This window comes from Jaculus jaculus, chromosome 14 (assembly GCF_020740685.1).
Source record: "Jaculus jaculus isolate mJacJac1 chromosome 14, mJacJac1.mat.Y.cur, whole genome shotgun sequence".
Taxonomy (NCBI): domain Eukaryota; kingdom Metazoa; phylum Chordata; class Mammalia; order Rodentia; family Dipodidae; genus Jaculus; species Jaculus jaculus.
In genome coordinates this window covers 51,385,672-51,529,850 of record NC_059115.1, presented here as the reverse complement: position 1 = coordinate 51,529,850, position 144,179 = coordinate 51,385,672, and the positions used below count along the sequence as shown (strand labels likewise).

Here is a 144,179-nt window from a genome sequence, read left to right as displayed (position 1 = left end):
TAGTAAGATCCAGGGACCCTCCCGCTTTCTCCTTCCCAGCACTGAATTATAAACATATAACACTGTTTCACTAATTTATTTTTAAGTTTATTTATTTATTTGAAAGAGAGAGAGAAAGAAGAAGAGAGAGAAGAGAGAGAGAGAATGGATGTGCTTGGGACTCTAGCCACTGCAAACAACCTCCAGTTGCATGTTCCACCTTGTGCAACTGGCTTACATGGGTACTGGGGAATCAGATCTGGGTCCTTTGGCTTTATGAGCAAGTGCCTTATCCACTAAGCCATTCCTCAATCGCATGGCTGTTTTGCTTTTTTTTTTTTTTTAAATATGGGTGCTGGGGATCTAAACTTAGATCCTCCCCTTTGTATGATAAGCACCTTACAGACTGAATCATCTCTCTAAACCCCCAAACAATTCATTTTTTTAAATCTTTAGACCATCAACTCACATGGTTATATTTGAAAGTATTATCAACTAGATAAAATTGTTTGATCGTTTTTATTCTTCTTAGCTCCGGGTCAAATTTTAAGCTTTGCTAAGATGCCTCAGCCCCACTAATGATGATAATGGCACATGAGATGGGAGCGGGTAAGGGACTGGAACAGTTTAGCAGCGATCTCAGACATTGCTCATACTAAAAGGTATCCCCAGGTTCTCAGGGGTCTCTGAGCTGGCTGCTTAGTAAATAATCACACTCCTATTCATGACTACAGCAACGTTACCCTCCCACTGAAGCTAATGTGTTTCAATTTAGTCCACCCAAATATAACTTTGACCTGTGTGTTGGTTCCTTTTGCCGATTTGTCAAAAACACTAAACAAATCTTGACACCTGTTGAATATTCACTTGGCATTGGAACCTGCCACATGTGCTGTTCTTGATCTGGTCTTACAGAAAGCCCATGGGTTATATCTCACTTTTGCTGTACAGATGGGGAAATAAGAGCTCATCATAATTCATAGCTAATGAGGATAGAAATTGCAGAAGTCACCATTGTCATAATGGCAAAGGGATGGCTTCCTGTGCCACGTCCTGGTCCTGGCACTGGCACAGCTTGTCACCCTGCCTTTCTGAGTAAGGGTTGCTTCCCCTAACTTCAAAAGGCTGATTCTAAGTTCTCTTCCCAGGATAACTTAAATTGCTGGTCAAAGTAGAATCTGTAAGGCAATAGATAGGCTAGAATTCCTTAAACCATAAATAATTTGCTGTGTCAATGTTATAAACAAACACAGAAGCATTTACTGAGAAGCATTATAGCTGGTTTGGCATACCCCTTTGAAACTTCCAATGAGGCAATAGAACTTGGAGACCCTAAACACAGTGTTACTAGTGAAATGTCAGGAGAATGACAACCAAGTTGTCCTAGTTCAATATTGTATGTATTTACCAAACTCCAAAAGTAAACTAGTAATCAAGTGAATTAACAGAGAAAAGGACAAAGGGGCTTATTTGGGAAGAATGATAATAGTTAAATCTGAGTGAAACAAGTTATTCAGGTGAAAGTTTCATGTGTTTATTGTTTAAGGAGGAACAACAATAGAAAAGTAGAATCAACAGGGTTTAATATTAACACATACTAATCCAACATTAATTAATTTAAACTACAATATCATAGAGTCCCATTAACCCCTTCTTTTAATTTGAGGAGAAAAGTAAAAGAAAGACACAACAACAAAATAACACAGAATTTTAAAGACAAATGTAGAGATGTAATTATGGCAAAAAGAAAGAGAGAAATGGATTTTTTAGAACTAATAAAAGATGAAGGAAGAAAAGAGTCAAAAGTAAAATTATTAGTTTCCATATCTTATAGCATTTAAAAAAATTATCCCATTGGAATATTTCAGTTAATATAATTCATATTTTGTGGCCCAAGCAAAATGGCATAGCTAAAAATTACTCTGCATATGAATTTACCTTCCACTTTGTCAATAGGACTATGACTGGGACATGTGGCCATGAATGCTACATACTGGACAGACCCATTCTTACGGTCTACAGTCACGGCAACATGACACAGGGCTGCTCACTGCAGGATGGAGTTGCACCTTGCTTCCCATCTCACAGAGGTATGAGCTGGGATATCTATTGTAGATTTCTTAACAAAATATAAAACAAGATATCCATAGGAACAGGATTTTCTTGAAGGACCAAGCCAGATACCCCTATGTCCTGAGACTGGTAACTTGCTATGTTAATGTACACAGACTCCAGACCCAGACAAATGGAAACAAAGGTTTATTTTGAAAGTATCTGTGTTATTTTAAACAAAGGGCACAAAATGCTCTCTTAAAAGCTCATCTTTTTAAATATCTTATTGTTGTACTGTGGAACCTACTCAGCACTGACTACAATTACTACACCTAAATAAATAGAGAGGAAGGGTGGTTCTATGAAAAACCTTAAGAAAGAAATGGAGAAATGTAATTTCTAACCTCAGTGCTGACCCTAACGTGGTGTGTGGTCCTGAGAAAGCCATTTAACCTCTTGGTGGCTCAGATTCCCTTTAGAATCTCAAATTTCAGGGGGGTGAAGTGAGGGTAGGATTTTGGAATTATCTCTGTTAAGACACAGGAATGCTCAAAGAATTAATGAATATTTTCTAAATGTAGAATAAAAATGTTTTCAATAGGAAAGTATTTTGGCTAAGAATTATATGTGGGGTAGATAAAGGAGCTTGAGTCAATTTAAGTTTGATGTCAAATTACTCTGATATTTTTCTTTTCCAAGGGGCCATTTCATATGCTTGTGGGTAAGAAGAGACATACTTTTATTATTGAGGAGAAAAAACAATGTAGACTCAACACCATTTTGGCATATTAGCATCATCTCCTCTCACAGCCATTATTAAGAACATGGTATAGGCACATTGCTCTCTCCTGTGCTGTACTGAAATGTACCAGCAAATGGAACATCTTCTCTGAGGTAAAAGTGAATGTACATAAGAGAGTAGAGCTCCTCGAAAGATCTTGCAGTCAGTATTAGCACTTCCAGTCCAACTGTTGAAAGCAATTTCTTTAATTGTGTGGGGGGTGGGGGGGAGAGTGAGAGAGAGACGGAGAGAAGGAGATATAGATAGAGAAATAACATTAAAATAGTTGCTTATTAATGATTGACTAATGGTGCAGTTATTCATGTAATATTCAAACTAATTCATTTAAATAGTTTAGAAGTAGGCATTGTATAGACGGAGTACTGGACAGCTAGTTGACAGGCAGTTTTAAAGAGCCTGGGTACGAGGTGATGACGTAGAGATGGTTGTATTGGTTTTGCACGGGAGGGGACTGAGGCAGGGGCAGGGTAAGTAGAGCTGAACCAATGGCTTCTGGTGGAGAATTATGAACTACACAGGATATGGTACATCCTAACTCCACCAAAAAGCTTGTCTGCTTAACTTATTGATATCTTTGAGACTTAACTTTAGAAGTTCATATGTGTTTAGATATTTGTCCATTTCTTCTAGGTGTTCTAACCTCTTCGAATGTAAATTTTCAGTGGGTTCTCTAATGTTGTTTTAGATTTCACTGTGATCTGCTGCAACAACTCCCTGTTATCTCTAACTTTGTTAATTTGGGTCTTCTCTCTCCTTGAGCCTTAGCTTGTAATATTTATATCTATATTATCTGTCTAATTTATCAATAGATGAAAAGAATGATAACCGCAAGTGAGTATCATAGGATGAAGAAAACAAAGGAGCTGGAGGGCTGAGGGAAGGGCAAGGAGGGGGCATGTGACGTGCAGACAGAGGAGGGAAGACGTGAGGAGGGGCTGGGAGTGGAGGCTGGGGATAGGAGAGGCAATGAGAATCAACTACAACAAATGGCATGTGAAAACGCCAGGATGGATGAGACCTCAATCTCTGTGGCCAACTACAAGAAGAAAAGAAAAGAAAAAGAAGTGAACAGAAAGGCAATCACAAGATCTAGGGCTGGAGAGATGGTTCAGTTCGTAAGGCAGCACAAGGGTGAGGACCTGTGATGGGAGACTTAGGACCTAGGTAAGTGCCAAGTGGGCGTGGCTACCCACGGAGAGAGTCTCAGACAGGGAACCTTGGTTCAAGCTAGCCAGCCAGAGTGCTTAATTAATGAGCTCTAGCCTCAAGTAAGAGAACCTACCTCACTAAAATAAAGAGGAAAGTGCTGGAGAAACACACCTGACATCAACTCTGGCCTCCACAGGGGACCCAAAAGTGCATGTGCCTCTATCCACATATGTGCCTATACACACATCTGTGCATGCCACCCTCATACGTGCCCATGCACACACATGCATGCATCCCACACACTAAAAAATGGCCTAAGTGATATGATCAGATACTAATTTTAGAAACATGAATTTTAGAATTCGCTGGGTGAGAATGAAAGAAAGGTTGTGTTTGTGATATAACGCAAAGAAAAATTAGAGAAAACAAGAGCATAAGAGCATGTTGGAGATACACAGTTTATAAGATTCTATCTGTCACCATTATATTTGGAGCAGAAGTCATGGAGGCCCAGCGAAGTTGAAGTTGACCACAGATTTCGTACTTGCACAGGTTGATTGATGTTCATGATAAGCGAGAACGTGTATGTAAATAAGAGGCCCATTAGGAGTGGAGGACACGTTTGTCATACTGTCTACCCTGACAGGGAAGCTGCAGTGATGGCTTATGTCAGCAGAGGCGACATGGACCGTGGAGAGTAGTAATTCCAGAGGAGTTTAGGAGGGGAAGTGATTGTGTCTCTGGTAGCAAATAACAAATGAAAAAGGGGTTATGTGTGTTCTCTTAATTAAAAAAATGCACAATTGTGACAAGGTGGATGAAGAGAGTAGAAACAAGCGTCCTTCTCAAGCAGCAAGTCTTAAAGTGTGGGCCTCACCTCATGCCAGCAGACTTAGTCATAGTTCATTAAAAATGCAGGTTCCCAGGTACTACCCCAGATTTAATGAGTTAAAAAAAAGGAGTTGAATCCAGAAATCCACCATTCAGATGTTTTGTATACAACCTCAGGTTGAGAACCACTCACAGCATTGACAGTTAAGAAAGAGCCATCATTCATATACGTGAACAGTCCAGGGGAACGTGATGGCATGGTCATTTTTCTTTGTCTTTTTGTGGAGAGAGGATCACAGGCCAGCAAAGATATTGCAGAAACTTCAAAAATGAAGAAGACAGATTAGAGACCATTGCATCTCCACTCAAGAGGTTATGTGAGACACCAAAATATCAGAGAAGCTGCTCATGGCCTGTGGTGATGTTGATCCAAAGTCAAGACGGTTCTCCAAACAAGACAGGCTTCAGTCAAAGCATTTGATTAGCTGCTCAAAATAAAAGGTAAGAACCCTGTTGCTGAAGACACCACATGTTACCAACACAGGACAATGAGATATCCAGCTGAAATCTGGAGAGATGCCAGTTCCCAGATGGTTAGCCCATACAGTACTGGAAAGCACAATGCAGGCTGCTAGAGGAAAATGGCCAACAATGTTGTGAACAAGCAAGGGACATTGCTACATGAAAGCAACCAGCCTGAAAAGACACCCACACCTGTGCAATGGCGGCACTCACCCGAGGTGGGTAAACAATGGCTCTCTGATTGGCTAAGAGATCTACTCAGTGGAAAAGAACCCTTAGCTAGAATTGGGAACCGAGTCAGAATCCTACAGAGATCAAGATTATGGACGCCAACGAGAAGCTCCCAATAGTCTTTATTTCAAACGTCAAAATCTCTCTAAATTAACAATACTTATTTCCTTTAACCTATGCTGACCTCACTCTCCTTTGGAGAATCTGTTTGACTTTTTCAGAAGACAGCGAGAACCAAGGGCAACCAAAATCTCTCAATAAGAAAAGAAAAGATAGCTGACATCCTGGTAGGAGGTAAACCACCCCTCACACATCAGTTAAGGCCCAGGTGAAGCCACAGAGGAACTGGCAAGATGAGCAAAAGTGCTGCTTCCGCGGTGAGCCTGACAACCTGCACCAGGGTGATGAAGACAGATACTGAGGTTACTCAAAATGTAGCAAAGCAGAAAACTGGAAGCTACGGAAAGCTCAACACTAAAGTTGACTTAAAACACACCCACAAAAGCTCAGGGAGTTTTGCAGAATAGGGTCGGAAAGACTATTAAGAGCCACAGGGTGTGAAGAACACCCAGAGGCTTCGCTTCCACCACAATGACCAACTTTTTTTTTTTCTCACCATTCATACCCCACAACCCTTTGGTGAATACCAGCAATCCCACTAAGGAGGGTCCTTAGTGGAATGGGGACAAGGAGGAGAAAGACGATGATACAAACACATGATGTATCCATACAAAATTGCTACTTAAAGAAAAAATAGAAAAAAAGATAACAGAATGAGAATGAAGTGTACAGACTGTATCACTGGGTTTATGACAGCCTAAAAATATGGCTTATCACAGAAAGCTATTTTCTTTAAGAGAAAATTTTCAGTGCAATTGAATGCTAATAGAAATTAAGATCCTGGTTGGACCTGTTGCTCAGTTGCTAGAATACTTGCCTAGCATGTGCAAAGGCCTGGATTCAATCCTGAGCACTGTATACACCCTCTGTAATCTCAGCACTCTTAGGAGGAGGCAAGAGGATAGAGTTCAAGGCTAAGCCCCTGTCTCAAAAAGAATAACATTTTGGGCTCTCTCTCTCTCTCTCTCTCTCTCTGTCTTGGATAAATCAATAAATAATATCTAAACATTTTAAAAAATGAGAGATGGGGAGTTGGAGAAATGGCTCAGTGGTTACAGATGCTTGCTTAAATGCCTGGTGGCCCAGGTTCAATTCCCCAGCACCCACATAAATTTAGCCAGATGCACAAAGTAGTACATGCATCTGGAGTTAGTTTGCAATGGCAGGAGGATCTGGCATGCTCTTACTTCCCTTTTCTCTGTCTGTCTGTCTCTCTCTCAAATACATAAATAAAATATTTTTTATAAATGAGAGAGAGAGAGAGAGAGATCCTAAATGGCAGATGAAGGGGCAACTGATGGGGTAGCTGGATGGGATTAGTTGGGATGAAGATCTCATTCTGAATTTAGTTTTTTCTAATGGCAGGAAAATAGAAGGGGGGCAATTGAAGAGGAGGAAGACAACCGGAAGAGGAAGTGGGGAGAAGCGAGTGTAGTGAGGGTAAATATTATCAAAGCGCATTGTAGGCACACACACGCACACACACACAAACACACACACATACACATAAATTGTCACAAGGAAACTTGCCATTTTGCATAATTAATATATGTAAGTTGAAAAAAATTAAAGGATAAGGTAAAGCAATCAAATTTTGAAAGACTAGACAAGCGGAATTGAAAAGATGAGACTTGGCAAATACAACTTTAAGTCTGTAGCCAGAAAAGAGGATCCTGAGGAAGCACACATCAGCAAGCGTTCCCAAGGAAGCAATAGGAAAGGCCACTTCTATTTTTTATTTTTTTATTTTTTTTTTTTTTTTGAGGGAGAGTTGGCAAGCCTAGGAGGATCTGAGAGTGGGCATAGATTTAATAAGCTTTGTGGGAACAGAACATTGGAGGAAGCCCAGTGATCTGTCAACCTAAAATGGCCTCCCCTTCCTCTCTTCTTGCTCAGTTCCTAAGTGCGTGTGTACGTTCCAACATGCAATATACTCATGCATTAGTTCTGCCCCACCCTGAGGCTTAGAGGCAGATCTCTCCTTTCCATAGAGGGGTCCAACCCTGGCAGCTTTGATCTCACACTCAGGTCCGCTGAATGGGTAACAGAGGCAGTCTTTATTCGTTTGGCTCAACTTTCCGGAGACAACCCAATGGAGAATAAATCGAAGAACACTGCAGACTTAAACAGATGAGCCAAAGGGGTGTAGTGATTGACGTCAAGATTCAGAGGAGGCTCAGTGGTGAAGGTAACCCTGTGCAGGTATTAGGATCGGCATTTACCCCGCAAATCCTTTTTTTCTGGAATTTGCACAAGTCTGAAATGAATTAGGTAAATGCCTTTTCCAGATCTTCCCATTATTCTAAAGCATATAATAGCATTTCAGTTGATATAGTCTAGACTTATTATCTCACACTGCTATTAAGCCATCAAGCTCACAGAATTTCCCAGGCCACAGATTTCCCTGTTGGCTATTCTCACTCACCAGTTCTGTCCCGGCAAACAAAGTGAACATTACTCACAGACTTGAGGCACGAGGGTCAAGAGAAAAGTTAATATAGAGTGACTATGAAAATATGAAAAGGATTCTTAGTCTGCTTCTTCATTTTCGTAGGTCATTCAGGCCATTATTTGTAGATGCCCCAAAGAGCTAAGGTATTTGGCCACAGAAATGTTTAAATTTTGGAAATATGTTATTTTCAGAGCTCTTGTGGACCTCGAGTAATTCAGCTAGAATAGGAAACTTCTTCAAAAGGATAAGATGAGTAAGACCCACTTTTCTTCCAGCAATAGTGAAGGACCACATCTGTGAGGTTCATGAATCTGGTCTTGGGATTTGATTATCTGAGATGACTGGATAAGCCTATCTGTTCAACTCCGAAATTTGCATAAAATCTAAGCTGTTAAGGGTATTTGTAAGATAGTAGTAAGACTTGGAAAGTAGGGATATTAACAGTGGAGTAGACAAGAATGTGCTTTGACTTCACTTCATGGAATTTAGTGGTTTGCTGAATTTATCATCTTTTCCAGGTGACATTCCATTTTAACAGAATGAGCCCCCAGTCACCGTCCGTACCTGAACTTTGACTGAGACTGGAAAGAAACCTAAGCCTGTTTATTTAAGTCACATTTTCATTTTTTTTTAAAAATTTTCTTTAATTCTATATAAATTTTTAGTTTGATGATTTAGGTCTAGGTTACAAAACACAGTTTTGCATGCATGTGGGTGTGTGTATACATGTACATTCAGATGTGACTGCATGCAGACATGTACATGTGTGTGCACACATGTATCTTCATGTGTGTGTGGTTTCAAATATACATTTCTCTGGTTTTTTTTTTTTTTGAGGTCAGAAATCAACATGTAGGGTTTTTCTTTGTCATTTTCCATCTCTGTCTTTGAGATAGTCTCTTGCTGAACCTAGAGCTCAAAAATGGGGCCAGAGTAGCTAGCTGGTAACCCTCTAGGATTTCCTGTTTCTCCCTCCCCAGTGCAGGGATTAGAAGTGACCTCTAACATGCCTTGCGTTTATATGGATTCTGGGGTTCTGAACTCAGGTCTTCATGTTTACCCAGTAAGCAGTTTATCCACTAATCCATCTTCCCAGCCCCACAAAACATTTTTACCACAAATGGATGGTGGTGAAGTTATCCATTTTCTAGACATATAGTACCTTTAAATAATAAAACTCCCTGGTGAGGGAGATGGATCAGGGGATAAAGCATTCACTTCTCAAGCTGGAGAATCCAAGTTTGAACTCCAGACCCCAAGCCAAAAGCCAAAAACTGTGACACGTGACCCCAGTACACGGGCAGTGCAATGGGAGGTGAGGACAAGCAATGTCCTGTAATCTACTGGCCGGCGCAGCAAACAGCAGCAGCCGAGAGAGAATCAGAGAGAGAGAAACCCTGCCCTAAATGAGGTAGTCGGGTGAGAACTGGCGTGAAAGTTGACCTCTATGTGCACGTACAGCATGTCTGTGTGAATACACACACACACACACACACACACACACACACGCCATAAAATCCCCAAATCATTTCAATAACTTCTACGAAGTGGGAAGAACTATAAAGTTCCATTCAAGTGATCATTTCTTTTGGCAAGGAAGATAACACATGGCACATAATTTCATACAAAACGCAAACACATCAAATCCTGATTACAAAATATGGTTAACGAGTGAAAATTTCCCTTCAACATCCTTCAAATATACTTCCCACTCAAAGGTTGCCATTGAGACCAGTGAATTTCCTTCTAGAACCTTCTTTAGTTTACTTTAGTTTGCTAACACTGTGAAGAGTTGTAGTCTGCTCTTTTTGTGCCCTAGAAGATGAAGTAGTTGGATTGGAGCTTCTGAAGGACATTAAATGCTATGAACCTTTCCTTTTCTGTCACATAGCTTTGTCAGGGCGCTGCTGACGCTGTTACCTGTGTGAGCGATTCTACCCAGATGCCACGCGGACGAACAAATCCATCTACTATGTTCTTGAGATAAATTCTAACTGAAGATTTTTCTCGTGTGTTATCTCCAAAACTTCAAGTTTAACTGCAGTATTGAGAATTTACTAACCCCTTCCTAACACCCACACTTTTGTCCTAGAAGTGACTATTTCAAATTTTCTGGGTCGAATTAAAATTTATACAACACTGCCCTCTAGTGAGCAAATAAATATTTACTTTTTCCAAAGGGAAATTACGTTCTAACCCGCGAGGCTAGCCTTCATTGTCATCTATTGTAACACATGCTCAAGAAAAGGCAGAGTGATTTTCGAGGTGTCCAGATTTCAAGGGGTGCCAGTCATGACCAGCTCTTGTACGTGAATCTTGGAGGAGAAACTGGAGTAAGATAGATGTTAAAGGCAGTTAGGGAAAGAAGACTAAAGAGAGAACAAAGAGATGTCTTTCTGTCCATCCTGCAAAACTGGAACTCCCCTCTGATCCTGCCTCATCCGAGCTGGCTGCCAGCGACACCCCCTATCAGGAACTTCTGGCTTCTTCCTCAGCTTCCGCTCAGCTTTTCTGTGGGTCAGCTCTTGTGCCTGCAACCAGTCAGGTCTCTCCATACACACCTGAGCCTGGTAACAAGGATCCCTCACTGGATGCATGATCCTTATAAAGGAGGTTGACAACATGGACTTCTCCTTTTTCCTTGTGATCTCGACTGCCTGATCATGCATGTCTCTTTCTTAGTCAGCATTTTTTTTTTCATATTTCATTTCATTCATGAGAAAGAGAGAAAGAGAGAGAGAGAGAGAGAGAATAAGTGTGCCAGGGCCTTTCAGCCACTGTCAATAAACTCCAGACGCTCCGCTCCCTTGTGGTCAGTCATGGCATTGCATGCTTGTGTCACTGCTCTTTCTGGCTATCTGTGGTATCTGGAGGGTAAGAGCTGGAGTTCTTGTGCCTCGCAGGCAAGCTCCTTAACCACTAAGCCATCTCTCCAGCCCATAAGTCCCCATTTTTGTAGGAACACCAAACCCAGGTAGCCAACTGTATTTGTAGTATCTGTTTCCAAATGAGATCATATTATCATATTATCATATTTTCAGGAACTGGGGCTTATGACATCAACATTTGAAATTTTAACTGGTACAATTTAATCCATAATAACATCACTTTTCAGGAAAAACCAATCAGCAAGAAGCCTTACTGCTCTGAGAAGGATCTGATCTGAAATAGAATCCCATGTAGCTTGTGTAAGGTCTAAGTTTCAGAAAGGGGCCCTTAACCCTATCAATGCATGTCCACGTGAGTTTCCCTTTCTTTCTCTCTCCTTCTTGTCATGATTCCTTTCTCTCTGCTTCCTCTAATAAATGACCCCTAGAAATTACAAAGGACTTATACATGCAGGCCATAAAACAAGAAACAAAAATGCTCCTCTGATTTCCCAGAGCAAATGGTTCTGCTTACTCTGCTGTACACTGTGAGGTCTTCAGTAATACCAAATGGTGTCAATGGAGGGACACTGACACTGCTTATAAACAAAGTGCACCACATATCACGTAAGTAAGATCACATGTAGATTTATCCCTTAGGTCTATTGTCTCTAGAAGCTCAAGACAATAGCAGGTTTCTTTTGGCTTTGGGTCACACCTACCTGTGTACTCAGCATGCACACAGTGGTTCTGAGCCATCTATTACCTACTTTTTATCCTGATCTTGTCTTATTCACTTCACATGTTGACCTGTTCTCAGAAGGATTATTCATAGTATTTTGTCACAATGGAAAAATTTTGTACATGTGCATTAACATCTAATAAGAAACAAAACAACAATGTTTGCAGATTGGGGAAGAGCAATAGATTAGTGCTGTACCAGTTTATTGAGGAAATTCTGACAGCAAAATGAAATATTTGATCAGTAAGGCTATGATATTATTGTATTTTTTTAAGCCTGTGTCATGCAACATTCTAGTCAAAGTTTCCAACATTTTTTGTATCAGTTACTTTCTCATTGCTGAAACAAAGTACATGACCAGAAGCAACTTATGAGAAGACAATTATGTAATGTGGCCTATAGTTCCTGAGGAAAAGCATGGCAGGAGCAGAAAGCTGGAATCCTGCCATCACATCAGTAGGGAGAAAAGAGAGAGAGGAAGGTGGGGGAAGAGGAAAAAAAAGAGAGAGAGTGGAAGAACTCTAAGGAGGGATAGGCTCTCACAGCTCAAGCTCATGCTCAGTGACATACTTCCTTTCCCAAGGCTCCATCTCCTAAAGGTTCCACCACCATTCCAAATACTGCCACTTTGCTGGGGACCAAGTGTTGAAACACATGAGCCTGGAGGGGACATTACTTGTATTCTGTGTATTCATACCTAAAACAGGAAAACATATTCATTTTCTTTCAAATATTCAGTGGTGGTTTATATTTTTTTTTATTTTTTATTTTTTTGCCTTCTTTATTCATCAGCTGTTTCTCAGAAAGAACTGAAACTCATTTATATGTTTCTCAAGTGTATTTATTAGCAGTTTAAACCATTGTAACTAAAACAGAGAATGTATTATCCTTGATATTACTATTAAATAGATACAAGGCAACTAGGAGTCCATCATATAACTTCAGTCATTGTGATATGGAAGAGAGAATGATGTTAAAGAATAGCAGAGATGGAGGTAGAGAAAATGGCTTAGTGTTTAAGGCACTTGCCTACAAAGTCTAAGGGCCCATGTTCGACTCTCCAGACCCCACGTAAGCCAGACACACAAGGTGATGCACATGCACAAGATTCAACATGTTAATACAAGATGGCACACGTGTCTGGAATCCCACTGCAGTGGCTGGAGGCCCTGTCATGCCAATTCTCTCTCTCTGTCTGTTTTTCTCTCACACACACTCCCTCTTGCGCATAAAAAGATTAAATTTCTTTTGAAAGAATAGCAGATTATTGTTCTGCATTACTGTAGCCCCCTGTGTGAGAACTCATCTCTATCACTGGAGGGAAGCTTTTCAACTGAAAGCTTGCAAACTACCAGATTGTCAGGTAGTTAATTTCATGGCCTGCAATTTCATTCTTAAGTGAAACGAACAGAACAAAGGTGAGAATAGATTAGAAAATCCTATCTAGTCAAAATAGCATGTACCACTCAAGAGTCTGATGTATACATGCCACTGGTAGTGTTAAAATAAAACAGATAATTTTTTATAAGTATAACAGTAAGAGCTGACATTGTAGGTTAGTGGTAGAGCCCTTGCCTAGCAGGAACAAGGACAAGGGTTCAATCCCCAGCATCAGAAAAATAGAGTCCAAAAGTAAAGGGCTGCGTGTGGTGGAAAAGCAGTATTCTGAGTACCATCCCTTCCTACCTCACTTCTGCTTTACAACAGAATTTGTTTTTCACCTGCGTTCTAGTTTCTCTGGTAGTTTTATTAGCAAGCTTAAATATGATATGAAATTTTGTGATTTTCTCGATTTAAGAAATTTAGACATTATATTTGGACCACTACACTATTGAAAAAGAGGACCTAATTTACTCACATTATATCCTCATTTTGGAATTTATTCCAATTACAATAAGTACATTTTTAATGCTATGCTGTTTTTTTTTTTTTACACTTTAGAAACCTGCATCCCTAATCAGTTTTTCTTGATAACCTTCCATACTATGAAATGATAATGTGAATATTTCTTTATTCCCTTCATTTGTTCATCACCTACTCCTATCTCCCAGTTTTCTGCAGATTTAAATTCACTGATAAGTAATTATATGTGCAGATTCCTTCTGTAAGATGCAATGTGTATGTATGTATATGTATATACACACACACATATATGTATATATATATATGTGCGATAAGTGGGTGAAATCTTTCAATTCTTTCTGATACTGAAATCCACTTTCTTCACAATGATTCTTCATTTCAGAAAGAAGTGATCCTTTGATGTTGGAAGTACACGTGATTTAAAAACCTTACCAAATTTTTTTCTATACAGTTATTTTACAGAATTAGGATCTTACTTTTAGACTAAACTACTATAGCTAACATTGAAATCATAGAAATCAATAAGATTATGCCAATCATATTGTTATTGTACCTATTGCTTAATTATATATTAATGAAATATGATACATTTTTTATTAACTATATTATCTCTACTACAGAAAATCAATTTATAGGGTAAATTAGGTGGTATATAAATGATAAAATAATGAAACTGATCTGTCTTGGAAAGACAAACAAGAGTCTTTGCAAACAAGAAGGGAGAACTTTCGTTTGGTATGGGTATACCTTTCTCCATGCAGTTTTTGAAGCCTTAGAAAATGTCTGGCAATCACATACTTAGAGGTAGAATTGTATTGTAGGATCATTAAGAACTTCACTATTCAGAAAGAAAAAAAAAATGATGAATCTTTTATACAGTACAGAATTCTTTCATGGTATAAATAATCATCTTCAGTTTATTTTTAATTCAATTAAAATTTTAACATATTTTGCTGAGCTCATGAGCAGCTGTGTTTATGCAGAAAACTGATCTCCTGGAGATGAACAATACTATCATCATTTATTTTCTGCAAACTATGAGAATAGGCAAAGACGACAGCTTCGCCAAGAGTATACCAGAGCAGTCTTTTATAAACATGCAACGGATATTTTCCCACAGATGCTCACACTGTCAAACCTTCCTTAGAACCCTTTCCATGAAGCCTGAGCCAGGAAGGAAGAGCAGCGTGCACTGCCCACCTCTGACTGCCCGACCTGCTTCCTTCACACCCCACCTCACCTCACCTCCAGGACTAACACAGAGCTGCTCCTTACATCTAAGGCACCCCAGATTAGAAGAGGCTGCTTTATCCAGCTCCTTCTGAAGTCCAGCATGACTCCTATGCATTGCCTGGGTCATCCATCTTGAAGTAGTCGGACTCATGGCAGAGACTAAGCAGAGGACAGGCGACTGGTCTGGCGAAGGCCTATTACAATACTAGGCAACTTGACTTGATGATGGCATAAGAGAATACATTTCCAAACAAAAATAATATAAATAAAACATGTATTTTGAGACAGAACAAAAAGCAGACCCACCTCATATGTGAATGATTCCTGAAGGGTAGAATGTGTGCAATAGGCAGGAGTTGCTGTTTCCATTCCTTCAGCATGTGTGCAAAGGAAACAGCATCAGCTGCAGAAGAGACACTCAGTGTGTGGTTTGGTTACTTGTGTCACGGTTGCTTCTACCACCATTGTAAACTCTGTAATTTGTTAAACATATTCAGGCACAGCTACATTCACATATTCTTAATGTTTTTCACATGCCTTATTCTTTTCATAATTTTTTATTGTTTTAAAATTTTATTGGTATAGGAGATTATGTAGTCTCATATCTCCTCTCCCCAAGCTCCATTCCACTGAAGGACCTCCTCTGTGGGGTTGCTGGTGGTCACTGTGGGGTCCTCTGGGCCTCCATCCATCTCTCTGGTGGTGGTTGGGATTAGCCTCAGGCTAATCCTACCACTCTGTGGCTCTCCCAATCTTTCCACACCTTCCTGCCCAGTGTTCCTTGAGCAATTGGTTTTCTAATGTCTCCTGTAACATTTTCCTTTCTCTCCAGTTGTCCTTTTCCTTAAGGACAAGGTGAGAAGGTGACTGGCTTTCTCAGAATGATGCAGTTTCTCTGTAGAAACACACACTTTCTTTCTTAAATCAAATGAAAATTATGGATCAGTGCCTTCCTGCGGACACACCAAATTGCATATGAGAAAATAGTTCATGTTATTGCAGGAGGGGCGTCTTGTTCTGCAACTAAGCATACTTGGTCTTGAGATAGTAACAGTGAGTGAACAAATGGCACCCAGTGGCCATGGGCTCAGTGGTGTCGATGGCTCCCCTAGTCTCTGGCTCCATCTCCTCCAGCAGTGGTTCTCGGACAGCATGCTGAGGGAGAAAAAAGCCTAGGCAGGAAAGAGAGGGGCTGCTTGCAGCTGATGGAGGAGAGTTTGGACCACACTAGCCGTTCTGGTCACTTTAAGGTAATAAAGCCTAAGCTTATAAAAACTTGTTTTAGACAGAACAGATCAAACAATGTACTTAGAAGTTGGGTATTATTCAGAGAAAAATACCTGTTATCCCAGGAAATATTCTATTAATAATATATTTTCAGCAAGGGTATTTTAAACAACAATGGAAGAGAATAATAAAAATACATTGTGATGTACTCATACTATTTACATATGCAGTGAGGATACGTGTACAAACACATATAATATATACAGACCTACATATAAATATGGGTTATGTATATATGCTATATACAACTCAATTTTCTGAGTGCCAGGACGATGCTAGTTTCATGACATCTGTTACTTAATAATCAATGAAATAGGCATCAGATTGTCTGTAATTTACAAGGAGAGGTGACACCATTTATCTAAGGTCACAAATCTCTAAGTCATATTTTAAAATCCAAGCAGTCTGAACTTGAAACTGGCTTCCCTAATCGCTAGAACTAACTTTGGCTAATCTCCCTCTGTGAGTTGTCTGCCTCCATTTCTGATAACTCATCGGCAACAGAGGCGGGCCTGTGAGCTCCCCCATGCACCTTTACACTGCACAATTATCCCAGGCACATAAGCCTCCACAGAATCCCCGTTATTTCCAAAAGGAACCAAAACGTGTCAGCCATGTGTCCTACAGAGCAGTTGGGATATCGCCTGAACCATAACCAAGTGGACAGTGCTCCGTCTAGAAACGGGCAACCAGGCAAGGATTCACACAGGCAGGCATTTAAAGAAATGAAGAAAACTGTACTCTATGAAATCCATTAAGAATCTAAGGAAAGAATTACTGGGCGTGGTGGCACACGCCTTTAATCCCAGCACCTGGGAGGCAGAGGTAGGAGGATCTCCGTGAGTTCGAGGCCACCCTGAGACTACACAGTGAATTCCAGGTCACCTCAGCAAGAGTGATACCCTACCCTGAAAAACCAAAATAAAGAAAGAATGAAAGAAAGAATGAAAGAAAGTAAGTAAGAAAGAAAGAAAGAAAGAAAGAAAGAAAGAAAGAAAGAAAGAATCTAAATCTAAGGAAAGAATTATTCTTGGGGCTGAACAGATGGCTTCTATGGTAAAGGATTTACCTTATAAGCATAAGGACCTGACTTGCAATCCCTAACAACCACGGAAAGGACAGGTGTGGGACTGGAGAGATGACTTAGTTAAGGTGCTTGCCTATGAAGCTGAAGGACGCAGGTGTGATTCTCCAGATCCCATGTAATCCAGACACACAAGGTGGTACATGTGTCTGGAGTTCATTTGCAGTGGCTAGAGGCCCTGGTGTGCCCATATTCTCTCTTTCTATCTGTCATCCATAAATAAATGAATAAATAAATAAATAAATAAATAAAATTAATAAAAAAGGACAGGCGTGGCAATGTGGACCTGTAATGCTAAAACTGGGAAAACAAAGATGATTGGATCCCTGGGCATTTGCAGAGTAGCCATTCTAGCCACATCAGTGAGATCCAGAGCAATGAGAGACCTTGTCTCAAAAAAATAAGGTAGAGGGCTGGAGAGATGGCTTAGCGGAGCGCTTACCTATGAAACCTAGGGACCCCTGTTCAAGGCTCGGTTCCCCAGGACCCACGTTAGCCAGATGCACAAGGGGGTGCACGTGTCTGGAGTTCATTTTCAGTGGCTGGAAGCCCTGGTGCGCCCATTTTTTCTCTCTCTTTCTCCATCTGCCTCTTTCTCTCTCTGTCTCTGTCACTCTCAAATAAATAAATAAAAATGAACAAAAAAATTTAAAAAAAAATAAGGTAGAGAATGGTTGAGGAAGACCCCCAACATTGATCTCTGGCCTCCACAGGCATACACACATGTGCTGTCACACATACAAACACACATACACAAACTCATGCACATCATGCCCACGTATACACATTTGTAAATTCTGCGCGTATGCATGCATGTGTGGATGTGTGTGGTGCGTGTGTAGGACAGAACATGCACACGTCCTAGTGCAATACAGAAGTGTGAGGACAACCTCTGGGTGCTTGTCATCCCCTTCACTTTGCTTGAGACAGGGTCTCCCTTGCTCTGTCTTTCCTACTTCGCATGCACCAGTCTAGCTGGCCAGCTTTACGTGAGCGCTGGGGAGTTTTACACTAACGTCCATGCTTTCAGACAACCACCTTTAACCACTGATCTATCTCCCCAGCCCCACAGTTTTATCATCGTATTATGAGACACCCGAACTAGTAGATAATTTGAAGGAAAGGATTTTATACATTATGTGTTATATTTCCATACATGTAAAAAAAAAAAAAAAAACAAAACCTGGCACTATGTTTTAGACTATCAGGAGAATTATCTCCCATTTTCCTCAGGCTTGGACCAAAATTCCTCGTCAGTCAGCAAAGCCTCACTCAATGTACTTTCTTGTGAACTTTTCTGGCTGGGTGCTGGGTGCCACGAGGGCAAGGGTCCGGTTGACATTGTTCTCCCCTTCACCGTGGGTGCTCAGGAGTGCAAGTAGCAGCGGGAAGCACTCCGCAACTACAGGTGAACCTGGGTTTGGCTCTGGTGCCCAGACCTCTTACCGAACACCAGCAGAGGCATTACTGTGGTGTTATTTTTAGATGTGATTAGCATTTAACTAATTAGATAAAATAAATCAAATTACCCTTTATAATGTGAGCAGACCGCCTCTAGTCAGCTGAAGGCCCTAAAAGGATAGTACCCAAGGAGGAAGGAATTATGCCTCCACGTTGCCCGTGGATTCCATTGCAATAACAGTCTCCCAAGGTCTTTATTCTTACAATTGATACCAAAAAGTCTGGGCATGGAAGCCCCCATAATCATGTGACATAGTTCCTTAAAATAAGTCTCTCTTCCTCTCTCCCTCATCTCTCTCTCTCCCTCCTCTCCCCCTCTCTCATTCTCCATGTGAGATAAATGTGCTTTTTATCTATGTTCATTTCCAGTATTTAATGGTTCCTGTAATCTCATACAAGATGATCGTTTCTGGCTTTCCATTACATGTAGTTCCAGCATTTCCAGTGCACATGGAATAAGTATCCAGGCTCTTTGAGCATTGTGTCTTTGTTTTCTTGCTCAAAGCTCGACAAACGCGAGCTGCTGCATGGCGAAAGGAAGGGTGAAGTGAGCATTTGCGCCTCCTGTGAGTGTCTCACAGCAGTCAAACCACCACCTTAAAAGTCCAGATCACAAGCCAGGTTCATTCCAAGTGAATGATACTCTGGCTATACTGCAGAGTTCTCAAGCCAATCTTTTAATCATTCTATTCTCTCTAATCCAGTATTTATGGCTATAAGTGGCTAATGCACTTTCTAATTTCCATATCTGCAGCTAATTATGCAGACGGCGCCGCTACAGCCAAAATGTTTATGTCAATTTATAGCATTAAATATAGGTGACACCAAATCTAGTCAGAGGCCAGATTTCTTAGTTAAATTTCAACCTTTGAAGAGTTGCTTTAAAAAAAAAAATGGCAAAGAATACCATTGACTGGGACAAGGAATGACTAAAAACAGAGAAGAGAGTGACTTGATGCTATCTTTTAAATGTAGCCATATTGTCCAAGACATGTTTATAAATTGAGGGCTTAAAATAGAAAAAAAATAATCTATAAACTCAACTGGGGGATCGAAAGCATTGCCAGCTCCTTCATTTTCCAACGAAAAACAGAAGATTAGATTAAGAACATAGAAATATTGTAGCTTCGCACATATTAAAAACAGATGTAAGGGGAAAAGATTTTAAAATGTGACTTTAAACTCGGGTTGGATGGTGCACATGGCTAATTATATGGGTGCCATATAGACAGAGCATCTTTAGGTAAGGGTTTGTTGGGATAGAATGGGGACAAGTGACCTGTAAGAATAGTAAAAAGGAGAGATGTACGGTGGAAGAAAAGAGCTTGAAGTAAACCTTTGACAAGAGGCTTACAGAGTGATTGAAATGACTAAGATAATGTATACTATTACATGTTAGGAATTGGCACATGCATTTTAAACACACTCATTAGAAACTTTACCTTTGATGTTCTAAATCACTTAAAGAACAACAAGGAAAGACGGAGCTGCTCTTTCAAATGAACTGGCTATTTCTAGAAGAGCTAGTTATGCAAGTGTTCCAGGGGTTGGGGATTTAACTCAAAAAATGAAATCAGTCTGTGGAAGCAGTAGCCTGGCATTCATGCTTATTGAAACACTACTCAACACAGTGAGATATGAAATTGGTCACAGTTTCCATTTGAGCATGTAGGAAGAAAACAATGTAGTATGTGTAAAGATTTATATTAAACTGAATTGAGTTGCTTATGTGTTATCATCTTTTCAAAAGCAGTACTAGAAACTCAGCCATTATTTTAACCAGGGTTCTCTAGAGCAACAGAACTGATAGAATACACTGAAAAAAATATATTATATATTTTCTAGGGTGGATTTAGTTGACCGGCTTGCATGATAGGAGCTGCATAGTCCAACAAGGTCTGTGTTCTGGAGAGGCAGAGAATAGATAGCCGCTCCATCCATGAAGCTGGAGTCTTCAGTTCTTAAAATCTGGTACTAAAGGCCTGGAGTATTCCTGGCAAGTCACTCGTGTTCAGTCCACACTGAAAGGCTGAATGAGCTAGAGTCTGGTGTCAGCAGAGGGCAGAAGTGGTATCAGTGACAGATACACCAGGACACAGAAGGCGGGCCGCTGACACTGCTTATTATTACTTGCAATTCTGTATACCTGGGAGCCCATTGAAAGGTGTTACTTTCTGAAAGCAGGTCCTGCCCCTTCAGTTAATTCTTTCTGGTAGCCCCCTCACAGACACACGTAGGGTTATATCTCTTAGGTGATTCCAGATCCTGCCAAGTTGACAATCAAAATTAATCATTATAGTTATATTAAAAGGAGGAGGAAGAAAAAAGAAAGGAAGGGAGTAAGAATGGAGGAAGGAAGGGAGGGCAGATTGAAGGTAGGTAGAGATAAAGCGTGCGTATGTATTTCAGGTTAGTAATATCACCTTTTTGGAGAAGTAATTCCATGACTTGATAATCAATGGCAATTGTATTTTGAATAGTAGTAATATGATTGACCTTGATTGTTTCATCTCTAAAGGCTATGCATACAATTGCATAGGAGACCACTTGACTAGAATACTCAAGGCTCTCGGTTTGTTTCCTCCCAACACACCACACACACACACACACACACACACACACACAAACACACCACACAACAAACAACCTCCTCAGTATCTTCTCTTAGATATCTAAAGAGCCCTATGAATATTGCCAAGTCCCAAACTAAGCTCTCATCACCCTGTTCTACTCCAACCCAGATCATCAGTCTCTCAGACATTGCCAATGCCAGTTGTTCATGTCAAAATCATCTGAAGTATCTGTTAGTGTTTTCTCTATCCACATCCAAAAAAAGTTAGCCATTAGTTACTTAAAGTCACACATTCAAAATATAATCTATCCTTTCATTTCTTAGCACCTGAATGACTACGTGTGTGTGTGTGTGTGTGTGTGTGTATACACATATATGTATATGTATAAAAATTTTAAATGTGTAGCCCACGCTGGCCTCAAACTCCTGATCCTCCTGCCTCTGCCTCTTCAGTGACAGCCTACTTGTGTGTGCCACCACAACCAGTTAAACGATTATATTTGATTCAAGAGTGGTACCTCTTTTATTCTTGTGTTTTTCCAGAGAAATCTCCTCAACAGAGTTGCCTTCTAAGCTTAGATCATATTCGCGCCTCTGGTTCAAGACTCCTATGGGTCTCTCACACCCTCTGCATGTGTGCCCATTTACTCTCCATTGAGTGTCTGACCTCACTTTCCACTGCTTTCCAACCACACTGGCCCTTCTTCCTTCTTCACTTCACTAGCTGAAGTCGTACCCCGGGAGCTAGCATTTGTTAAGTCCTCTGTTCTAGAACCCAGTGTCCTCACTTGGGGTTGTTGATCCTGCTGCTATCCAGTGATATCTTCCACTGTAATCAGTTTGTGGCCATTTGTCATACCAAGAACTCACTCTCTTTTCCCCTCTTTAGTATCACACTATTTATGATCATATAGTATATATTTTCCTTTGTTTATCTCCTAAGAATCCATGCCATCTGAGGTGATGGCCTATGTCTTACTATTATTTCTTTTACATCCAGGACAGAGTCTGATATAACATAAGTATTCAATGTTTCCTTGATGTTTAAACTAAGTTAACAAAAGAACAAATGGATTACTTTGGTACTGCCCCAATCCCTTTAACAAATGAGATTGATTTTTTGAGCTCTGCTGCAGAACAGCTCTGTGTTTGTCAAAGCTGAATTCTTATTAACACGCCCCCCCACCCTTTGATAGCAATTCTCCTTTCTCTGCCGTAGGAATTCAATATGTTCAAGGTGAGAGGCGTGGGCTCAGTACTCATTGTAGGTAAAGGAAATGTCTAGAAACAAATAAAAGCTTCCAGGAAGAACAAGCAGTCAGACACCAAAAGCAAACCTTCCTCTGTGCTTTCCACCCTGCACAGATAATGTAGGCCAGAGGCATCTGTGACCATCTGCACGCACTTGCCAGCAAAGCTTTATTTCAGCTCAGCCAAGTGCAAACTGGATAAAAGGAATAACTCAGGTTACTCAGTTTCTAATTGCTACTTGCACAACTTTTTCCTAATTGCATTTTCCATAGATAATTTGTGCCAAAATGAACACTTCCCCTAATGATGTTGGCAAGACAGTTTGTCAAACACTGACACCTAGTGAATGTTACTCTACAGACGGTGTTCTGGGCTTGCTTTCAGGTACCGAAAATTCCGCAGACACTCAATTTAGGAGGCCTTCAAATCTCATTCACCTACTTTTAGTATTAAACTTGGCAGAGTATGACTCCAAAGTGGCGCTCCCTCTCATTACTGGGCCCCTATGCACTGGTGAATGAATGCCCTTGGAATGCTGGTGAAAGTTTTAATCTACACAAATCAAATAGGAGAGAAGAACTCTTGCAAAATGACTCAGAAAGTCTCTTCAGTCAAATATAAATTTTTAATACTTGTGACCTAACATGGGGTATGCTTTACATTGGACCTTGCTCCTATCATGACAGGGAAATCGCTCCATGACTCCTCAGGGGGAGGGATCCTGGTCAGGTTATTGGGCATGCCTCACCGCCTGAAAACCGGCTCTTCAGGGGATTTCTGTGTCAATGGGTGTGATTCAATGGAAGAATTACAGACCCATAGAAAAAACATGGATTTTCGTGGCATGTGATGGAATCTAAATGGAACTTGGAGCCACACAGAATTGGGGGGGGGGGGATGAGCTCCACAAGACAATGGTATTCAATTTATTTATGAAACCATTGCAACCTAGCTTACTGCCCCATGAAAGCAGGAGTCATGACCTGTGATTTGGAGGTGCCTGAGGTATTCAAGGGAAGAGTTTTATACTCCGCAGTGAGCAACATTCTTCCTCCTGTGACATTAAGTTGGGCAGTCTTCTCAAGCAGATCTAACTTTTGGCTCTGTGTTCTGTTCCTCTCTTCCAGTTTGTCATGAAGGCCTAACAGGATAGGGGAAGGGGCATACAACCCTCTGCTCCTCCATCCTTTAACCTGGTGACTTTGACTCATTAAGTACACCTGGAGCTGCCTGGCAAGAGAAGAGTGATCACAGCATCCCAGCTTCAGCTGCAATGGTTAGACTTGACCACCATGATGAGCCAATTGCCTTGTACTGAGACAATAGGAAGGAGGCCCTAAAAGCACGATTCAATGCATTGAAGACTCAAGCTAGTCAAAATGCCTGTTTTGCAAGAAAGAGGCCTGAAAACAATGCTGAAGACAGTTCCTGCTCCTGAATGTCAGGCTCCATCCCTCTTGGATTTACAAATTTGGTGATGGCACCCACCTGGTACTGGTTTTGGAAGCATTATGATGCCAGAAATAGAAGGCCACAAAGCTATGAATGGTTTCAGGGAGCCTGTAGGCTGGATAGTGTCAAAAGGGATCTAAATTCCTGTATTGATTTCCTAATAGGCCATGGCACAGCACTGTGAGGATGGACTCTATGCTGCAGTGGATCCCCCCCCCCAGGATTTTGGAGGTGCCAAGACTAAGAGACGGCTTCCAAGGAGAGCTGCTGGCCCTGGCTTCAGTGGATTCTTCCCAGAATGCACACAGTACAGCTGGTAGAGTACAGTTGCATAAGCCTTTGGAGGCCAGAGGATTTCATGGCAAGATCTGGTTGCCAGACATGGATTTGATGTTTTGTCCTGTAGGATTTTGTAGCAGGAAACTTTTACAGTGGAGAGATGTGCACACATGCTTTATTTACCCCAGTTGGACACAGATAATAGGCCAAAGTACAATTATACCAGAATGGGTTTCCGTGAACCAAGGTTTTATTTTTCTTTCATTTTCTTTCTTTTCTTTTCATTTTTTTTTTTTTTTTTTTGGTGGTTACTTATAGAGTAGGATGAGAAGTGGCTTACAGGATCAATAGATGACTCAAATGTGGCTGAATCACCAATAAGCCCATCTCAGCATGGATGACGATTCACAGAGGCTGTACCTCTCAATCACACCGCACGATCTGTAAGCAGCTTGGCTCGTCAGTCTCTCTCCTAAGACCTTGTTTACTCTCTACTGATCTTTAGGATAGTGTCTTCAGCTTTGATCCCAGACTTCTTGCCTTCCTGACTCTCCTGGGCTTCCTTCCTCCCGAGGAGGGAATGTTTCAACTCAGAAGACATTGCTACACAACAGCTTTTGATCTTTTATTGGCCCCATCTTTCTTTTCTATACTCAATTCCTCCTTTTTGAAATGGGTATGCTTACTCTGTGTGTTACATATCGGGAAGATGCATCTTGTGTTCTGAGTTTATGAAGCTCACACTTGAGAGACTTGTCTTTAATGTCAGATGAGACCCTGGACCTCTGAACAGTGTTGGCACTGGTAAAGATTATGGGGACGATTTAAAATTCATTTCCCATGATGATGAGCATTACAAAAAGAGTGCATAGTAAGTGTGGGCAAAGTTGTGAAGAATTTGGAATCCTAGTGCATTGCTAGTATGAATGTAAAATGGTGCAGACACTGTGGGAAAACACTACCTTAAACACACAAGTAACAGGTGACTCCACAGTTTCATAAATATGTATACCTCAAAATGTTGCAAGGAGACACTTAACCAGATCTGTACATTAGTGGTCATGGTATCATTTTTCATAATATCCAAAATCTAGATGAAATTATATCATCTGCAAATAAATGAAAGAATGGACAAAATGTGGCATGTGCATGCACTGAAATCATACTCAATTTAGAAAGGGAAGGAAATGCCAATATCTGTTATGGAACATGGATGAAACGAGAAGAGATTTTGATTCAAGAAATAAGCCCTTTATAAAATAAACAAGTATTGAAGTACCTAGAGTGATGAGAACCATAGTAAGAGGGCAGAAGGTTGGTCATTGGGACTGAGATGACAAGCGTAGGCTGTTATTTAATGTGTTTGGAGTTTCTGTTTTTGGAGCTGAATAGTGATGATGGCTTAATGGCTTATGATAATGGGACTATATTTGATTCCACTTAACTATACACTTAAAAATGTTAAAATTGGGCTAGGTCTATAGCACAGTAGCAGACAATTACTGCATTTGATTCTGTAAGACAACCAAAAAAATGAATGAAAGGATAATTAATTTTAAGTTAGATATATGCTACTTCAATTAAATGTCAGGTATATTTGACATAATTTATGCATTCTTTCTGGGTTTTCTATATCAGATAAATTTCCTGGGCAGTTGAACTGTATTTACTCCACATATACATTTCCCTAATTATTTTACCATTATGCTAGGACATTCAAACTTTTATTTTCTTTCAATGTATTCTTGAAATTAAATAAGCACACATTAAAAAGAAAAAGAAAACCTGATGCTTCAATACCAGACATGGAGTTCTTTGGGAAGCTACATACAGAGAGATCTTATTTGAAACAGAGCTGACATTGGTATGGGTCTTGCTTCTAATCTGTTTCAATGTGATCCAAGCCCTCTAATCCCGCTGCCTAGGGTTTATTCTGCTAATAGGAACGTATTCAGGCAGAAGTATATAGATTTCCTTCATAGGGGCATTAGATGGGTCAAACCTTGCGGCCAGATGGAAAGGCAATTCAATAATTAAACTTACCCCAAAGGAATCAACTTCATTTGCAATGAAACACAGGAAAGTTAAGCCCAAGAGCTGTCCACACTGCAATGCATATCAAAGTGAAAAATAATCAAGAGAAAGCACGCAAATTATTAGACCTCACTGGAAAGATCAGAGTTCTAGGCCAGCCTGGGCAACTTAATGAGACCCTGCCTCAAAATACAAAAATAAATTAAATATTAAATGAAATAAATGGCTATGGTATAGTAGTCCAAACAAAAGAAGCAAGAAGGAAAGTAATCAGTGTGTGTGTGTGTGTGTGTGTGTGTGTGTGTGTGTGTGTGCGTGCATGTGTCCCTGTGGGTATGTCAGCTTTGTTGAGTAGTAGGATTTGAGGGAAGCACAAGTTATAACTATTAAGAAATATGGCTACTGAAGTTAGTCAGAGGTTTTCTCCATATCCATATCCTAATAACAGCTGGCAGTGATTTCAAATAAAGGAGAGCTATTAAGAATAGTAAGGGATGGATGACTCTGTCAGTATTAGCAAGAGGGTGAGGCAAAAGCATACAATGGCATAGAAGAAAAAAACATATACCAACTATTTGTTGGGGTATATGACTGAGGTCATAGGAAGCTGGTGTTGCTTTTTTTTTTTTTTTTTTTTTTTTCCTAAGATAGGACCTCATTCTACCCCAGACTGACCTGGAACTTTCTCTGTAGACCCAGTCTAGTCTTGAACTCACAGTGATCCTCCCACCTCTGCCTCTCAAGTGCTGAGATTAAAGGCATGCATCACCACACCTGGCCTGGTGTTGCTATTGCTGAAATGGAGCTACAAATGGAGGCATATGCTTGGCAGATGTAGCAAGGGCAGTTGATGGGGTGTAATAGAGGCCAGCACTGCTAACAATTCTATAAATTTCAGTGTAACCTTTAAAAGTTCCTGAATCTTTTCCCCTTTGGCTTGGTTTTGCACAGAACTTTGTCTTTATCTCTACATTTACTTGAAAACTTTGGCAAGAGGCACACAAGAAACACTCGTTGTTGCTACCTGAAAATACCCACACCAGCTGATCAGCTCACAGCAAGACATGGTCCAATTAACTCAGCTTCTCTGGCTGAAATATCTGGATAAGGAAAGAGAAAATAGTGAAAGATGTTTCTCTGTTTTGGGGGTAATGTCCTCCACTATTTAATTTGTTGGATAAATGTAGCCAGAATGAAGCTAAAGTCATTTTATACAGGAAAAACAATGTTTAAAATCAATCTCTTTTAACTTTAAATAAATAAATTTCTTTTCCTTGGTGAATATAATTAGGACATAGTTTAGATCTTCAGTCCACATCCAAGAACCATTGCCTAGAATCTAGAAAACAAAACAAAACAAAGCAAAGCAAAACAACCAACAAATGCTCTTTTTCATACAGCCTAGCTGGTAGGTAAATTAATCTGATCTTCATAACAACTGCCTTGGCTATTGTTACAGTATAAGTTAAAGTGTCTGAAGTTTGAGAGGAAACAGATCATCTCGGGAAATCGCTCTCAATGGCAACTGTAACATTAGCATTGAAACCACATCAATCACAGGGGTGGAGAAGAACAAGTGAGGGCCATATGCACATACTTGGGTACTTTCCAAAGTCAGAAAGAAACCTGGAACAGTGCTGTCATGTTTAGTTTTAGGGGTGGAGTTCTTTCTTTTAAAACATTTTGAATAGTTTTCAAAAGACATTTTGTCTTATAGACTGTTTAGGTTGTGAGTTTTAAACACTAGATGAGAACAGCAGCATTGGAAAAGAACTATGTTTCCCATAGCTTTTAGGAATACCTATGCTGTTTAAATGAGAAACTTAGATTACGCTAAAATTACCATCAACGAGCTTATTTTATATAAATGAACTCTACTGTATTAGGACGTTTTTGGGAGGGATAATGACATGATATTTACAAATCATCTGATGCATTCTTTAGTCATTCCTCAGTGGCACAGAGAAGGAGATAAGGAAAATAAAGACAGAAGTGGACGAAGAGGAAACACTGAATATCCCCAGGGGCCCATGAGGCCTAAGGTGGATATGAGAAAAGAGGCAGTCAATATTGTAGAGGGAGGTATTCTGTGATGTTAATATGTAAGTGTATAATAATGTATTTAGTAACAAAAACTGAAGCAAGGTTTTATTGTTTGCATTGTATTGTTTGTACTAGCAGAAATTTTTCTCCTTAAATTTTCACATATTTGGACAACTAACTTAAAAGCATCTGGTTAAGTGTGCATGTGCTGAATGTTGATACTGATCTAGCTTCATGGTTTTATCACAGTCATCTAATAGTGTTAAGCTGTATGTAGTTTTTCTTCCCTTTTCTCTAATTGTCTGTGGAAAATTTGTGTGCAAAGAAATATTAAGGGTTGAAATTGAGGAGAAAATGATAATATTTTTATTAAAGAAGTGTTATGTTGCAATGTGAAAGGTACATAGGTTTTTTTCTTGGTAGATAAGTTTTTTTTGCAGCAAAACTATAAGATGATTAAGGCAAAATTAATATAAACCATTTGTTACAAAAAGAAAATATTTTATGTTAATTAAGATTTTTACTATATAACATAGTGTATATTGGTCAGATTCCCTCTGGGTTATACTCTTCTATCCCCTCTCCCTCACCCCTGTTCCGCTGAGCTCCCTCCTCAGTGTGGTTATTAGTGTACACCGGGGGGTCATGAAGGCACCAGTCAGTCTCTGAGTGAGGGAGACAATGCCTCTGAGTATGCCTTCCCACCTCGTGGCTCTGGTGGGAAAAAAAAAACCTTTTAAATAGGGGTAAGGAAGACCTTGGCTATGAAAGCTCATTAAGGTACATTGTGAAAAAGGAATAACATTTTAATACACTAAACTTACTAAGCATATAAATGCCTAATAATTGTATATACATACATATATATATACACATATATATGTACATATATACACACACATACATATATATGTATATATGTGTATATATATGTATATGTATATACATACATACATACACACACATATATATATATATATATATATACATATATATATATGTAGAAAGAGAGAGAGAGGAGGGAAAGGAAAAATTTAAATAAACCCAAGAAACAGCAATTAGTTGAAGAAATGTCATAGACCACCACTCTGCCTAATGGAACATGCCATTAAGGGGTAGCAAGAAAGAAATACAGAGGTCAAAAAGGAAACATAACATTTAAGGGCACAATCATTTAGAGGAGAGCAAAGGAACATGTACTGAACATATATGCAAAGCAAATATGTACTCCAATAGATGTGGAATGGAAGCTCCCAGTGGAAGATGGAGGGGATTAACTATGGTGTGCCATGTCTGGGGAAAATATATTTGAGTGAGACATGGAAAGAAGGAGAAAATTGCCACAGGTTGTTTTGGAAAGATGAGTTCAAGATGTCAGGTAAGGGCTGGAGAGATTTCTTAGCAGTTAAGCGCTTGCCTGTGAAGCCTAAGGACCCCGGTTCGAGGCTCGGTTCCCCAGGACCCACGTTAGCCAGATGCACAAGGGGGCGCATGCGTCTGGAGTTCGTTTGCAGTGGCTGGAGGACCTGGTGTGCCCGTTCTCTCTGTCTCTCTATCTGCCTCTTTTTCTCTGTCTGTTGCTTTCAAACAAATAAATAAAAATTTTAAAAAAATAATTTTAAATATGTCAGAGAAAAGCATTAGCAATGTCTTAGACACTGGGGGAGGGTATTCAAGGATTAGAAAGTAGACTAGCTATAGGATAATCATAGGAATGTAACCTGGAAACAATAAAGAAATCGACTGCAGAGTGAAGAAAGGAAAACAACTGATCTAGATGGAGGAAGGGGATAATGTGCAAAGAAATAACTGGAAATGATGACTCAGGTTAGAAAGAAGAAAGGCGACCGTATAATTTATCTCTCTAACTAGTCACCTTTGAGAATAAGTATAAGACCTAAACTTTCAGATATATTTAAAATCTAGAAAATCAATCTTTTCACAGAAATTATCCTACATAAAAAATTCCATTCTCAAAAATCAAACATTCACATACATGAAAGCAGAACTATTGACTAGCTCAGAACATAAATTGCTTCTGATACATACACATCACATATATACCTAAATCTTGTGGCCATTTCTGCTTTTAATACATTATTATTAACATTTTTAGAAAATGCATTTTAAATAGTATCATTAATTTTTCATAAATTTATCTGTAATCTTTTTGAAAGTTACATTTCATTATGCTGAATGTGACATGTACTTATTTGTTGGCTTAAAGCTTTTCTTCAAAATACAGATGCAGTGCCGGATATGGTGGCACACGCCTTTAATCCTAGCACTTGGGAGGCAGAGGTAGGAGGATTGCCGTGAGTTCGAAGCTACCCTGCGACTCCATAGTGAATTCCAGGTCAGCCTGGGCTAGAGTGAGACCCTACCTCAAAAAACCAAAAAAAAATAAAAAATAAAAAAATAAAAAAAGAATAGCTTGAGACTACATAGTGAATTCCAGGTCAGCTTGAGCTAGAGACAGACGCTACCTCAAAAAACAAAATAAACAAATAAAATAGGTTCTGACGTGCTTCCTAGGATTAAAACAAAATCCATCACATTAAAAGTTTTCTCAGGGCTGGAGAGATGGCTTAGCGGTTAAGCGCTTGCCTGTGAAGCCTAAGGACCCCGGTTCGAGGCTCGGTTCCCCAGGTCCCACGTTAGCCAGATGCACAAGGGGGCGCACGCGTCTGGAGTTCGTTTGCAGAGGCTGGAAGCCCTGGCGCACCCATTCTCTCTCTCTCCCTCTATCTGTCTTTCTCTCTGTGTCTGTCGCTCTCAAATAAATAAATAAAAAATTTAAAAAGAAACTTGAATTTTCAAAAAAAAAAAAAGCTTTCTCAATGTTTTTTTTCTATCAAGTAGAAACTTTGTGAGGACACATCATATATTAGTACCATCATTCCCCTCTTTCCTGCTGCCACTCCACTGAGGGCCATCTTTAGTGGGATTTCTGGTATTCACCATGCAGTTGTAGGCCGTGAGTCATGAGAGGCGCAGTCTGTCATTGTGGGGAGAGCTATGTCTCTGGCTATTTCCTCCCACTCTATGGCTGTTACATTCTTTCTGCCCCACTCTTCTGAAAACTCTGAGCCTTGGTGGGTGTCTGGAAGTCAGTGGCCCAAAGCATCCCCTGGCTCTGGCATTCTTTCTGCCCCTCCCCAACCTTCCAAAATGCTCCACAAGCCTCGAAAAGGATGGCGCACGTCTCACTGAGCGCTGAGCAGTCAACAGTCACTTTCCAGCGCTTTGATAAGTGTTGATTCTGTCCCAGTGGTCACCGTCAATTGTAAAAGGAAGCTCCACTGAGCAGCACTAACCTGTGGGTAAAACATTAAATATTTAGAGGGCAATTTGATGGGCACAACATTTCCATTTAACTACACAGCATTTTTAGCTTCCCTCCTAGGGTCTATGACCTTCCCAGTCATAGGCTTTCTTTAGGTTTTTGGTACCAGGGATGAATTCATTCCTGTGAAATGGGACCCACATCCCATAAGAGAGAAGCTGATTATCCGCATAACAATAATATATCCATAAAACATAACCATCTTATCAGTGGGCTAGTTGGTTATGAAGCTCTCAGGGTCCACGGCTGGGTAAGACTGTTGATGACAGCTCAAAGATCACTTTTCACCAATATGATAGCTAATCACCAGCATAGAGGCTTCCAGATCAGTTCCGCCTTGATTTCTGAGTGTTCTGCAGCCAAATCACGTTGTGTCTTCAGAAAGAGGTCTTACCATCTAGTTCTGGTGGCAAACGAAAGTATTGGCAATAGCCTGTATTGTCTGGGGGTCTCCTTGACCTTCTTGACCAACAACTCACTAGAAACAGAGTGATGTGATCATATAGATGTGGCACTGAAAGAAATTAAAGTTTCAGGTAAGAAACAACAGCTCGATTCAGTGGCAATTATTTGAGAGATGATCAACATTGAGACTGGGCCAGATGTTCTACATTGGGACAGCACAGAGAGTGCTGACTCTTTGGAAAGTTGGAGGCCTGAATGTTGAAGAGGTGTCTGCTTTTCAAAGTTGGCTTTATTCTCCATTGAATCAACAAGTTTCGTAGCCCACCTGGAACTATGGGGGCATAATAGAATGCAGAAAAAAGAGGCTCATTGAATTTGCAATGAAGATTGGTTTTGGAGAATTGGCCTTTGGCCAATTTGAGGCAGGGTTGTCATAGGCCCTGTGTGGAGACCCAGTGGAGCCATGAGGATGAGCTGTGCATTATAGTGAAGATGCCAGGATATTCTGGACATTCCAGGATGGCTTGTTCCCTATGCTATGTGCAGCCCAGCTGGAGGGGCAGAACCGGAAGCCCAGAGATGTCATCACTTGTTACAGATGTTGGACTTGTAGCTACAGGATTTGATGTTTGCCCTGTTTGTTTTAAATCTTTCAGCATTGGTTCAATCTTTCCTTGCTATGCCCAGTGCCATCTTTCACAGTGTGAATTTACTCTGTGCCATCTTGTGTTTTGGGTTATGCAGGCTCACAGTTAACCTATGTCTAAGTCTAACTATGGAGATGTTTGAACACTACTGGCATTAAAAAGACACAATGGACTAAATGCCTTGCATTTTACATCATGGATGGTCATGAGTTTATGGGAGTCTGGGTGAATGCATTTAAGGCTGTGGTGGTTTGAATCAGATGTCCTCATCAACTTGTGTGTTTGGAATTCTTGTTCCCCAGATGAAGGGAATTTGGGAGGGAGAGCCTTGCTAGAGGCTGTGTGCTGTTAGGGGTGAGCTTAGGGATATTAGAACCAGCTCCTCCTTGCCAGAGCTCGGCTCATTTGTTTCTGCTGTTTGCTACGTACTGTGGCAGAAGTGACGTCTAGTCATGCCGTCCCTGCTATCATGGACCTTCCCCTTGAGACTGTCAATCAAAAACACACAGCTTTCCTCCCATCAGCTGCTTTTTGCCAGGAGCAATGAGAAAGTAAGTACAACAAAGATTACTATTGATAGGTAGGGATTAATTCCTATCTTTTAATTTTATTCTAATTGTCATGGATGTTTATTGTTCTTTCCTTCTCCTTGATAGTTCGATGATGTAATTTCCTGATCATTCTTGGTATTTTTCTATTGATCCTTAAGTGTAGCACTTTTTCTTGAAGAATTTTACTTTCATATCTACTTATTCATATCTACATATTACTACATTATGGTAGTTACCTTTCATTCCCTTATAGGAACATGATTCCCTTGTCTTTTCATATGGTGTCTATTAGGGTTACCACAGGTGAAAGGAAGTTCAGGGAGCAGGGTGGAAATTATTTTAATTTAATATTTTATGAATTTTTTTGGCCTCCCTCTGGAAAGTATATCTTTGAAAAATACTATTCCAACACAAAGCTCAAGAAAAATTCCTCTAGCTGTATGATTATTGTCAATGTTTTGCCAAGTTTAGACTTGAGAAAACTATGGTGCTTTTTAGTTATTTTCCGAGTATGGAATTACAATTTCATAAAAGTAAGAATTTTTACTCTTTCCAGAAATTGATATACTTCAAATTTCCATGATAGAATCTTAAATTTAAGTGAAGTTCCTGTTTGCTCTTTAAATTTATTTTACTTCTTATTCATCAATATATATACATATATATAGATAGATAGATAGATAGATAGATAGATAGATATAGATAGATATGGAGAGAGAGAGAGAGAGAGGAGAAATGGATGCAGCAGGGCCTCAAGATGTACACGCCACCTTGTGCATCAGACTTACTGGGGTATTGAACCTGGGGTATTGAACCTGGGTTCTTAGCCTTCACAGGCAAGCAACTTAATCGCTAAGCCATCTCTACAGTCTCCCTTTCCTTTTTTTTTTTTTTTTTTTTTTGTGAGCTAAGGATTCGCTTTACCCAATCTGACCTGGAATTCACTATGTAGTCTCAGGGTGGCCTCAAACTCATGGCAATCCTCCTACCTCTGCCTCCCGAGTACTGGAATTAAAGGCGTGCACCACTATGCCCGGCTCCCCCTTTGTTTTTTTTTTTTTTTCAATTCACCCTTTTAAATTTATTTTTATTTTATTATTTTTTATTAATTAGTTTTGTATTCAGCAAATACAGTAAGTTTGGTACCATTATTAGGCTCATCCGTGACCTACCCCCTACCCCTCCTCTTGGCCCCTCCTTGTTGAGGTGCACGGGTCATGCATTGTGGAGTTAGGCCACAGTTAAGGGTAGGAGAAATGTCAAAGCCCCTTTGCTTTTTGAGGATGAGTTTTGCCTCCTACATTTATAAGTAATGTTGGCAGTTGATCCGATATAAAAATATTTCAAAATTTTTTGCTGCTTAATTATAGAACATTTTGATTAGAAGCTTTCCATTAGCTTTAAATAAAATACTTCTAAACTTTACAGGAGTAGTTTAAAGAAATGTATAATAATATGGTATAAAACTGATTGATTTCAAAGAAGGTGGAAGGTGAGAATCAAGACCTGAGGTTGTTCTCTGATTTCCACACATATCCTGTGGCTCATGCACACAACCCCCCCCACACACACACGCACATACACACGCAATCCCACTCGATACACACACAGAGACATCCTCTCTAAAATAAGATGAATCTTTGCTTTTTGAGGCTTATCCCCTTGTGGGATGACTGAAGAACTATAGCATTCAATAGTTTTCACTGGATCACCTGAGGCTCTGATTCTCCAGTCACCTGACTGCCCAGTCCTGCTTGCTCCACCTCCTTAGAGCTGAAAGGGGGGAGCAGTATTCTCCCCAATGTAACCTCCATAGTCATGTTTCTGTATGCTTTATCCAGAGAGACCAAACACCTTAGGTGTCCACCCCATTGGTTCATGTGTACCTGACCCACATGGTCTGTGGTCAAGTGCTTAATGCTGCACCATGGATCTGAAGGTCCAGACTTGTCTGCTTACAGACCCAAGCAATGCCTGAGAAGGCAGTGGAAACCAAGGTGATAGAGAATCATCCTTCCTCCACCACCACCACCCGAGGCCAGCAGATGGCTGTCTCAGGCTACACATGGCCCCAAGAATATAAAGATGAGCAAGAACCCAACCGGCTTCCTTGAAAGGGAAGATTTCTTACGTAGAAGTGTGTGCACAGAGAAAAGTTTATGTTAGTTGTCTTGAGATTTTTACAACTCTCTATTCCACATCAATCTCACATGCTTGTAGATAAGACCATGACAGAAACGATCAAATTCATTTCAGCTTACTGCAATTAAACTGTTAGCAGTATGTAAACAGTAAAAATTCATGAAAGGATGTTTAAAAAAACCAGGATGTACAATCCTCTATTTATTGGGTGCTCTGTATGAAACTATATCAAAAGGTGGTGGCTTAAAACAACCCTTTTATTATAGCTCATGATTTTGTTAGTCAGGAATTCAACCAGTTCGCTTGGAAGAGTGTCTGCTCCCTGTAGCGTGCACGGGTGTGCTGCTGTGGTTCTGAGGAGCCAACGGAGGGTTTCCGCAGGTGCCTGTTTCTTGAGCTGTCTTCCTTCCTCCCTGTCTAGTGTGGCATCAGGGCTGCACCATGCCCTCTCCCTCAGGGTAGTCATACTTCTCACGTTCCAGGTTGCATAGAGACCATGCTGGGATTTGTCTGTCCTCTTTGAGTTGGACGTGAAAGTACACAGTGTTATGTCTGCAACACTCCATCGGTTGGTCGCAGCAGTCAAAGATTAGCCCAGATTTAAGGGGGAAGGGACATTGGGCTCCATTTCAATGGGAAGTAAAATCATTGCCGCTTTAACAATCCATATATGGTCAGCATGGGTGTGAGCTGACAAACATGCCCGTGCTAAGCCATTGATTTTCTTCTAACCAGAGGCAACTATTCACACTCACCCCATGCTGACAACACTGATTTACGTGGTCAGGGTCATCACGGTGCTATCTTTCCTACCCATCAATGAAATGACTCATTATTGGCACACTATATATAACTCATTATTGGCCTGTCTCTATTAAAACAACAATAACAAACAAACAAACCTTGCTCCTATTTTGCTCTCAAAATAATGTTTTTGTTTAAAGATTTACTCTGAAAATTTAAATCTTGCATAAATTAGAGGGCAAACAATATTACCTTGCAAAAAGTAGCATTAATGAAGGTCAACTTAATGTTTAAAGGACACGGGATTTTTGTTAAGAGATAAAGTTAAATGTCCTACACACATAAAGTTCTAGAGACTTCTCTCTTCCTCTCTCTCACACACATGTTCACAACAGAGACAACTGTTCTCACTATAATTTTGGTTGATGAATATCCCTGCATGGAAAAAAAAAATGACAGACCTCAAAATGGAGTGGGTGAGAAAGCCAGTGTTATTGACACAAACACCTGGTTTGCCTCAGTGAAGTTGGTAGCCCCAGAAAAAGATAGGTATCATATCTAAGTGTAAAACATTAAACTTAAATCTGTAAAGAATTCTAAATTTCTATCTTTGCATGAGAAATGCACCAAAAAAGAAAAGAAAAACAACATATAATGGGACTAGAAGTTAAAAGAAGACAGACACTATTAAGTTAAATAAATACCAGGCAAGTGAGCGTTGGAATCCAGGATCATTCAAATGTTAGAATATGTGAGCTGGCACTTCATTCTGAAACTGACAGTAGTAATAACAACAGTACCATGAGAAGTCCCATCCAAATTCTCAAAGGCCATCCTGCTGATTAACTTTAAACAAAACTAAGTTAAGTGTTACAATGTGGTTTTCAGTTCACACTTTTATGATGTTTATCTTTTACTTGACTCAAAACAGACCACCACAATGCGACAGAAACAACTTGCAGTGTGTTCATTCTTACTTCTCTCCTCTCTTTCCTTTCTCCTCTCCTCTCCTCTCTTCTCTTCTCTTCTCTTCTCTTCTCTTCTCTTCTCTTCTCTTCTCTTCTCTTCTCTTCTCTTCTCTTCTCTTCTCTTCTCTTCTCTCTCTTCTCTCTCCTCTCCTCTCCTCTCCTCTCCTCTCCTCTCCTCTCCTCTCCTCTCCTCTCCTCTCCTCTCCTCTCCTCTCCTCTCCTCTTATTCCTTCCTTTCCCATCCCCTCCCTTCCTCTCTTCTCCCTTCCTTTTTCTTCCTCCCTCCCTCTCCCTTTTCCTTTCTCTTCATGCTGTCCCCTGAGCCCAGTCAGGTCTACAAAGATTATTCCTTACAACTGCTTGGAACATAGTTATAGATAGTAGGAATAGACTTGAGGTGCTGGAGAGATGGCCCAATGGATAAGGCGCTTGCCTGCAAAGCCAAATGACCCCTGTTCAATTTCTCAGTACCCACACAAAACCAGATGCATGAAGTAGCACCTGGAGTTCATTTGCAGTGGCTGGAGATCCTCCTGCACCCATTCTCTCTGTCTGTCTCTCTTCTCTCTATCTCTCTCTGCTTTTAAATGAATAAATAAATAAACTATAAAAAAGAAATAGACTTGAGATAATTTATACGTAACAGCTCCTAGAAATAAATGGAGTCTGTGACATAGTTTCATCTGATTTATTTTGTATAGTTGGTATCTTTGATTGGTAGACACTATTATTTATATATGACAGATTTATTTGCTTTATTTGAAATTTTCTTACAATAAAAGTAATAAATTTTCCTTTTAGGAAAAAAACAAAAATAAAGCAATACAAGACATCCTTAATGCGGGGAAAATTCTGTACACATTTTATGACTCCATCTTTTAAAAAGCCTACATATGCATTTGTGGTACAAACTGTGTATGATATCAAGATGGAGAAGAGAGTGTTAGAGTTCAGCATTAAGCACTTGACCACAGACCCTATGGGGGTCAGCTGCGTGAGAGTGGATGGGGTGGACACTAAAGGTGTCTACTCCCCGGAAAAAGCTTTCAGAAGCAGAAACATGAGTAAGGGAGCTAGGCAGGGAGTGTATCTGTTCCTCCGCTTCAGCTCGAAGGAGGAAGACAGAGCAGGACTAAGCAGCCAGGTAGTTGGAGAGTTAGGCTCAGTTGATCCAACAAAGACTACTGAATCCTATAGTTCTTCAGTCATCCCACAAGCAGACTAGCCTTCAAGAAGCCACAATTCATCTTACTTTAGAAAGGCTGTCTGTGTGTGTATATATCATGTGTGATTTTGTGTGTGAGTATGGGGTGTGCATGTGTGGTGATCAGAGGACAACCTCAGGTCTCAGTGCTTGCCCTCCACCTTGTCTGAGACTGGATCTCTTGTTGGCTTTTGCATATACCAGGCAAACTGTATTAGTCACAATTCTCTACGGGAACTGGACAGATAGAATGAATCTGTATTATAAATAGAAAGAGTACACATTATAAAAAGGATTTATTAGATTATCTTACAGGATACAGGCTGAGCAGTCCAACAATAGCTGTCTGCAGGCTGGAGAGTCTTAGAACCCAGTAGCTGCTCAGTCCACGTGGCTGGGTGCCTCAGCAGTCCCAATCCAGTACAGAAGGCCTGGAGGCTTCCTGGAGAACCACTGATCTTCATTCCATGTAGGAAGGCTGACAGAGCTGGGCCCACTGTACATGAATGATCGCAGCAACAAGATTGATTCACTCATCAGCAAGTGGCAAGGGTCATCAGGAAAAAGGCCCAGCATTCATGTACAGCCCATCACCAGAAGGGCAGCCCACTCCGTTGGAAGATCTTCCTCATTCAGTTCTAAACCTTCCTGGAAATGCCCTCACAGAACCTCCCAATAGACCAAGTGACATGTCACTTACTTGATTCCTAATCTGATCAATTTGACATAAAACTTAACCTCACACCATGTGTGGTGATTTGAATGTAAATCTATGTCCCCCACAGCCTAAGGAGTATTTTTAAAAAATATTTTATTTATGAGAGACAGAGATAGGATGTGCATGCCAAAGCCTCATGCCTCTGCAAGCAAACTCCAGACATATGCACCACTTTGTGTGTCTGGCCTTATTTGGGCACTGGAGAATTAAACTCAGACTGTCAGGTTTACAAGCAAATGCCCTTAACTGCAGAGCCATCTCCCCAGCCCCTAAAGTATTTTTGATTAAACTTCCTACTTAGCCTTCAGCAGGCAGAGCCTTGCTGGAGAAGGTCTGTACTGGGGTTGGATCTTGAGTCCATCCCTAAAGTGACAGCCCATGTTTTTAACTCTCCAGGTGACAGAAATTGAGAATTACTCTTCAAGCAGAACAATTCACCTCATTAGGCAGGTTCCCCACATGAATCCTGGTGCTCCAAGTATAATATTTCTAATTATCTGGGAAACCTGTCTGTTCAAGACACTTCTGGCTAAAAATACAAATATTGTGGATTAAAGATGAAAACAATGCTTGTCTATATTATGTAATGAATGCAGAAGCAATTTGTCAAGGGTTGACAGGCAATATCCCTCCCCCTAAGTACAGAATAAGGCTGACTTGAGGATTATAGAATATGAACTTAATCTTGAAATAATATGATGCATTGTAAAATAGTATCATGTGTTTTGTATTAATTTTTAGTCAAGGTGATATTAAAGTCTTCGTTTTTTCTATAAAATTAGCTTTTAATTTGCTTATACGATAGAAATTTCTTTTCAAGAAGTTCGCCTTAAAAATCAGTTGTAAAGAATGCTTTCCTATCTTAGGACAAACTTTTTAACTATGGGAACCAATATTAGTATCAATGTAATTATTTAATAATGTGTTACTCTGCAATTATTTGACAATGTAATTATTTAATAATATGCTACGGTGCCACACTTGTGGCAGCGCATGCAGGGTGCTTATTTGCACTAATAGCACACCTCTCCTTTGGGTGTGGGAACTGTAAAGTACCTATGGTTCAAAGGCCAAACTTCAGTCTTCTAATTGGAGACCACATATATTATTGTTTAGCTGGTTTACATGTTCTTAGGTTCAAGAGGAATATATCATTCACTCCATAATATCAGATCCCAATTAGTTCTTATACAAAGTAAATTGTATAGTGAAAAAAAAAAAATCTATTCACTTTTTAGACCATGGGATAAAATACATTCACTCACAGATCTCATTTGGCCTCTCCCATATTCTGGTTCACAAGGGAGATAAAGCAACCTCAAGTTGCTGTTGTGTCTTAGAGTCCATCCATCAGATTCAACATTGGTTGTCTTTCACTTCCGTGTGCCTCTGGTTAAGTTAATTTTAATGGTGCTTTCCATGACTACTCTGTAACAAACAGTGATATAATAACATCCTGGCCCCCACCTTGCTTATTATTGGCAATGTTTTTGTTGACCAATGCACAGTACACCTAATAGCTTATTATCTTATTAGGTTTACCCTGTCAAAAATGTAAATCTCACTGGAAACAAGATTCTGAGGTTTGTTCTTTATCTAGAACAGCTACTACACAGGGTGGATATTCATTGGACCTTTTTAATGAATTGCTTTACAGGGTGGAGTGAATAGATGCTAACACCTGTAAGAACACAGCGGTAAAGGCATTCTGTTGGTCGAGTGAGGGCCCTCATGCTGTGACTTGTCTTTTTCCAGTTTTTTAAAAAATTATTTATTTACTTGAGAGAGAGAGAGAGAATGGGCTCACCAGGGCCTTTAGCCACTGCAAACAAACTCCAGATGCATGTGCCCCTTGTGCATCTGGCTTATGTGGGACCTGGGGAATCGAACTGGAGTCCTTCAGCTTTGCAGGCAAATGCCTTAACAGCTAAGCCATCTTCTCCATCCATTTTTCCAGTTTTTAATAATCCAAGATCATATAGAAGAAAAGTATTTCTCTCTTTTCAGCAACAGTCATATATATATATATATATGTGTGTGTGTGTGTGTGTGTGTGTGTGTGTGTGTGTGTATAAATATGTGTGTATATATATACATACATTTATATATATATATATATATATATATATATATATATATATATATGTATGTATTAGTGTTGAAACAGGGTCTTACTCTAACCCAGGCTGACCTGGAACTCACTCTGTAGCTCAGGTTGGCCTTAAATTCATGGCTATTCTGCTAGCTCAGGCTCCTGAGTGCTAGAATTAAAGGTGTGAGCCAAAATACCTGGCTGATTTTCTACAACTGGGTGATATTCTAAACTTTCTTAACCTCTGATCAAAGATCCACAAACATCTTCTCTAGCGTTCTCTGTTCTTTCCTTATTAAATTACAGTTTCTTGCCTGAGGCGTGTCTGTATTTTCCTAAACTTACTGATTTATTAGATAAACTGCAAAAAAAAAAAAATGAGCAAATGTAGATAGTGAAAAGGAAAGGAAGATGCAAGGACAAAATCTGACTTTATTTTTTTCTCATTTAGAACTTACGTAGATGCGGTAGGAAAATATTTTTAAATAATATTTTAAATAACACATATTCATTGTATATTACAGTTTCCTATGAACACTTCACACAGTATGTCATGTGTGTTAATCATATGCCTGCATACTCCAACCCAATTGTTTCTCACTCTTTCTCTATTGGTTCTTTTTGTTCCACTAGTGAATTGCATATCTTCTTTCATATCATATATGCTTGTGAAGCTTTACTCATTTGTATCAAATCTGGAATCTTCAAATGTGAGATAAGAGTTTTTCTGATGCTGACCTAATTTACTTATGATGATTATAACCAGTTCCATGCACTTTTCTGCAGAATATGTAATTCTTCTTCTTTATTTCTGAAAATAAACCTCCATTTTGTATATATGCCACATTTTATTTATCCATTCTTTTGTTGGTAGACATTTTAGTTGGTTTCATTCCCTAGTCATTGTGAATAGCATTATAATGACAATTGATGTGCAAGGAATGGTAGAACTGGCTCACATTTTTAGTTTAGTGTTTTTTTTTTTTGTTTTTTTTTTTTGAGGAATCTTTGTACTGGTTCCCATAGTGACTGCATCAGTTTACAATGAACTGGTAAAGTATTTTTTTAATTAATCCACATGCTATCTATTTCTCACTTTATGACATGCCTGTCAATGTTTTCCAGACTTTTCAGTTTAAGGGATACCAACTGCTTTAGGAATGTTTATAAGGGGGGGAATTCTGTCAGTGTCTTTAACTTTTAAGATCAAGCAATACTGCTATCCCTAAAATTAAATAAAATTCTTGGAGATGTGACATGGTTGGAATGAACAGGTTTGGGTTTCCCTTGGTAGATAAGATCAAAAGAATTCTGACAGCTACAGAAGAGGCAATTTTAGTCGGTGTGGAAAGGTCAAGTGTGTCATTCCTTATAATCTACAGTTGAATATCTAAAATAGAATAAATGCATAAATGCATCACCATTTAATTACATCACACGTCAGCCTCATTTAAACTCTTTTTTTTTTTTTTTTTGACATTTACATGTGGCAGCATGCGTTCATGTCCAGTGTAGGGCAGAGCACAACAGTGGGTGTTATGCTAGTTTCCCAGTTGATGGCAATTTGGGAATTGGAGCCTTGCTGGAAGAGGTGTGTTGCTGGGGCAGGCTTATGGTTACCATGGCCAGCTTCTTCTTCCCAGTGTTCGGCACATTCGCCTGCTGCTGTTTTCCATCTGATGTTGGCCTGGAGGTGATGTCCACCCTCTGTTCATGATGTCCACCCTCTTCTCATGCCATCAATTTCCCCTGCCATCATGGACATTCCCTTCAAGTCTGTAAGCCAAACTTAATCCTTTTCTCTCACAAGCTGCTTTTCGTTGGGTTCACTGTGCCAGCAATGCCAAGACAACTACAACAGGTGGCCACCTCTTTTTTGAGGCAGAGACTCTCAATGGTCTGGAACTCCCCAATTAGGCAGGATTACTGTGGTGGTTTGATTCAGGTGATCCCCATAAACTTAGGCATTCTGGATGCGGTCTCCTCCCTTGAGGGCAATTAGGAATTAACATTTCCTGGAGGCAGCAAGCTTATTGGTATTGTAGCCAGCATCCCCTTGCCAGTGTTGGCACGCTCTCCTGTTGCGATTGTCCACCTGACGTTGGCCAAGGGGTGGTGTCCACTCTCCGCACATGCCATCGGTTTCCCCTGAGACCATGGAGCTTTACCCTCCAATCTGTAAGCCAAAATAATCCCTTGTTCCCCGAAGTTGCTCTTGATTGTGTGATTTCTACCAGCAGTGTGAACCTGACTGCAATGATTAGCTCCAGAGAGCCTCTTGTTTCTTCTTCCACATGTTGGGAATATATGCGTTCACTACTACACCAGGTATTTTGCTGCAAACCAAACTCAGGTTCTCAGATTTAAGAGGCCAGTGACTTATTTCCCGAGCATCTTGGATTTTAAGTGCTTCTCATTTTGCATCCCCATAGTTTGAATATGGACGCTCTTCTAAGGCATTGGTTTCCAATGGGAACTCACTTCTTTTCTCCCATGCATCTCCCCCATCCACTCCCAGAATAGTCCTGTGGCTTTCAACCCTAGGTTAGGTTCTGATGCTGTTAAACCAGTTGACCAGTTCTTGCCTTTCCCTGGGCTCTGCATCCATAGACACCTTTTGCAAACTCATCTTCATTTCCTTGACTATTAATGTTAGAGTGCCTTAGACTTCGGTCACTGGACTATCTTTACACTGATATTCAATACCTTAGTTGTTTCATCAATTTTCACCTCTTTAAAGCATGTGACAACTTCTGAATTTATGTCTTCCATCAGAACTTTCTGCTTCCACGTCAGACCTTAGTGACTGGTCAAGGGTTCTAATAGAAACATTGGCAAGCTTCTAAAACCTCACTTCCCGAAAACGAAGTTCCTAGCAATATTATCATTTGGACATTTTTGGCCCAAACTTTTGGGGTGTTCTAGTTTCCTTCCTCTCACAACCTAATCTCTAATTCATTAGCATATATTGTCTGGTCAATTGCCTTAACATGTCCAAATCACAACCATTTTTTCTCCATCTTCACCATTATCAGTATGGCTCAAGAGACATTCATTCCTAGAATAAGATCATTTGCATAGTTCCTAACTTGTCTCCTGGTTTTGTCCTTGTCTATTTTGTATCCAGCATCCAGAGTGATCTTGTTTTTAAAAAGCCCAGAATGTGGCTTCAATGCCATCTGACACAAATCCCTGCTCCTCACTGCCCTGATTTCCTTTCATATGGATTCTTCTGACCCCCTGCCTTGCAGAAAAGTCTTTCACACTCTCCTGCACACACACCAGGCTCCTGGCTTTTCCTTAAACTCACCAGTCAGGCTTCTCCTTCAGGGTCTTTGTACCTATTTGGAAGACTTTCCTTTCATACCTGATTTACCAATACCCCCATTTTCTTCAGACTGATATTTCAAGCTTCATCTTGCAACAGAGCTTAAACCACCATATTTAAAATATTTACCACCCCGATATTGCTATTCCCACTTCCAGCTTCATCTTTCTAGAATTTCCTTTACTAGTATCTAACATTGTGTAAATTCTGTTTGTTAATGCTTGCTCATTGTCTTCCTCTATGTCATAGAAAATAAAGTCCATAGAGGACAAAATGTTTACTGTCTTAAAAAATATGGCAAGTTTTTCAAGAGTAAAAATTACATTTATTATCTTCACTCATCATTTTCAATGAGCCTCAACAGAGGTTGGTGTTTTTCCCCCTGAAAGAGAATGTATTTATACTATTTAATAGTTGAAATTTTATATATATATCTCCCCTTAGGATTAGGGATATTTAATTCATTAAATAATGCATGCCTGACATAAATGTGAATATGTGCATTTTTAGGTTTGTATGCATATATCAAACATTTACTCATATTTAAAAGTATCAGTAAACTCACAGCATGAAGGACATACAGAAAAGTGAGAACAAAAAATGCACTATCGAGGAGTTGAGTTGGGACAAAATATTGTCTACACGATTGCTCCAGCCTTCTTACATATTTTATTCATATCCCTACCTTTGCAATCTATTCTCTTCTTGAGTATGTTGGCTAAACTGTGATATGGCAGCGATTTAAGGAGGTTTTGCTTCTCCTAAAAGAGCACTATGCTCAAGAAAAGAGGTGACACTCATCTGCCAAGTGTCGTCACACAGCAGACTCTAGAAAGTCCCATGTGTGAGTACATTTATAGCATTTATTATGAATAATCATATGTGCATATGTCTTCCTGACTACATGTGAATTGCTTGAGGTATTTCATTTTATTTCATTGGTATATGTAGTCCGTCATGGTTGCTAGCAGCAAGTGATACTCAGTAACTACATTAGCTGAAAGAGACCATGGAAATTCGTGCATAGTATTCTAGAATGTAGAAGTGATATTATTGAGCATAACAGGACAAATGCTTTCTGTGATGTTGCTGGGAATTGAACGCACGGTCCCATGCATAATGAGGACATGCTTCATCTCTGAGCCATCTCCCTGGCTCTAGTGTGTTTTTTTTTTTTTTTTAAACTTAAAAGAAGTTCCCTAGAAACCAGAATTTTCATAATCTACATTTTAAAAAGACATATTTTCATTTACTTATTTGGAGAAAGAGAAAAAGAGACACAGAGAGAGAGGGAGAGAGAGAGAATGGGCATGTCATGGCTTCTTGCATGTGCCACGTTGTGCATATTGTTTTACATGGGTACTAGAGATCTGAATCCAGGCCTGAATCTGGCTTTGCATGCAAGCACCTTTAACCACTGAGCCATCTCGCTAGACTGTGCTCTACATTTAACAACTATTCTTTCAATTCCTCCATAATTGGCTTTGTCAATGATTTAGACCTTAAATGTCCCCCCAAAAGTCATATGTTAATGGTTTAGTATTTATATAATAGTGACTTTTGATAATTTTATAGATATGACCTGTTTGGAGAATTTGTGGGGTATATTGAGACCCAAATTCCTTCTTACCTCTTTAACTTCTCTGCCACTATGATGTGAGCAGCCTTGCTCCCAAGGGCTCCTTGCCATGTTTTTCTTCATCACAAGTCCAAGTAGCCAGAGCCTGGAACCCCTGAAGCTGTAGGCCAAGACAACCCTTTCCTCCTTTCCTTTATTTCAAGTGTTCTGTCATAGGCACAGGGATCTGACTGAAATCGCCTTCTATATCTCATTCAACTTACATAAAGATGATCAATAATGTCAAGTCATCCTTTGAAGGAAGATTTATTTAGGGAAAACAATCTAGAGCTAAGTCCCATGAAAAAATAGTGGGCACTATTTGGAGTAAAACATGAACTATGATGCTAATGTGTGATTTACTTCAATTAGGTCACTTGTCACACGATTTTTCTTGGGTAGGTATGAACAAATGTCTGGCCAAAGAAACAATCCCACCCAAGTATAGCTTTGTGAACCAGTGAGTGCATCAGGGTGACTTCCAGAAGACCACTGGTGAGGAGATACTTAAAGAAACACATACCATGCCAAGGCAGCTGTACCACCAAGAGGCTAACCCAGCCTAGATGGCAACTTGGGCAAGCTGTATCTCTGGAGCTCCCTGAGCAACTTGTAGCCTCTCCACAGAATAATGTTTCAGGCTCGTTAATGGCATATAAAACCCACAGAAGGGGCCTCAAGACTCTTGTTGCTTTCTAATTTTCCTGTTTCCTGGGCCTCTTGGGTCTCATCAGCCTCTTTCCTCTCTCCAGGAAGGATTGCTTCCGTTCAAAAGAAATAGCTACTGGCTATGATTATAAATTTCAGTAACAATGTCTGAGTAGTCACAACCTTCCAAAGGAATCATGGGGCAAAAAACAACCAAATTAAGTAAAATCAAGCACAACCCCTCCCAACCTTATTTGGTCATGTGAAATCTATTATTGAACTTTTGAGATGTGGTGAAAGTAGTTTTGGCATGCTTGGGAGCCATTTTGTTTTTCCAGAAACACCATGTGAGATAGTAACCACTATTAAGTATTGTGAAATGTTAAGAGACAATATACTAAAAACAATGCACATTGGAACAATAGTCTTTTAATAATTGCTATAGTGGCATTGATGGTGAGTCATGATCACATCCATGCCATTTTCTGCTAGTACATGATGTCTGATGTTGTCACGGGGATATCATTATCTACAATATCTTGCATATCTGACACTTAAATAGCCAAGAGATTTAAGATGACTATTGAGGGCTGGAGAGATGGCTTAGTAGTTAAGTGTTTGCCTGTGAAGCCTAAGGACCCCAGTTCGAGGCTCAATTCCCCAGGATCCGTGTTAGCTAGATGCACAAGGGGGCGCACACGTCTGGAGTTCATTTGCAGTGGATGAAGGCCCTGGCATGCCCATTCTCTATATCTCTATCTTTTTCTCTCTCTGTGTTGCTCTCAAATAAATAAATAAACAAAAAATTAAAATTACTGTTAAGTTTGCTTGAGTCATTATATTTGGTTTCTCTCTCAACATCCCTTCACATAATAGATAAAAAGGAATGGATACAAACAGGCATTGTGCTGACTGGGAAACAGTAAGGCATCAATTGCATACAGAAGAAAGTGCCATCCTTCTACCTGATTATAAAAGTCTGATTAAACTCTGAAATAATCAACAAGATATAAGTATACATAATTACATGCCAACAAAAGCAGACACGATATAAGTGCAACAAGAATTTGTATACATGAGCCGGGGAGGGAGCTCATTTGGTAAAGTGCTTGCTTCATAAGGGCAACAATCTGTGTTTGGTTCCCAGAAGTATGTAAAAATTCTAGGCCTGCTGACAACCACGCATTAAAGAAGCAAGAATTTTGACATATAAAACTTAAGTAATATGGAGAATTTTTTGTTTATTTTTATTTATTTATTTGAAAGTGACAGAGAAAGAGGGGGAGAAGGAGAGAGAGGGAGAGAATGTCCATGCCAGAGCCTCCAGCCATAGCAAACGAACTCCAGACTCGTGCGCCCCCTTGTGCATCTGGTTAAAGTGGGTCCTGGAAAATCGAGCCTCGAACCCAGGTCCTTAGACTTCACAGGCAAGTGCTTAACCGCTAAGCCATCTCTACAGCCCAATATGGGGACTTTTGTTGTTGTTGTTGTTTTTCGAGTTAGGGTCTCACTCTAGCCCAGGCTAACCTGGAATTCACTATGGAGTCTCAGGGTGGCCACGAGCTCATAGCAATCCTCCTACCTCTTCCTTCTGAGTGCTGGGATTAAAGGCGTATGCCACCACACCTGGAAAATACGAGGATTTTTAAAAGAAGAAATTGGTCTCATGCTAAATACTTGACATTTAAAGCAATATATTTTAGGGTTGGAGAGATGGCTCAGAGGTTAAGACATTTGGCTGTGAAAACTAAGGCCCAGGCTCTATTTCCCAAGTACCACCTGAGCCAATCACACATGGTGGTGCATGCATCTGGAGCTCATAGGCAGCGGTTGGAGGCCGTGGTGTGCCCTTTCACTCTCTCTTTCTCTATATTCTTCTTTCTCTCTCTCTCTCTCTCTCAAATAAATAAATAAAAGCTGTTCATCATAAAAATGCATTTTACTTATTTGTGCATGTGGATGTATACATGTACCAGGGCCTCTTGCTGCTACAAATAAACACGAGATGCATTTACCACTTTGCATCCTGAAATGTGGATGGGACCTGAGGAATTGAATCCAGGCTCACTTGCTTTGCAAGCAAGTGCCTTTAACTACTGATCCATCTCTCAGCCCTAGTTAACATTTTTTGGAAGAGGAAAGTGACATAAAACCCCAAGGCAAGGGCAACATTTATTGACACCCTGTATGTCTCTTACATGTTTACTTTTCCTGTGTAATAAGATTTCTTCCCAATTACAAACAAACAAATACAACAACAACAATACAACATGAGGAAAGACTTGCAGTTGTAGCAAAAAGGAGTTCCATGAATTTATGAGATGAGTAATTAAATAATTGAGAGGAGAATGTAGATTAGAAAGATTGATGTAACCAGAATGGGAAGTTTGGATTCTATCTTACAAGATATAAAGATAAGTAGCCATCTTTTAGGAAGATCATAACCTAGAATTAACATTTCTGAAGCATTACTATGATGGAATGAAAAAATGAATTTGAACAGAAAGAAATTATGAAGAGAGAATTCCAAATAAGAAACTACTGCTAAAATCATCAAAGGCCCTTGATTTGTAGCCTCTACAAGCATGAATGTGTGTGTCTGGGATGTGTTCATAAACATAAATGTGCATGTTCAGGATGTCTACAAACATAAATGTGTATGTTTTGAATGTGTTCATGAACATAAATATGTGCGTTTATGATGTGTTTACAGACATGAATATGTGTGTTTAGAATGTGTTCACAAACATGAACGTGTGTTGACAATGTGTTTACAAACATATGTATTTAGGATGTGTTCATAAACATGACTGTGTGTGTTTGGGATGTGTTTACAAACATGAATGTGCATGTTTAGGATGTGTTTGCACACAGGAGTGTGCATACTTAGAACGTGTTTGCAAGCATAAACGTGTGTTCTTGTCCCATTTATTGTGGAAAACTGGCAGCTATTTCCTAAGCCTCCTGGAGACAGCTCTACCCCAGCAGCTGGATGGATAAAACTATCTAACACAAACACTGTATCTAACATCCAAAGCTCAGGGATTGTTGTGGAAGAGGGGCTAGAAAATTGTAAAAGCCATAGGGTGGGTAGAAATATCCTGAGATGGAGCCCCCTCAAAACTAACAAGGGTCCTAATTACCCCACAGGAAACAGAAAGGACCCTACTGAGGAGGGTCCTCAGGACAATGGGGTCCAGGGGTGAGGGAATATAAGACTATAGCCTATGTAAAAATATTTATATAGGTATATAATTAAAAAATTAAATAAATAATATGTAACAGATTGGAGGCAGCCCCTGGGACTTGGTCAGAGGATAGAGTCTATGCTGAATCCTATCTACTATTCACTTTGACTACTAAAAATGTTAAATGGAAAGAGTGCTTGTCTAGTATGTAGGAAGACCTAGGTTTGATCTCTGCCATGGCATAAAACCATTCTTGGCCATCAACATTTAAACACAGAGATAGGAGGAGGAGACCTAGAAAGAGAAGGGACTAGTGAATAAGAAAGGGTTCAGTGGCAGGAGGTGGGGAAGGGGCAATAAAAGATGGTAATGAGAGGGGATTATGATCAAATTCTGTTTATATATTAAAATTGTCACTAAAAAGGTTAAAAAAACAAAACCAAATCAGAAAGATTCATATCTACTCAATAAATTTATTAGAAAGATCTCACACTGATCTATTAATGAAATTATTATTAATTTGAATAAGAATATTTTTAAATTCATATCTTCTTGTTGCAAAATCTATGTGTAGAATTGATCATTATTTGCATAACTTAATATTCATGGATCAATTAAGTAATAATTTTTCCTGAGAAATAATAAATGAAAGAATGTGACATACAGCAATTCCAATCAGACAAAGCTTTCAGACAATTAAAATCATAGTGACTGCATCTTCTCAACATTGTTTCATTTGGGTTGAAAAAATGTCATGACTACAACACAACCTGATAAGACAGAATTTTCCTGTAGGTGTCCTGCTTTGTATTTTCAGTGTCATCCAAATAGTAGAGTGGTCCATATGAAAGTTCCTAAAAAATTCTAGATAATAAAATCTAAAAGTTATGAAATATTTTTTTTCCAGTATTGCTTTTCTATCCTAGCCAAAAATTTTTGCCTCTTTCCTTGCCAATTGGAACTACAGAAACTAGGTTAAATTATTCAGTGTAGAATTAACAAGCCTGGAACCTGCCTGTCTGGCTCTTTGAAGTTCAGGAGTAATGGGAGCCCTCCCATTAGCAGGCAGTTGACAGTGAAATATTACACACAGGGGAGTAATTATGGCTAAAGCATCCTACGGCCCATCTGCGCTTTCTGAAATCCATAATCAATCTAGTTCACGATGGGATCAGACTTCTAGACATTCATGTCTGGGTGAACGTATCAGAAGGGGAATTTACAATACATCAATTAATGTACCCGAGGAAGGGCTGACAGTCCCGACCAGTGCTTTCTCTCTGGTTAATGGATAGGGTACTATGAAGAGTAGAGTAGAATAATAATCAGGACCAACCACTGTGACCTCATTTATGTGAATGATTACCTGTTTGAGGAAGGCCTTTCTCCTGAGAATACACAGAAATGTTTTTAAAAGTCACCCATACATGGCCACTTTCATATACCACCCTTTGTATTTTGTGACCTCAATGTTAAGAAAAATGTTTTCAATTCTTTTTTCAACCACTTGTTGAAATAAAATTGGATTTTTTTTCTTTTTCTCAAGGTAGGGTCTCACTCTAGCCTAGACTGACCTACAATTCACTATGGAGTATCAGGGTGGTCTCGAACACATGGCGATCCTCCTACCTCTGCCTCATGAGTGCTGGGATTAAAGGCGTGCGCCACCACGCCCAGCTGAATCATTATGTTTTTAACTTGAAGTTTTATGTTTTGAAAATAAAGCAACCACTATGGGATGCATAATGCTGCCTTGGTAACAGTTGATCCTTTCTGTGTCTACTCAACCCTGTAGTGAAAATCCATGTGAATATCTCTATACACATTTTCAGAGAAATCGGGGGCTATGGCACTGGAGAAACCTTCAAACACAAACCCCAGCCTTGTTGCTGCTGTGAATTTATTTAGCAGAAGAATCTTTGTCCCAGCACAGAAGAGAGAAGACCAGCATGTGTAGTCACCCTGTGCTGTCCTTCCTCCTCAGCCTCCATTTGCTGATGTTGCCTGCACACACTGTCTCATTCAGGAGTCACATCAACTCCGGGCAGTCTTCCATTTCCCTGGGCAAACTCCTGATGCTGGCAGGCTCCATGGAGAGGAAGGGAAGAGGAACCATTTGAAGAAAGTCAAGCTGAGCTCTTTGGAAGCATTATCCCTTCCTTACCACAACTTAATTTTGGAGGAAGTTCGTGTTGTTACTGACCTGCTGACCAGAGTCCTTTCACCCTGGTAGATATTATGGGTAGGCAAGAAGCTCTTCTTTTTCCTTTTTCTTTCTTTCTTTCTTTTTCTTTTTTTATTAGTTTTGTACTCAGTCAATACAGTCAAGTTGGTACCATTGTTAGCCTCCTCCTTATCCTCTCCCCTCATCAGGGACCCTCTTAGTTGGGGAATATGGGTCGTGCATTGTGGGGTTAGCCATCAGTTATGGGTAGGAGGCAATTTCTCTGTGTATTATGACCCAATGTGTGACTCTGACATTCTTTCTGCCCTCTCTTCCACAAATTTCCCTGAGCTATGTTGGGTTTATTTTAGGTCTGCTTCAGTGATGAGGTCTTGGGAGCCTCTGTGTTTCTGTATATCTAATTTGGTAGGAGCTAATTGTTCTCTGTGTCAATCTCCTTCACCCTTGTGCTGGTACCAGGTCCACCATGAAAACAGCACTCTTTCTCGTTTCCCCACTTATTCTTAGTTTCAGCTGGGGCCCTTTTGAGGTATGATGGGGAGGTTCTCTCCTTAGGATCTGCGTCTATGTGAAAAAGAGAAGCAAATTCTCCAATGGAGAGTAAAGTTAGCACCAGATAAATGGGATAACCATACTTTTAAGAGAGGATTTAATAGGTGTAGGCCCTCTTGTAACCCACAATGGGTGGGAGCTTGATAATGGAGAGCAGACTCATATTTGGATATGATTCTGATTTCTCAGCTCCAGTTGACAGTATGTAAAGTTCCAGAAGGTGCTACATGAGCGACTGGGGGAAATGACCAATATCTGTCCAAGCAACTCATAGTCTAAACCTACTTAACAGCAAACAACCTGACATGATGCTCACACAAGTGCAATAGTGGCGCACAGCCATGGTGGCAAACCAATGCTCTTGATTTGGTTAACATATCTGCTCAGTGGCAAGAAGCTCTTCTAAGTGCCATGGCCTTTGCTAGTGTTTTGCAGCTCTTGGGGAAAAGCAAAGAACAGAGGCAGCAGGCATGTGGGGGCAGGCGCAGGTGTGTCTCCAATATGAGGATCCTTACTTCGACAAGTGCCCCGGCTTGTGTAGGTCTAGGAAGTCAGGATTCCTAGTTGTGGGCAGCAGCGGATGCTACAGCTTCAGGCAGATCACGGTATCAGGCAATGTTAATGCTTCCTGGCCTGCACCCTCTCAGACCACTGGCCCTAAGTTTCTCAGGAATTCTTCCAGTGACCATGGCCTCAAGGTGTTTGTTTGGTTGGTTGGTTTTGCTTTTGCCATTCCCCTGTTTCCTGTTATTAGATACCTGTCAAACTATTCAGCTGCCTCTTTAGCATACAGCTCTCTTGACACTTGAAGCTCTGCCTTCCAATTATAACTACTGCTTGGTATTTCTATGGCTTAAAATTCATTTTCAGATTATCAAATGAATGATGTTTTGTCACTTTCATGACCAGGTAAACTCAAGCGTAAAACAGAACAATTAATGTTAAGTGTGTATGTTTTTAATGTTGTGTTAAAATGCATGTCATATTAGGTAAAAAACATTGTCAATGAACAAATCATAGAACTTTGAAGAAAAATGAGCTCATACTTTTTTGTTTTTTGGTTTTTCAAAGCAGGGTCTCACTCTAGCTCAGGTTAATTTTGCATAATTTATTATCAAAGTAATGAATGTAGAAAACTGACATTGAGTAATTCATACTAAGTTGTAGATGTCAAGAGCAAACAAACTCTAATTCCCTCTGTATAGGTGTTCTAAATCCTGCTCTCCAGGAGTTCTTTTTTGCTCTATATAGGAGTACCCATTCCTGGCTTGACTATTTTCAGCTGTGTATTTTAGAAGGAGAAGGGGTGTTCGCTAACATAAAGAGAAGCATGCTACAGTTCTACAGTTGGACTTTCAGTAACACTGTGTTCAACCAGATGGACCCACTTGTGCTCAGATTATTTGTGGAGATTTGTGACTCTTTGAAGAAAAACAACTGTAGTATTATTACCATTTCCAGAGAGATCAGTAGTTTCCTTAACAGTCTGCACCTCAATCTGAACCAGAACAGGATTCCAAGTGACATTTTTGTTATGACAAATATCATGTCTTTAATGATTGTTGGCACTACAGCTTGTACTAAAGCGAGTACCACCCAGGTTCAGACGAAACGCTTCAAGGAAGCATGTTTGTTACTGTGCTTGAAAGAGGAAGCCTCTTGTCTAGGCAGTGGGAGAGCCTCCCTTCCTAAAACATGGGAGAGGGAAGCATGGGGCTGGCTGAAAGCATCAAATGGTTCCTTTTGGCCTGAACCCGTAATGGATGAACTGCTTTCAAGGGAAGGCTGGAGAATATGGTGAATGTTAGGAGTAATTTGCTTCCTTTTATAGAACTGGCTGGGTGGGAATTTCACAGACTGATAAATTCATCTCAGTTCTTTCCTTACAGTCTAGCTAACTAAAGATTTTCCTCAATACCTAGAAAATGTCTTATATATCTCTTTAAGACAGATCAGTAACTCCATTATAGTTCTATTTTTGTCTTGAGATTATGAAGCATAAATCTTCTTAATATAAAGCAGTGAACTTTAACTGCCAATATTCTTAAAAGGTTTATAGCTTATGAATAATGCACAATTTGGCTTCCATTGTTACTAGAAAATGGATTGTTGAGTAAAAAGAAAAAAGTAAGATGAAGTAATGGACAGTTAATATTGTTCCTACTTGACATTTTTTGGGAGATGCTACTGAGAGTATGTTAACAGAGTTTGGAGAGAAAGAGGAACTGTTTCAGAGTTTAAGCCAAGACAGAAAAATAAAAAGAATATTTGCCATGTATTTAATAGCTGGATCAGATTCTCTTACTGTGGTTAAGGCTTCTCTAAAATTTTTGTCATGTAATTTTTTTGTTATTTTGTTTCTGTTTTGTTGATGGTTTATATGTAAAATATTTATCTTATCTATGCATAATAACTATGGTTTGTTTTATTTTTCCTTATTAAATAAAAGACACTAATGGACAACCAAAATGTACTTCTATTATCTTAAGCTCTGTCAGGTTTTAAGAGGGATGCTTTGAGGAGATTTACCATTTTGTTAACTCCATGCCAAACCAAAATGTGATTGATGTTCATGTGGTTCCCCTTCTTTCCCACAGCACTTCAGCATGAAGCTCACTGGTCATGAGTGTGGATTGTCCTGTCAGGCTGTCATGACAGGATGTTCCTAGTCATCTAGACCCAACTTAAGTCATTCTGAGTCTGTTCTACCACTTCCATCAAAGTTACTGACAAATTCCACATGTACTTACTGTTTTAATCAAGGCAGGCTGCTATAAAAAAAAAAACATATGGTGCAGTGGACAGTTCAACCAACAAATTCTAATTCTTTTACAGTTCTTGAGAACAGAAAGTCCAAGACAAAGGTGCCAGGAACAGCATGCCTGCAAAGGGCCCTCTTTCTGGTATGCTAGTGGCCAATTCCTGAATGCCCATGTACTAAAGAGAATGAATACGCTCTCTAGTCTCTTTGCTTTTGAAGGGGTGATGCCATCAGCAAAGACTCTCCCATCATAACATCCAAAGTTCCCACAACCCCCAGAGCTATCACATCTGTACTAGACTTCTGGGAATAATTTTGAGGGTAACAAAATTATTAACTCTTTGGTGCATTGTATCCTTTGCCCTCTCCATCTCATGTGTTATTGGTCCACTTGGACCCCATTTTCCTCTGATCAAGATCACAATGAGAGCTATGATATTAAGCGCTAGGGATGCAGTTCAGAGGTAGAACATTTGACTAGGATTCACAAAGTCCTGTGTTTGATCGTCAGTACCTCCAAAAGGAGTATGATGGGTCACAAAAATAGGACCTGGGTTCTATCAAAACCATGAAATGGACTTCATACCTCCAGATTTTCTCTATACTGGTCTTATAATTTATGTAAATCTCCATTATTTAATGTTATTATGATCTATATGTTTAAGAATGATCCCAGTCTACTAGCCCCAGAGGGTTTTATTAAAGGAAGGTAGAGAAGAGGATTACTACAGCAAAGAAAATGGTAATTCTTAGGACAGGATGTAGTTTCGACCTTTAATGTCTCCAGGTGGCACACGTGTTAAATAATTTTCCTCAAAGTGGCACAAAGTTGGTAGAAACATTCAGAAATAGGGTCTTATGTGAGGTCATTAGCAGCATACCCTTAATGATGTAATGGGACTTCAGTCCCTTACTTTTCCCTTCTTACACCTTGGCCTTGAGGTGATGAACATTATTCTGTCACATGACTCCTTCCTGATGGAGTGCCCCATCACAGGCCCAAAGCAACATGATCAAAGAATCCTCAAGTGGAATCTCTCAAAAAGCTGACTAACAGTGGTGTGTTTCTTAGTTTTGCTTGTCTTCCTGTGATGTTTTTGTGGTTCCTCTTCCTTCCTGTAGCACTTCAACATGAAGAGGAGCATTGTAGCTCACTGGTTGTGAATGTGGACTGTCCTGTCAGGCTGCTTATTTCCTTATTACCAAAACATAGTTCGCAAAAGTGAGCTCACCGCGTTTCTGTGGATAACATAACAAGGCAATAAACAAAGCACATTGAAGAACAGCAAACTAAGTAAACAGTAAGCATAGGAACACCCACGCTAGGAATGACAGAGTAAGCTTGGGTCCACACAAAAACATGGAGGAAGATAAATCATATTCCTTACCATCAGGAAATAACACTATTTGTTGCTTGAAGGAATAAAATGTTTCTACGTTTTGGGTGACCGTTTTCTTGTCCTTCCTGTCCTATGACTCATCCTATACCAAGATGATCTGAGAGACAGAACAATGTTTAATCACCAGATTAATCCAGTGCATTCTCTGACTTCACAAAGAAGTGCCATGACACAGTATGAAGGGTCAGCCTGATCATATCATGAAAAATTCATGTCCACAGAAGTGTGTCTCAGTGCCCTCAAGTTCACGACCCTCAGTTTTAGAGGACATGAAAATGAGTAATAAGACCATGACGATACATTTCTATATAATATCAATGTAGTTTGTGAAATACTGAACTAAGTTTGGAAGCTTTTAAAAGATATCTTTGTTTTATAAAGCAAAAGCAATTTGTATATGGCTTCTACTGCATCTTCACAGTTTATACTATTATTCATGTAGGGTTTTTTCTTTCAATCCCAGGTCTACTTAAGCCCATGTAAAAGGAAGTTGATGAGTTATAAATCAGTTGTTTAGGATGTAGGCTTAGTTTCATAGAAGCAGTATTATGCATGCAGCCTACTTAACAGTGTATCTAAATTAGCAGTAATGATGCTATAGTCCCACCATTGTATCTAAGTTCTCTCTAGAGAAATTAGTAATGCGTTCTTTTTTTTTAATATTTTTTTGTTTATTTTTACTTATTTGAGAGTGACAGAGAGAGAAAGAGGCAGAGAGAGAGAGAGAGAGAAAGACAGAATGGGTGCGCCAGGGCCTCCAGCCACTGCAAACCAAACTCCAGATGCGTGCACCCCCTTGGGCATCTGGCTAATGTGGGTCCTGGAGAACTGAGCCTCAAACCGGGGTCCTCAGGCTTCACAGGCAAGCACTTAACTGCTAAGCCATCTCTCCAGCCCTAGTAATGCGTTCTGACTTGAAATGATAGAGCATTTCACTACTATAACCCTTCCCAGCCTTAATCATTGGAGGGAATAACCTGGACCTGGGTTAGCTATCATGGAACTGCAAGTCAAAAGTACCATGGAATACCATCTCACTCCTGGTAGAAGGCATTTCTAATCAACAGAACAGAACAGAACAAAAAATTATCACAAATGCTAGAGAGAATATGGAGCAAAGGAAATTTATAAACTGCTAGAAAGAATATAAATTAGAATATTGTGATAAGCAGTATGGGAGTTACTCATAAAAATAAAAGTAGAACTATAGTATGGTCAATCTGTCCAGTCTTCGGTATAGATACAAAGGAAATAATATCAATATACAGAAGAAATACCTTCATCCTCCTGTTTATTGTGGCAATATTCATAATAGTTAAGATGTAAAATCAACCTAGATGCTCATAGAGTATATAAAAAGAATATATTTACAATGGGGTATTATTCACTCAAAAGCAAAATTCATAGAAATATTACACATAATTCTATCAATATGTTCTGTCTCTCAGATCATCTTTGTATAGGATGAGTCATAGGACAGGAAGGACAAGAAAACCGTCACCCAAAACATATTGATGAAAAATGAGCAAAAATGTACTAGTATCTGGCATCTGGGGGAAGTGACAAAAGGGAGGAAAAAAGGAGACCTCAGAGCATCTCAGCTCTGTGTCACATGCTAATTACATTTCTATGAGGGGCTCTAGCATTTCCAGTTCTACAACCCTACAGATTGTGTCTTCTCCTAGACCACCGCCTACCACAGAAGTTATTCTCTCATTCCCCGGATCAAGTATACAGATGTCGGAAGCTCTGGTTTTCAGTGTCTGCTTCATTCCTCTTGTGATTTGTGGTGATGAGAGCATGTGGCACCATAATTTAGTAACTAAGTCTCTCCAGTCGTTTACATACTGACACAAAACCTTATGGAATGAAGCTCATTAAGTATGACATATACATTGATAGATTCCTCTTCATTTTATAAAATAATGGTAGTCACATTTCATCAAGTTGATTTCAGGACTGATTTTTGGATTATACCCCATAGCTTAAAAACTTTGCTGTGAAGGGTGTTATTTGTAAAAATTAAAAAAAAAATAAGATAAAACCATAGCTTTAAAGTAACACAAATTTCACCTCTCTCACCTTCTCTCTCTCTCTCCCTTCCTTCCTTCCTCAACAGTATCTAACTATAAAGTCCTTATTTCCCTCAATTGGGTGATCCTCCCTCCTGCCCCAGGCTTCTAGCTGCTGAAATAGCATTTATCTGCCTTCAACTAAGCTAGCAGTGTTTAGGATTTAGAAGTCTTTCCTATGGAAAATTGCTTCTCATGAAACTTGGAGAAACATCCCACAATTCCCTATTTACTATTAAACTTTCCACTGTCCACACCTTTTCACTTTGATCCCTAGAACCAAATGAGAATCAAGAAATGAATGGTGACCAAGGGTCCTTGAGGCCTTCGATCTGGAACAAGAGTTCATTCAGGCATCATAAATTAGCATTGATTATATTGAGCATGGTACACAGTGTCCACTGCATGCTGCCCCATGGGCCTGGGTTCCAGATGCTATGCCCATGACTGAGCAGAAAGGACAGTGACATTTGCTTCCAAATTGTGCTTAGTGATACAAATTTCACTGTAATCACTGTGTCCAACCTCTTGAATTCTTGCCTAGTTCAAGTCTAATTCTCCAACCTTTTTAGTATTTCCTTTTCTGTTAAATTCCATCATAGTAAAAGTTGGTTTCTCTTGATTTTACTCAGTTACAATAAGTAATTACAGATTTTTATCTGTTTGTACTGAGGAAGACCATTGTGGAAATTCCTTGCAGTGTCTGCATTGATGACCCTTAAGGGGAAGGATATGGATTGCTGACTAGACAGTAAAGAATTCATCCCAGTTTGTTCTATTTGCTCTAATTTTGTTCTATGTTATTGACTTTATTTACACATTTCTTTTATGTTTATAGTATTTACTCGATAACATTGATTCTAATATAAAAGCATATTTATGCATATTTTGTGGGAGGAATCTGCATGTATAACTTGGAAGCCCCTCAGGACATTCACACTACTAATGGTCTGAGTTAATATGTACTTTAGAAGATGTCCAAACAGAGGTTAAGGAAGAAAGCAGAGCTCAATGGGTTTGGATACAAATACTCCCCTGCTATACAGAGCGACTATAGTGAGGGAAAAGTGGAATCTGAGAGAGATAGAGATAGAGGGAGAGATACCTTGAATATCCAAGCCACCTGGTCAGAAGGATAAGTGTGAATTTTGAATGTTGTCTGTGTTCTTGTTCCCCATAAAAGATGCTAAGAAGAAAAGAGCAGGAAGCTCAATCTTTGGGTTGTGAGTGCATTGCCTTCTCAGATGACTGGCTCTCTGCATAAAGCACAGTTGTAGATCGAATTTGCCTATGTGCATGGACCACTTATACTTTCTTAATTAATGCACTCATTATTTCTCTTCAAAATCAAATACTCCTTTGGGAGGAAAATAAAAAGACTGATTAAATAAGTGAAAAGGGGAAACAAGATTTGCATTGTTGGGAAATACTAGCAAAACATGCTCATTTTTCTCATGCAAAACACCAGGATATGTATATGTATGTATACATATATTTCAAATACATACATATATATATATATATATATATATATATATACACATATATATACATATACATATCATATACATATCATATATATATATATATATACATATACATATACATATACATACATATACATATATATATATTCCAAAACAAATGTACATGTATGTCTAATGCCCATGGAGCATCCAGGTTTAAAGCCATTGAAAAGAGGCATGCACTTTCCATAATAAATCATTGTTACTATTTATTTATGAACAATAGTTAAATAGTTAAACTATTTAGACAGAAATTTGATTTAATTCTATCTAATCAATGATAGAGGTACAGTGTAAATTCTTCTCTGGGCTGCATTATTCAGACAGTACCTTTGTTATTGTACCATTTCTAATGAGTAGGATTGTGACAAGATCCTCAAATCCAAAGATACAGGTTTGCTGGAGAAAATGCTCATTGGGTTTCACTGCTGCTCTTCTCTCTGGAGTAATGTGTTTTAACACCTTGATCATCCCTACTGTATGGGATACTTTAGACAAAATGCTTGGTATATAAATCCAGTGCAGATATATTAACACTAAGTCTCACACAAAAATATCACCGATTTATCAAATCTGCACTGAATTATCACACATATGTAAATAGCATGAATCATCCTACCTAATATTAAGCCAAATGAGGCCATATTTTAGCAAATAAGAACTCATGAAAACTTTAATGAAACAAATATTAAATACCATAAAGTTTTTTAAAAGGAGGAAATTTAACAATTTTATCTTAGGTGGTAGGCATGCAAATGAATATTAATTTATCATAAACAAATATTATTATGATTTTAAAATTTGGTAAATTAATACTGTATGAGTTTTCATTTTAAAATAACATTTTTAGAAGCTTTTATGAGAAAATTTTCATTTATTTAATTGCATTAATTCAGATCACAGATATTCTTAAGTTTCTTGGGTAGTATGGATTTTAGATAATGTTGAGTACATGATTAATGAGCATGGCCTATGGTTTCCTACAAGAATATATTTAAGGTTGTGGTGCCTTGTACTTGCTTTAGTTCTGGATAGGTGAGTTAGGGTTATCATCTACTTTATCTAAACTCTTGGAAAGAACACTTTTTTTTTTTCCTCTTGAATCAAATACAAAATTGTTTTCAAGAGGTTGAAACAAGAAGGAAAACCCACTGTTTCAACTTAGAAGTGATAGCTTTAATCTTTGATATAAGTGATGAAAAAAAAATGCATTGTGACACAAGCCTGGAAGCCTGGGAGGCAGATGATGGAGGATCAGGAGTCCCAGGCCAACCACAGCTGCAAGTGAGACCGTGTCTCACACATCAATAGCAGCATCAACAATTTGAAAAATTAACAAAATCAAAACACAGTAGATTTTCATATCTTCCTTCTTGTTAATGCATTTTAAGTGATTCCTTATTTAAGATTAGTAACCCCCAAATCTAAGCATGGTTATAATTAAAGGAGAAAAATTAAAAGAAATAAAAAGTTGAAATCTATTTTCAGAAGAGTCATAAATTAGCTTCAGAAATTATTTTAGGTTACTAATTACCCATGTGACTGTTGCCACCCACTGTGGATGTACCCTTCTTCATCTCTGAGGCCTGAGGCAGAGGTTAAGACCCTCATGGCAGCTGACTATGCTAGAAAGTTATTATTAGTACATCCCTTCATTTAGCATCCATCATGGCCCTTGGTGGAGCAAAACTCAGACAGGCTGCCTTCTTTTGCCATACCACACCAAGTCCTATGTCTTCAAGACTTCATGTCTGCCCAGGGTTATGAGAGACTTCAGAACAGCTCATTCAAAGCATCTTTTCCTCTGGTCAGATTTCTCCATCTCATCCGCAACTCAAGGGTTGTTTCCTTGAACTGCTCTGTATGCTTCTCCTTGAACAAACTTTCACCCCAGGTGCCCCCAGTCTACCTCCTTTTCTTTGAAATGAGACTGTGATACTTCATGCTGACTTCCCAGAGTTTTTCACTATCTGGTTCATAAGAGGACCAAACATATCCACTGAATTATCAAATGTCACATCTAACATGTTCATATGGAAATAAAAACCTTTATGATAAAAGAATTAATATATACATTGCCCAGTGCCCACAGAAGGCTGCATTTGGGTGAGGATAGTATAGGTCACAGCTGATTGGGCACTGATATAAGGGTGGTTGCCACACATCCCATGTGGCCAGTGCATGCAATGCACAGATGAAATTTGGTATATTGCTTGTCAGGACAACAAATTCACAGCAAGATATAGTCATCCTGATTGCTTTGGGGCTCACATTCTCATAGGTGTGGACTTTGATCCCATACAGGGTAGATTATGTGTTGAAAAATGTGTTCACTTGCTAAGCAAAATGGTCCACCAATGTTGTGTTTCTCATTAATTTTCTTAGAAGTTATTCTCTATTGTAAAGGTGCAAAAAGAGCTGTTTTTCTCCACTATAGGGAAGCTGTCAGTTTCCAGCTAGCTGAGAACGACAGAGTGAGTTCTAGGTCATCCAGGGCTAGAGTAAGACCTTACCTTGAAGAAGAAAACAAAAATAAATAATATATTTTAGGACACAAAATGAATCTTGATAAATTTAAAATGATTCCAATCATAAAATGTGTCTATCTTGATCTATGTAGAATTATGTAAGAAGTCAATGAGAAACAGATACATGATATCTCTGCATATATTAGATATTAATTATGCCTTTATAGCTAACTGAAGAATCAAATACAAAATCAAAGGGGATCTTAAAATATTTTAAATATAAAGAATTTTAAAGCAGTTTTGAAAATATATACAATGCAACTAAACTAAATTAGCAGAACATCTTGTAATTGGAGTTCCTCTTTTAAAGAAGACCAAATTAGATCTAAAATAAACAGAATACAGCAAGTAAAAATTCAGTGAAATAGAAATGAGAAACGTTGGATCAACGAAACCAAGTTAATTCTTTGAGGAAATGAATACATACATATCTAAACAGACTCATCAGGAAAAGGCAACAAGGGACACAAATCACTACCACTAACAAGGAGAAAATTGACATTAATCTAGAATCTAACAGTATTTTAAAAGGGATGGTGAAGTTGTCACTTTCTAACTCACTCTAACAAATTAACAGATTTAGTAGCTTAAAACAATACAAATATATCATAAATGGGCTTTTTTGTCTCAATTGTAGTGCTGGCAGATCTATATTCCTTCCAAAGTCTGTGAGGAGAGGCTGCTCCTGCACCTTTGCTAACTATCTAGGTTGCTGAATACCTTGAATTCTGGCTCTCCTGCTAGCTTCAAGATGAGTAGGCCAATGTCATCATTAAATCTCTCTCTGGTTCTGCCTCCTGCTTTCCTCTTTCAATTATAATGACAGCTATGACTAAAGACAAGGATGGGTAGTAAGAGATACCACACCTGTTTTGAGATCGTAGACTTCATCACATCTTCAGAGTCCTCTGTGCCATGGGAAATGAATATTTGCAGACTTTTCATGTCTCTCATTGGTTTCTAATTATGCTCTGGACATTGTGAAGTGTGCTTATCTTTGGACCCTGAGTTTGCTTAACATAGTACATAATACCATGAACTACCTTATCCCAACAAGATAGACACTTTGATCAAGGACAACTTTATTTTATGAAACTACAAATGTGAGGTAATTGATAATGTACACAGCACCAAATCTATTAAAATAGAATAAGGGCCAAGAAGATATCTCAGCATTTAAAAGTACTCGCTAACAAAGTGTATCACCCAGTTTCAATTCCTTAGTACCCACACAAAGCTGGATGGGCATTTGTTTGCAGTGGTAAGAGCTCCTGATACATATGCACACACATGTGAAAATAAATAAATGCAATTTTAAAAAAGACCGAATTTATAGATATAACACTTCTTTTAAATAAAGTCTCCAGACCAAGATCAATTTCCTGATGACTTCTATACTTTAAGGAAGAAATAATGCCTATTTTAGGAAAAAGAATGTTCTCCCAATTATGTTATCCTGAAATAGAAGGTGGAACAGACAGAAAATAAATGAAAGTGTAGACAAATATTACAAAAGTAAAATTTTTCCTGAGACAATGTTAGCAAATCAATAATAACACCTTATCTTTGTAATACAAGGTAGTTTTTACATTGGAAAACTGATATCTATAAATCACAACGTGTATGGCAGAGACATAAATGCTTCATAATGCATAAGTGCAAAAACAAACATAAACACACAATGAAATCCAAAATCTTTCTCTGAGTAAAAACTCACCAAATTGAAATATATGTGACAACCCCCTTAGCTTGATAATGTTTATAAATATACCTATAGTTAACATCAATCTAGTGGTGAAACATTGAATACTGTCCCATGTATCAGGAAGTTTGCAAAGTTGCCCATTCTTACTACTTCTATTTAATATATTAGGAGTTCTTTGAACTTTAAATATTCAATAAAGCCAAAGAAATTAAAAAGGTATGTAAAGTTGAAACAAAGTAGTAAATCTGTAACTACTGATAAGATCATCTATAGAGAAAATCCCATAGAATATGCAAAAGTTAATGTAATTAATAAGCAAGTTTAGCAAAATTGCCAGTGTACTAGAGCACCACAGAGAACCTGATTATTTTCCTTTATACTAGGAATGAAAATCAGTTATTGAATTTAAAAAGGCTAGACATAGTAGTTTACAATACACACACACACACACACACACATACATACACATACATGTTATACAAATCTAATAAAACATAGGCAGAATGATGAATTGATAAAAATCACTTGACATAAATAAAAATCTGAGAAGAGGGCAAGAGTGGGAGGCAGAAGGAGGGTTGGGGGACAAAAAGAGAGGGTGATGTTGATTATGTTTGTGGATTGAAAGATCAATACTGGCCAGTTTACAATGATCTCCAACTTGAGCTGTGGAGCTAATAAAGAAAAAATCCTATATGCTTTTTCACTTTGTTCTACCATTTTTTTTTTGTAGCTATTGAAATAATGGTTTTAAATTGAAGTAGAACTTCAAAGGTCATAAACACCAACCTTAGAAAAAGATGATTAACATTGAAGGACCTTATTAGAAGACATTATAAAGTGGAGTTGTGAGGACATTAAAAGATTGGTAAACATACAAACAGGTCAATGGAGAACCTCAGCATGATTCTTGAAAAAATACAAAATCATAACAATGAAACAAAAAGTAAGGTATGTTTTCAGTCTCTTAAAATTATTCCTCCAGAATCCATTGAACCCATGCTCTAACCCTCAACTGCATTATCAGGGAATTAAGAGGCTTTAGGGAAAGTTCTTCATGAAGGCTCCCTAATCCCTTCCTCATTCTAGCTCTATAATGAATACCAATAAGCTGTAGCTTACCCCATTCTTCTAATTGTTGTGAGAAAATATACCAAGAAGTGCTATTCAGAAAGTTTTTGTTTGGCTCCTACAGTCTTGCTGCCTCCTCTTCTGCAAAATCCCCTGAGCCTTGTTGGGTGTGTTTTAAGTTTAGTTCAGTGATGAGCTGTTAAGAGCCTCTGGATCTCTGCTTTGGTAGGTGTTGAGTATCCTCAGGGTCTGTGTCCTTCACCCTGGCGCTGATTGTCAGGCTCACCATGAAAGCTGCCTTCCTTCTCATCTCCCTACTTCCTCTGTGGTTTCAGATGGGGCTTGGCTGAAGTGCCAGGGGTAGACTCCTTGGGTCTTACTAATTTCTGAAGCTTGACATTAGAGAGCAAAATCTTTGTCTCCATAGGATTCTGATCTGGTTCCCCATTCCAGACACGGGTTCCTTTACACTGAGCAAATCTCTTAGTTAATCAGAAAGCAATTGGTTACCTGCCAAGGCTGTGGGCCACTATTGCAGTTGTGTATACATATTATCAGGGTGTTTGCTTCTGAGGCCACAGGTTGGGACAACATGCCCAGAGGCGTTGCTTCACCCCAACAGCTGACTGCTGCTCCTACAAGTTGTAACCCACAACCCAATGGCAAATACCTGCAACCCCACTGAGGAGAGACCCCAGTGGAATGGGGTCAGGGACGAGGCAAAGGATGTTACCAACATGTGCTGTATCCCTACAATTAACAAATAAAAATAAACAAATAAAAATTAAAAGATATTGGGCTGGAGAGATGCCTTAGTAGTTAAGGCATTTGCCTCCAAAGCTAAAGGACCCTGGTTCGATTTCCTAGGACCCATGTTAGCCAGATGTACAAGGGGGCACATGCATCTGGAGTTCATTTGTAGTGGCTCGAGGCCCTGGCGTGCCCATTTTCTCTCTCTCTCCTTCTCTCTCCTTCCCTCTTTCTCTGTCAAATAAATAAATAAATAAAAATAAAATATTTTTAAAAAGATATTGATGGTACAATTGTTTTTTAAGAAAAGCTTTTATTTGGCTCAGTTCTGTCCTTGCCTCTCCTGAGTCTTCTGCTGCACCTTTTAGTTGCTGCTCTTCCTATCTTATCTTCTAGTAGCTGGCTGATCTTTTTTGGTATTTAAGTAATTAGTTAATCAATTAATTTATTTCTGAGAGCAAGAAAAAGGGTGGGGGACACTGGGTGTGCCAGGGCCTCCAGCTGCTGCAAATGAGCTCCGGATACATGTACACCTCGTGCATCTTACGTTGGTATGATGAGCAATGTGTTTGATTAAAATGCCTGGAGACAATTTGGCCCAAAAATATGAATTATAGATTAGATGATAAAATGCTGGCCATGGGCTGGAGAGATGGCTTAGTGGTTAAGCGCTTGCCTGTGAAGCCTAAGGACCCCGGTTCGAGGCTCGGTTCCCCAGGTCCCACGTTAGCCAGATGCACAAGGGGGCGCACGCGTCTGGAGTTCGTTTGCAGAGGCTGAAAGCCCTGGCGCACCCATTCTCTCTCTCTCCCTCTATCTGTCTTTCTCTCTGTGTCTGTCGCTCTCAAATAAATAAATAAAAACTGAACAAAAAAATATTAAAAAAAAAATGCTGGCCATGTCCCACAGTTTAGAGTGGCTTATACAGTTGCTATCAGTTTCCTGGCCAAATTGTATATTCATCTGGATTTTACAAAGGGTCTACCAAAATAAGAATATCAATTAGAATTTTAGTCTTATCTCATGCACTTTGGAAGCTAGACAGGAAGATCCATCCACAAAGAGCTGGAAGTGATCCGTGGCAGGGGGTTGGATTCAATCTCATTTCCTCACCCGAGAGTATCAATACGTAGCCCCCCTGAGGGCAGACCCCACAGTGCTATGTGGGCAAATTCAAGTACATAAAATTGTGAGGAACCTGGTCTACATGAATACATTCTGAGCAGTGGATCATGCCATGTATTACCCAATGACTTTGAAGTTTAAGAACCTGTGTGTTCGATATCACCAGTATTATGGCAGACCAGTCGTAAACCACCAGGCATAAATCTCCCTGATGAGATTACCATTCCTCCAAGAAGCTTTTCAAAGGTTGTGCTCAGTTTCATGAGTCCTTTTTTACATCTGACCTGTGACCAGAGGATAATAGTTAGGTCTATACTTCTCCCCTCATAGCAGTAAGTCCTCTGCACTGAGGCTCTTGCTGAATGTTATTACTAGAAGATATGACCTCTGTACTCTTAAATGAAGGGTGACAGTCAACCTGTTTATTCTGGGTGTTGCAGTCAGGTTCGTGTTGTTAGTAAATATCACCCAACCAAGAGCAGCTTGTGAGAAAAAAAGAGGTTTATTTTTGGCTTACAGGCTCGAGGGGAAGCTCCATGATGGTAGGGGAAATGATGGCATGAGCAGATGGTGGACATCACCCCCAGGCCAACATCAGGTAGACAACAAGAACAGGAGTGTGTGCCAAACACTGCTAAGAGGAACTGGCTATAATACCCATAAGCCTGCCCCCAACAATACACTGCCTCAAGGAGGCGTTAATTCCCAAATCTCCATCAGCTGGGAACCTAGCATTCAGAATAACTAGGTTTATGGAGGAACACCTGAATAAAACTGCCGCACTGGATTTCCATTGGAACAGGACCAAAGGATCTGGTTTTGACTCCATTTCTTGGAGACCCATATTTTTCAAGCAGACTTCTGCGTCTGCTTTGGGGTATCTTCCAGCAGTAGAAGACATCAAACTTGCAGTTCTATTCATGACATTTCCAGATTGGAAAGTGTTCATATTAAGACCACATAGAACATTTCCCTGAGTTTGGAAACCAACTGTGAAGAGATGACAAGTTTTTCTTGTTGGTAGTCATAAGACATTTGTTGTGTGTAAGCTTTAGGTTTAATTTGATATCATATTATGCAGCTCATGACCATCACTGATTTGATGAGCCAAAATTTGTGTGTGCCTCTTGTAGAAAATCTGGACATACATTCTTATAAAAGTTAAGAAAAACAAGAACTCTAGTGTGTGGCCAGATCTCTCAGTTCTGGAAAGTCTTTAGTTTGGCTTTTGTGATGAATTTGGTTTTTCAAGGTAGTGTCCCACTCTAGCTCTGGCTGACCTGGAATTAACTCTGTATTCTCAGGGTGGCCTCGAACTCATGGCAATCCTCCTACCTCTGTCTCTCCCGAGTGCTGGGATTAAAGGCATGCACCACCACGCCTGGCTAGAATTTGATTTTTTCAAAATAAAAATTAGATAGATATTACATGTATGAATTTATAGGTAAGATAAGGCTTATGTTTCATGTAAAATAAAATTATATTCTCTAAGTATTAATCATTTTAATACTGTTATAACAGAAGCAAAACAATTATAACATCTAGCATGATTAATGGATAGAGATATTTTTGGAGGTCTATTGGATTTGGCTGCCAACCACTGCAGTAAATATTGCAGTGGAGTGACTCACACAATCTTCTTGGTTTTGCAGTGTGTGTAAAAATTATGTTTGCATTATACCATGCACTGTGTGCTGCAGCATTGTTATTATAAAGGTGCACATTCCTTAATTTAAAAGTATTTCATTACTAACAAGTGTTCATGCTCATCTGACCCTTCGGTGAGCCATAGACATTTTGCTGGTGGAGGGTCTTACTTCAGTGCTTGTCATGGCTGACTGACTGTTATGGACCTGGTTGGTAAACGTGGCTGTGGAGATAGCTTAGGATGAGATAGTCCTAATGATTGCTGCATCTGGTAACTTCTCCTCTCATGAAGGTTTCTGCTGTAAATGCCAGCATTTTAGCCACCCTAGAAGGTTACATACGTGAACTAGTCCTTTGAACCTGATGGTTTGTGGAATAAGTTTATATAATGTTCTAAATCATTGCTGTCATTTTAGCAATGTCTGCAACATCCTCATCAGGATCAGATTCAATCTCCAGAAAAAAACTTGTCTTTGTTCATCCATAAGAACCAACTCTTCAGCCACTAAATTATCTTGAAATTACAGAAATTTTGCTGCAGACTTCACTTTGAATTCAAAATTTGTTATTTGAGCTTACATGCAATAACTTTCTCCCATGGGGCCTTAAAACTCTCAAATTTATCCATGATAGTCTTAAATTTTCTTTCTTTCAAACTCCTGTTAGTGTTGATATTTTGACCTCCTTCCATGAATTGTGAATGGTCTTTAAAGGCATTACAGTAGCCAATTTTACCCTGAAGGATTTTACTTGTCTCAGAAGAATCATTGTCTACAACATTAAACATGTAAATAATAAAACTTGAAATAAGATTACTTATTGATCCATGGGCTAAAAAATGAACATTGTGTCGGCGAGCCTTAAAACAGTATCAATCCTGTTGTATAACTCTGCTGAAGTTTATTGGCCATCAGAAGCATTTTCAGTGTTTTAGAGGTCCTAATAGTGAGTCTAAGAATTAGTGAAGCCTGCTCCATACGGTGTGTGCACTCTCACCTCACATGTGGTTACGTTCACACAGAAAATGTAGGTTTTATATCTGTTTTAGTTACCTTCTCATTGCTGAGACAAGACATCAAACCGCAAGCAGCTGATGGGAGGAGAGTTGTCGCAGGGAAAAGATAGCGGAGCAGAGGCTGGACAGCACCTCCTTGCCACAGCAGATGATAAATAGCAGCAGAAGAGTGAGCCAAGTGACAATGGCAAGCTGGGGCTAATCAAATTCAAAGTCCACCCCCCACCGGCCCATCTACACATTTCCTCCAGCAAAGCTCCAATTCCCAAATTACCCCCAGCTGAGGACACAGCATTCAGATCGCATGAGTTCATGGGGAACACCTTATTCAAATCACAACAATATCTTAAAGACCTCAGGATCCTGAGATCCTAGGAAAGTTAACACTGACTTTGCCTTAAAGTTACCATCTGCATTAGTCCCTAACAAGGTCATCCATGTGTCCACTGGAGCTTGTAAGCCCGATATGGACTTCTCTACATCTGAGAGTCTTAGAAGGTATTTTCCTCCAACATAAACGTTGTTTTGTTTGTGGTGAAAATATGTGCGTTAGTATCTGCTCTCATGAATCATCTTAGCTGGGTCTGGAGAACCGCTGCAGCTTCTACTTACTTTCATCTTAACCTTCATGCTCTGCCAAGGGCTTGCCTTAAGTTTTGCAAACAACCTTTGCTAGGTTCAAATTGTCCTGGTGATTCCACATCTCTCTTAGCATTCCTATAGGTGAAGAAAATGATAGCCTTGCTCTAGGTGTTTTTTGCTTTTTTTTTTTTTTTTTTTTCTTTAAAGGCTGTGGCTGGTTTGATCTTCTATCCAGATCATTAAAACTTTCTCTCCATTTTCACAATAATGTTGTTTCACTGTTTGTTCTTCATTCATGGATTCACTGAAGTCGCATATTTGATTTCTTTACAAGAAACTTTCCTGGGCACTCACAACTTGGTGAGTTATTTGAGGATGCAAGAAGCCTAGATTTCACACTACCTTAGCTTTTGACATGGCTTCCTCATTAAGCTCACTCACATCTAGCTTTTGATTTAAAAGGTGACTTTTCCGTATACTTGAACACCTAGAGGCATATTTTGCTGGAGTTTCTTTGAAATGGCTAAGGCCCTGGTGCATCACTTCTCTCTCTTTCTTGTTTTCTCGCTCTCTCATAAAAAAGTAAAATGAAATAAAGAAATAAGAAGAAAAATCTTGTAAAATGAATAAAAAATATAAGTGTATATGTATTTCTTTTTTGCAAAAAGAAATATTTGAAAGGTAAACTAAAAGCAAAGAAAATTATAAATATACTTGGTGGAAAAAGTAGGATTAAAGACAAAATAGCTGACTCTATCTTTTCACATAGTGTCCTAATTTTAACCAATTTAAATATTTTACATGTGTAAAATGCAATACAGAGTTTAAAATAAAATGCATTTGTCAATAATGAAGCTTGTTATTACATACATTTCTTACATTAAAAGTTGGCTACTGAAGAAAAAGAAACTTTTGTCTTCTTTATGATAAAGTGTTGTGAATATACAGAAAACATAAAAATGGGATATACTCAGTAAACTTCTGAAATCCCATATCTTTTTTCCAAATCAAAGACATTATGGGGCATGCAAAAATGAGGGTTCAGGGAACAATTCCCTGCAATATGTGGAGCATTGCTGATACTTCATAGATGTTGCCAGTGAGGTTCTTTGATTTATATTAGTAATGTGCAAATGAACTGCCTCCAAGTAGGTAGCTTATAAACTAGAAATGAAGCCTCCTGAAATGTGCAGAGCCAGTTGTAAAACTTCCTATAAATATCCTTCCAGATAATCAATCTCACCAACACTGAAGAAGGGAAAATTGTCATAACCAGAAATATCTGGGTATAAGAAGTAGCACGAATAACAAGCTGTGGAAACCGTCATGGCAAAGTCTTGACTGGCATAGGTTTATAGTGACATTTTGTAATTAGTGGTAAAATGATAGGTAAATATTTAATTTGTTTGGGAGTTGCTTCCAGAGCTATTATTTTAGAATCACTTATTTGATGCTATAAAGTTTTATATTTTCAGATGTGTTTGATGTGTCTAAGACATGAAGCAATGTTAATAGCTCCCAACTCTCTCTCAGCATTCTAGGTCTTTGTGCTGAGTTTGTTTCATGAGCCCTTGTGTGGAATAATATTCTGGGTAATGATTATTTATTAATGCAAATAAACAGTAGATTATAGGAAGAGTACGCTCCCTTCAACCCATCAAAAACGAACATGCTATCGCAGTTTAAAGGCCTTCATTAAAAATTGTACAAGACATATTCTCAAGTGAGTCCTGCCTTCAGCATTTTAAAACCTACTTTCTTCCCTTTTGGAATGTTATGGAGGAGGATAAAACCCACACCCTCTTACTTCCATGGAATGGTAGAACCCTGACTTACATGAATGCCTTACTCCAAGTTTTAAAACTACTCCCAGTCATGAAGATAGGAGAAAATTTACACTTTCTTGGGTGAGATTAAATAATGAACATATATCATCTTCCACCACCTGCCAAAGTTGTCTCCCTCTCTCTCAGCCGACTTTTGCTTTTCTGTTTATTTCCAACATTTAGCTTGGGTCTCACTAATCGTTTGTGGATTCCAGCAATTCTTCTACCTCACCAGCTTCCCCAGGCTCCCCACCCCTCACCACCCCAGACCTAGTGCCCACAGTCTTCCCTGGGGACCCCACGCCTTGCCTTTTGGATCCTTGGCTTTCCCAGAATGAAACTGTGGGGTATCCTGCCTGGCGGAGGGGGTCTGTCTTCTGGGGAGGAAACTGGGGAACAAGAGCAGCACCCAGCGCCTACAGGCCTGCAGGAGCACCCAGTGGTTCCTCCCCTAGCCTGGGGCTGGCCTTGATCTGGAGCCTGCCAGGGCCTCGGGGAGGCGGGACACAACCCCACTCCCGTCACGGCCTTCTGCACCAGCCCCGAGGAGTCTCTGAGCACGATTCCCGGCTGGGTACCAGGCAGCTCCTTTCTCGCAGCTGCGGGTAGGGGCGACTGCGTGGGAGGAGGGCAGGGTGTAGAGGGAGGGGCGCAGGGTGTAGGGCGCTAGGCTATGGGTGCGGGGCGCAGGGCGCAGGGGGCAGAGCGCACTACATCTGGCACTAGCCACGGGGCGCAGGGCGCAGGGGGCTGGGCACTAGGCGCTGAGTGCGGGGCTCGTAGCACAGGGCACAGGGGGCAGGAGCTAGGTGCGGGGCGCGGGGCGCGGGGGTGCAGGGCGCAAGGGGCGGGGCGGAGCGGGCCCAGGGTGACGCCTCGGAGCTCCGCAGCCCCGGGAGGACAGCTGACACCCAGTGTGGGGCTGGCGGATGCAGAAGGAAACTGCAGTTCTCAGTCCGCACCACCCACCCCACTTTCTGGGGCTCAGAGTTCAGCCCCCATATCTCAGCCTCCGAGGAAAGGCCTTCTGCTCCTGGAAGGACAGGGCAGGGCAGGGGGCGGCCATCTGCGTGGGAGGCCGAGGGCCCTGGCCTTGGGCAGCTCCGGGGCCGGTCGGATCCCGAGCGGTGGGAGTGTCCGCCTTGTTACTTTTACCGGGAAGTGCCAGACTCTCCTGCCTTGGGTCCCAACCCTCATCGCCACCGTTCTTTCTCTGCCCTAGCCTGTTGGGAGAAGATCTCTGTCTCTAGTTGGCTGAATACCTACCCCGAGGTTGGCTACCCCACCCTGCCCGTTGAGGACCGAGGATCGCCAGCAGCCACCAGGCAAGCGAGGGGCGCCTCGTGGAAGAGACGACGGCTGGCTGGCAGGCTCTGGTCCAGCCTGCCCGTGGCCCCGCGGCTCGCATGCCCCTGTCATGGCTAGCAGCCCTGGGGGCCGGGCTGTTCCTCCTGCACTTGGGGCAGAAACTTCTGTTCCCTTACTTCTGGGACGATTTCTGGTTCCTGCTGAAGGTGGTCCGCTTCGGGACGAGGATGTCCCTGAACAAATGCAGGGGGGAACTGGTCACCATGCTGGATAAGTTCCTGAGCCACGCCGAGAGACAGCCGCAGAAACCTTTCCTCATTTACGAGGGGCACACCTACACGTACCAGGAGGTGGACAAAAGGAGCAACAGGGTGGCCCACGTCTTCCTGAACCATTCCTCGCTGAAAAGGGGGGACGTCGTGGCTTTACTGATGAGCAACGAGCCCGACTTCGTGCACGTGTGGTTTGGCCTGAGCAAGCTGGGCTGCGTGGTGGCCTTCCTCAACTGCAACGTCCGCGCCGGCTCCCTCCTGCACTGCGTTCGCACCTGCGAGCCCGCCGCCCTGGTGGTGGGCGGAGGTAGGGTCCCGGGTGTGGTCGGCGCTCTTCCCCTCCCCCCTCTTATTTCTTAACAGTTCACATCTAATTCTTTGAGATGTGTGATTAAGTGTGTAGGTAAGGGTATTTACTGAAGAGTATTTTTTTTGGCTCCAGTACGTCTCCCACTCTTTTTCAATTCCTTTTTTTTTTTTGTAGATTAGCAAAATGATTTCAGAACATTTTTTAAAAGATTTATTTAAATTTATTTTTATTTTTATTTCTTTATTTGAGAGAGAGACAATGGGAGCGCCAAGGCCTCCAGCCACTGCAAACGAACTCCAGACGTGTGCTCCCCCTTGTGCATCTGGCTAACGTGGGTCCTGGGGAATTGAGCCTCGAACCGGGGTCCTTGGGCTTCACAAGCAAGCGCTTAACCACTAAGCCATCTTAGTTAGGAACAAGAGAGTGAAAGAGTGATAAATGGGCATGCCAGATCCTCTAGCCACTGCAGACGAACTCCAGACACATGTGTCACCATGTGGGTCTGGGCTTACCTGGGGTCTGGAGGATGGAACCTGGGTCCTTAGGCTTTGTAGGTACGCAGCTTAATTGCTAAAGCATTTCCCCAGCCCTCAGAACACTTTTATGAACCCGCTGTTTCATACTATTTTTGGAAGGGATATTGTTATTGCTAGTGGTACCTTCAGTTAGTGCAACCACAAGGAGATGCAGAGCTTTGTCAGTTCCGTTTCATCAGCACCAAGAAAATGATGAATAAGAAAGTTGTCTTGACTCAGTTGATAGTGGAAAACCCCCTTGCCACTAGCAGTAACATTATCAAGGGTGGCCACATCTGGGAAACAAATACTTTTAATCTGAAGTGCATGCATTCTCATATTCACGTCTGCTCTAATTTCATACGTTCTGCAAGATAGACTTTGCTCAAACAAGGTTGCGTTCCCTGCCAGTCAGGGGTAGGTTTGGGGGACTGAGGGATGCTAGTCCTCTTTCTTATTCCTCTGTACCCCCTGGTCATATATTCCCCTTCAATTGTACTCATCCTTTTTCCTTGATATTGAGAGGTTAACATAGTTGTTATCACATATATTTACACTGAGTTGTGAAAATAATAAGCCTTTGGTTTAGTAACGATGCAACTATAGAATTGAGTTGTTCAACAAATAGGAACTTACATATGAAAAACAATGCCTGATAAAATCTAAAGGATGCATGAAAATTCTATTTTCAAAATATTTTTTATTGATTGATTTATTATTTGTGTGAGAGAGGGAGGCAGGGAGAGAGTGGGTGCGCCAGGGTTTCGAGCCACTGCAAATGAGCTCCAGACACATGTGCCACCTTGTGCATCTGGCTTATGTGAGTACTGGGGAATCAAACCTGGGTCCTTAGGCTTTGCTGTCAAGAGCCTTACCTACCAAGCCATCTCTCCAGCTCCTGAAAATTCTTTTGACATGGAAGTAAGAAGGCATAGGGAAGTCCATAGAAAAAAACTTTGTTAAAAATTTTTAAATATTTTAATGAATAAACGCAATTGATGGTGAATATAGAACTTTAGATTCATAGAGAAGTATGGAAAAATAACTTGTACTATCACTGAAAATATAGAACTTTCCAATGAATTTTTTTTAATTTTTTTTTTTTTTTTTTTGAGAGCGACAGACAGAGAGAAAGACAGATAGAGGGAGAGAGAGAGAATGGGCGCACCAGGGCTTCCAGCCTCTGCAAACGAACTCCAGACGCGTGCGCCCCCTTGTGCATCTGGATAACGTGGGACCTGGGGAACCGAGCCTCAAACCGGGGTCCTTAGGCTTCACAGGCAAGCGCTTAACCGCTAAGCCATCTCTCCAGCCCTCCAATGAATTTTTGTCATATATTTGCACATGTCAAAAAAAATGAGTGAGGTTGAATAAAAGGGCTGGCCTCTCAAGACTGTTACACTTAGTTCTCTGTGTCCTTCCAGCTCAACTTGTGGCCTGATAACATGTTAAAAATTTATTTCCAAGCACTGAGTTCATATTGTGTAGGGATACAGTAGAGAAGACACAAAATGTTTCTTGTACTGTTCTTTTTTTTTTTTTTTTTTTTTTCATTTCCCAAGTCCTATTTTTCAAAATTGAACCTGTCACTTTTGCAACAGGCTGATTAGTGGCCTCAGGAAATAACAGTAGAGGTGTTGTGCAGAATTGTGATAGTGTGGTGAAATGGTGTTTATGAATTAGTGGAAATATGAGTGCTGCAGGAAAGTGAGCCCCTGTTCATCTGTGGACACTGACATGTCTTATGTCTCACATCACTGCCCAGCCTAATTAGATTGCTAAAGTGTTCTCAAATGTAAACACCAAGTTGTGCTTAAAAAGAAACAGCCATGCATAGAGTCCCTGTAGATCAAGGAATGAGAGTTTCTGTATCCTGAGAAGAGCTCTGTGGCCTTGCTGTGGAGGCCAGTCTGAGCATTCCAAGATAAAATCCTAAGGAAATCTTAAAGTGCCTTGCAATGGTGACCTCTCAAAGTGATATTGCAGCATTTCTGTTGACTGAGATGTTGCTCAGTTCCCTTTAATTAACATTGTAGTTTTACTTTACCGGTTTTTCTTTGATCCTCAGTAACTCATTGCATTGCTTCCTTGATATTTTTTTGTCTTTATATTGACAGCCAGCTTTTTTTTTCTTTTGAGAATTTCAATACATGAGCATCCTGTAATTTGATCATAATCTCCCATTACCCTCTTTTATCCCCTCACCCACTTTCCACTAATCCCCCTCCTTTATTAAAGTAGTTCTTCTATTTTGATCACCTATTCCTTTTGTCTTCCTCCATAATCTATGTCAAACCATTGATGTGCTCAATATTGTCCAGGACTTGTAAAGTAATGGCTTCCCCTGTGAGTTCAGGAGTGCACAGGTAACTTTAATTCAGGGACAGTGCTCCAAAGTACTCCTCCTCAGCCTCCGGCTCTTACGTTCTCTCTGGCCCCTCTTCCACAATGCCCCCTAGCCTTGCCGGCCATGGCATGATGCCTTGTGTGGCACTGAGCTTGCAACAGCCTCTTATTCCAAGCACATTGATGAGTTTTGAGCTTCTCAACTATCCACAGTCATTTCCAAAAAGAAGCTTCTCTGATTTGTAAATGTCAAAGAAGCCACTACGCTTTCAGATATTTGAAGTTTAAGCCTAGTAGAATTTCTCTGTAAATAGGTAACTTGAAAAATCAAACTTAGGTCATAGTGACCATACTTTTTAGCATATCCCAAAAATATACATTGAACGTGTTTTCAAAGATGTGACAATTCTGTTTTTATTAATCGATTATTTTTGGTAAGATTAATGCATTTCATAGTGTCTTGTCTGCATTTAAACTATATTGTTGGCATCATAAGTTGTACCAGTCAATGGCATGTTCATAGTGATTAGAACTTTAAGTTTCAGAATTCTTTGATTTTTTTTTTTTTTTTTTTTTTTTTTTTTTACTAGATGTTCCTAATGAAGACACATTATTTAAACCGTATGTCCCTAGGAAGAGCGCGAGAGAGTATTGAGGTGAGACAGGTGGTTGGGTCAGAGAAGCCAGGTGTACCTAACGTTCTTGTGTTGATTGCCCTTCCTAGCTGATGATCTTATCTATGTGCATCTCTTTTCTAAGTTGAAAGACAGTGATAACACCATCTACTTTACAGCACAATTCCGAGGTTAAGCGAATTGGCCCAGTGAAGTGGCTGTGATGTAGTAGCTAGATGTTTAGTCAATGAAAATCATTGCTATTATGATTACAAAGGCATCCTGGAGCTTTCAAGAGAGCTCACTGTATTTTGCTACTACAGCCTAGTTTTGTGCTAGCTCTAAGAAAGACTTGTACACAGTTTGCTTGACATTATGTTTTAGAAAAGGATACTAACGGTATTAAGATGCAGACCCAGATAAATGGACATACTATTCTCTGTCCACATAGCTTGCAAACTTAAATGTACCACAAAGAAATATTTAATCTACATATTTCAGGTCAAGTGCTATCCTATATTTCTGTGAGAAACTTCAATATTTAATGAAAATTGAATTTTTATGGAATAAGTCCATATTTTCCTCAAATTGTCATCTCTGACATTGCAAATGGTGTCAAGATCATCATTTAGTGATGTGCACTTTTCTTTATTTAAAAAAATTTTTGTTTCTTTTTATTTGTTTATTTGACAGTGACAGACAGAGAGAAAGAGGGGGAGGGAAAGAGAGAGAGAGAATGGGCACCCCAGTGCCTACATCCACTGCAAACGAACTACAGACACATGTGCCCCTTTGTGCATCTGGCTAACGTGGGTCCTGGGGAATCGAGCCTCAAACCAGGGTCCTTAGGCTTTATAGGCAAGCGCTTAACCGCTAAGCCATCTCTCCAGCCCTGTGCTCGGCTTTATACTTAGAACCAACACAAGCATGTTGGGTGTTTGAGTACCACTTAAAAAATAACACAGAATTGTCTCATATCCTTTGATATATGTAGCTATAAAACAATAATGCTAGCCATAGATAATGTCTTCCACTTAAAGTAATTTATAGATTGCAAAGTGTCTACACATTATTTTTTTAGTGATCCTTACTGTAACCATAGAGTTGATATCAGGTATTTTACTGATTCATTGATTGATTGATATGAGAGAAAGAGACAAAGAGAGAAAAAAAGAGATAGAGAATGAGAATGTGCCTTGTAGTCACTACAAACAAACTCCGCATGCATGTGCCACCTTGTGCATCTGGCTCACGTGGATACTGGGGAACCAAACCTGGGTCAAGCCTTCATAGACAAGCACCTTAACTGCTGAGCCACCTCTCCAGCCCAATATCAGGTATTTTAAAGATAAGGGACACATAACTACTGTGGGTGAGGATGCAATCTGCTCAAGCTGGGTTAGTCATTATCGGGGTGGAGGGCAAATAATTTTATGCTACATTAGAAAAGCCCTCTGGAGGCTGGGGAAATGGCTTAGCCGTTAAGGTGTTTGCCTGTGAAGCCTAAGGACCACAGTTGGATTTCCCAGGATCCACATAAGCCAGATGCACAAGGGGGAGCCATGCATCTGGAGTTTGTTTGCAGTGGCTAGAGGCCCTGGCATGCCCATTCTTCCTTTCTCTCTGTCTGCCTCTTTCTCTCAAACAAATAAATAAATAAAAATACATTTTAAAAAAAAGAAAAGCTCACTGGGTTGGCATTTGTCTTTGATTCACTTTTCACTCTTTCTTATGCCTTTACTATCATCTACTCTTTTCCTCTCACCTTTTCTTTTCTTTTTTCTTTTTCTTTCCTTTTGGTTTTATGAGGTAGGTTCTCACGCTAGCCCCACACTGACCTGGAATTCACTCTGTAGTCTCAGGCTGGCCTCAAACTCATGGTGATCCTCCTACCTCTGCCTCCTGAGTGCTGAGATTAAAGGTGTGCGCCACCTTGCCTAGCCGTCTTTTCTTTTTCACCTCTTTATCCACCTACCTCTTCTCAGTACTTTTTCTACTGAACTCTCTCTTATCTGATGTGTGCTATGACTATTTACAGCCACTCAATTACATCATAAAGATTCATAGCCAACTGGCAAGCAGATACTGATGTAGCCTTGAGGAATAGTTTAAGAACTAAGCTGTAAGCTTTTTGAGCTGTGCTGGCTTGCTTTGTTCATTATTAAATTCTCAGAACTGATCACAAATAACTACTGTTGGGATGAATGAGTAGGAGGATGGCTAATTGAAAACTTATGAGGTCTATATAAGCACTTGGCAACTGAAATTTACTCGCTTACTGTTTTCTAATAATCTATTCTCTTCTTGGTTGGTAGCTGGGTTTGGTGGTAGAAATATGGTTGGAATTGCTTGGGTGCCTTGTTTTAGATCTCTGTTGTTAGACATAAGAATCATTACTCTCAGAAGATAAAAATTGCTCTGAATGCACAAGGTTTCTGAAAGTTTTCTACTTACATAAATATTTTTTCTCCCCTTTCTTAATGCACCACATATTAAATTGGTACAATTATAAACAGATAAGTTAAAAAATACTTATTGCCCTAATACTCACTACTTTAGTTCTGAAGCACTTTATGCATCAAGCAGTTCTGAAGAATTTCAGTTTGTCTTCATACAAAGTAACATTTCTTGTCCTCTGTACACAAACAGATGTATGAAGCCACATCCTAGGAGTTTTCCTGAGCTCCTGCCCTCACACTCTACAGAGGAAATGTTCTGGTTAACAACTGACCCATTGTAATCCTCCAAATAAACTTCAGTCATAAAGACAACTGTTTCAAGAGGAACAATAAGGGCCCTTTATGTTTTATAGAAAGTAATGTGAGCCAGGTGTGGTGGTGCACGCCTTTAATCCCAGCACTCGGGAGGCAGAGGTAGGAGGACCACCATGTGTTTGAGACCACCCGGAGACTACATAGTGATATCCAGGTCAGCCTGAGCTAGAGTGAGACATTACTTTGAAAGACAAAAAAAAAAGCAATATATTTGCAGTGCATGAAACAAGTGTCCTGTGACATTCTTCCAGGGAATGTATTTGTTTCCAAAGCATTTGAACTTTTTTCTTGTATTTATTAGAATTAATGTTTCACTTCTTTTTTTCATCTTAGGTTTAGAAAGGCGAAGAATTACCATGCTCCAGGAAAAAGAAAACATTTGATTTTATGAATTCAAAAATATGGTGTAATTAAAAGTCGATGTAGAATCAAGTGAGACCGAATGGCCCAGACCTATTACCTATCAATGGAAAAGAGAATTATTTGATAAATGATATAGAGACAGTTGATTTTGAAAATAATTATAGTAAATGGTAATATGGAATAGATGTCAGTTTTTAGACAACAGATTTTGGAGTCATACTCCTGAATTAAAACAAACTATATCACGCATAGCTTAGGCCATCAATTCTTTGTGTGTGTGTTTGCGTAGTGAGTGTGGTGTGTGTGATGTATGAACATATATGTGCTTTCCTGCAATGGTTGTACAAGGGCATTGGGTGTCCCCTCCGTCACACACCTACCTGCATTTCCTTGCAGTGGAGGCTCTTATTGATTGCAGAGCTTGCCATGAGCTGCCACAGTGATTTCCCATCTGCTCCATGTAGGACTGGCATTACAGGCATGTGTGCCCATGCCCAGCTATTGAGAAGGGTTCTGAAGACTTGAACTCAGGACACCTCAGCACCCAAAGGCCCTCATACTTAAGAATACCTCATACCTAACCACTGAATCATCTCCCCAGCCCACATAAACCCTTTTAAATTTCAACTGCTTTCAAACATCTTATGTTCGATTTCCTAAGAATGAAGATAATATGCACTTTCTAACTTCTCTATGCTTTTTAATGAACCAGTGTTTATAAAAGTAGCTGGCACATTATTCATACAAAACTGAGTTTCTGGGCCTCATAAGAAGCATCATTACTCACCTCTCAACGGGCATTGTTTGGGGGCTTGCCTACTTAGGTTTTAAATTTCTTTTGCCCCTTAGCCTATCTGTGATTTGGTGACAAACCTGTTGAGCTGCTCTAATAGGCCTAGCTTCTCTGTAAATGTAGTTTTGCAACATGGAAAGGTCAAGATGACCACGTGTAGTTAGTTTTCAAGATAGGTTCATTTATTTATTTACTTATTTTTAAATTATTTCATGTATTTATTTACTTATTTGCAAACAGAGGGAGAGACTGGAGACAGAGTGAGTTCTACAGTTATCAGTGGTAAGATAGTTCTTGAGGAGTAAATCTTCAGAAATAAACAAGCATCCTTAAGGTATTTAAACAGCATCATTTAAGTTATAACTTACTCTTCAGAAATCTTTTTCAAAATAACAGAACTCTTTTTTTCAGGTTGTTATGGTTGACAGTGATGTGTAACTAGGAACTCCTTATTCTTTATATTACTTTCCAAGTCTTTATTTCAATTTTTACAACCCTTGTTCACATTTCCTAACGATTTTAAAAATAAAATTATTAGAAAAATAGATTTGAGAATTTTGCTTCAGTTAAATTTTAAGGAAATAAGATTCTATTTTCTTTTATTTCTGCTAACTTTCTTTTCTCTTGTAAAAGATATCATTCTTTGAAAACCCTCACTGTTTGTTAGACTCTACAACTCCAACAAACATTTGCAGCCACAATTAACAATCTTGTGTCTTTCTTTCCTTATCATTGATTTCTCTTATCATTTTAAAATTAAGGAGTCCAATTAAATGACCAATTATACTGGGCACTGATCCATGTACTTGGTCTATTAGTTTCCACGAGCTGCAATATTAAAGACTGGGTGCTTAAAATAAGAGGGGCAAATTATTCTGTTTCAGTTTTGGGGGAAGTAGTGATCTAAAATAAAGGTGACAAGGCCATGCTTTCACAGAATGACACAAGAAACAACCTTTCCTTGCTTTGTCTTAAGTTCCTTGGTTTCCCAGTAACCCTTGCCTCCCTTTGGATTAATTCCAAAAGAACAGTGGTGTGATGTAGATTTTAATATAACCAAGATAGCACTCAGAAGTCCCTTATCACTTCAAGGTATGGAATATCATGTGACTATGGAAATAAGACTAGCAAACATGAAATACCGAATTCTCACTCCGTTGTCAGAGATGCATGTTAAAGTTGTCACATTTCAAGATTATTTAAAGACTATGAGTAACCTCCATTCTAGGAAGAAAACAATGGCCTACTCATTACACAAGTATTCTGCAGGAGACTGGCCTTTCACGCCTTTCATATCCTATTGATTGGGGAATGCATACTTTAATATTTAATATTTCCTCATTGGGCTGGAGAGATGGCTTACTGGTTAAGTGCTTGCCTGTGAAGCCTAAGGACCCCGGTTCGAGGCTCGGTTCCCCAGGTCCCACATTAGCCAGATGCACAAGGGGGCACACGCGTCTGGAGTTCGTTTGCAGAGGCTGGAAGCCCTGGCGCGCCCATTCTCTCTCTCCCTCTATCTGTCTTTCTCTCTGTGTCTGTCATTCTCAAATAAATAAATAAAAAATTTTTAAAAAATTTCCTCATGAGGAACCCCTGCACCTTCTCTCTCCTTTTTCTCCCACCAGGGCTCTACTCCTGAGTACATGACATTCTATCCTCCATGAATGACCAAATAAAAGAAAACTGGTTCAATGTCTCAGAATAACAGCCTCTCCCTCATCACTGCTTCATTTCAGAATAACAGCCTCTCCTCCATCACTGCTTCATTTTTTTTCATGCTGGCAGCAAAGCATTTCAGAAAACATTCCTCTTTCCTTACCAAACTTGAACCTCACTTAAGACCATTGATTTCATTAGAGAACAAAGCTTTTCAGGCATGAAGACCTGACCTCTCCAGGAGTATATATCTATATCTACATCATCTATAGATGAGAGATGTAAGACAGAGAGATATACAATAAATATGGTCTCACCAGGGTCTCCTGCTACTGCAAAGTACTCTAGATGCATGTGCCACTCTGGGCATCTGGCTTTACGTGAGCACTGGGGAATTGAACACCCAGTCATCAGGCTTTGCATGCAAGTGTGTTTGACTGTTGAGCCATCTCTCCAACCCCAGGAATTTTCATTGATCCTTCCTTTCTCCTTGATTTTGATTCTGCCTGTGGCCTTGAGTCTCAGTGCTGTTGCTACTAGAGGCAACTTTTCATCTCCTCACTTTCATCTGCTGTTGTCTTTCTCTCCTGTGTGGAGCACCTTAGTGCCTTTCTGGAAGGTGTTTCTTTTGTCTTCTGATTGCAAAGACTATGTGCATCTTTATGATGGTGCAGCCATCCCTATAGCTCTTCAGTTTGGGCTCCACAGTGGATTCAAAACCAGGGTAGTCAGGGGATTTCCTCAAATATGTTTCATTATAGTGGAACAACATCACACACACAGATGTCTTTTTGGGATAGCTGCCAAGTTGCATTTCAAACAGAATTTCTAGTACAGTATACTAACTTCAGATTCAAAGAGAATATAATAAATAGTTTTATTTAAACCTTGGAGTACTGCAGATATTGCTCAGTTGATCAAATGACTACCTAGCACACATGGAGCCCTGGGTTTAATCCCCAGAACTCTGCAGACCTACCATAGTGGCAAAGCTGATGACCTAGCACAATCAGAGGGTCAATGCTTGGCTAAATAATGAGTTGTAGGCTAGTCAGTGATACATAACCTTTGTTTCAGAAATAAGTAAATTAGCATAAGCATGCATAAATACATGATAAAATTGGGCAAAGCGCCAATTTGGGTAATGGAATTTCCCTGGTTTAATCTGAATTGGTACTTGCATTGTTTAATCAATGTAACCTGTCTTCCCCTTTAGTTTAGTCGTGTTGAAATGAAACTTCTGGCCAGTCATGGCAGCTCATGTCTGCCAACCCAGAAGTTTGCATGCTGAAGCAGGAGATTCTGAGTTCAAGGTTAGCCTAGGGATACATAGAGAAACATGTCCAAAAAGGAAAAAGCGATATAACAATAAAAATGACTGTAGTGTTACTAAGCTGACACTAGAAGGCTGTCAGACCTGTATTTCCATTTATTTCTAGCTCAAGGTGAAAGGTTTGGGGTTTAAATTTTGTTTTCCTATTTCTGATCCTTGCTTTTCAGATTTGCTTGGAAGTGTAGAAGAAATCCTTCCCAGCCTCCCCAAAGAGGTCACCATTTGGGGGATGAAGGATTCTGTTTCTCAAGGCATAATTTCACTCAAGGAAAAACTAAGCACGTCTTCGGACAAACCTGTGCCACGCTGCCTTCATGCCACCTCAAGCCTCAAGTCTACTTGCCTTTACATTTTCACCTCTGGAACCACAGGTATGATCCAATGCTTTGTTAGCGATTAAAAAAAAAATGATTGCTGGGCTGGAGAGATGGCTTAGCGGTTAAGCGCTTGCCTGTGAAGCCTAAGGACCCCGGTTCGAGGCTCGGTTCCCCAGGTCCCACGTTAGCCAGATGCACAAGGGGGCGCACGCGTCTGGAGTTCGTTTGCAGAGGCTGGAAGCCCTGGCGCGCCCATTCTCTCTCTCTCCCTCTATCTGTCTTTCTCTCTGTGTCTGTCGCTCTCAAATAAATAAATAAAAAATTAAAAAAAATGATTGCAACATTTTCTTCTCTAGCATATATAATGAATAAAATTCTGGAAAAGTATGCATATAAGGAGACCTAAGGTCCAAAGATCATAGGGCTTTGGCTTTGCAAAGCTGATTTCTTAGCCATTGGAGAATCCCTATGTTCAGTGGTCTTGGTTTCATAAAATACCTTGGAATAACGTTAACCAAGGAAGTAAAAGATCTATACAACGAAAATATAAAAACTCTCAAAAAAGAAATTGAGGAGGACTTGAAATGATGGAAAGACCTCCCATGCTCCTGGATAGGCAGAATTAACATTGTGAAGATGACAATCCCACCAAAGGCAATATATAGATTTAACGCAATTCCAATTAAAATCCCTACAGTGTTCTTCACAGACATTGAAAAAATGATCTCAAATTTCATATGGAAAGGCAGAAGGCCTCGTATATCCAAACATATCCTCAGCAAAAGAAATACCTCTGGTGGCATCACCATACCTGATATAAAGTTATACTACAAAGCCATAGTAATAAAAACAGCATGGTACTGGCATAAAAACAGGAGTATAGACCAATGGAATAGCCTTGAGGACCCGGATTTTGGGCCAAGCAACTATAGCTACTTGATATTCGACAAAGGCCCAAACAATATAGACTCAGTTTTTTTTTTTTTTCATAATTGTATACCTACTTCTAAAGAGAATGGGTAATTTATTGGATACTGAGCACATATAAAAAATTGTCTACTAATTTCCCTAGAGGATAAGAATTTTGCCATCTTTCACCTCCACCCCATCCTCCCACTTATTTTTATGATTCATAAACGTAATCTTACATTATATTGTTTCCATAAAAGCTAACTAAACAGTATCACAGCTTACTACACACTGAAACAAATTGTGCAGTATAAAATATGTATTTCCCCTCAAATCAAATTATTCTCAATCTAGAATTATTTTGTTGGGTTGACTTATCCACTTTCTATACACTTAGAACTGGATCATATTTAATGCTAAGGTTCCTTCACAATTTGGTACTGAAAGCCCCATCTTGCAGTTGTCCATATGCCAAGATAGTCACTCTCTAGGAGAACCTTCACTGGGTGGTTCATGTATATCTGGAAGATGGAATGCAATGGAGTGGGGAAACTAGATAATGTACAATGGAAAGACTTTATTACTCACAGATCTCAGAGAGGCCGGGGCTGCTGATGGGAAGTCAAGGCAGCAGGGAGCCCAAGCAGCAGTCGAGGACAAAGGAGGTCTGTGTGATGATGACCTCAGAGTCCATGGCCATGATCCTTAGGCTGTCCCATGAGGAATGTGGACTGGATGGATTAAAGAAAACACTGGTCAACCACTGGCATGACTCTGGTGCTGACCATTTGATTTATCATGGTCAAAACCTCTGTGGTGTGGGGGTGTGGGTCAGTGTGATGAGGAAGAAAGAGTTCCCTAAACTAAAGGTGACAACTGTTTCCAACAACTGACTAGACATAAAATGGAGGCTAAGATAGCAAATGTGTTAAATTAATACTGACTTCTTTCTCGACGATGCAAGTTCCCTATGGACACTGTGACGATCACACTTTTTGGACTCTACTTTACCAGAGCTGTCTCCCCTTAAGGTTTCTGTCTTGATGAGCTGCTTTCTTGACACACTGGGCTCTTCTTCACTTTCACCTTGGGAATTTCCTTCAACATTCTCTTCTCTTGATCCTGAAGGGATTAGGCCTGAGCTTCTCTACTTGTCTGTTAGTGGACTGCTTTCAATTTGATAAAGGATATTTGAAGGAATTCTTTTCTTGAAGTTTATTTGAAATTCTTACATATCCTAAAATATCTTTTTTTTTCCCTATCCTTATACTTGATTGGAAGTTCATAGGACTCTAAGTTCTAACATATTATTTGGTATTTTGATTTCTTTTTGCTAGCCTTTAAATTTCCTATGTACATTATTGAGAAAGATTGGTCTGATTCCTCACCCTCTTTTTTTATTTTTTTATCTTTTTGTCTCATAAGAGGGAGAGAGGATTGGCATGCTAGGGCCCTAGCCACTGAAATTGAACTTGAGATGTGTGTTGCCGCCTTGTGTGCATGCGTCACCTTGTGCCTCTGTCTTATGTGGGTACTACAGAATCAAACCTGGGTCTTTGGCCTTTGCCTTAACCACTAAATAATCTCTACACCCCTTCCATATGCTTTTTTTTTTTTTTTTTTTTTTTTTTTTTTTTGAGGTAAGGTCTCACTCTGACCCAGGCTGACCTGGAATTCACTATGTAGTCCCAGGGTGGCCACGAACTCTAGGCAATCCTCTTACCTCTTTCTCATGAGTGCTGGGATTAAAGGTGTGTGCCACCACGCCTGGCTCCATACACTTTTTTTTTTTTTTCGAGGTAGGGTCTCACTCTGGCTCAGGCTGCCCTGGAATTCACTATGTAGTCTCAGAGTGGCCTCAAACTCTACCTCTGCCTCCTGAGTGCTGGGATTAAAGGTGTGCGCCAACCACGCCCGGCTCTCCACATGCTTTTCATGAACCTTAATTAGTCTGAAACATTATGATGACTCGTACTGGGACTGATCTTGTTTTGTCATTGTTTTTCTTTGGAAAATGTGTGGGACTTTTCATTCCAGAAATGAATGTCTTCTGTTCTAGGTAGTGGATCTTTTGAAAGCAAAAGTTGGCATTCGTTTTCCTTTTCTTGTTTGTTTCTAGTTATCCTCCTTGTTTACTTTCTCTGTTAAATTTGGTGGCTGGTTCATCATTGCTTTCATGTTTTGAATGCTTACATTTTCAAAGATTGGGCTTCTTGGACTAAGTTATTAATTTCCTAATGTTTTTCTGATTATTTTTCTTCTTTTACATATTGATTTACTTGTTTTTAAATTATTTTTTGTTCACTTGTGTTTATTTATTTGAGAGTGACAGAGAGAGAGAGAGACAGATCAAGAGAGAATAGGCGCACCAGGGCCTCCAGCCACTGCAAACAAACTCCGGACGCATGCGCTCCCTTGTGCATCTGGCTAACATGTGTCCTGGGGAATCAAGCCTCGAACCGGGGTCCTTTGGCTTTACAGGCAAGCACTTAACCAGTATGCCATCTCTCCAGCCCTTGATTTACTTTTTGAGAGACTTGTTGTCCAACATCATATTCTTTAAGTAGATCTCTTTAGAAGTGTATTTTCATAGGGCACTTTGTGTATGTGCTTATAAGTATGGGGTCTGTATGGTATCTGTATGCATTGGTGTGAACACAGAGGGTTATGCCCCATTAGCACACATGTGGAGGCCTGACAAGAACATCAAGACCCAGACTTTAGGTCCTGTAACAATAGCTGCTTGATCTTTAACAAAAGTGCCAATAATGTAGACTGGAGAAAAGACAGCATCTTCCAAAAGTGTTGGACAAATTTGATGACCATATGTAGAACAATGAAATTAGACCCATTCACTTTGCCATATACAAAAATCAAGTCCAAGTGGATGAAAGACCTCAATGTAAGACCTGAAATTCTTCAACTACTAGAAGAAATAGTAACAGGCACTCTCCACAGTATAGAACTGGTAAGATATTTCCTGAACAAAACCCCCGTAGCCAAGGAAATTAAACAAGCGCTCAACCAATGGGATCTCATGAAGCTAAAAAGCTTTTGCACAAACAAACATAACACGAGCAGAGCCCATAGATTACCAGCTGAATGGGAGAAAATCTTTGCCAGCTATGCCCCTGACAGAAGAAGCTAGGTGTACTTTTATCTAGCTTCTTTTATTCTGCTGCAGTATATTCCAGAATAGTGACATAGTAGTCAAGAGAATGTTAAGTCAGATACAAAGGCTACTTTCCCACCTGTGGAGTAGCTACCTTCCTGGTGCTGGGACAAAATATTTTAACCAGAAGTAGCTTATGGGAGGAAAGGGTTTATTTCTAGGTTACAGTTGCCAGGGGAAGGCTCAGTGTGGCTCGAAAAACATGGCAGAGCAGCCGGCTGGGCATCATAGCTTTGCAGCAGCAAAAAGGAAGAAGTCTGAGTAATGGGCTTGGAACTGGACTATAGTACTTCAAAGCCCATCCCAGGAACATACCTCTTTCAGCAAGACTCAGCCTCCAAAAGGCCCCCAAACATTGCCAAACTGCCACCAGCTGAGAACAAAGTATTTAAAATGCTTGAGCCTACATGTGATATTTCATTCAAACGACCACAACCTTCCTACATTCCACCTATCCATAATCATGATGTTTCATTTTGCCAAGGTCAGTCTATATAGGATCTTTCATACAGATATGTGAGTTCCTCAGAGAATCATAGCTATGTTTATATGTGTGTGAGAGAGTTTTTCTTTCATGTCTTACAGGTCTACCAAAAGCAGCTGTAATTAGTCAGCTGCAGGCTTTGAAGGGATCTGCTGGACTGTGGGCATTTGGTTGCACAGCTGATGACATTGTGTATATAACCCTTCCTCTGTACCACAGCTCAGGATCTCTCCTGGGAATTGGTGGCTGCATTGAGTTGGGTAAGTTCATTTTTGGATAATTTTTCAAAATCGTTAATAAATCAACATGTATGTTCATTAGAGCTTAAAACCATTAGCAAAATTGAGAATGCTTGCATGTATATTGTATAGTTATGATATTTGTGGAAAGGATATAATTTTATGACATAGCACATTGCTAAAGTGGAAAAGCCTGAATCCTGGGAATTGAGCCATGTAATTAAAGAATATTTCCTGGGCTTCTCTCCTCTTCTGGTCACCAGATCTCAACAGACTCTTTCCCAGAATCCTCAGTTGAAGGAATGTTTCAAGGGAACGAACATGTAAACTAAATAGCTGTTTAGACTAAGTCTTGAAAATCACATGGGTTACTCCAGCAGAATTCTGTTGAGAAAAACAAGCCAAAATTCAGCCTACAATCAAGATCTGAGGGGTGGGTCAGTAAACCCCCACTTCTCTAAGGAAAGAGGAGCAAATCCTTACTCCACAAGTGAGTGAGGAGAAGAAATTGCTACGGTCGTTTTTACCATCTGTCCTAAGCACCAAGAGTTTATGCCCAATTGATTCCGTTTATAAATAAACCAGATTATATGTTATTTAATAACTACAACTGTGTGTACAGATAATTCATTATTGCTCATGTATGCCTGCCATAGTATATTTTTTGGAGAATAGCATATTTAGAATGTGTTCAACATCTGCATTAAGTAAACAAGATAAACATTAAAATTCTATGTGAGAATATATACAATGGCATAAATTGCTGTCAAAATTGAATTGTTGGAGGTGGAACAAGATGATGGTTGATTAATATCCCCTGGCAACTATCTCTCCACTGATCCACCAAGGTGGTTAGTTCTATTCACACTAACCTGCCTTCATAGGGCTAAGAAAGACAGCTGATAAGCCATAGTGCCTGATTGTAATGTAAAAAAAAAAACAAAAGGCACACTGCAGGAAGGAGGAAGGAGACTGTTTCTTAGGCTCTTCTCCTCTAACTCTAGCCAGCTCAGCATAGATAGAAAGGCCCTGCTTGGGGAGGAAGGAGAAACCTAATGTCCCGGTACTTGATACCTGATTCCAGACCTGCCTTGGTGGAGCTCACCACTAGGCACAGCCCTGGTGATCCTACCCTGGCTCTTACCCATGAAACAAACACTGAGCAACGGAAATACCTCAGATCAGGCCACTGTCCCTAGTACCCTTCTAACCGCCAGAGAGTCTGCATTGGAAGCATGACTCCATCCTTGATGAAGTAGGGTGTAAAAATCAAGCACAGATCTTTGTGTTGGAATTCAGAGGCAGGCCCACTATTGTAGGAACCAGAAAAAATAGAATAGTTATGTCCCAGTAATTTACTCATAGGTGCACATAAAGCAGACAGCTGAAAACACACAATCACACAAAAATGTGTGCGTACGTATTCACATCAGCATTATTCTTGGTAGTGAAAAGGACAGGCAGTCCAAATTCACATTAACTGATGAATTGACAAAATGTTAGATACCTCTGGATTTGTTCAACCATAAAAGGATGATGCATGGTACATGCTACAAGATTAAATGAACCTGGAACATCTCAAGTAGTGAGATGTGAGAGGAGCCTAACACACAAGGCAACAGTGACTAGTCCTCAAGAGGCAAAGTTAGTCATAAGGGTGTTATCAGTTGGTGGCCACCCAGGAGGGAAAGTGGGGCATTGGGAGGATGACCAATGGCAGGCAGGTTTTTGGGGGAAGGTTGTTAAAATTCTGGAATTAGTAATGATGGCCACAGTTTTATAAATGTGCAAATGATACTGGATTGTTCCCTTTAAATTTCAAATTATGTGGATTATATCCCAATTAAAAATATGGCAACCTTGTTTAAAAAGTTGAGTGTTAGGGCTGGAGAGATAGCTTAGCGGTTAAGCGCTTGCCTGTGAAGCCTAAGGACCCCGGTTCGAGGCTCAGTTCCCCAGGACCCACATTAGCCCGATGCACAAGGGGGCACACACATCTGGAGTTCGTTTGCAGTGGCTGGAAGCCCTGGCGCGCCCGTTCTCAATCTCTCTCTCTGTCTCTTTCTCTCTCTCTCTCTGTCACTCTCAAATAAATAAATAATAAACAAAAAATTTTAAAAAAAGAATGAGCAATGCAAAAACTCATCAATGATTACAGAACTTAGTTTTAACACTCAACTTTTTTTTAATTTTTTGTTCATTTATTTATTTATTTGAGAGTGACGGAGAAAAAGAGGCAGAGAGAAAGAGAGAGAATGGGTGTACTCTAGGGCTTCCAGCCACTGCAAACAAACTCCGGATGTGTGCGCCCCCTTGTGCATCTGGCTTATGTGGGTCCTGGGGAATCGAGCCTCGAACCATGGTCCTTAGGCTTCACAGGCAAGCGCTTAACTGCTAAGCCATCTCTCCAGCCCCATTACTCATTCTTTTTTTTTTAAATTTTTTATTTATTTATCTGAGAGCAACAGACACAGAGAGAAAGACAGGTAGAGGGAGAGAGAGAGAATGGGCGTGCCAGGGCTTCCAGCCACTGCAAACAAACTCCAGATGTGTGCGCCCCCTTGTGCATCTGGCTAACGTGGAACCTGGGGAACCGAGCCTCGAACCAGGGTTCTTAGGCTTCACAGGCAAGCGCTTAACCGCTACGCCATCTCTCCAGCCCCCCATTACTCATTCTTGATTGTTAATTCTCAACCTCAAGATATACTGAAGCTACTTTAAGGGTTTAGTAATAATTTGTATATATTCAAAGTCAATGTAAGTCAATACTTTTTGGCTCTCTGAAGAAATCCAACTCTTGTCTAGATGGTTGTGCTCTGATACCTGTAACTCTGATTTATACGGCTGCTATCAGTCTGTGTATTGCAAAGGTACATTTTACAGTCAAAATACATAGTTATAATATGAATATTTAAAGTTATCAGACTGTAGAAATGAATATTTTAAGTGAACTGAATGTAATTGATTGGAAGTAACATATCAAGGTATAGGATATGAGTGTGTCAAACAGGGCAACATCACCAATATTTTAAGAGAGTTCTATCCTGGAGGTTTTCCTCCAGTGCTCACATGTGCCATTTCTTACAGGTGCCACTTGTGTGTTAAAGAAGAAATTCTCAGCAAGCCAGTTTTGGAATGATTGTAGAAAGTATAATGTGACTGTGTTTCAGTACATCGGAGAACTCTGCCGTTACCTTTGCAAGCAACCTAAGGTAAGAGTGTCCATTATCCAAGAACCAAAGGATGTTAGGAAGAATAAGCATTGAGAAAGAAAAGACAAGTTTTGTTTATTTGTTTTAGCTCTACATCATTCCAGAACATAATTTTTCTAAGGTAAATATCGGTTTAGAATATATCAGGGTAAAATAAATATAAGACAATTGAAGTCAAGAGAAAGAGAACTGCCCATGCCATTACCAATAATATGCTGTCTTTTGTTGCAAGATTGTAGAGATTAATAGTCTACTTCACTTCAATTTTAGTTGAATAATAAATTCTATTATGAAATGAGATGTGTGCTATATTTACAGGAAATAATTACTCCAGGTTCAAAATAGATGATCAAAGCACGTCTGCAAAGCATAGCTCAGAGACAGGAGGGTTGCAGGGGCTTGTTGATCACCCCCTGTGATTGAAAGATAGACCCAGCTCCAGGCTCACAGAGATTTTGTCTTATGAAAATAAGATGGAAAAGCAATAGAGGACACCCAAAACCCCTCCTTCTCTGGCTTCTGCCTATATGTTCATGAGGTACATGTGTTTGTACACACACACACACACACACACACACACACATACACCCCAAAACATAGTCATTTAAAATGTTCTTCTTAAAAAAACAATGACACTGATTATACTGATTATAGTTCCTTCTATTTTTGTTCTAAATATGATTATGATAAACTATATTATTGCCTTGTTTGGCTTTAAAGGGAAAATTTGCATTGGTTTGACTTGTTTCCCTATGCAAAGCAGTTACCCTGTCTTTTATTGGTCAGTTTGCTACCATGTGAAAGTGGCTAAGCACAGAGAGCTGAGAGAGCCTGAAGCCTGTCTTTACTGGTTGGGTTGCTTTCTTGTCTTCCAAAGGTATTTTTCCATGATCCAGCATCATTATCTTTCCAAATGCTCATGTTAAACAAAAAGCTTTCTGATATTTTAAACAGACTTGAGGTTGGAAAGAAGTGACAGTGACTTTTTCTTTAGTCAACCACTTTTTAGAATGGCAGCTGAGCATGCCACCCTACACAGGGAGGGACAGTGAAACCAGAGAGTCTATGTTGCACTTTCCTAGGCTAGGGTCACTCATTCGTCACACCTGTTAAGCCATTTGTGGTGGAGTGGGTTAAAAGATAGATACGCAGGGCTGGAGAGATGGCTCAGCAGTTAGGGCACTTGCCTGCAAAGCCTAACGACTTGGGTTTGATTCCCCAGTATCTATGTAAAGCCGGATGCACAAAGTGGCACATGCATTTTGGAGTTTGTTTTCAGTGGCTAGATGCCCTGGTGCACCCATATTCTTATTCTCTGTCTCTCTCTTCCCCTCTCTCTGCTTGCAAAGAGATAACTCAAAATATTTTTTTTTAAAATAGACACATAATTCTAACTACCCACCATACAGCTGAGAGTAGGCTGGTAATATTTAAATAAAACTTTATTAAATATATTGGATTATATAGACGAGATGAACACAGAAGAGTGGGAAACTGGATTATCTGATCTACAGTATTCTTTTATTTATGAGCTTTAAGTTTATCGTAGAGAGACATCCTGTGTACCTCCTGACCTCCTTTCATCAGAAGCCATCCATATATGTATATATACAGTATACATATATATGTCAGCAGTGCTTCAGATAACTAGAGATTTCACATATACATAGCTGCCCTGAAATTTCCGAGAAATGTTTAGTGTTTTTTTAACTTGTTTCTACTTGAAGAATTTATTTTAGATAAGGGTTGTAGTCATGCCTGAACGACTTCATTAAAAACAAAACTAATAATGATAATAATGATAAGAACTCCACTGCAGGCATTTTCTGTTAGATTTCACTGTATTCTTAGGCAATGTGAAACTAATGCCCTCCAGTAAGAATAAAGCTATTTTGATACGATTCCATGAGTGTAAGTACTGCTGGACATAGGAGATGCCTCCACAACGACTTATTATTATGTCTTTTTAAAGAAAGTGAGAGTGAGATAGAGAGACAGAGAGAAAGAAAACGAGAGTTGGTGCACTAGAGCCTCAGCCACTGCAATGGAACCCCAGGCACCTGCGCCACCTAGTGGGCATGTGCGCCCTTGCGCTTGCTTCACCTTTGTGTTTCTGGCCTAAGTGGGATCTGAAGAGTGGAGCCCCATAGGTCCTTAGACTTCACAGGCAAGCACCTTAACTGCTAAGCCCTCCCTCCAGCCCTGGCTTATTATTTAAATCTTCTTTGTAAATCATTGCCCAGCTATTTTTATTTCCTTTCTGGCTGTAAGAGGATCATCATTACTGCAAGGCTGTTTGCTTAGATATATGTATTTTAATTAATTTTTTTTAGCACACAAAGAAATGGATATCTGCATGATATTTCTGTACATATGTATCATTATCCTCTGCCTGTATTCATCCTCACTGCTCTCTCCACTGTACCTTTCTTGATGGCCCCCCTTTGTCAACCTGCTCTCATTATGTACGTATTACAATAGCATATCTTGTCCTTCCCTTCCCCTCCCGTGAAGCCTCTTCCCCCTCTCATAGATTTTTTTTTTCTACTCTACCCACATAGATACACACACAGAAAGAGAGAGAGAGAGAGAGAGACTGCATATATGACAGAGCCTGCAGTATTTCTTTCAAATCTCTCTCATTTTGTTTAACATAATGATTTCCAGTTCCATCCACTTTCTTGTTAATGTCATGAATTAATTCTTCTTTACAGTGAACACAAGTTCGTTGTGAACTTGTACAACACTCTGCTTACCTAGTCATTTGCTGATGGACATCTAGGCTGGTTCCATAGCTTGACTACTGTGAAGAGCAGCAATGGGCATGAGAAGGCACGGATCTCTGCAGCATGCTGCTCATTATCTTTTGATGGCGTATCTAGGAGAAGTATAGGTGAATCATGTAAGAATTCTATTGAGTGACTGAGTGCACACATCCATGTTACAAAATTTTATAAACTTAAATATGTGCAGCTCACATCTTTATGCACTATAATGGCCAGGATAATATCTTAGAAGTGAAAGTTATTTGTATTTTGTGCTTTTTTGTGGAATATTTCCAACCTGCTGTTTAACGTATGCATGGTTCTTGGTCACTGCTATGGCTATGCAATAGTGACCTTTTGTTTATGCTCTATGGAGAATTAGAAGTCCATGTAGTTGTAGCACACAGCTTCAGGTTCACTGAGAGGAACTTCCAGACCAGGCACAGTTATGGAGGAAGGGATATTTATTGAAGGCTACAGACCCAGGGGAAGTTCCATAAATGGCAGAAGAAGCTGGCCTGCCTTTATAGGACCAAGCAGAGAGAGAGAAGTACAAGCCTAAAGGTCAAAAGCCACAGCACACTTCAGGAACTCCAGCTAGGCACACTTTGCATATCTTTAAATTGAAATCTGAAACCCACCACCACAACTTAAGATCCACCCAGTGACATTGCCTCCAGCCAGGTGGCTGCAGATGCAACCTACAAATAAATAAACAACTGAATATATTGGGGGCCATCTATTCTATTCAAACCACCACAGTAGTTCTCTGAAAATTTCTGGAAAATATAGCTATAAGAGATATCCATGACCTACTTTTTAAAAATATTGGGGGTGAAACCCAATTCTCTTTGGCTTCTCAAATACATACATGGATATTTGAGCCAGGGGCGCCAAACGTTGTGTTTAAATTTGAGAAATTACAATTTTATTTATAATTTTTCTAGCTTGGAAATAAATGCATTAATTTTCTCTGCTTAGGTGACTTTTCTTTTTTTTAACTTTTTTAAAAAATTTATTTATTTATTTATTTGAGAGTGACAGACACAGAGAGAAAGACAGATAGAGGAATAGAGAGAGAATGGGCACGCCAGGGCTACCATCCTCTGCCAACAAACTCCAGACGTGTGCACCCCCTTGTGCATCTGGCTAACGTGGGACCTGGGGAACCGAGCCTTGAACCGGGGTCCTTAGGTTTCACAGGCAAGCGCTTAACCGCTACGCCATCTCTCCAGCCCTGACTTTTCATTCATGAATCCTTATAGCTCTAGAATGTGTAATTTATTTTTTTAGTGTTTTCAGGCATGCTTGACCCTTTCATATCTATACATCTGTACATGGGGAGAGTTAACACAACCATCTGGTCACTACCAAGTCTTGAGAGTCGTGTGGATGTTCTATAGCTCACCTTCAAATGACCTGGGCTTTTCTTCTACTTTCCTCACCATGGCCATGGAAGAGGAAGTGGCCTGCAAATGGAGGGCCCTCTTACCATTCCACCTGGACAAGGGGGTCTTGAGATAAGTGAGGTCTCTTTGGGCTCTAGCGCTTGTGATCTCAGATTTATTTTCAGGACTTTATTCATTCATTTATTTTAAATGGCTTGTTGAACCTGGAACCACAGTCTCCCTGACCCAGGATTGAGAATCAGTCAGAAAAAGTCGTGAATTGGGACTGGAGGGATTGTTTAGCGGTTAAAGCATTTGCCTGCAAAGCCAAAGGACCTTGGTTCGATTCCCCAGGACCCACATAAACCAGATGCACAAGGTGGTGCATGCATCTGGAGTTCATTTGCTAGAGGCCCTGGCATGCTGTCTCTCTCTTTCTCTCTCTCTCTCTGTCAAAATAAATCAAAATAAAATATTTAGAAAAAGAACAAGAAAAGTCATGAATGGGCAGCTGAAGCCTATGTTCTCTTAGCCTTGCAGGATTCCCTTCTACACGATCTCCATGCATTCTTCAAGAGGTACTTCCATCCCCTTCTCCCACTCCCTTCCTGCCCAGAACAAGAAAGTCAGCTCTCTTTACCCATGGTTTGCTGCCGTCTTGTCTCCCTTGGATGTCACTGCCTTCTGTAATACTTACTTGATGCCCTGTATGATTGTTTCTGTGTGATATTAGAGTGTCTGCCAAGAAAGACAACTACTGCAATACACAAGTGTTCTTTGCGATACATAGACATGCTGCTGTGACATATATGAATATATTATTATCAGCAGGCTTCAGGAAAAAAAAAAAAAAAGGGATCTTGCATAGACTTAAGATGGAAGGACCAAGATTCTCAACATCTGTTAATATTTCAGATGAGGTCCGAGGAATGAAATCCTGTGCATTAAATACCTACTTATAAGCCAGGCTTGGTGGATCATGCCTTTAATCTCAGCACTTGGGAGGCAGAGGTAGGAGGATTGCCGTGAGTTCGAGGCGACCCTGAGACTCCATTGTGAATTCCAGGTCAGCCTGGGCTAGAGTGAGACCCTACCTTGAAAAACCAGAAAAGAAAAAAAAAAAAAAAAGAAAGCTACTTATACTGGGCTAGTGCCAGATATGACTTACTATTTTTTTTTATTATGTCTCTTTTCTGAGTCTCCCCCACACTCCCAGCAACAAGCCTTCTCATTTCCTCAAAACTTAAAGTTGCACAAGAAGTTCCTCTGTGTAAAGATAAGCTCTCACTTTTCTTTGGCATCAAAAGAGGACATCCAGCATGGGAGTGCTCGGGTCTCCTGGAGTAGGATGGAACCAGGACCTGTGCTCTGGAAGAAAGAGACTGCTCCTCTGAGGAACTGGTTGACCTTGTAGGAGAAAACTTGCAGTCAGCTTCTGCCTCACAGGATAGCAGCTTACTGGGGAACTTGTTTATTTTAGTTTATTTTATTCATCTTATTTTATCTTTAAAAATGTTTTACTCTTACATCTCCCCTCCCATGCTCACATTCGACTGAGGGCCCTCCTCTGTGGGGCCATTGGTCTTTGCTAAAGAAAGCCCAGCTTCAGTTAAAGGTGGGACAGCTTTGTGACTATTTGTCACAACAGTCTAGTGCCTGGTACTGAAACTAGAGGGCAATAGCTACTAAAATGTGAGCCCCTGGGGTATCTGTGTTAAAAGCTCTGACCCATTCAGTAAATTCCCTTTCTTCAGAGGGACTTTAAATGATGAGGATTAAATGAGTGTTTCTGTGTATTGGGAAATAACCTGCTCTACATGTGTATGTGAATATGCCAGCACTCAACAGTAAAGTTGAAAGAGATTTTGCGTGCTTTTTCAGATTCATTAAATAAGGGGTAAAACTACCAAATTACGTTTTGATAGTTTGCTGTTGCTGAGTCCATGGGGACAGTCTTGCTAAAATAAAGCTCTGATTTTGATGCTCTTTAGATCCGGTCTCCCCACTCTCTGCTTCTTTCTTCATACACCGCTGCATAACTTTTCTTGGACAGCCATGGACATATGTCCGTTCACCCCAGATAGGGTACTGATTGCAGATCAATTCAGGAAATCATTCCACCCATGTCTAGCTTGGTGAATGGATGAATCCATTAGATGATTTTACAGAACAAGGATGATTCCAAGGCAACTATATTACTGAAAGGCCCAGCCCAGCATGGGTGATGCCTTATGCAAGCTGCATCCCCAAAGCTCCCTGCTCCATGGCAGGCAGCTCCACAAAGAGTTTCCACTTGACACCACTCTGGACAGTGCCCTGCATAGTGGAGTAGAGTGAAGGACACAGCAGATATCTATTTTTGCCACACATGAAGCTTTTCTATAACTAACTTTTGTTCATTGAAATTCAGTCTTTTTTTTTTTTTAAAAATTCTTTTAGTTACTTAAAGTTTGGGATGGATTTGATGTGCTTGTATACATGTTTGCATGGGCACACATCAGTGTGTGTGTGTGTGTGTGTGTGTGTGTGTGTATGTGTGTATAGGTCAGAGGAAAACCTTGGGTATTATCTTAAGGGACGCCATCCACCTCTATTTTTTTTTCTCTTCAGACAGGATTTGTCATTGTCCTGAAGCTAATCAATTAGGTTAGACTGGCTGGCCATGGAGCTCCAGGGACCCTCCTGTCTTCACCTCCCCAGTGCTAGGATTTTAGGAGCTCACCACCACATCTGGCTTTTTACTTGCATGCTAGGGGTTGAACTCGGGTCCTCGTGTTTGCAAGGAAGACAATTTTGCTGAGCTACTGAGTCAAGTCTCAGAGGACTTGACTGCTGCTCCCCTGCCTGATGATGCCAAATGCCGAGGGAAGCAAGCTGCTACAAACCAACCTGTGAATGAGGAGTGTCTCCTTTGAACTATTTCCCTGCCCCCCCATTTTTTCCTTTTGTTTTCATTTTGCCTCTGAGATAAGATTTTATATAGTACAAGCTGTCTTGAACTTGGCATATAGCTGAAGCTGGTCTTGAAATCCCGATCTTCCTTTCCTGCCTCTACCTTCCCAGCACACCCTGGATTCTGTCCATAATTGGCATGTGCCCTTGAGACTGGATGAAAATCATGACCTCCATGTGCCAAACTGTAATACTGTGTCTTATGTTATTAGGCGATCATGCTGATTAAGGGAACTAATACAATAACCTGTGAAATGGGTGTTCAAACATGCTCATGCCCTTTCTACGCCCTGACTTCTCTGTGTTTGTCTCAATTCTTGGTCTCTACTTTGAGTTTTCATTGTATGTATAGCATGTATAGCTTGTGTATCTTGGCACTTTTGAGTCAGAATAATTTTAATTCCTACTTGTGTGTATGTGTGTGCATGTCCCTGGTCTTTTATCATGTATGACACTATGTGTATAATTTATCTCCATTGGTTTCTGCCTGTCACCAATCCACTGGCTGCAGATCCTTCTTCTCCCCCTGGTAGGGTCATGGGCAGGAAGGACAAGCTCCTCATATGTGGGTTTGCAGCAGCTCGCTTCCCTCGGCATTTGACCTCATTAAGCAAGGGAGTAGTGAGTGGGGGGAGGGGCACCGCAGGTTGTCACAGTGTCCATGCAGGCTTCAGGTGTAACGAACTTTAGTTGCACACGCATTATAGTCCCTGCAGAGCCTACAGTAAAGGAACTGTTGGCCCTTGGAAGCCACTAGTCTTCCAGCTCTCAGCCTGGGAGCTGAGTCCTCTGAGACTTGACCTCTCTCTGGAACTTCTGGAGACTAGGGTCTTCAGGTCCTCTTCTGTGACTCCGTTATGGCTGTCTATCCTTCCTTAGCCAGCTCTTCATCCCCTGTCCTCACGTCTCTACTTCCTCCTGCCCTGGAAGCTTTTAGACTCTTACAGCTATATCAGCTCTTAGCTGGATAGGTGACATCTCCCACAGCTTACTGGCCACAGTTAGATCATCTTGGGGAGCCTGCCTCTGATGGTATTATGGGAGTGAGCTATGGGGCTCACTGTCATTTAGGGTTTGGTGAACTGAGTGCCAGGAACAGGACTCACTCAGGCAAGTGTGCCCGTTGCCAAGTGGGTGTGTTGCTTAACAGTGCCAGGCTCACCTCAGCTGCTCCTATAGACACTGCTGGGCAGGTGTGGGCCCAAACTGCTGATTAGCTGTCCAACACTTAGAGGCTTCTGCCAAGTCTTTCTGCTTTCAAGCGACTGCCTCCATTGCTTCTCTCTGCTGCTTCTTTGTTCATGTTGCTCTTCTGGAAGTAGGGGGAAAGACCACTCCAGAGAAGCCTTTCTTGAGCCCAATGCTACAATAATAAGAGGTGCAGCACAGCACTGTCTCTCAGACAACTCCCTGAGTCAGCCCCAGCAGCTTGCTTTAGGGTGCCCCCACTGGAGATGTTCTGACCAATCTCAGCCAGTTGTTGTGGACCAATCATCGCCACTACTTTGGGCCAATCACAGCTTTGCCTCTTATCAATATTCAATATCACTGAGGCTTTTATTTTGGACCAATCACTGGCTTGCTCTCTGATGGAAATGGCTGGGGCGGGGGGGCTGGTCATCAGAGTTTATTAATGCCTGATAATAAGATGTCTGGGGCTGGACAGATAGTTTAGCAGTTAAGCGCTTGCCTGTGAAGCCTAAGGACCCCGGTTCGAGGCTTGATTCCCCAGGACCCACGTTAGCCAGATGCACGAGGTGGCGCATGCATCTGGAATTCATTCACAGTGGCTGGAAGCTGTCTTCCTCTTTCTTTCTCTGTCTCTCTGTTGCTCTCAAATAAATAAATAAAAATAAACCAAAATTTAAAAAAAAAATTGTACAAACTGTTTCAACTTGCCCTATCTGGGCTGTACCTTTAGGAGCCAGAGAAATCAGCTGTAATCTGTGCATATTTAACTCAAGGCATTTGCGGAGCATTCATGACAGCTGGTGCTAACATAATGGTGGTATGGCTGGCTGTGAGGTGGACAGTCCTTTGCTCATGCTAAGTACAGGAGAGTTCAATATTTCCCTATCCCCAGTGTCTTTGTCTTTTCACAGGAAAATGAATATCAGACAGAGTGCTTACAGTATAAACTTAGAGTTCATCATCAATAACAGTAACAATTTTTGTCTGAAGAGATAGATGGCTTAGCAGTTAAGTCACTTGCTTGCAAAGCCTAAGGACCCAAGTTCAGAACCCATGTAAACCAGATGCACAAGGTGACACATGCATCTGGAGTTCGTTTGCAATAGCTAGAAGCCCATTCTCTTTCTCTCTCTCTCTCTCTCTCTCTGCCTCCCTTTCACTCCTTCTCTCACAAATAAATAAAGATAAAAAATAATAATAGCAATTTTAACCGATTGTTCAGGTAAGTGCAATCTTATGTCATAACTCTTATATGACAGCAAGGAATGAAGAATCAGCAGAGGAAAAGAGGAGGTGTTTTAAAATTAAATTTTATTTTTCAAAAGGGTATATTCTTATAGCCCCCTGCCCCTGCTCCTGTTCTCCTGAGAACCTTTCTCAATTAGGTTATTGATATTCACTCCATGATCCTGAAGTTCTCAGTCTCTGTAGGGGGCCAAAGAGAGTGTGCCTTTGACTAATCCTACCTACTCTGTGGCTCTTAGAATCTTCTTTTGCAATGTTTTCTGAGCCTTGGTGGACATGTTAGATGTCTGATTTAGCGTTGTATTCTCTGTAGCCTTTGGATTTCTGCTTTAATAAGTTTTGAGTGACCACAGTCCCTATTGCTAGCTCCTTGGAGCTGGGTGTTGGGCTAGCAGAGATGGTAATGTTCATGTTGCAGCTTCCCCTGAAATGTCTCGTGGGCCTCAGCAGATGTGGTAGAGGTGACCTCTCTTGTGGCTATCTTGTCATATTGATGGGTCCAGTATCTCTCCACATTCCTCTGCCAACTATAAAATAAGTAGCCAAGAGTAAGACAGTTTGGACTAAAGGGGATAAGCATAATTATTTGAAAAAATTGTGATGTGCCATCCCACTCTTCTTGGTCAAAGAGAAGTGGAGTCTTGTCTCTAGATTCTATGAATTTCTTACCCATGAGATTCTGACTTGATTCCCATTATTAGGTATGAGTTTCCTCCCTCTGAGAAGGCTTCATGTCCAATGCCAGAGCAGCTGGTTACCCACATAACCGGCGTGCCTCTATTGAACATTGGAGATTTTTGAAGCTTGACTTAGGAAGCGATGCGTTATTTTTGGCTCAAAGATCTATGTGCCATGATTGGAGAGAAGCTCCTGGAATCTAAGGATGTCCCAAGTTGAGAGCTCAGAGAAGAATCACAGCCCCACATCAACAAACTAGACTCTGCCAAGACCCCGAATGAGCTTAGAAGTGAATCCCTCCAAGAGCTTCTGAAAAGACCCAGCCAGTCCACACTCTTATTTCAGCTTTGTGGTTCAGGAACACACAAATCAGTTGAACCAGTTTGAGCAAACAGCCTATAGAAATTATAAGATAGTATGTTTGTAATATTTCTAGCTTCTCTTTGAGACAAATTGAGTGGCAACAGTAGAAATGTAAATATATTATTATACTGCTAACACATACTTGTAAATGGTTATTTTAAAAGAAAATCTATTTTGTGAGATTGGTATTGCTTACCTTTGAGACTTGATATGAAAAGTGATGCAATTTGTATAATCATCTGTGTCTTTTGGCATATGTATATGCATATTTCTCAGGTTGTTCAATCAGGAACAGGGTTGTTACACTATATTATAGCCATATGTTGAGCATCCATGGCTATTGCCAAACCTTCACTCAAAATCATGGTGCTATTCATATTCCACCTTCAAATGGAGTACAATTTCCCCAAATCCTTGCCAACACCTAGTGAAAATTTTACAGTGCTAAAAAGAAATGTGGAGTATATTTTATGCTTATTGTCATCCCATGGAACTTTGATTTATATTTCTTTGATGACTAATTATCTTTTCATACACTTATTGGATTCCTGGATCTGGGGAAAAATTACTGCTCCACACTTTGGCAAACCCTTAAGCAATAACAGCATGGTTTTCAAAAGACTGCTAAAGAAGCAATGGGATCAAATCTCTTTGTAAGTTTGTTACTCACAGCATAGAGTGCTCCATAACCTTCACCTCATATCTAATACCTACAGCAGTCTCCTGTCTTCACATGTCCTCAGAGGGCAATGCAAGGCGAGCCCAGGTAGATGATATACTGGTGGCACAGGTCTGTGCCACCATGGCAAGATGCCATCCTTGGGAATTTCCCTATCACTTTAGAGGCTACTGACAAATAAGTCCATCTGTTAAATCTGAAATTGTCTCCCAGAATTCTTATTTTGCAATATAAAATAATTTTCTATATGACACAAAAATTCTATGTTGATTCCAAATTGTTTGATTAAAAAAAAAAAAAGAATCCTTTAAAAGGTAGTTTAGGGCTGGAGATATGGATTAGCAGTTAGGGCACTTGCCTGTGAAGTCCAAAAATGCACATCCAGCTCTCCGGATCCCACATAAGCCAGATGCACAAAGGTGAGGCAAGTGCTAGGTAGCACATGCCCACTAGATGGTGCAAGCATCTGGAGTTCCATTTCAGTGGCTGAGGCCCTAATGTGCTAATTCTCTCTTTTCCTCTCTCTCTCTTTCTCTAAAATAAAGAACATTAAATAAAAATAAATAAAAGACAGTCCAATATAGTATTATCATGACATTAATAATCACATATTAATTTTTATTAAGAACTTTAATATATGAACACATTGGAAAATGGTCATTTTCCTGTCAGATTATATTCTTATGTTCCTTTCTCCTTGCCTCCATTCTACTCTGGGATTATGAATGCACCAGTCAGTCTCTGTGGGAAGCAAAATGCCTGAGAGCACACCTCTCCTCAGATTAGCTTTTTCGTTCATTTTGTCCCCTCTTCCACAAGATTTCCTTAGGCTTAGAAGGCATATTAGAAGTCTCCTTTAGTGCTGAGCTCTCAGCAGCCTTGGATTTTTTCTGTTTGGATGAGTTTCTACTCTACTGTATGCCTGCTGCCATCTCCATGAACCAGGGTTCTCAGACAAGTACTGAGAGCAGCTCTCATACTTAATCTGCCTCTTCCCCTGGCATGTCTCCTGGGCCCTGCAGATGTGTCAGAGATGATCAGTCAACTTATCTTTCTTGTCATGTTAATAGGTCTTTGGTCTCCCCGTTGCTCACCACAACCTTAAAAACCAGATCCTGTAGCCAAGACTAAGAGCAGCATGAATCAAAGAGGATAATATAAAATAGACATTTAGATGACTTGTTGATGGGCAAAACCTCTCCTTTTAGTCAAAGCACAGTGGCAACTTTCTGCTAGGGTTGATGACCTTCCAAGACATAGGCTTCTAACTTGCTTCTCAGGGTCAGGTATGTATTCCCTCCCACTTACACATGATTTTTTTTATATATCATGAAGAATTGTCTTTAAATGTTTAATTTTCTATGTGATATTTGTCCTTTCATATTGATTTTGAGAAATATATACACATATGAAAGACAAAAAAGTTGCATGGTTTTTAAAATATTTAATACTATCACTTTTTAAAAGTGTTTTTGTTGCATTTCATAATTTTAATTGGTTTATGTTTCTTTTCAGTTAATGTTTTCTAATCTCCATGGAAATTTTTTTCTTTTATTTATAAGTTAGGAAATCGTATATTGAAATCAGACAGGACTTTGAATTTGATTTAAACTTGCTATAAGACCAAATATGTGATTGATCTATTTTGCTAAATATTTCATGGGTACTTAAAAATAATGTGAATCCTTTAGTGATATGTCATATTTTTGCATAATTAAATTAGATCAAGTTGAGTAATTGTCTTTAATCTTCTTTCTTCTTATGATTCTTATCCTGATTGTTTTATCAGTATCTAGAGATTTAAGCTAATAATTGAGATTTATCTGTTTCTCTTTTTATTTGCCAATATTTTGCTTTGAATAGTTTAATTTTTATTAGATAAACATAAATTAAGAGTTATTATCTTTCTGATGAACTGTTTATTATTATTAATAAAAGACCCTCTTCATCTGCAGAAATGTTTTCTTTTAAAAACCCCACCACATCAGATATTAATCTGCACATCATAGCTTGCTTCTTTTAAAACAATTTTAGTGGTGGTTAGAGAAGAGATTGAGACATACAATGATCAACCAATCATGTGACATTGTAATTACCTCGGACATTGATTCCTCTATCTTATTTTGCTGATTTAATATTACCTCTGGATATTTCTTCTCTTTTCCTTACCTGCCTAAAGCAAGATCTTCATTGATGTGTAATTTAGAAAGAACAATGTCTAGATATGAGGAGGCACATGCTATAAATTCTTGCTTACTGCTACTTTCATTAGCTATTGTCACAATTCTGTAGCAGTGACCTTGCTTATATTCCATTACTGAACTTCTAGGATAGTCACCATTTAAAGAACAACAAAACAATGATAGAGAATTGGAAGCTAGAGTTAATTACAAACAAAACTCTTTTGTTTTAACAGAGAGAAGGAGAACAGAATCACCAGGTGCGTTTGGCAGTGGGGAATGGCATAAGGAGCGATGTTTGGAGACAATTTTTAGACAGATTCGGAAACATTAAGATGTGTGAACTTTATGGAGCTACTGAAGGGAACATTTGTTTCATGAACCACACCGGAAAAATTGGCTCAGTCGGGAGAACCAATTTCTTCTACAAAGTAAGCACCATGTTTCCTTTATGAAAACTATGCTGAGATGCACAAACTCCATTTAGATTTTGTGCTTGTAAATTACTATGAGTTTTATCATCTTTTTAATTGTGAGAACATTTGTAAAGAAAGGAGTACCTGGAGGTGAACTATGGCTCTTGCTCATACAAGCTTCAGTGGTCTCTCATGTGTTCCCCCTAGAGCAAGGGGTGAATCCCTTGGTACTTTAGCGCATCTGTGTTACATTGGTGTCCTTATCTTCATTATTTGTATGGAATAAAATTTCCACATAGTAAACTGCCCTATGTCAAACAAAGCACAAATTGTCTTTCTTGTCTGGGCTTTTATTTTCAGCGTCTGGAAGTCATTGACACACATGTGCTTTGCTGTGCAGCCATGTCTCACCTCAGCAATGAAGCTGCTTGTTCAGAGCTGTCCTGTGTCACACATGTTTCAATCTGTTTGGGCATTTGAAGATCTATCTTTCGAAGATCTTCTGACCAAGAGAGCTTTTAGAAAATGGTGTTGCTGTTTCTGAGGTTCACTTTGCTTGTACTTGATCCTCTCAATTTGTGGCAGTTTTTCCAAAACAAACTTAATACTCCCCAAAGCCTCCTCTGTGTTGTTCCAGAGCAACATCCAGCAAGAATATGATGATGGTTTGCGTTTTACATTGCCAACTTCATTTCATTATGATTTTGTAACGTTTTCAGTTCCTCTTATCATCCTGCCACAATGTCAACAATATAAAACATTATAATTTTCTCCAATTTATTTGGAGAACTTTTTGATTTTCAACTCATTTGAGTTCCTTGGCTTTTAGGAAGATAAAACAAAAAGGTTTACCTAAAACCATATGGATTCTGACCTTACTGCATTTCATTCACTTGTGTGGTAGCAATGCAGGTAATAAGAAAGTTTATTCAGTACTAGTTTTAAGGAGAGAGAGTTCCTAAGTGTGTGTTTCAGAACTTGAAATGTAATGGAAGTGGATGCTTGCTGTTTCAGAGCAGAACGGGCAGATACCTGGAGAAAAACTATGTGTGGAGAATCAGTGGGTAACAGTACAAGGGTTCTACAACCCCAATATATCTCTTAACTGCAACACCTACTATCTAAGTGCATAAAAATCCTTAGAAAGTATTCCAAAAATGTCCCCAAAACAAACAATATAGATACTTGGGAATAACATATGTATGACACAAACCCAAATAAAAGTCATGGACAGCCTTCTCTTTTATGGCATTTTCACTGTGAAAAATAAGGAAGGAAAAACATGAAATCCACCCACCCCCTAAGCCTTGAAAAGGAGAAGAAGATGAATGTAAATAAAAGGCAGCTGAAAGACATAAATGCACACCAAAATAATAAGTATTTCAAAATGGGCAAAAATTTTTAGGAAAATATTCTTTCCATATGCTCAAAAAGAAAAAGTCACAGGAGTATTCTCTTTCAAAATAAGAGCTCAAAGGCAAGGAACCCTTAAGGGAAACATAAATCAGCAAAAGGAATTAAAAAGTAAACATATTCAGCTCAAAGAAAAGAAAGAAAAAATAAAAATAATGCAGAGATGAATACCATATTAAAGGAATGAAAACCAAAACAGATTGAAAATATTGTTAGGGAGCAAGATGGATGACATCAAGGGGTCACACATATATATTACTGCAATATAAAGAAAAGAGATTGGATTTTGAAAATGTAGATAGACAATGCTCTGGTGTGTGCTAAGCTGTGGTTCATATCAAAGAGAAAATAATTATGTTAATCATGATGGAAGACAACTTCCTTAAACACTTGATTTTTTAGGTAAAGAGCATATGGAATAAAATATGGCAGAAAATGGTAATCAGAAAAGTATACCCTGGTAAGATTATTGAACAAAATTTAAAGCACCAGGTGAGACTAAGACAGAAAAATTATGGATTTTATAAAGTGCAGTTGAATACAGGAAAAAATTTAGGCTACTTGTCTCAACACAAAAATGAAATGTTCAATGTTGAACAAAGATCAAGAAATATCTTCATTTAGGGCTGGAGAGATGGCTTAGCAGTTAAGCACTTGCCTGTGAAGCCTAAGGACCCAGGTTCAAGGCTCGATTCCCCAGGTCCCATGCTAGCTAGATGCACAAGGGGGTGCACACATCTGGAGTTCGTTTGCAGTGGCTGGAGGCCCTGGAGCACCCATTCTCTCTCTCTATCTGCCTCTTTCTCTCTCTGTCTGTTGCTCTCAAATAAATAAATAAAAGTAAACAAAAAAGAGAAAAAGATCTTCATTTAGCAAATTTTGTTCTGGTTAAGTCATTCTTCAAGTATACGGACAAAAAAGTACTCCCATTTTTTAAATATATTTTTTAATTTTTTTGGTTTATTTTTATTTATTTAATTTAGAGCGACAGACAGAGAAAGAGGCAGAGACAGAGAGAGAGAGAATGGGTGCGCCAGGGTTTCCAGCCACTGCAGATGAATTCCAGATGCGTGTGCCCCCTTGTGCATCTGGCTAACGTGGGTCCTGGGGAATAGAGCTTCAAACCGGGATCCTTAGGCTTCACAGGCAAGCGCTTAACCGCTAAGCCATCTCTCCAGCCCAAGTACTCCCATTTTTTTTAAAAAAAATATTTTTATTTTGAGAAAGACAGAGATTAAAAGGAGGAAGGGAGGGAGAGAGAGAGAGAGAGGGAATGGGCATAGTAGAACCTTCAGCCTGCTGTTAATGAACTCCAGATGTGTGTGCCCCCTCTTGTACATGTGCAACATTGCACACTTGCATACCTGTGTGTCTAGCTACATGGGGCCTGGAGATTTGAACATGAGTTTTTAGGCTTTATAGTCAAGCACCTTAACTGCTAAGCAATCTCTCCAGCCCTCTCCTAAAATTTTGAGAAACCACAAAACATATACGTATGCATGTCTATGAATGTAATGCTCTCTAAAATGCACTGAATTCAAACTATGGTCAACCTGAAGATAGAACCAAATGTAGAAAGACCATGGCCAGCATTACAGCCATTGATTGAACTGATCCAAACTATGTCTCTAAATGGACTAGAAAATGCAAAACTTGAAAAAAAGGAATATTTATAATATTGCCAAATACAGGCATTAGATGAGCTTAGAGGAGAAAATACAACTGGAAATTTTTCATGTATCATAGTGGCAAATCCACAGATTGCCAATATTTAAAGGACCCATTGACCCATTTCTGACCATTTGCACTTTTTAAAAAATATCTTTTAATTAGTATCTTTTATGCATGAGGAAAGTTAAACAAATGCAAGATGAGAGAGCATTCCATCCTCATTTTTGACATCAGTTGAAATTTCAGGAATCCATAAGACTACTCTTAGATCTGACAACTGATTTAAAGGTCTTGCAAAACTCCTGGAAACTGTTACATGCAAGGTGACAGCTTATCCTAAGTAAAGAGCTCAGATGAAAACCAGCCACAGAATAAACTAATAGTGCAGAATCAAGGTGAGAACCTGGAGGGATACTTCAGATACCTTCACTTCTGGAGGCTCAACAGCTCGGGGGCCCACATGGCTAACCCGCATTTTCTGTTTTGGGAGTGAAACTAGTTAATCTGAAGTACATAGCCTATATCACATAGTTTGTGTGGCTTATACATCACTTAAGAATACATTCTTTACTAATTGGCCTTAGTTTCTTAGACTAATAAATGTAGAGTGAAAATCATATATCTTTTATTTTAGAATATTTTTTAATATTTTACCTTTATTTATTTGAGAGAGAAAGAGGCAGATACACAAAGAGAAAATGGATATACCAGGGCATCCAGCCACTGCAAAGAAACTCTAGATGCTTGTACCATCATGTGCATCTTGCTTACATGGGTACTGGGGAATCAAAACTAGGTCCATAGGCTTCACAGGCAAGTGCCTTAAACACCAAACAATCTCTCCAGCCCTATTTTCTTTCTTTTGTTTCTTTTTTTTTCGGGGGGGGGGGAGCCGGTTCAAGATAGGGTTTCACTCCAGCTCAGGCTGACCTGGAATTCACTATGTAGTCTCTGGGTGGCCTCAAACTCATGGCTATCCTCCTACCTCTGCCTCTCGAGTGCTGCGATTAAAGGCATGCACCTCCATGCCTGACTTTTATTTTTTTAATGTAAAATTCTTCCATTAAAGATTACCTTCCAGGGGCTGGAGGGATGGCTTAGCAGTTAAGGCGCTTGCCTGCAAAGCCAAAGGGCCTCAGTTTGATTCCCCAGGACACCCATATAAGCCAGATGCACAAGATGGCACATGCGTCTGGAGTTTGCTTGCAGTGGCTGGAGGTCCTGGCACACCCATTCTCTCTCTCTCTCTCTCTCTCTCTCTCTCTCCCTCTTTCTCATTCTGATAAATAAATAAATAAATAAATAAATAATTTATTTATTTTAAAAAAGGTTACCTTCCAGAAACTGACATTTAAAAAATTATTTATTTATTTGAGAGCAGGAGACAGAGAGAGAGAGAGAGAGAGAGAGAGAGAGAGAATGGATTCACCAGGGATTCCAGCCACTGAATAGGAACTCTGGACATATGCACTACCTTGTGCATCTGGCTTATGTGGGTCTTGGGGAATTGAGCCTCGAACTGGGGCCCTTAGGCTTCACAGGCAAGCACTTAACCACTAAGCCATCTCTCCAGCCCAGGCATTTTTTTAACAAGGTAAACAACAATAACAACACCAAACCATCTTTTGTTTGTTTGTTTTGTTTTGTTTTGCAAGCTAACAATCTTTTATCCCAGTTCTAGTCTTGGCTCTGTCTCTACTTGAAAGTAACTCTAATGAGTTACTTTTCTCAGAAAGTAGTGTCTCATGTTTTAATCTAAGAAATAGCTTCTGTACTCCTTTTCCAATGTGCATATATATGAGTCTTAATGTGCAAAGGCGTGTTAGTAAAAGGGGAATTTCCAGGGACATTATATATAGACATGTGACTGTGGATTGCAAAATTCAGGTGAAACTATTTACCATGCTTGTGAACAAGACCCCTTTGAAGCTATGTTCTGGACAAAGACGCATGTAATCCATTTAATTTGGAGAATTTAAAATGTAACTGTTTACTATAACACACATATTACTATAATGTCATGGTAGCTTCTTGAAATAGAAAAAAAAACAATAAAAACTACAGCTGAACATTCATGCATTGATTCAGATACTTTTTCAGATGATGTTACAAAGTGCTTTGTTTCATCTAAGTTATACAATTAACTAATTCCTGGCCATCAAGTCCAATATACCTGACAACAGATACACTGTCCAGTAATTTTGTATGGGATGAGTCTCACCCATGCATGTGGCTGCTAAGTTATCCTAAAAGAAGTTGCTGGAGAAACGTTCCAAATGATGAAGCGTGTTAAAACAGGAGCAACAAGAATGAATGATGATTTGATTCTAATCCTGTTTGAACAAGATGATAAAGGCTGTTACAGAACTTCTGGAATCTTTTTGTCTAACAGCCATTAGGCAAATGGCCAATATTCTGTTATTCTACATACAGGCAAAGATGAACAAGATGCAAGCGTGCATAAAGAATTTTTCTTCCTGAATTTTATTTGAAATTAGTTCTAACTTTTTCATATATTACAGCATATACATTCCATAATTTTTAAAGTTTTTTATTTATTTGCAAGGAGAGAGAGAAAATGGGTGTATCGGGGCCTCTAGCCCTGCACATGACCTACAGATGCATGCACTACTTTGTGCATCTGACTTAACATGTTCGCTGGGAAATCAAACCAGAGTCCTTAGGCTTTGCAGGCAAGTGAAAATTTTGTGCTTATAATAAAAGTCCCCAGGACAATCAGATGATATTTGTAAATCTATATTAACTTTTTGGTAAAAATAAGTAATAATCCTTTATTATTAGAATGTGAGTACTTATTTTTAAAATGGCACAACTATATGATTTAAGAATAAATTTGAGGGCTGGAGAGATGGCTTGGCAGTTAGGCACTTGCCTGTGAAGCCTAAGGACCCTGGTTCAAGGCTCAACTCCCCAGGACCCATGTTAGCCAGATGCACAAGGGGGTGCATGCATCCGGAATTCGTTTGCAGTGTCTGGAGGCCCTGGCGCGCCCATTCTGTCTCCCTCTCTCTATCTGCCTCTTTCTCTGTCTGTCGCTGTCAAATAAATAAATAAAATTGTTTATAAGGAAAAAGAATAAATTTGACATGATATAGCACCAAGCCTTACTTGCTACTAAATTTTATGAATAGGACAAGTATATTTTTTTTCAAAATATTAAATTTGTTTTTGACAGAAGAAAAAGAAACCAAATTAATCTACAGGAGTTGCTGAATTTCAAATGAATGTTTCTTCAAAATAAGAGGTAGTACTTCATAAAAGATTCCCCTAAAGTTAAGAAATTAGGAAAAACATTAAGCATTGAGTTATTACATCTTTAAAAGCAAACAATATCAGGAGACAGTACTGATGTCTCAACTAAACAATAAAAGCTTTTTCATATTAAAAAGTCCTTTGAAACCTGAGTGTTCCTCCCTGTTCCTCTCCCTCCCTCCTTCCGTCCCTCTCTCCCTCTCTCTTCATGTGTGTTATGTGCCACTTATCAGCAAAGCCTAATGACTCAGGTTTGATTCCCCAGCACCCACATAAACTCAGATGTAGAAAGTGACACATGTATCTGGAGTTCACTTGCAGTAGCTAGAGACCCTGGTGTACCCATATTCTCATTCTCCCCGCCCCACCCCACTCCCCCGGTCTCTGCTTGCAAATAAATAAATACTTTTTTTAAAACAGTCTTTACGTCATGGAGAAGGATATGTTTCCTTTGCTGCCTCTTCCATTAGCCCTAGTCTTAAATAGGGACATCATTATTTACTACCTCATATAGCATTTTGATGCTTCAGTAGAGTTCTTGAGCTCTTAGCACCTTATTTGGCATAAAGTAAGTGCTCGGTTGATATTAGTTGCTCACATTTATATTTAATTAAAATTGTGGCTGTCCCTACATGCTGAATTTACTAGGATTTAAAATGAGACAGTTCTGTTTAATCTTTAATTTTAATACTATATTTATCTCCCTATTTTTATTCCTCATTTTTCATTTATTTGTTCTCTATTTGTCCGTTTTTTTGTTTGTTTGTTTGTTTGTTTGTTTTTTTGCTTCTTTGTCTCCTTCACCTTGCTCCATCCTTATTTGGCTTCCCTTGTGTTTTCTCTTCATTTTATTACCTCCATGTCAATTTACTGTTTTCTAATTCAGCTTAAGAAGATGGCTTGCTTAAATGGCCAATAAAAGTTCAGTTTCCTTACATTTAAAATGCGGGAATTTTCCTGAGCCTATTTATAGCTTTCTCCAGGGTCAGAATTGACTGGATCTCTATGTAAGCTTGACATGGAAGTGTATCCATTACAGAGCCAGCCCGGCAGCCTGGCATGTTTGGGGTGAAGGGGTCATCCAATTTAGTTTGGTTCCTGAAATAAGGACATTTTAACCAACTCCCTCTCGTACTGCAGTAGTGCTCAGAAATTCTGAATGTTAGTTTAGGAGTAAATGTTAAAGGCTTAGGAGAAAAGCAAAGGTAAGGTTGTCAAGTTACCCTTCTCTTTAGCCATTTTGTCTCTTTCTAGAGGTCATGAGAAAAAATAAAAAGCCTGACATCCACATAGCTTATATTTTAGTTCTATTAAAACTTACCTTTTAAAAAAAGATGCTTTGAATGGCTGCACAAATGAACCTCCTACCTATGATGCAGAGGACTACTTCTGTGTCTTGTGATCACACATTTCAGTGTCCATTTTCAAACATCCGTTTGAATTTTATCAGTAAAAGTACCTTACATCAGCCATATACTGATTCATTGTTTCGTTTGAGCATAAAATCTGCTATTATCAGATGTTGCTGCATGGATAACTAAATGCTTCTCTTTGCTTGGATTTTGCCTTTGTAGCTTCTTTTCCCTTTTGAGTTGATAAAGTATGATTTTCAGAAAGATGAACCAATGAGAAATGAGCAGGGCTGGTGTAGCCGTGTGAAAAAAGGTAAGACCAGTATTTGAAATCATCACCTCATGCAAGCTGTCTCAACTTGCATGTGATTGTTACTGAGTTTTTAGTAGGAAAAGAATGACTCGTTCTAACATATCATCTGACTTGAATGGAATTTTAATGCAGGTAGAATGGCTTAATTACTGAATATTGATATCAAACTTGACTCCCTCAGATAGTAAATTACTAAAATTGATAAGTAGTTACTATTTGGCATATATGTATGTATGTATATATGTGTGTGTGTGTGTGTATACATATAGACATATACATATGTATATATATATATGTGTGTGTGTGTGTGTGTGTGTGTGTGTGTGTGTGTGTGTGTGTATTTTCTTAATTAGTTAATTTACACCTATGTTGTGGGTGCATTTCAGTCTCTTGGCAACTGCAAAGGAGACGCCAGACACTCATGCTACCTTTTATTCCGGTTTCTGTTGGTGGCTGGGGAATTGAACCCAGACCAGCAGGTTTTGCAAGCAAGTGCCTTTAGCAACTGAGCAATTTCCCTAGACCCTGGCTTATAGTTTCTTAACATTCATATCTGCTTTGCAATCATGGCACATATGAAATGCCATATATCATCAAATGATATAAAGTAAGCTAAATAATTTGTCATTTTAGACACAGTGAGAAGTAAGGCCACTTTTGATTTGAAGTTGGGCTCTGGCAATTATAAAATATGTCACTGTGTGCAGGTTTATTGACCTGTGTCTCATTTCCTTTTGGTGTAAAATAGTGGTGACAGAACTTCGTGAGACTCTTTTTCACAGTTAAATGGCCTTTTTGTAAAATATTGTGGCTTCTTGCCTTTTTGTCTTTCTCCTTTTACACTCCTCCCAAGAGAGACTGCCTTAAATTTGGGGTTAGAAACTTTGATAAAATGAAGTATGCCACAATTAACTTCATTAACACAATTAACTTCATAATCATTAAAATTAGAATGTAAAGATGTGTGCATAGAATGGTTTAGAAATCCAGTCTGGGGCTGGTGAGATGGCTTATTGGTTAAGGTGCTTGCCTGCAAAGCCAAAGGACCTTGGTTAGATTCCCCAGGACCCATGTAAGCCAGAAACACAAGGTGGTGCATGCATCTGAAGTTAGTTTGCAGTGGTTGGAGTCCTTGACACACTCATTATTTCTCTCTCTCTCTCTCTCTATTTCTTTGCCTCATTCTTTCTGTCAAATAAGTAAAAATAAATTATAATAAAGCAATCCAAATTGTATAAATGTGGCCCAAATTATTATTTGCTATCTCATACCACCTCAACCTATAACAGAAATGACCACCTAAATCTTTAAGTGTGGCAATATGTATTACAAACTTATTTGTTTGTTTTCTCATAGCTGATGTATTGCAAAAAATGTTCAATTTATTTTTAAAAAATCTACTGATCTCTCTATCTGCCTCTGTCTTTCTCTCTGCGTCTCTCATAAATAAATAAATAAATAACTGAAATATTTTTTAAAAATCTGCTGTATACATGCCAGGGTAAATACCATGATCAAAAAATATACCTGGGCTGGGTTTAGCACTTAAGGTGTTTGTCTACAAAGCCTAAGGACCCAGTTTCAATGCCCCAGAACCCTCATAAGCCAGATGCACATGGTGGCTCATGTGCTGGAAGTTCGTTTGCAGTGGCTAGAAGCCCTGGTGTGCCCATTCTCTCTTTATCTCTCTCTCTCTCTTTCTCTTTTTCTCCCTCTTTCTCTCTAAATAAATAAATACATAAATAAAATAGAATAAAATGTTTTAAAAATCTACCAAATACCTGTATTTCAAGCCTAAGAACATTTATTAGTTTTTTTCTTAATTTAGCTCTAAAGACAATAGTTAAGAAAAAAGTGCATATTCTGAAGATTTGAAGAATTTAGATAAACATTTCTAGTGTGTTTTCTTACAACTATAATAGTATCTGATATTGGAACTTGAATCTCAGAAATGTACTTATACAATCCCATTTTCTTTAAAAGCAGTTGATGTCAGATATCTTTCCTGCCAGTGTAAAATTTTCATTATGAGCAATTATATTATTTTTCCATTATGACATTTCTGAATGTAAATTTTCCCTAGACAGGCCAGATATGAATACACCATGACCTATGTAAGCATTTGCAGCAGTTTGTCAGAATAGAAACTATAATCTTTGTCCTAAAGAACAGAAACAAAGAATATAAAATGCACAGAAGATAAAACAGTCTTAGAAACTTCTGGAACATAGGAAATGTACCCTGAAAGAATGTATGATGAACATGAGATTTTGAAATCATGTGGACCTACTTATAAAAGATTCTTGAAGGGCTGAAGAAATGGCTCAGCAGTTAAAGGCTCTTGCTGCCATGCCTGCAAACCAGATTTCAATTCCCCATCACCCATATGAAGTCAGACTAAAAGTACTCAGCATCTGTGATCTCAAGGTGCCTACAACAATGGGAACAGAGCCAGGAGAATCCAGAAGCTTCCAAGCCAGTCTGACTGGCACACATGCAGCTGTAAAACAATGAGAGATCCTGCCTCAAAGAGAAAGTGGGATCATCTGTAGAGATGACTTAGTCATGAAGGCACTTACTTGTGAAGGCTAGAGACGCAGGTTCAATGCTCCAGAACTCATAGCCAGATGCACAAGGTGGTGCATGTGTCTGGAGTTCATTTGCAGTGGCTAGAGGCCCTGGAGCACCCATTCTCTCTCTCCCTTCCCCCCCCTCTCTCCTCTCTAACATAAACAAAACTAATATAAAATAAATTTTAAAAGAAAAGGTAGGAACTGACAAAAAAACCCCAAGTTGTCCTACAACCCTCACACGTGTGTGTGCCCATAACACTCACACCGTATACATCCACACAGCTATGTGACATTGGGCTAATTACTTTTTTAAAAATTTTGTTTATTTTTATTTGTTTACTTGAAAGTGACAGACAGAGAGAGAAAGAGGCAGAGAGAGAGAGAGATTGGGCATGACAGGGCCTCCAGCCACTGCAAACGAACTCCAGATGCATGTGCCCCCTTGTACATCTGGCTAACATGGGTCCTGGAGAATGGAGCCTGAACTGGGGTCCTTAGGCTTCACAGGCAAGCGCTTAACCACTAAGCCATCTCTCCAGCCCGGGCTAATTACTTTTCATGACTAATTTTCTTTAGCTATAAAAGGAAGTTATTATTAAGACCTTTCTTAGAGGTTAGGGATGAGAATGAGAGGGGTCAGTATAACATTATTAGAATAGTGATAACTACCACTGAGAGAGAACTCCATATTACAGTGGTGGAGATGATGATGACGAATTATATTAGTGAGAACAATAATGGTTAACATGAAATGATATAATTTCTATTTAGGCAGAGCAGGTATATTTGGCCAGAGACATGTGTACCTTTTACAAGGCAAACCATCAGGAAAGACGGCAGAAGTGGAGAATGTGAAAAGACAGAAGTGGCTTAGTAGTTGGCTGGAATGGAGCTCTACACATGAGCTAGAGCCACAAGAATATGCATCTTATTACTGCAGGCAAAGTAAGAAGTGAGCAATGACCTTGAAGGGTTAGCTCATGGTAGTGGCTGCTCTCCTTCATCTTGTCTTAGAAGTAACATTTTTTAGCTTGACAATTGCAGATCATAATCTGGAGTAAATAAAATGGGTTGGAATAATTATTCCAGTTAAGGGTCTAAATATAAGTGGAAGTAATAAGTTGAGAGATCTTTTCAGTGCCTTTCTCATCCCTATGAAGGATTTGCAAAATCCCTCAGAGTAATACATCTTCTTAAGTTTCTAATTATATATTGATGGATCAGAGCATTTTACAGAAACTTTCACAAAATTATGGAGGATTTGCAGTCCTAGTCCAGTTCTTTTTTTAAAAAATTATGAATTTTACTGTATTAATATATCACATGTTAGTCATATACCCACTGGGTTATACTCTTATATCCCCTTTCTATCTCCCCCATTCCACTAAGGGCCCTCCTCAGGGGAGTTATTGGCAGTCACTACGGGGTCATGAAGGCCTCAGTCAGTCTCTGTTGGAGGTGGGGCTGTGCCTCAGGATACTCCTTTCCACCCTCTGGCACTTAAATTCTTTTCACTCCCTCTTCCACAGTGTTCCCTGAGCTTTGAAGGGTGTGTTCTAACTCTGCTTTAGTGCTAAGCTCTCTGAAGCCTCTGAATTTCTGCTTTCATGAGGTTTGAGTGTCCTCAGTGCCTATCACCATCTCCCTGGAGGAAGCAGGTTGTCAGAATAGCAGTGAGAGTAACACTTGGGTCTAAATCACCACTTCCTTTGTAATGTCTCCTGGGCCCTTGTAGATATGATAGAGGTGGCTCATCTCATGAGGCAATCTTGTCATACTGCTGGATCTTGATTCTCCTCAGTTTTTACTTCCATCTGTAAAGAAAGCAGATTCTCCCACCAAGAGTGAGAGCAGCATGGATTAAAGAGGATAAACATAGGTATTTAAGAGACTTTTTTGTTTTGTGGTTTTTGTTTTGTTTTGTTTTTCGAGGTAGGGTCTCACTGTAGCCCAAGCTGACCTGGAATTCACTATGGAGTCTCAGGATGTCCTTGAACTGACATCAATCCTCCCACCTCTGCCTCCCGAGTGCTGGGATTAAAGGCGTGAGCCACCACACCGGTTTAAGAGACTTTTTGATACGTGTGACCATCCTTCTTGCCAAGGAACAGTGGAAGCTTCTTTCTGAGGTCTATGACCTTCCTATTCTTAGGATTCTGACTTGGCTTTCAGTGTCAGGTATGAGTTCTCTCCCACTGAGCGGGCCTTATATCCTATCAGAAAGCCACTGATTACCTGCATAGGCTGTGTGCCGCTATTCCATAGGTGTGCCCCTCTTGCCAGACTGGTTGATATTGTAAGCTTGCAGGCTCTCCTGCTTGTCCATACTTTCGATGAACATGATCTCCCATCAGCTCCCACTGCACTTTCCAGCACTGGGAGGGCTAGCCGGTGGGGAGCTTTCTTCCTTCTAATTCCCAGCACATCTCTCAATGTCCTGTGTTTGTGGCCTTGATGTTTTCAGAGAAAAGATCTTACCATTTAACTCTCACATTTAACCAAGTGCTTTGGCAATAACCAACATTTTTTTTTTTTTTTTTTCCCTTTGGAGACCTCATGGGGCTCCCTGACCAACAGCTCACTGCAAGGAGTAACCCAGTTCTGGCACTGGGATTTATCAGCTAGAGCCCATGGTTTTAGAATTAAGCTTTCAACACCCTCTATAGGGCATTTCTGCCTGGGCAATTCCTCCTATCTCTTATTAAGTTATACCTTTAAAAATTTTTTGTTGTTTTTTATTTATTTATTTGAGAGCGACAGAGAGAGAAGGGGGCAGGTAGATAGATAGAGAATGGGCAAGCCAGGGCTTCTAGCCACAGCAAGGTACCTCCACACGCGTGTGCCCCTTGTGCATCTGGCTAACATGGGTCCTGGGGAATCGAGCCTCGAACTGGGGTCCTTAGGCTTGACACGCAAGCGCTTAACCGCTAAGCCATCTCTCCAGCCCAGTTATACCTTTGTAGTCTTTGCCATTTTCTGATTTTTATAACTGGCTTTGCCCTTCTGGGCATTAATTCTTTTCTTATGAAATATGAACCATAATATCAGTTTCAAATAATTCCTGTAATAAATAAATAAAATTATTGTTTCAAAGAGATTATGATAACTATCTAACAAATCTTGCTGCTATAATTATTATGTATTTAGCATTCTATTTATTTATCATTTATTATTTATATTTTTCTAGGAGTTATTTATGCTGCTGTCAATTATGTCTGAATTAATCATCTATAATTCAAAGCAGAAATAGCTCTCAGCCTATCAACTTAGAAAGTAAACGGAATTTAATGTACTTTTCCTTTATATGTAGTTCCGTTTTCATTTGTTTTCCCAAAGTCACTTGTCTTTATGCTAACCTACGAAAGAACGGCTTAGATGTGGGAACCCCGAATAGAGTAGATGACACTAAATAGAGTAGGAACAAGCACAAAGCAAGTGGGATGGATAGCATTATTTGTCTTGATCTACTATGATTTAGTTGTATGCATGATGTATGAACATAATCAGATGCCTGCAAACACACTCCTTTCTCTCACAGGAGCACCTGGACTCCTCATCTCTCGTGTGAACACAAAGAATCCCTTCTTTGGTTATGCTGGCTGCTACAAACACACCCAGAACAAATTACTTGTTGATGTTTTTAAGAAGGGAGATGTTTACTTTAACACGGGAGACTTGATGGTTCAAGATCAAGAAAATTTCCTTTATTTCTGGGACCGTACTGGGGACACTTTCAGGTATTAATGACCATCTGATGCACAGCTTCCTGTATGGAAGCATGAGACCTTGTCACTACTTTCAGGACATTCAGAGACCATGGCACTTTCCACTGTAAACATTTACTCACCATCTTTTTAGAATGAATTACAAGATGAACTTTGATATAAAATTTTGTAATTGTGACTTACTTTAGGCCAAACCAGTGAACTCCCTTTTCCATATATAATGGTTGAAAGTATATGTGTAGTCTGAGATAGATTTAAAACAGAAAACCAAATGAGTCAAATATCAGGTGGTTCTTGATAAGATTTTAAAATACTAAAACTACAAGTTTTCCATTTCATTTTTGAATTGCTTAAACCTACTTTAGGTCCACTTACAAAATTGTTGTGCCTTTCTATTCAGAGCTATTTGATAGTTAAGGGTAAAGAACAGGTATTCAGCAAATACTTGAAGAGAAATAATGAGTAAATAGATACTATGTCAAAAGTTTGTCTTTTATATAATTATTTTCATTAAAATAATTAAAGAAACCCAATGAGTGAGTATGTAGAATTTAAAGAGTGTCCATATACCAAAAGACAACTATAGTTTTTGTTTTTGAGTTTTAATATTACCATCATGAGAAATAAAGTTTTAAACTTGATTTTTGTTATTTGACAAGATGGTAATATTAGTGATTTTTTTTTGTAGTGACAGCCTTTCATTTTATTTGATGGTATATTTCATAACATTTTCCAGTGAGCAACTTATACCACAAAAACTTAAAGGAATTTTAAGCCAAAGGAGAGATTCTTATTTTATTGAGTTACCGAGAAAGTGCTTCTCTATAAACATCTTTTGCTTTGAAAATTATTCCTTGTGCCTGCACAGCATAAGTCACTGAAAATGAAAGCGGCAGCTAGTTCTTCAAACAGGCACACTGACTAGAATCTGCTTGTCACACAGGTGGAAAGGAGAAAATGTGGCAACCACAGAGGTTGCCGACGTCATCGGGATGCTGGATTTTATTCAGGAAACAAACGTCTATGGCGTGGCTGTGTCAGGTATGAGTATGTTTCAGATTTTGAAGGTTCTTGAAGATGATGGGCAAGTCTGCTTTACTTTAAAAATAATTTTACCAATTCAACATTTCAAATTTTTTACAAATAAAAAATCAGTCTTTTCTTCTTGCCTTGGCAAGTAATAGTTTTGATTAAGCTAAACTTCCTGGACACACTAGTTAAAGGGTATTTAATGAATTTTAATGCCTCTGTGCTTTGAGGCCGAACTTGGAAACCTAGCTAGTGACTCACTGCCTGAAAACAGTGGAAGCTTTTCTAAAGGCTCTCGTTTTCTTGTTGTGACTAGTGCCCATGCATTCATGAGTATACGTGCTGGCTAACACTACTCATGCAGCTAAGGTTTGTGGTGAGAAGGGATGCCAGACATGGGCATGTCTGGATAGGATAGCAGAGAAAAGGGAAGTGAAGTTGATAACCAGCAGTGTTGGATCACAGCTCAAGAATTCATTTAAGACCTATAGATGATATGATAGGCAGTCGTCAATCTGTGGAAGTAATCATGGAAACATCAACTTTAGTTTTTAAGGTTTTTTTGCAATAGGAATGTAATTTTATTTGAAAGAATATATCTACCTATATATTTCATGGAACAAGGTTATTCTTTTTCTTTTATTCTTAATATAAATTCTTTATTAGTTGTGGACAAACAGCCATGTTGGTACCATTGTTAGCCTCCTCCCTGTCCTTTCCTATCCAAAGGGACCCTCCTTAATGGGGATTGTGGCTTGTGCATTGTGGGAGAAGACATCAGTTATGGGAAAAAGACAATGTCTCTGTGCATAATGACCCAACTTGTGGCTCTAACAATCTTTCCGCCCGCTCTTCTGTGAATTTCCCTGAGCCATGTTGGGTTTGTTTTAGGTCTACTTCAGTGATAAGGTCTTGGGAGCCTCTCAGTCTCTGGATATCTGGTTTGGTTAGGAGTTGGGTACCAGGTTCACGAAGAAAGCAGCACTCTTGCTCATTTCCCCAGTTCCTCTATGGCTTCAACTGGGGCCCTGGTGAGGTATGATGGGCTGATTCTCTCCTCAGGTTCTTCGTCCATCTGAAAAAGAGAAGCAGATTATCCTATGGAGAGTGAGGTCAGCAACAGATAAATGGGATAACCATTATTATAGAGAGAATTTAATAGTTGCAGTTCCTCTTGTAGCCCAAATTGGTGGGAGCTTGATATTGGAGAGCAAACTCATTTTTTGGATATGGTTCTGACTTGTTTCCCAGGTCCAGCTATGGGTTCCATTCTATCGGTCAGATTCATTAGCCAAGTCAAGAGCAGTTGGCTACCCACCATGGCTGTGTGCCTCTATTGCACTTGGTTGAGCATCATGTCAAGTTGTTTCCTGCTGAGTAACTTAGACCATGGTCTCTCCATGTTCTGTACAAACAGCAGATGGTGTCTTTGGCAGTAGAGTCTTACCATTTCCTTTGGCCCTTTAACTTTTGAATTGATGCCTAAAATATACATTTATGCTGGGATGTATTTGTCTTTAAATAATCTCTTTCATAATATATGCCTTCCTTTATGACACTATTTTAGCAAGTAAAATATATGCTCATAGAAAAAGAGACTCATTTATTACCACTATATTGTCACCTCTGAAACAGATTTAATATCCCTATGGAAATAAATATTTGACATATGATTTTTAAAAATTCATCCAGTAAATATAATTTGATTTCATTTACAATCCTTTTTCAGGTTATGAAGGAAAAGTGGGAATGGCTTCTATTATTCTAAAACCAAACAAGTGGCTAGACTTAAAAAAAGTTTATGAACAAGTTCTAACATCTCTACCTGCTTATGCCTGCCCACGATTTTTAAGAATTCAGGTAATTTTACATTCTCAAATTATCATCAAATTTAAGGCCAGGATATAAATTTAGTAGCAGATACACAAGGGGTCACATGAACCTGGAGTTTGTTTGTAGTGACTGGAGGCCCTAGTGTGCCTATTTTCTCTTTCTCTCTATCTGCCTCTTTCTTTCTCTCTCTCTCTAAAATAAATAAATAAAATATTTAAAACTATTTTAAAAATACATTTTCAAAGCCATGAAAAGTATAGGAATGTAGAATTGGTGCTAGTCAGTATTATCTTTTATTTTATTTTATTTTATTTTATTTATTTATTTATTTTTTTTAGTCAGTATTATCTTTAAAGCCTAACTAAAAGGGAAGCATGGAGGAAATGTTAGGGTATGTTTATCTTTGCCCTAACTAGAGAAATGTTCTCTCACTCTTCGCCAAAGAGACAAATGATGGTCTTAGGAAATGTGCCAACATATGTGGAGAAGATGCCTGGTGTGGTTTGTCTAAAATCAGGTTCCACTAGCTAGCCACCAAGGTGTGTGCAGAACTAGGTATGCAGAACCTAAAGGCAATTGGCTTTAAGCAAACTTGCTTTTCATTCTTTTCAATTATTCTGCTCATCCTTCCCCCCACCCTTATATTTTGGAAAACACTAAGTGCATCTGTTTGGGGATGAAGACTCCTTCCCATTGGATTAATGTTAAAGAATGGTTTAAGAAAAAGAATTTACTCCCCTACTTGGTAACTTTACCTGCTTATCTGCTCACTTAGTTATTTAATATGTGCCTCAAATATAGTTTCCCAAAGTTAGCATTTTTCATCTTCTAATACCAAATCATGTATATTTTTCAGAATACATTTGTTATAACATTATTAGGTTCCTAGTGGAACAAAAGATGATATCATATTAATTTTAATATATTTGTAAAGAAGTACTCATAGCTGTCTTTGCCTTTTGAAAGGAATGCCTCGTCTGCATTCACTATTCAATTTTCCTGTTTAATTAAGTTTCAAGTATATTAACTCAGATTATTTTCATAAAAACCTTCTGGAACTCTACAAACAAATAAATACAAATCATATAGATAATTGAAACGTTTTCACAGACTAATTTGTGAACAGTTTTAAGAATTAATACATACAAAGAGTCTATTTTTACTCAATTTAAGCCAACCCGAATTTCAATATAACTCAACTGTATTATTAAATTTTCTCCTGTTTCACTTGTACACATGCAAGTTGTGTGTGTATGTGTGTGTGTGTGTGTGTGTGTGTGTTCTCTGTGTACTATCTGTGCAGCTACCACAGTAGAGACATGGACATTCAGCCCTGCAAGGGAGTTCTTCATGCTTGTTCTCTCACAGCCACTGTTCCTTCCTCTTCCTCTCCCCTAACCCATAAGAAGTATATTTCATAGGATACAAAGTTAACATGGAAAATACTATAAGCTGTATCTCTGATTGGAACTGAAATTCCCTCTCATAAAGCAGAAGCTGTTTTGTGGCTTTAGGCTATTTAGAAGAGCTTCACACAAGTTTAGAAAATCTTTTGATACCATTTCATAACCTAAAATAACATTGGCCATCATGTTTATTATAGCATTTGCTATACTTAGCACAGATTCTCACATGGAAAGCTTGATGTAGCTCTGATACATAAATTATAGCATTACATATGAATTATAATAAAAACATTTGAGGGTTGGAGAGATGGCTTAGCAGTTAAGCGCTTGCCTGTGAAGCCTAAGGACCCCAGTTCGAGGCTCATTTCCCCAGGACCCACATTAACCAGATGCACAAGGGGCACACTCATCTGGAGTTCGTTAGCAGTGGTTGGAGGCCCTGGCATGCCTATTCTCTCTCTCTCTGCCTCTTTCTCTCTGTGTCTGTCACTCTTAAATAAATAAATAAAAATGAAACAAAAAACTAAAAATATATGATACATGAGTTATGATAAAAATAAAATAATGAATTATAATAACAAATGACCTGAAATATTACAAAAGTAAACCTTCTGACAAAACGAGTAAAACAATTACCTTACTAAAAATCTAGGACACATTTTTAAAAGTTCATTTTTGCCAATAAGCTAGTAAAAATTTTAAAATGTATAGCACTCAGTATGACCAGGATAAAATCAACCTGGTCTTTCTATTATACTGTGGCAATACATATTATCATAAATTTGCTAGATAACTAGTACTATAAATTTTTCTTTTATGACATTTTTACTGATGATATTATTATATGTGCATAATATTGTTTTGGTATTGATACAAAGATGAATATGTATTTCAAACATGCATATACCTGATTATATTTAGAATCTGTTTGCTAATTATGTTGATAGTTCTTGTATAGGGAATAAGTCAATGTTTTAGTAAAGTTCACAGGTAAATCAAAGTTTTAAATTTCTAATATTAATTTAATAATAAATATAGAGAAGATTGGATACAAGTTGTTAAATATTTTATGAGCATGTATATGTTTATAGATTGCAATACATTATTTCACTCAGCCTACTAATTGTTTTATAGGAAAAAATGGAAACAACTGGGACATTCAAACTACAGAAGGCGCAACTGGTGGAAGAAGGATTTAGTCTGTTGAAAATTTCTGACCCACTTTACTTTATGGATAACTTGAAAAAATCATATGTATCATTGACCAAAGAAATTTATGATCAGATAATGTCAGGAGAGATAAAACTTTAGGCCTCCACATGTATGGGATTTTCATGTAATTTCACAGGAGTACAGATGTTCCTTGGTTTATAGACAAATGGGGTTTCTTATTTATAAACATATTATAATTGAAAATACCATCAGTGAAAAATGCATTTGGTGTAGCTGACCTATCAAACTGTACACGTTGTAGCACAATGCACTACGAAGTATGATTTTTCTCCCTATGCGTGGGAGCTGATGTCCATGGTGGCTGCCCCTCCTCACAAGACAGGAGTGTACTGTGTATCACAAGCCCAGAAAAAGATATCTCAATTTAAAGAAAATACAATCTGTCTTTTTTTTCTGAAGGCATTTAGGATTTAAAACAAATAAAAAACATTGTAAGACCAACCATCATGAATTTGAAGTCATGTAACTTAATTATTTACTATAAAATGGGATAGGGAAACAACATCAATAATGTGTTGTTAGCTTATTGAATTTAATAATACTTTAATTTGCTCCTGTCAATATAAGCTTTAGCTGAGTATTCTTTTCTTTCATATTTGTGGATTCAGTGCATAAGTAAATATTTGTCATTAAGATTTTGAATTAGGGGCTGGAGAGATGGCTCAGCAGTTAAAAGTGCTTGCTTGCAAAGTTTGACAACCCAATAGTGAGTCCCCAGTACCCACATGAAGCCAGATGTACAAAGTTCATGTTTGCAATGGCAGAATGCCCTGACATGCCCATTCTCTCTCTGTCTCTCTGGCTCTCCCTCTCTCTCTCTCTCTCTCTCTCTCTTTCTCATTTCTCAAATAAATATTTTAAAAGCTTTTTAATCATCAGGTATTTTGAATAACACATTAACAGGTTAGTTATTTTGTTACTTAAAGTATTTTCTAATATGTAAAATTCTAGTTTTCAATAAATGGTTAAATTTTACTCAAATATTTTAATATGTTCTGTTCTACAGCTCAATAAACTATCATTATAAATATATGATTTGACTCTTCATTTTAGTGTTTTTAAATAGTAAAATCCAGGTAAAGGAAGCTGACTGCTAAGGCAATAGAAAAAAAAAATGTTTTAAAAAATGAAAGGGAAGATTCTGAAAACTGCTAAGCCCAAAACATTTGGAAATTTGGGGCAGATATATAAATGTCAAATTAACAATTAAATCTGAATGAATAGCATAAGGCCTGATATCACCTCCAACACCAAAGACAGGAAGGGGCCCTGGCTTTACCAGTACATGAGTAGTTACTGAACAGCCTGTTTCCAGGGCAGTGTAGTGAGCATAGTCTCCAGCCGGGACTCCAGGCTCCAGAGTTTCCTTTAATTTGACCTACAAAATGACTGGACTGGTGAAGTGATTTAGTTTGATTGTTTAAATATGTTTTCCAGAGGTCTATGTGCTGAAGACTTGGTGCCCAGTTTGATAGTTTTGAGGTGACAGAATCTTCACAGGGTAGGTCTAGTGGAAACCAGCACCATCACTGAGGTGGCAATCCTTGGAAGGGATGAATGGTAGTTATTGGCTCTTGAGAGCTGGTTGCTCTGCACTGTTGAGGCTCACCTGAGGGCTTGGCTTCTTCTGGACACAGCCTTTTCCCTTGTCACCCTTATGCCATGTTGCGCTGTAGCTTAAGGAGCCCTCATTAGAAGTCAAACAGAGGAGGTATCTAACTTTCAGCCTCTAAAACAATAAGCTAAAATCAGACTCCTTGTTGTGTACCAAACTTCAGATGTTTTATAATTGCAACAGAAAAATTCATTAAGTCAGAGGGCATTATGGAGCAAGAAGGAGAAGCTTAACACTGCCTAACAATAATCTTCTCTATTTACATACAAGCTCATCTCACAACCCATAGGAAGATTTGTCTTATTTTGTGTTGTTACTCACATGTTAAAGATTTTTTTTCCTTTGGTTGGAACTAAAGTTATAGAGTTCATTTTTTTGTCATTTTGTCATTGTTAGTAAATATGTTATGAAGCTGAAATATTTATACATATAGTATATAAATGGAAGATTAAAGTTTGGAATAAAAATAGAGTATCATCAATTTTGCAAAAATCAGGAGTTTTAGAAGAACTACGGAAATCATGAAAAAATTCCAACAATTCATATCCATTGGTATTTGGAAAAGGATGACTTTCATTATCAAAATGCTAATTGAGGAATGGAAAAGTGGCTTAGCAATTAAGGCACTAGCCTGCAAAGCCAAAGGACTCAGGTTTAATTCCCCAGGACCCATGTAAGCCAGATCCACAAGGAGGCGCATACTTCTGGAGTTCATTTGCAGTGGCCAAAGGCCCTGGCGCACCCATTCTCTCTATCTACCTCTTTCTCTGTCTCTAATAAATAAATAAAATAAATAATTTTTTAAATGTTAATAGAAGTTATAAACTTAAATTTTATTTTAATGATTTTACTGTTTGCCTTTCTCATTTAAAATTTGTTTCAAGTATATTCTTTCATTTTGTAGGTTCTTTCAATATTAGAAATGCCTATTCATGTTTCTACTCATTTCTCACTCCTTGAAAAAACTCTGGAGATTGAATCAATATGGTCAGCCAACTATTTTGCATCATTCCTGCACCGCTACTTAGCTCTAAAGCCAAATCCAGTGAAACTGGCAAAAAAGTGTTTTTTACAAAGACAATGCATTTTAGAAGGGAGAATGGGTAGAATGTATCTAATTTAGGTGGATGAAACATTGTAGGAAGTTTCTGCAAATACAAAACAGATGAGACTATCAAAGGAGAGTGCAGGAACAGAGGAAACAAGCCATTATAGTTTAAAACTACTTCCAAGGAAAAAGAAAAGACAATGATACTATAATCATATGTGGGGCCACTGTGTTATTATCAGGTTACTAAATTACAGGAAATGGATTTATGAAGTTCCTGCTTTTCCCTTGCTTCTGGAAAATTTTATTAGCAAATGAACCAGTTTTTGACCAAAGAAAAAGACTGAAATTAATGTCATATGATTGTAAAAACTAGAGCTAGACACTAGAAGAAAATAGCTGCACACCATTGATGATAGTGTCCACATTTATAGTCAATTAAAAATATGTACAAATTAGGGCTGTAGGGATGGCTTAGTGGTTAAGGCATTTGCCTGCAAAGCCAAAGGACCCAGATTCAGTTTTCCAGGTCCCACGTTAGCCAAATGCACAAGGGGGTCTGGAGTTCGTCTGCAGTGGCTAGAGGCCCTGGCATGCCCAGTCTCTCTCTCTCTCACTCTCTCTCCCTCTTTCTCTGTCAAAAATACCCCCCCCCAAAAAACAAAAAACAAAAAAAAAGAATATTAAAAGAAGAAATTAAAAGTAAAATAATTATATAATTGTTACAGAACAATATGTAATGTAAGGAATTTACTGATTAAAAAATTAAAAATCCAATTTATTCAATCACTGAATATATCACATATATATACATTATATGTATATGCATCTATATATACATATACATAGATGATAGATAGATAGATAGATAGATAGATAGATAGATAGATAGATAGATAGAGAGATAGAGAGATAGATAGATAGATAGATGTGCATGCTGGGTGTAATATGTATTTATAAAAGATGACAGGTAATAGGTATAAGTATCAGTAAGAGAAAAGTCTGTAGACTGGATAAGGATGATATTAAGCAACTATACAAAATATGGAACTGTAATTATGTTAAATACTATATAAAAATAATTGATTTTATTGATAAAGAATATAAAAATTAAATTATGAGATATGCTTTCTCCCATCAGGAAATAATTATATACCATAATAATAGACAGGTCTGGGCAACCAAACAAGATATTTGGCAATGGTAAGTAGAATAGTGTGGTGTTAAGGAGAGATGACTGGATCATGAGACCACTAACTTTGTCGATGGGTTAATGGCTGGCTCTAATACTCACGAGGTATCATTATGAAAATGTACCACAAAGGGTATTCAGTCTTTCTAACCCATTGATGGGTGCATACTGAATGGGATTTTAGGCAGTGGTGCTTGGTTGGATGATGCAGCTCCTAGAGGAGAACGTTTGAAGAGAATAGATTGTCCCTGGCCTTCCCTTTCATTCTGTATGTTTCCCTGATACTATGATTTGGCAGCTTTCTTCTTCATCCATTATATTCTGACTTCCCACAGGCCTAAATGCAAGGGAGCCAGACAATCGTGAAACCTCAGAAACCATGAGACAAATCTTCCTTTTATTGTTTTTTTTTAAAGTATTTTATCACAGTGCTAAAAGGCAATTGATGCCATTCTTTAAAAATTTCAGGAAGGAAACATTTCATTAAAAATTGTACTGAACACACAAAACCTTTCAGGAAAAAAAAAAATGTCAGAAAGCTTCCAGTACAAATGCAAATGCAAACCTTGCCGTATGTGTATGTGAGTCGTTGTATAAGACAGGGGTAGAGTTTAACCTAGATGAAATGTCAGTGACTGTTGTAATAAACAGAATGAAGAGTACAGGCTTAAGAGATAGCTCAGTTAATAAAACATTTTCTACACAAAGCATAAGGTCTTGAGCTCAGATGCCTAGAGTCCACACAACTACTGAGTGTGTTCCCAGCATTTAAGATGCAGAGTCAGGTAGATTCCCACTGCAAGTTGGCTAGCTAGCCTAACACAGTCAGTGACCTCTGGGTCCAATGAGAGACCCTTCACCAGTTCCAAAGGTATAGAGTGATGAAGAGAGATACCTGATATTGACCTCTTGCCCCATACTCACACATGTGCATTTGTATGTACATGTGTACCCACATATATATAAACACATACACAGACATGTATGCATATCACACAGATACACAGAGAGTGGAAAATCCAGTGAATACAAGTATTTAGTGAGTGTTGGGGAAAATATTTGAAAATTCATTAATAATTTGAAAAATTCAAAGTTAAGCATGAGCTATATTTCTATAACTAGAAACTTAAAAACAAGACTGACAACATGGTTTATGCTAGACAGGATAAATAGACTCAGCCTTCTGAAGAACAGAAGTTTGCAGAGTGTAAAATGCATATATAACTTTGACTGAGCAGCTCTAAGAATAAAAAAAGTAAGCTATTGGCATTAAGGCAGAATCTATGTCAAACTATTTTCAAGATAAGATCAAATGAATAACAGTGAGTATTAGAGATATTATAAATCAGAAAAAAAATGTGACTTAAATATTACTACAACCTGTATTTTGTAGATTCTGTACTCTGGTGGTTATAAAAGTATCTGACAAGTCAACTTATACAAACACTGAAGATATTATACTTTAAATCTTAAATTCTCCTCAAAGGCTTATATGCCAAGAGCTTGTACTATAGCTTGGGGTGCCATTGAGAAACAGCAGAATTTTTAAGAGGTGGCTCCTTGTGTAATGAAGCTAGTTCAGTGGGGGAGGCTACTGAAGGGGGTATTATGACACTCTTTGTCTCACCACATGCTCTCTACTGGGATGCCCTGCCATGGAATAAGTCCAAAAACAGTCGAGTCAACTTGCCATGGACTAGAACCTCAGAAAGTATAAGCCAGATGTATCTTTCCCACCTTTAAACTTATTTTTGTCAAATATGTTGCCAAAGCATCGAAATCTGGCTGGCACAAACACCCAATGATATATCGCTAAGGAACAAAAATAGTTCAAAGAGTATTTATCATTTGTTTGTTAAAATTATATTGAGGGGTAGAAATACTTTAGAATACAAGTTTTAAGCAATTTTATTTGAATAATTTAATAAGTATGAAGTTGGATGTGTGAATTTTCACTTTCTAACTCTAAGCCTTTCACATTACTTTAAAACTATAATTTATTACACTGCTCATTTAAGACTTAGAAGTTAAAGTATATTGCTTTCCTTAATGAAAAACATAAGATAATAGTATACATTTAAGATAAGTATAAATTTAAGATTTAGAAGTTAAAGCATACTGCTTTCTTGAATAAAAAAAAAATAGTAAAAACTAAATAAATGACCTTGTAGGAGATAACATAAGATATTCAAACATTTTTCAGTAGATATGTATTTTAGATTAGCGATAATTTTCTCAATATATTTTACTTCCCTGTAGATTTCATCACATTGTGTTATATTTAAGAAAATCTAAAGATTTTCTTTCTTTTTTTTTCACTAAAGAGCAGAGAATCTGATATTATATAAATATTAGACATAAGTATAAACTTCCTGAGGAAAAATATTCATCTTATTCATTATCCCCACATTATAGAAGATTGTGAGTAAAATTTCTTGGTTAGAGAATCTGTTTTACCTTAAAGATGACAGAGAATATGTAGGAAAGCCAAGATCCATCGATGAGACAAGAAGATAGCCAACTGCCTACCAAAATACTTGCAATGTCTACCTTATCTGCCAGGGCCCAGGAGAAACTTCAGAGGAAGAGGAGACATGAATGCTGCTCTCACTGCCATTCTGACAACCTATATTGGGGTGATAGTGACTAACACTATGATTAATCAATACCTATCAAAGCATGAATGTAGAGGCTACAGAGATCTCAACACTAAATCAGACTGCCAACAGGCCTTCCATGGCTCAGGAAACATTGCAGAAGAGGGGGCAGAAAGATTGTAAGAGCCTCAGAGTGGGTAGGAATAATCAGAGACATGGTCCCCCTGGTATCCCATAGGGACTGACTGAGGCCTTTATGCCCTACACAGAATCCCTTAACCTCACAGAAAAGGCTCCCCAGGGTAACAAGAGCCTGGGCAAAGGGATAAGAGAGCATAACATGTTATATTATATATAAAATAAAATTTTAAAAAATAATGTGCATGCTAAAAGCCATGTTTCAACTACATTATTTAAGATGCTACTTCTTTGAAAACCTGTTATATTCATGGCTATTTTACTAGGGAGGCATTTTAATACTATAACTCCAGCTTCCACCCAAAGAAGTGCTGGGAAATGTCATCAGCAAATTAAACGTCAAAGTTAAAATGCATCATTAAAAATGTCTCTAGAATTTACGAACTTGCAGGGCTTCCCTTACTCAGAGCACTGGTTTCTTGATTTACTATAACTGACATCTATCTATGTAAACGTTTCTACTCCAAGCCTTTTAGAGGTAGGGATACAGCAGTGCCATTGCCATGTTTGCACAACCGGCAGCTCCAGCCTGAGGGCTATGGGCCGCACGCCACCCAGGACAGCCATTAATGGGGCCCTGCATACGTGCAGATGAAAATCACCATGTAGCAATGTCAAAAACTTGGACACCTCTGAAGGCTGTGTCACCTTTCAGCCATGTGGTGAAGGGTTGAAAACATAAATAGGTTTCTTAGTTAACACATTTGATCTTGTGAGCAGTGAGGGTACTGCCCCCTCCATCGGATCAATGCATGGAGTCCTTATTGCCCCAGATCCCTGCCTCCAAAACAAAAATCAAATGTTTTTTTTTTTTTAAATGAAGATTTCTGTTTTCTACTCAAATCTTTTGAATGGGAAACTGATGTAACTCCTGGGAATTAAAGTTATGTGTATGCCAGTTTCCTAGGCCCACAGAAACAAAGCAAAGTTTTTAAGTAGGTGTGCAAATATTTCTCTTGCCCCTTGCCTCTGGCTCAGTGGAGAGTGAGTATATAATAAAACCCAGCATCCCCAGGCTAGAGAGATGGCTTAGTGGTTAAGGGGCTTACCTGCAAAGCCTAATGACCCAGATTTGATTCCCCAGTACCCATGTAAAGCCAGGTACACAAAGAGGCTCATGCATCTGGAGTTTGCTTGCAATGCTTAGAGGTCCTGGTATGCCCATTCTCTCCTTCCCTCTTTCTCTCTCCCTCCCTCTCTCCCTCTCTGTCTTTCTTCTCTTTCTGTATGCAAATAATTAAATATTTAAAAAACATAGCTTCCAACTTCTTGCTGGAATTGTTAATTATAAATCTGAAGTCCTATTTTATCCAATAGCTGCTTAATGATATTTATAACTACATACATTTAGAAATTAAATAACTTTTCTAATGTTATCTAGTGGATTGTCTGTTATCTCTTCCTGACTTCATGTAGGGCCTGTAATTTCCTGGGACTCTTGGGGTGACAGAAAGTAAGGCAATAGTCAAACGTATGTAATAAAAATGTATAGCTACCTGTTAAGAGTTATTGTCCCCAGCTCAGGGCAAAACACAGACAACAAACTCCAGCGGCCAACTTTTCTGAAAAGCAACTGTCCCACAAAGCTAACACATCAATTCTTTGAGCTTTATTTGAGGAATTTACTTCTATCTCTCATGTCTCAGGGTGCTACTTGAGAATTAGCAAACTTTTCTAGTTTCTCTTGGGCCTTGAAGAATGAAGAAAGTAGTTTGTAGGAACATGAAATTTGAGAGGTGCCCAGAATCTTGGACCAAGATAATTTAGAAGGTTAGTTTCCTATGTGTGGCAGCCTGAGAAGTAGGAGAGTTACTGCTTTATCTAACAGAGAAATCAACAAAAAGTAAAGGAAAACAAAGGAACTGAAAATATTTAATGAATAAAAGGATAAATCTCTGAAGTGGAGACATGATAAACTGAAATGGAAACATGCGACAATCATAAATTTATGCACCACAGTCAGGATATAAATGTATGTACAAAGTGAAATTTTAGCAAAGAAAAAATATTAAAATTATTGCATAGAGGTTTTCAAGCAGATTAGGTCAAACAAAAACAAATCCAGTTCATTAAAATCATCTGGATAAAAGACCAAAAAGAATGGCAAAAGTAATGATGACTTAAGTATACTAGAAAACCAAATAATACTTGTGTGATGGAAATTCTAGAAGCAAGAAAGGATGGAAAGTTCATTGAAGAAAATAATGCCTGAAAATTTCCTAAAACATTGGGAAGGAAATAGACATACAAATTCAGAAAATCCAGAGGATATCAAATAAAGTGAGCCCTGAGATAGGCTGAAAAATAAATTGTCAAAAGTTGAAGAGCTTTGAAAATCAGGTGGAAAACAGAACTATGAAAGTTGAGTAAAAAGTGACTTGGTAGATAAAAGGGAAACTTTCTAAGGCTTTGAGCACTCTTTAGCAGAAATCTTGAAGGCTAACATAGAGAAGGTTGATATATCCAAACAATTAAGAGAGAACTGAGAAAAAAAATACCCTACATGGCAAGTTTGTCTTTCAGAACTAAAGGAAGGTGATAGACATACTTTCTCAGACAAACAAAATCTGTTGGAGTTCATCACCATCAAATATGCCTTGCAAGAAATGTTACAGGGAACCTTCAAGAGGAGAGGAGAGGAGAGGAGAGGAGAGGAGAGGAGAGGAGAGGAGAGGAGAGGAGAGGAGAGGAGAGGAGAGGAGAGGAGAGGAGAGGAGAGGAGAGGAGAGGAGAGGAGAGGAGAGGAGAGGAGAGGAGAGGAGAGGAGAGGAGAGGAGAGGAGAGGAGAGGAGAGGAGAGGAGAGGAGAGGAGAGGAGAGGAGAGGAGAGGAGAGGAGAGGAGAGGAGAGGAGAGGAGAGGAGAGGAGAGGAGAGGAGAGGAGAGGAGAGGAGAGGAGAGGAGAGGAGAGGAGAGGAGAGGAGAGGAGAGGAGAGAGGAAAAGAAAGAGAAGGGGAGGGGAGGGGAAGGGAAGGGAAGGGGAAGGGAAGGGGAAGGGAAGGGAAGGGAAGCTCATGGTAAAGCCAAGTGTGTGGACAATATTACAATGAGAGTGAAGGAGGCAAGTTACTGCTGATTCCAGCATAAAAGCCAAAGGATATAAGAATTAAAACAACTGAAATTATATTAATGGGCACAGCTAGTTGGAAACTATGACATTAAGAACATTATCACACTGAGGAAGTGAAGTAACAGTGTGGATTTTCAGTATGCAAGTAATTAAGCTATAATCCATTTAAAATAAATTATGTTATTTTACATGACACTTGCTAACTGCAAAGAAAAGGCCTATAGAAATTGCATGAAAGAGTGCTAGGATAGCTCAGATGGTAAAGTGCTTGCCTCACAGGCATGAGAACCTGAGTTCAATCCCAAGTACCTACATAAAAACTTCAGGTATGAGAATAAAATTTAAAAAAAATAAAAATAAAAGAGGAGAAAGGGCTGGAGAGATGGCTTAGCAGTTCAGGTACTTGCCTGTAAAGCCTGAGGACCTATGTTTGACTCTCCAGATCCCACCTTAGCCAGATGCATAAAGGTGAGGCAAGCTCAAGGTTGCCACTACAGTGGCCCAAGTGTCTGGAGCTTGATTGTTGTGGCTGAGGCCCCTGTGCACCAATTCTCTGTTCCTCCCTCACTGTCAAATAAAAAGATTTCAGGTATGATGGTGCATGCCTATAATACTCAAGCCTAGTGAAGGCAGACACAGAAGAATCCCTAGAGCTCACTGGCCAACCCATACAGTGTAGTCAATAAGCTCCAGACTAATGAGAGACCTCATCTCATAAAAAATGGAATGTGCTCCTGAGGATGGTACCCAAGCACTTATGGCCTCGCCAGGCACAAATACACATGTTCTCCTAGACATCTATGAATGTGCACCCATATGAAATTGTGAACCCTCAAATGTATACACAAATATATTCATTTTTAACTTTTTGCTTCTATTTATCTATTTGAGAATGACAGAGAGAGAAAGAGAATGGGTGCGCCGGGGCCTCCAGCCACTGCAAACGAACTCCAAGAACTGTGTGTGCGCCCCCTTGTGCATCTGGCTAACATGGGTCCTGGGGAATCCAACCTCGAACCAGGGTCCTTAGGCTTCACAGGTCAGAGCTTAATCGCTAAGCCATCTCTCCAGCTCATATTCATTTTTAAATGAAGTTACACAAAAGAATAGGAACAGAATCACAGCCTATCAACACAAAAGACAATGACATACAAAGCTAGCAAGAGAGAAAGATGGGTCAACTCCAAGGGAAGCAAACAATAGTCAGCATGATAAACATAGGCAATATTTACATGGCAATAATTACTTCCATTAGAAATGTGGGTTAATCCCTATTGAAAAATAAGTGGTAGATGAACAAAAATCCAAGATCTTAATGAATGTTGTCAAAACCTTTCTGTAGATTCAAGAACACACATAGATGGAAAAGTTAGGAAATAGGAAAAGATATCCCATGAAGTGGGTGGCTTGATGGCTCAGTGGTGAAAGGCATTTGCTTGTGAAGCCTACTTGCCTAGGTTCCTGGTACATGTATACACACACACACACACACAGACACACACAGAGAGAGAGAGAGAGAGAGAGACAGAGAGAGAAGGATTTTTGTTTAAAGATACCCATGCAAATGGTAGCCAAAAGATAGCAAGAGTGGGTGTACTTATATCAAATTAAAAACATACCTTAAAAATTGAAGAAAATTATTATCACATTGTAGTCAATATAATAATTTAACGTTCTATTAATTCTAAAGAATAGATAGTAGTAATTGTCCTTGCCTTTAAATCTATAGTAAATAGTTACTTCTTTAAACCTATCAAATAGTAGCATTTATCCACTGACCCATTTAGATTTCTGAGACCCATAAGGTAGTGAGTTGCCATGCCTATTACATACACTTAACATATAATGAAATCCTTTCATTCCAGGAGTGATTTCGGGAGCCAGAATTTGACCTTATCTGATGTGTAGCACTGTGGCTTCCTTTCTAACTCATAAATTGTTTCAGCCACAGACTTCACAATGAAACTAGCACCGGAACTGCTGTATTGTTTTTCACATCTTTGCCATTTAATTAGCTGAGTAACCTTGAATAAGCCTTATTTCCTTCATTTACAAAATAAGAGATTTTACATTTACCTTGCCAAACCCTTGTAGGAATGAAACAAACAGCAAATGTGAAGGCCATGAATCATCAAAAAATAAAAATATATATCTTGCATTTGTCTGCTAATTATATGCAAATGCATAGAGCCTTCATTTTGCAAAAACCCGAAATATTTTTGAGAGGGATCCTATATGTCAACTTGATTGAATGTAAGCAGGATCTATGAAGGAATTTCAGACGTGATTAGATTATGATGATTCTAATCTAATCAATGGCTTAATCCATTGAGTTTTTCAATCTTTGGGTAGGCTCTTTAGAGTAGGTAGAACCGTAGAAGCTAGGGCTTAGTTGGAAGAAGTAGGTTTTCCCAGTTCTTTAGGGTGCATGCTTGGGACATATGTCTGGCATGGCCCCTTCCTATTACCTCTTCTTTTAAGGGCCGTCTCCTCTAAAACTCTGGTCTCCACTAAGTCTTTCATCCATTAAGCTTTTTCTGTGAGGTATTTTGTCAGAGTGACAAAAAACCAAGCACAATGCCATTTTTTTCAAACTTCAAGATGATACCTGTAAAACCATTGTGTTCTCCCTCTCTCTCTCTCTCTCTCTATGTACAAGGCTTTTCCTTTGCTGCTGCAAAGAAACATAAGATATAAGTATGCACAGCATTTTTTGTGCCTAGATTTACACGGGTACTGTGGGATTGAACCTGGGTCCAAAAACTTTGCAAACAACTGCCTTTAACCACTGAGCAATCCTCCCCAGCCCCAAATAATTTCTGTTGAATAAATGGATACATTAACATAGAAAAATACTAGATTTATAGATATTTGCCAATCTTGTTGACAACTGAATTTATGGTACTAGAAATGATGGAAGATGCCTTTATTTCTCATAGAAATGATTTTAATTAAGAGCTTCTTTTCCAGGGCTGGAGAAATGATTTAGTAATTAAAGGCAGTTGCCTGCAAAGCCAAAAAACCCAGGTTCAATTCCCCAGGACCCATATAAGCTAGACACACAAAATGGCACATGGGTCAGGAATTTATTTGCAGTAGCTAAAGGCCTTGGTGTGCCCATTCTCTCTCTCTGTCTATCTGCCTCGTTCTCTCTCACTCTCAAATAAATAAATTAAAATTTAAATTTAAAGCATGTTTTTTCAAGACATTACTTTTCATACTTTAATAAGCACAATGATAATATATGAACTTTAATAAGGCAGTGATAATTAGCAAATAAAATTATGTTATTGCATACTATTCATTAGAAAGGTATGTTAAATATATACATATATTAAAAAGCAAGTTAATTCATAATTAACAAAAAGAATAGTATGTGTTACATTTATTTACTTTTATTTGGCAGAATGCAAAGAGAGAGAATGGGAACATGCTTGGATGGAGGAAAAATGTAAGAAGAATAAAATGAATATAAAAGTTACGAGAATGCTTCCTGAAATTTCATGCTGAAGGAATGAGTCAGTGGTGTGTAACTGGAAGGCTGTCGTGATAGAAGTCACTAACAGAAGTAAGGGAGCCATAAATAAAGATAAATGGCTTTGTGTCCTATACCTATGATTATAATGATGAGTTCACTATCTTTCTTTCATAGAAAATGGTATAGTTAATAAAACTGACCTCATATCAAAGGAGGAGTGGTTGTTCTGTGCATAATTCCCTTTACCAGTGACTTCTTAACAAGGGGTTTAGCCTCATATTCTAGTTAACAAGGAAAAAAAAACCATGTTTGCTAGGGGTTTCTAGGTTTTGTGTTTTTTTGTGTGTGATTTTTTTTTTTTTTACATACAGTGAGAAATTATGGAAAGTCAGACTATCCAGTCAGATGTAAGTGAGGCAGTTTTCCTTAAATGTTGATGGCAGCCTTATTATGTTAAGAGGGACTGGGGGGTCACACTAAGGGAAAACACCCATAGAGAAGTGCAGCTTTGAGAGTGCTGCAGAAAAATAGAGCAAAAATCTCTAGACTGCACATGCAATTTTTTCCATTCCATTCCTCCCTTACTAACTAATGTTATAGTACATACTGTACTATCTGTTTCTCCACCTCCAAAACATTATTAGAGCTCACAGGACAATTTCTTATTGGTTCTTACAATATTTTCATTGTGATCATATCCATCAGTTGTGCTTATTATTAGTATGTGAATAGAGCTGGATATTGAAGATGTACACTGAACACATGGGCTGAAAGGTTTGCCACTGAGCTATAACCCTAATCCTGTGGTGAGAAATGACATCTTGACTCTTCCACTATCTAGAAACTCTTGAATATTACAAATATTTCCACTGAATGGCTATTGGTGAATTCAGGCTGAGATAGACTCACTGCTGAATTCTACAATGCCATTATAGAAGAGGGAATACTAAGGAACTTCAAGCAACGCCATAAAACACAAAAGGAAGGGATGCTACAAAGCTGGTTTTATGAAGGCAATATTACCCTATTATGAAAACATAAGAACACTAAAAGTGTTATGCCCATCTCTCTGATGAACATGGATGCACAAATTCTCAAAATCCTTGCAAGCTGAGTTCAAGTACACACCAAAAGACCATTCAGCATATCCAGGTATGCTTTACTCCAAGGACACAAAGATGGTACAATATATGCAAAACAGTAAGTGTAAAACATCTCTCTACTAGACCCAAGGGCAGAAATCACATGATCACTTCTGTAGATGCCAAAGCTAACACCCTATCCTGAATGGCCACCTTTCCCTGCTTCCTTCCTTAATCACCACGCCTGTCAACTAACTAGAACAAGTGTAGCCATTAGCTCCAGGTAAGCATGTTTATCATAGCAGAACTTGGAAGAAAGGTGAGTATCCAGACACTCACCAGTCTCTGCTTATGGTTTTTTTAATCTCTTCTCTTGTTTATGGCTGAAAGGGGGAAATTAGGTACTTCTTTACCATAAAGCTTTTAGCATGACTAACATCTGCCTGCTTATTTATCAATACAGTTTTAGAACATGCATCTGACATATTCTAATGAAGTATAGGATTTGATTTTAATTCCTAAAAATGGGTAAGTCAATTTAGAGCATCAGCTACATATGTAGTTGCATAAAAATATTTTAAAAAGCTGGGGATGGTGGCACACGCCTTTAATCCCAGCACTCGGGAGGCTGAGGTAGGAGGATCACTGTGAGTTTAAGGCCACCCTAAGACACCATAGTGAATTCCAGAGTGAGACCTTACCTCGAAAAACCAAAACAGATTGTTTTAAATACTTCCTTTAGTAAATGGTATGGCTCTTACTGCAGTTCAAAATGATAACACAGTGTTAGGGAGATGGCTTAGTCAGCATAGTGCTTCCCTTGCAAACATAAGAACTGAGTTTGAGCTCTTGAACCCACATGAAAATCCTGCCTACAGCTCTGTGGAGGTAGTGACAGAAGGATCTCCAAGGCTTGCCAGCCAGGCAGTTTACAATAATTGATAAGCTCCAGGAAAATAAGAATCTCCTTTTCACAAAAGACAGATATAATTTCTGCAGAATGACACCTGAAGTTGTTTTCTATCCCCCACACACATGCACACACACATGTGAATCTGCATATGCATGTCTACCTGCACATACATACTTGTATATGAATAAAAAATTAAAATTATAGCACATTAAATATTTTTCTTAAAAATATAATATATTCTATAACTAGTTATAGTTTCTAGAGAGAAACTAAAAAGGGAAAAAATCCTAAACTCTTGTCAAATATTGCTGATAATAATGGTTGAATACTTTGAATGGTTAGGAGTCATCAAATGTCTATAAATCTATTTCTGGTAATAAATCTATGTAATCTGCTAGAATACTCCAAAAATACTATGCGATGACTTTATTGATTTAAGGGTTAGTACTGTTCCCTTTAATGGTAGTAGTGTGGTAAGCTTTTTCAAGTCATGTAAATAAATGTAAAACTGGAAAAAAAATAACAACATAGTAGCAATATGTATTTTTATCTTCTAGCATAGTACCCAGAACATAAATGCTTTCAAAACAGTTTTTAATGTGTGTGTGTGTGTGTGTGTGTGTGTTACCGACAACTTCTATACTTACAGACATCAAGCCATGATATTTCCCTCCCTTTCCCTTCCCTCCCCCACTTTCTCCGTCATAACTCTGCTCTCTGTCATATCCCCTCCCTCACTACATTTGTTTTTCTTCTAATTTTATGTCATCATCCTTTTACCCTGTTATGAGAGACTTGTGTGGGTATTGCCAGGCACTGTGAGGTCTTGGATATCAAGGCCAAATTCTGTCTGGACAGTTGTATGTAAGGAGTGGTACCCTTCCTTTGGCTCTTACATTCTGTTCACCACCTCTTCCACAATGGACCCTAAGCCTTGGAGGGTGTGAGATGTTTCAATGCTGGAGACTCCTCCATCCCTTCTTCTCAGCACTCTGTTGCCTTTTGGGTCATCCCAGTGGTCATTGGCATCTGTAAAGAGAAGTTTCTCCAACCAGAAGTGAGAGTAGCATTAATATATGAGTATGAACATTAAGTGTAGTGCTTTCATGGCAATTTGGTGAGAGTAATGTATGCATTTATCCAGACAAGAGCAATCTTTATACTCCTAAGGCTCATGAGCTCCCCTACCATAGGCTTTTGATTAGGATTTTAGTATCAGGCACATACTCCCTCCCATAGAGTGGGCCTTCAGTCCAATTAGAGAGAAGTTGGCTTCCCCCAGAGCAGACCTGCCACTACTGCACTCATTCAGTCATTTGGCCTGTCTTGCCATACTTGAGGCTTCCATTGTCCACTGTTTTCACCACTGATGACTTCTGTCTCCCATACAATTGCATATAATACAGCTTTTTCCAGCTTTCAGTTTGTAGGCTACAGGGAGAAGGTTTCCTGCTCAGCACCACCTTGATTTCTCAGTGACTTTGCTGCTCAGGCATGAGAAGTCTTCAACAATAGGGTCTTACCATCTCTTTCTCACAGGGAACCAAGGGCCTTGGCAATAGCCTGTAATGTTTTGGAAGCAATATAGACCTTCCTGGCCAATGTTTCACTGGAAGGTATCCCATCCCAGACACTGAAATTTTCTAGTAACAACCTATGGCTTCTGGATATGCCATTATTCTATAAAGTAGAATTTCATGTGTCTTATTCAGAATATCTTGAATTTTCATTGACCCCACCCCACCCTTATTTTATACAATCTCTTCCACTGACCTCTCTCAGGCCTATCCCCTCCCTGTAATCTGTTCTTTTATTTACATACATACAGTACCATCCTCTCAAGACCTTCCTTCTCCTCCCTCTCTTATAGCTTTTTTCTAGCTTATGGGCCTCTGCTACTGATTTTTGGTTCCATATCACACACAAGTCTATACATTTGTAGCTAGGACCCACATATAAGAGAGAACGTTGAACGCTTAGCTTTCTGTGCCTGGGTTACCTCACATAGTATAATCCTTTCTAGATCCATCCATTTCCCTGAAA

The 144,179-nt window shown here is 39.2% G+C and overlaps 1 protein-coding gene across 1 annotated transcript; it reads left to right on the top strand.

The window, feature by feature from the left end:
• The first annotated feature begins 73,160 nt into the window (after nt 1–73,160).
• Slc27a6 (solute carrier family 27 member 6) lies at nt 73,161–127,977 on the top strand. Its single transcript, XM_004651523.2, has 11 exons — nt 73,161–73,255; nt 73,873–74,537; nt 85,102–85,305; nt 89,918–90,076; nt 93,143–93,267; nt 106,945–107,139; nt 115,056–115,146; nt 121,258–121,456; nt 122,388–122,485; nt 124,203–124,333; nt 126,847–127,977. The coding sequence occupies exons 2-11, from the start codon at nt 74,057–74,059 to the stop codon at nt 127,021–127,023; spliced, it is 1,860 nt and encodes a 619-aa protein (XP_004651580.2). The 5' UTR covers nt 73,161–73,255; nt 73,873–74,056; the 3' UTR covers nt 127,024–127,977.
• Nucleotides 127,978–144,179: the final 16,202 nt, after the last annotated feature.

What these genes read in the sequence shown, in the direction of transcription:
- Slc27a6 (XM_004651523.2), top strand. Translation starts at nt 74,057, where the DNA reads ATGCCCCTGTCATGGCTAGCAGCCCTGGGGGCCGGGCTGTTCCTCCTG. An exon ending in GAACCAATTTCTTCTACAAA is followed by an intron (nt 107,140 to 115,055) that starts GTAAGCACCATG and finishes TTGCCTTTGTAG; the next exon opens with CTTCTTTTCCCTTTTGAGTT. An exon ending in CTATGGCGTGGCTGTGTCAG is followed by an intron (nt 122,486 to 124,202) that starts GTATGAGTATGT and finishes ATCCTTTTTCAG; the next exon opens with GTTATGAAGGAAAAGTGGGA.